Source organism: Macaca nemestrina, chromosome 12, assembly GCF_043159975.1.
Source record: "Macaca nemestrina isolate mMacNem1 chromosome 12, mMacNem.hap1, whole genome shotgun sequence".
In the NCBI taxonomy this organism is placed as follows: Eukaryota; Metazoa; Chordata; class Mammalia; order Primates; family Cercopithecidae; genus Macaca; species Macaca nemestrina.
The window spans coordinates 123699169-123843347 of NC_092136.1; the positions used below are offsets into that span (position 1 = coordinate 123699169).

The 144179-nt window shown below is 38.0% G+C and overlaps 6 protein-coding genes across 10 annotated transcripts; 4 read left to right on the forward strand and 2 right to left on the reverse strand.

Moving 5' to 3' along the window:
- Positions 1-18163: 18163 nt before the first annotated feature.
- LOC105476308 (putative olfactory receptor 10D4) lies at positions 18164-19635 on the reverse strand. Its single transcript, XM_011732097.3, has 2 exons — positions 19567-19635; positions 18164-19130 (listed from the first exon to the last, which is right to left on the reverse strand). The coding sequence occupies exon 2, from the start codon at positions 19100-19102 to the stop codon at positions 18164-18166; it is 939 nt and encodes a 312-aa protein (XP_011730399.3). The 5' UTR covers positions 19103-19130; positions 19567-19635.
- Positions 19636-25716: 6081 nt separating this feature from the next.
- LOC105476487 (olfactory receptor 10N1-like) lies at positions 25717-26622 on the reverse strand. The gene has a single exon (XM_011732461.2). The coding sequence runs from the start codon at positions 26620-26622 to the stop codon at positions 25717-25719; it is 906 nt and encodes a 301-aa protein (XP_011730763.2).
- A 6130-nt stretch (positions 26623-32752) lies between these two features.
- Positions 32753-60254, forward strand: LOC105476307 (von Willebrand factor A domain containing 5A). Of its 5 annotated transcripts, none has more exons than XM_011732095.2 (19): positions 32753-32836; positions 33923-34037; positions 34850-34907; positions 35026-35228; positions 35540-35762; positions 35883-36058; positions 36325-36439; positions 40292-40461; positions 40694-40782; positions 40993-41137; positions 41569-41648; positions 47731-47845; positions 48628-48792; positions 49071-49171; positions 49549-49802; positions 54548-54691; positions 55392-55522; positions 58546-58672; positions 59171-60254. In XM_011732095.2, the coding sequence occupies exons 3-19, from the start codon at positions 34865-34867 to the stop codon at positions 59248-59250; spliced, it is 2361 nt and encodes a 786-aa protein (XP_011730397.2). In that variant the 5' UTR covers positions 32753-32836; positions 33923-34037; positions 34850-34864; the 3' UTR covers positions 59251-60254. The 5 variants fall into 5 exon arrangements, 4 of the variants coding, with proteins under 4 accessions (XP_011730397.2, XP_011730398.2, XP_011730396.2 ...); XM_011732094.3 differs by lacking the exon at positions 32753-32836 and adding an exon at positions 33667-33811; XM_011732096.3 differs by lacking the exon at positions 33923-34037 and having other exon boundaries at positions 32793-32836.
- Positions 60255-70653: 10399 nt separating this feature from the next.
- On the forward strand, positions 70654-73028 carry LOC105476306 (olfactory receptor 10D1B-like). Its single transcript, XM_011732091.3, has one exon. It carries the CDS (start codon positions 71409-71411, stop codon positions 72342-72344), a length of 936 nt encoding a protein of 311 aa, XP_011730393.1. The 5' UTR covers positions 70654-71408; the 3' UTR covers positions 72345-73028.
- Positions 73029-102617: 29589 nt separating this feature from the next.
- On the forward strand, positions 102618-104136 carry LOC105476305 (olfactory receptor 10D3). The gene has a single exon (XM_011732090.2). The coding sequence runs from the start codon at positions 103153-103155 to the stop codon at positions 104089-104091; it is 939 nt and encodes a 312-aa protein (XP_011730392.2). The 5' UTR covers positions 102618-103152; the 3' UTR covers positions 104092-104136.
- A 15507-nt stretch (positions 104137-119643) lies between these two features.
- LOC105476304 (olfactory receptor family 8 subfamily G member 5) lies at positions 119644-129978 on the forward strand. Its single transcript, XM_011732089.2, has 2 exons — positions 119644-119903; positions 128677-129978. Exon 2 carries the CDS (start codon positions 128691-128693, stop codon positions 129624-129626), a length of 936 nt encoding a protein of 311 aa, XP_011730391.2. The 5' UTR covers positions 119644-119903; positions 128677-128690; the 3' UTR covers positions 129627-129978.
- The last annotated feature ends 14201 nt before the right edge of the window (positions 129979-144179 follow it).

A 144179-nucleotide genomic window follows, 5' to 3' on the forward strand; every position in this document is an offset into this window, starting at 1 on the left:
CTATTAATGGGTTAAGAATAATTTGACTTTTTCATAAAATGAATTTTTATAGTCATTCAAATTGAGACAGCTATCTGTTACTTACTGATGTGGGAAAAAACTTTAGGGAATAGGAAAATTAGAGTATAGTGCTCCTTCTTTGTCCCTGGCTCCCACCGGCTCCTTGGAGGATGGCACTGCCTCAGGCCCAGCTCCACCTCCTCCCTGCACCCTCCCAGCAGCTGCTGCAGGTGAGAGCGGCGATGGGACCAGGGTCCAGAGCAATGGAGGCTCCGTGCCTGGGAGCGGGTTCTGCCGGCTGCGGCAGGATAGGGGTGGCACAGTCGGTCGCCTTGAGGACACAGGACAGACGGGACCCACCACCGCCACTGCCGCTCCCGCAGCGGCTCCTGCCGCCACCACCTACGCCTCCGTGCCGCAGCCAGCGTGATGACAGCTGCTGCTCCGGACCACGCGCCGGCTGCCATCACTACAAGGGATTCACCGTTGTGTAACTACTGTCTGCCACAAGAATCTCTATGATTATCTTTAAAGTGAAACTTATTCTTAAACTAAAAATGCTTTTGTTCCTAATCCATTGGGATATCAGGACGTTTCCTGGGTTTGTTGTTTTCTGGGTCTGTTATTTCCTGGGTCTGTTTGGTAAACACTGTTAACCTGTTCCCTTCACTATAAACATCCTGTGACTTGCAATGCTTAACCTCTTGGGAACGCGTCCCAGTAGCTTCCTCATTTTACCCAGCCCCTGTTCAAGAGGGAGTCTCTCTGGTTCCAACACCTCTGACAGTTTTGAAAAGAAAAAAATAATCCTCTTGAATGAATCTTCTGATAATTCTCACCTAATGTGATTGGAATCTACTGAGCCTACTGGATGGAGCTGGATGAAAGAGAGGGGAGCTCTATGAGCTCTCAAAATCATTTCAAAAATAAAAATTACAGAACAAAAAGAAAGTTGTCCAAGGGGTGATATAAAATAGGAATTGGAGGATGGAAAAACAATAGCACACCTACCTCTAGAATTTCACAAAACCGGGATATAATACCAAGAGAAAATGCTGAAAATTATCAATTTTTAATTTCCTTTATTTAAAAAAAAATCTTTGTGTGTTACCTCTGGGTGATTTTCAGAACTAAATCTTCTGGTTTAGTAATTTATTTTTGTTAGTCTGATATTCAGTTATCATGTTAAAATTTTTACTATAATATATTAATTTTATATGATTTCTATGGGCATCTTGTCATAACTTTAGCTTGCCTTGTTTCAGTATTTTCTATTTTTGTTTCAAAATAATATTTTTCCTTTTATGGCTTCTTTAACACTTATATTTTAAATTCTTTTAGATGCTGTAGTCCATCTTCTTTCTTTTTCTCTTTCTTTCTCTCCTTTCTTTCCTTCTTTTTCTCTCTCTTTTTCTCTTTTTCTTTTCTTTTCCTTTCCTTCCTTCCTTCCTTCCTTCCTTCCTTCCTTCCTTCCTTCCTTCCTTCCTTCCTTCTTCTTTCTTTCTTTCTTTCTTTCTTTCTTTCTTTCTTTCTTTCTTTCTTTCTTTCTTTCTTTCTTTCTTTCTTCTTTTCCTTCTTTCCTTCTTTTTTTGAGACAGGATCTCACTCTGTTGCCCAGGCAGCACATTGGCACAGCTCACTGCAGCGTCAACCTCCCTGGGATCAGGTCATTCTCTAACCTCAGTATCCCCAGTAGCTGGGACTACAGGCATCTCCACCACACAACTAATTTTTGTATTTTTTGTAGAGATGGGGTTTTGCCATGTTGCACAGTCTGGTCTCAAACTTCTGGCTCAGTCAATCCACCTGCCTTGACCTCCCAGAGTATTTCTATCTCTTAAACTGTAATTGTTCTGATTTTTGAGTTTGTTGTGTGTGTTTTAAGAGTGTTGGTTTCCATACATCTTTTGATAATAACTCCTGTACAGTTCTCATTTGTGAGTCCCTCCTGGATTATTCTCCAGCACAACCCCTGGCCCTGGTAGGGTGTGGCACTGGCCTAACAGCCTGCTTGGCTAGTGGATTTCTGGCTCCAGTCTTGCTGGAGCAGCTTTGGTCTTCAGTCTCAGATGGGTGGTGTTGGTGCCCTGATTCAGGATCGTCTGGGTTTGTTTGTTTGAGAGTGGCATAAACAACACTCAGTGTGCCTATTTCCTATTGTCTCACTCAACAGCAATAATCCACATGGGGGACTTCTGCCGTGGGGAGAGGGTTCCCCACACATCAAGTGACCAATCAATTCTGCTGCAGACACTAGTTGGGTGTCCTTCAGTTCAATTCTGACACTATCAGCCTAGAGTAGCATCACAGGTTGAGGGCTCAGTCCCCAAGAAAGACTGCCCTCCCAACCCCCCCACTACTTAGGCTCCAGTCACAAGTCAGGGCCTCTGGAAATTCTGGCGTAGGGTTGGGGTTCCTGCAACCCCCTTTTTGGGCTCAATTATTTTGCTAGTGGCTCACAGAACTCAGGAAAACACTTTTTATACTTACCAGTTTATTTTAAAGGATTCTACAAAGGATACAGATGAAGAGATGTGTAGGGTGAGGTATCAGGGAAAGGGTGAGGAGCTTCCCTGCCCTTCCCAGGTACAACACCCTCCAGGAAACTCCATGTGCTCAGCTATCCAGAAGCTCTCTGAACCCTGTTTTCTGGGGCCTTTTATAGAGGCTTCATTGGATAGGCAAGATCAAAGTAGGGGCAACCATATAGAAATATGATTGGAAAACAAGGGTATGATCTAACACTAATAGACTGAGTGGGGAAACCAAGCAAGGCCTGCCTGTTAAGATTCTTTTTGGCCTCCTGTGCAGCATTCCATCCTCCTGGTACAGGACAGGACCCTCTTTGGAATGAGAGTTACATGACCCTAGATCAGAAAGGCAGGAGAAGATTAGAGTCCCGCTTGGGCTGGTGAGAAGAGGGCAGGAAAAGGCCAGAGAGATTCTGTTTTCTGAGGCCTAAGTGCCCCAACATTACAACAAAAGACCGTAACTAGAGCTATGGGAGTTATAAGCCAGGAACCATGAATGAAAACTTATATATTTTTTATATATAAGGTATCACAGGCTGGGTGCAGTGGCTTACACCTGTAATCCCAGCACTTGGGGAGGTCAAGGCGGGTGGATCATCTGAGGTCAGGAGTTCAAGAACAGCCTGGCCAACATGGTGAAATCCAGACTCTACTAAAAACAAAAAAAAATTACCCAGGTGTGGTGGCAGGCATCTGTAATTCCAGCTACTCGGGAGGCTTAGGCAGGAGAATTACTTGAACCCAGGAAGCGGAGGTTGCAACAAGCAGAGATCGTGCCACTGCACTCCAGCCTGGGTGACAGAGTCAGACTGAGTCTCAAAAAAAAAAAAAAAAAAAAAAAAAAAAAAGAAGATATCACAATAGAGAATTATTTTTTCTTGTTTTCAATTGTAGTTAGTATTTATTCCATTTTCACTGTAATTTCTCTATGGTTAGAGAAAGAGATCAAAGTTTTAGGGCACATTTACTCTTTCTACTAAAATCAAAAGCCCCATTTTTTTCATTATGATTTCCTAAGATTTTGATACTTTTATTTTTCTAACACTCTGCAATGACACGTGGCAACCTTTGGAATTAAAAGGAGGTGGCAGGTGTGACTCATCTGAACGTAACTACATGGGGAATTGTGTCTTTTTCACATTCTCTGCCCAAAGAGAACAAAGCCTAGGTGAGGAAAAGTGAAAAAGTGGTAGTTGGGGATAAAAGTAGATAACAGACTGATTCTATAGACCCTGTGAATAATTAAAACAGATGCAAGGCAAGCAACGTCGGGAACAAGTAAACACAAGAGTATGAATAAGCTGGAGGCCAGCACGGGTCTTCAGGAACAGACCGTTGGAAAACATAACAACCGCGCTCTATCATGCAGCTGTGAGATAATGTGATGTGTGTCTTAAGGAGATAAGAGGAAACTGGCCCGCATCTCAATTTAACATTCGATATTTGACAAGGTATCTCACTTTCCATCTTATTATCACTTATCACTGAGGACTTTCAGTGCCCTTAATGCCACTCAAGATTAGTACATTTTCATTTCTGACCATTTCTCTGGTTATTTCATTCCTATATAGGTTTTACTAGAATAATTCAGAGTTCTTTGGAGATTTGCTACCATTGACCCAATAACTGTCATTAACAGGATCTTCTATTTTACCCTTCCCTAGGTAGATGCAATCTAGTTTCCACTGAGAAACCCTACTGAGAGTCTTCTGACTGGGTCCTAGGAAGAGACAGAGAACTGATGGCATGGGAAATCGAATCCCGAAGTTCTTTCACCATGTAACTGCGCATTCCTAAGGCCACAGGGTCACCTAAGCTTTAGCCTTCCCTCCCTGTTGTTGGGTCATCTTCCCCAGGGACATAACGGGAAAGGCTTTATCTAATGTTCTCATTTACCTCCTGGAGGGTGCCCCCTCAGTACTGTGTGCCCTTCCTGCTGCTGCTGAGCACCGTCTGGCTCTCTGATCATTTCAATACCTGGCACCCCTGGAGAGGCTATGGAGGAGAGAATGTGGGTAGCTGCCACCAGTGGAGCTCTGAGGTCATAACAGCCTGATAAACGAACTCACAGGATACTCTCAATCCAATACGGAGCTGATATAGTTTAAGACACTGATGCAGATGAGAAGAACAACTGCACAGCATATGTACTTCTAGTGAGAATTCATAAAATATCCCAGGCACAGCTTAAGGACCCCACCACTGCATGGACCATGCTTGTTTGTAAAAGGTGAGTCAAATACGTGTGGATTCTTCAGTACAAGGAAGCTGGCATTGGATATTAATCATGTGGATCCTTCCTGGGCATGTGACCCGCCTTGTTTCACTGCAGCCCATCATATTAATTACATCATATGGTAAGGAATCTCAACAACCAGGTTCTGTTGCTCTCAGTATCCTCAGAACATTGCACAGAACTTGGCAACCTTTAAAATATGCCTCATTTATGATCAGTTCAGCAGGTTCTTCATCTAAGTAGTGTGATCCATTTGGACATCTCTGGGTCTGTAGATGAGTTTGACATTCCAGCTGATAAGGCCTCTCCTTTCAGTGAAATGGACCACACTTCCCCTTCATGTTTATTTTTCTTTGTTCTTCACAATATCACCCATGTGTTGTGAATATATACCAGATGTTTTAATAGGTGCGATACAGAGAATTCTATAAGATATACACTGCAATATTGGTTTTTTCATGAACAAGAAAAATTCACCCAAGATGTTAAACCCTTTGCAGAATCAGATAGGCCCAGTTTTTAATCTTGCTTCATTCCCTTCATGCTCACATCGCTCTGAAAATTATTCTTCTAACCCTTTTCTATATCTAGTAATCAAATTTCTAGAAAGCCTAATCCCTAACCATGAGACCGAATTTCACCCCGACCTTCATCACGCTGCATCCAGCAGTACTGACTTCCACCAGTTTGTTTCAATATTCCTCTTTGCTACCTAGGAGCTACCTGCTTAGCCTTACAAATCTCCCACGGGAAAACATTAATTTTCAGAACCAGTAAAGCTATGTTGGTGAGAAGAAACGTATAGTTTAAGCTGTGATAATTTGCAAGATTGCCTCTCTCTCAATGGAATTACCGTCTCACACTATTGGGCAGAGCACTATCAATTTCTTTTCTACATTTTGTCTTTCAATTCTGCCTCCTTATTGTACATAAAAATAAGCAACAGGCTTAAGAGTGAGTCATACATTTTTCAATTGCCTCCTACTGGATGCTTTGACATTTTGATTAAGTCCTCAGGCCAGCATTTCAGTAACAGAAGTCAACATGCATTAAAAAAAAAACAAAATAACATTTTATGTAAACAACATTCTTTGCATTTTCCCCTTATTAATAGAAAAAAAAGCTGAATCAAAGATAACCTAAGACAATTCTCACCATATGAACACAAAGAGCTGCAATATCATTATGATAATTGAGGTGAATTTTTCTTTTCTCTATATAGCTTAACTTTATTCCAAAAAAAAATCCTGCATTATCCAGAAAATCTTCTTAATTTTTTGTTCATGTACAGAAATTGAAAAATGTTTAATTTTGAGTAAGCTTTCTTCGAAAACATGTTTAGAATTCAGTGTTCTGACATAGGGGAAATTATTATCTTTAGTGGATGTTTTTGCAGTATAGGCTGCCTTCCAAGGCTTCTTCCATAGAAATCAGAAAAGAACCAAAAATTGTTTACTTTGCAGGCAAATCCAATGATAAATAGCAATTGAATATCTGCTATATAGCTGCTATGCGCATAAGCTATATTTACTTTAAAAGCATGGGTACTAGCAAATTTTCACACTAGCATATAGGGTTTAGGAATGACGTTAAAGACACAGTACTATTTAATGCAAAGTTTTTTTGAAAGCTGCTAAGAAAAGAATATTCAAAATTCCTTTAGAAGTTCATCATCTTCTCATTTATTTTCATGAATAAAATTTGTTCTTTAAATATTTTATTTGAAGCTTGTTTCACACTTTCGTTTCTCAGGCTAGCGATCAAGGAGTTCAAGGAGAGGGTCACACAAATTTGGTCTCTGAATCACAGAATCGCGAAGAGCTCTTGGTCTGAGCTTCTGTCCGTGGTCACAAAGAGTTGCAGACTGGTGAGCACTGCAGGTTGAGAAAGTGCCATGCACACTGTCTGCAGAGATAATTTTTGGTATGTCAATTTCATTGCAGATATAAGATATGGAAATAATGGAAGACAGAGGGAGAGAAAAAGAGAGAGGACAGAGAGAGAGAGACGCATAGGAACGCCTGCCCTCTGGGCTTAGTATATGCTTGCATAGGTCACAGTTTGACTTCAGGAATGTGATGGGAATAACAGCCATAACTTCTTTGGCACAGGATTAGGGTAGCTGCCTAATAAAGCATCAGGCAATTGACGTGTAGCTAGCAGCCTCTCCAGGCCCCTGTGGTGAACAGTATATACAGTTTGTGCATAATGGTGCACGTATCTTGCAGTGGATAACCAATGGCAATAAAAGGGTGGCACTGTGTCAGTGAATGCAAGAAGATCTCGGGGCAGTGTAGGCAAGGAAAGGAGAAAACTTGGATAGGACAGCCCTGAACATGGATGGCCCGTTTCTGCGTTGAAGGTAAAGCGATTGTTGAAGAAAAACTCATGCCAATCACAACAATATTTTTTGAGGAAAAAAATACATGCATGACGTGTGAAATCCCAAGGAACAAACAAGGGTCCTGAATTAACATTTCCCAAAAGGGTACAAAATTTACATGATGTAATCAGGATAATGAAATACAATTTCCAGCCCTCAGCCATTCACAGTAACAAACTCAGACATCACTGTGTGATTTTTCATTTTAAAGAAGAATCGACACAGGATATCAATGAAAGGAATATTTTGCTTATGATAAAAATCTTTCTAAACAAATAGCCTTTACGTACAACAAGTAGAAAAACCATAAAAAACTGTTGCTAATTTGTAACTTGGATTGGCAGGCATTCTTTTTTTAATAGTATCTGTCTCTAAACTGAGCTTTCTAATTTCAGATAATCCTCATTAGCACCCTCCCCAGAGGAAACTCTTTGAATAGAGTCATTATTTTTTCCATATGTTTTCACCTTACAAATCTTCATAAAACCAGCAAATCACGCTCTTTCCTATTCTCCACCCTTAGCTTCTGTCTCCCTCTACGAACCATGCTGACCTCTGTGCTGATCTGATTTTATTAAACTACAGACTCTTTCATGAGATGAAGAAAAATGCATAAGAAGAAGATGTACATTTTTCCTACCTCTAAACTCACCTCATCATATGGGAGCATCAACAGATTAGAATGGCTATCATCAAAAAAATGAAATGTAACCAGTGTTAGCAAGGATGTGGAGAAAAGGGAACCCTTGCATACTGCACTACTGCTGGGAATGTAAATTCATGCAGCCATTATGGGAAAAATAGAGTTATCATATGATCCAGCAATTCTACCTCTGGGTATGTGTCCAACAGAACTGAAATCAGTATGCTGAAGAGATATCTGCATGCTCATGTACCTTGCAGCATCATTCACAATAGCCGAGATATAGAAACAAACTAAGTATCCATTGATGGATGAGTAGATAAAGAATATGTGGTGTATGTACACAATGGAATATTGTTCAACCTCAAAAAGGGGGGAAATCCTGTCCTTTGCAACAGCATGGATGAACCTGGGGGACATTATGCAAAGTAAAATAAGTCAAGCACAAAAAGACAAATAGTCCTAGATCTCACTTATAAATGGAATCTTAAAAAGTCAAACTCGTGAAGTAGAGCTTAGAATAGTGGTTACTGGGGCTGGAGTGACGGGGCTGGGGATGGGGAGGGTGGATGGAGAAAGGAAAGGCGTTGGTTAAAGTATACAACGTTTCAGTTAGATAAGAGGAATAAATTTTCATAATGGAGTGATATGGTGACTATCACATTGTACCCCATAAGTATGTAGGATTACTATTTGATAATTAAAAATAAAATAAATAAATTTGAAAGGACTATGGAGAAGATGAGAACACTGTTTCAGTGAGAACACACAATGACTAGCAAGTGCCTTTATTAAGATCTACAGAAAAAGAAAATCACTCGCAAAACATCTCATCAGATTTTTATAGATACCCTAGTTTCTACTTACTTTTGCTTTAAAGGAAACAAATCTCTCCAAGTATTTGAGAGTTTAAATAAATTTGGTCTTCTTTTGGAGATTTATTTTCCCTCTGTAGTTATAGTTTCTATTATGGAAAGATTAATTAAGTAGTTCTTATTATAAGATTATTGATCTCTTATATATATATATTATATATATATATATAAGTCTTATTATTGGTGATAATAAGACTCTTAATTTTGGAATGAAACATGGTTATGATGTCTTTGTAAAATCAGTTTTAACTGGAGACCATGATTGCTGTTGTCAGAGCTATTTAGTTGGCCTGTGTCATAGTATAATAGTTATGATCATTTTATATAATTCTTTCTTGTTCTTCCAAGGCTAATTTCAAGTTGCTTTGTATCTCTGACAGCATATCGATTAATTTTCTTTAGCATCATAGTTAATCAATAAATGTTTGTTAATTGACATTGGCTTATGAATGTATCTATTAGTAATATTTCATTACTTTATTGACTGCTTATTATTGTACTTGGCATTGTACTAGGTGCTTAAGGCATTGTACTAGATGTTTAAGATTTACAATTTCATTAAGAATCTCATAACCTAGCTAAGAAGGAGAGGGAATTAAATAAAATAATTAAAAATTACTGCTTCAGCTCTATGAGCCAGCATTGTGATGTACTTAATAGATATTACATCATCCTGCCAATATCCACATGAGGGGAGGTAGGAGCTGTATTATTCAGAACCAAAAGGGAGGAAACCGAGGCTCAGGGAGTTCACATAATAGGCCCAATGCCACACAGAGAGTAAGAAGAGTTTCTGGGAATTCAACTCGGGTCTGCATTCCCCACAGTCTCTAAAGTATGCTGCTGAAGGAAGTCCATCAGTAACCTACAAACTAGAGAGAAATGAAGGAGAAATGAACTTCTCCAGAGTTGGGATTATGGAAGAGACACCATTTGAGAGCAGTCTAGATTGAAGAGTTTAGTAGAGGTTTATCAAACACTCTTGGTCCCACAGCAGAGTGTGTTTGAGAAGCCACAACTCAGTTTCATACATGGACATGTGAACAGAAAGGCCTGCAGGATCTGGCGATAAAGATTCTTACCCGATGTGCTATGATGTTTGTACTTCATCCTCCGGGCTGTGAAGAGTCGCCAGTGAGCAATGTAATCAGACGGTGTTTTGAAAATGTGTTAAAATATGAATCAATGTGGACAGGCAGCTGGACAGGGGCCAGTGTAGTGGCTAAGATTCATTTTAAGAGGACGTCGGGGTGTGATCAAGGTGTGAAACAAAGTGGAACCAATTGATAGGGACCGTGGATGATAATACAAAAAAGATTTTAAAATAGAGTTATGGAACTGAATGGATGATCAGCCGAGTGGGAGTGTGAAAAGGTAGAGGTGTGCTCTTAGTTTCTGACTCGGGCATCTCAGCATGATGTAAAGTCATTACTCTAAAGATGGAAGAGAGAAGAAAATGCTAATTTATCACAGGCACTATCACATCTTGAGCCTCATTAAGAGGCTCTGACAACTGATAGATCACCTTCTTTGTAGTGTGTTCAGCATGAAGCTTAGCTTGGTATGCACTTTAGAAAGTATTTGTGATGCTTCATTATACATATTAGGCTGAGGTTAGGAAGAAATTTAAACATGGTTATTGAATTCTGGTTCATAAATCCATTCGCTTGCCTATAAGCAACTTGGATTGTAGGAAGCGCCATAGCGACCTGGGAATAGAATGATGTGATAGCGTATGCCGAGGGAGCCTAATCAGTCACCTTTCTGCCTACTTCCTTGTCTCTGTGTACCAAACATTGATAAATAGAAATGAAGATCCAATTGGAGCAAATGTTAGTATCATTAATGATAAAACTCGATTAAGAATGCAAGGCAAAATCCTATCTCTCTTCTTCTAAAGCCTTGGAACCAGCAGCATCTCAGATTGCCTTCTCCATTGCTGGAGGGGAAGCACGACTCTGACTTCAGCCAGCTTGTTGCCAGGCAACCCAGGGAGAGCTGCAGGAATCAGCTAGCAGGATGCCCTGCTTGGCTCTCTTCAGAACACAGTGTACATTGATTTAATATCAAGGACACGCTTCACTCTCAGCCAAAAATGCATTCTCTGATCTATTTCTCATCACAAATTGTCTAGTCATGGCATTCAATATAGCCCCAAAGAAAAAACTGTAAAACGAACATTCACAAGCATTAAAATATGCCAAATAATATAATGCCAACAAAATTAAACTGCACACAAATATCAATTCTGAATATGAATTTTTCTTATTAAATTTTCAGAAAGAAATTAAAATACAAATATGAAATATCCTTTTGTTGTATATTAAAGTCCAAAGAATGACAAGTCCGACATTTCTCCCTCCACAATTTTATATTCATGTTACTCTAAGGCTGAGTGCCTTATTTGAGGCCAAAGGTCCTTCTTCTGTGGCTAACCTCTGGGCTTTCTCTTGATGAAATAGGGTGAGGCTCCTTTTAGTACTTCCAAATTTGAATGCTCCAACGAGGAGGCTGTTTGTTAGTTTCTGCTTTTCCAAGTGGAAATATATGAATTTTGCAGTACCAACTCAGTACCTAAAATAGTAAAAACCAATAAAAAAAATCCTAGTAACATTTCAAGCTTCAAGCAAAATAATATTCCCAGGACCCAGTATATGGTATAATTTCAACCAACTGCTGCTGCAAAAATTATATGAGAGAACTAGTGGTCTGGAAGTTAGGAGTGTAAACAGAGACAATGTGAGAGAAAGGAGAAAAATCCTGATGTCATCCTGTCAGGGTACAGTCTGTGCAGGTTGCCTGGAACCCATAAACAGTGAGTCTGGATTTAGAATTCAACTGCCAGTAATATCTTATTGAGAGATTCATAGGCTATTAGCCTGCCATATCCTGGGAAATAATTTGCCAATAGATACTTCTTTCTCTCTTTGGTAAAGAAATGTCAGGTATTCCTGTTTTCATGAGATATTTAGAAATTTACAGTGGTGACATCACAGTCTCCAAGTTTTACTTAAGGCTCCCTTCTTCCTTTAATGTAAGTTTCTTAAAGGTAGGGCCCATGTTAGTTTTATTCACCTCTGTACCTGAAGATCCTAACTATTGCACAGAGTATGTCAACAAATAAGTGCTGAATAATAACACGCAATTCAGTATATGCTTAACCTATTAATTTCCATTCCTTTTGAGCCTTGTGTTTCTGACACACCAATTATAAATGAAGTACAATTATTCTAACTCATCTTATAATCAGGGGGCCCTACATTTATAACTCTGCAAGCCATGTTTATGGTTTTGCATTCTCTCCAGACAAAATCTCCTTCATTCTACAGAGGTGATTTGCTCTACGTTCGGTTGTATCACAGGCTCCTCAGTGCCCATCCCTTACAAATGTCCAAAAACCGTGTAGGGGTCTGCCATTTAACTTATTGCCCACGTAAGTGGGTTTTAGACAAAGTTATTTCATATCATGTGCTGAAGGTGATAATTTACAGAAAACCATAAAGGTTTATTAAGATTTTAATGGACAAAGAAATCACGTTTTTAAAGTGTTCTGGGCCGGGCGCGGTGGCTCATGCCTGTAATCCCAGCACTTGGGAGACCGAAGTGGGTGGATCACAAGGTCAGGAGATCCAGACCATCCTGGCCAACATGGTGAAACCCTGTCTCTATTAAAAATACAAAATATTAGCCAGACTTGGTGGTGGGCGCCTGTAGTCACAGCTACTTGGGAAGCTGAGGCAGGAGAATAGCGTGAACCCGGGAGGCAGAGCTTGCAGTGAGCTGAGATTGCGCCACTGCACTCCAGCCTGGGCGACAGAGTGAGACTCCATCAAAAAACAAAAATAAAAAAAAAGTGTTCTATTCCCAGTGCACTTGACTTAGGCCTTTTGATTAGTATAGCGTGCAAGACAATTATATTTTGTAGAAACTGTGAAATTTTTAAACAGCTTTGGATGATGTAAAAGTATAGATAGAAATAAAGTCCTGATTGAGATGGACGATGGAATTCTTGATGTGATTTCCCAAGAACTCTGGGAAACAGGTTCATTTTCTAATTCTGCAGCACCTAACTCAGAAATGTTTTCATAGCAAATGCTGTAGACCGCATTTCAGAGACTGAAAGCAGTGGTTTAGGACTTTGTCACGATCTGAGTTTACTGTGCACACTATTCTATAATCGTATTGTGTACTTGTATAATGCTGAGGTTAATGAGGTATAACTGCTCCTGGCTGAGGTAGTTGGCAACACATACATACAGGAATAGTCAAGCCTTATATTCTAATGTACACTCTGAAGGGAGTGAATGGTGTTTCCAGAGGCTCTAATGTAAACTTATTCATTCCTTTATTCTCATGAACAGCCCTGTGTTCAATGGCGAGATTTGGGTCCAGGGAACTTGCATCTCCTGTCTTCAAAAATGTTGGTGATCTGTCTATAATATATTCTGATCATGCCTCTTCTTAAAACAAATAAATCCTGTTATTTGACTGCCGTTATTGCCTAGTATTTAATATTTAATGTTTACAACTGGTGGGTGCCAAGCAACTGAAAGAAGAATTTTTTTATTTGTTGGCTGATTTACAAAGGCTTCCTAACACCCCTCCCTCCCAGGCTTCCCATATGCCATTTCTTCCTCTGTCTATATTTCCATTTTTCCAACGACGTAAGTGATTTTACAGTTATGAGACAGCCATATGGAATCACAGAATTAGTATTTCAGAGTTGGAAGGTAACTTAAAAGTCATCTAGTTTAGTGGAAGGATCTCCCTTTAATATTTTTTTACATCTCCTCTCTTAAAAGGGGATGTTTTTCCTCCGATGAGAGATAATGTCCTAGTGTAATCATCTTTTCCCACGATTCCAGCTGACAGAACAAAAAGATTGGTATCGCATGCTTTATTCAGTTAGTTACAGTGGCATTTTCATACAAATAGAGGGAGCGATAAAGATTTCTTTATAATAGAAAACCAATTACCTAATGTGGTAAGAATAATTAATTTGGAAAGTTATTATTTGGCAATTATAACAATAATCAATTCAGACAAGAATCATCTATGGATGCTAAAACTAGCAGGTAAAATTGAGAAGTAATAGGATATGTACATAATTGCAAAGTTTCTATCCCTCCAAAAAATCACTATTAATTGGGAAGGTAAAATAATAATTTTTATGGTTGAGTAGTCTGACAGACACTACCTTAACCAAATGATCAAAATTAACCTCACTACTAATGGAACAAATTCACAGCAAGTACCTCCTGATATAATATACTAGAAAGAACACAGTATCATTTCGGAGTTGGCTCCGTCAAAAACACATTACATATGTAACAAACCTGCATGTTGTGTACATGTACCCTAGAACAGGAAGTATAATAATAATAATAATAATAATAATAATAATAAAATAAAATAAAGGAAGAACTGGCAAAAAAAAAAAAAAAGCACATTACCCGAATCTAATCAGAAGAAAACATTAGACAAACTTAAACTGATATATGTTCTACAAAGTACGCATCCTAAAATATTCAAAAACAGTAATGTCCTGGAATACAAAGGACTCAGGAACTATTCCAGATTTTAAAAAAAGATAAATAACATTATGCAATATATAATCCTGGACATTTTGTGCTATAAAGAACATTATTAGAATAATTGGGAAAAGCTAAAGAATACCTGTAGATTGGATGATAGTATTGTATCCATATTCATTTCCTGGTTTTGATAACTATATTATAGTTATATCAGGGGACACCCTTTGTTTTAGGAAATACACTTTAAGTAAGATACAGGGAAAAGGACCACATGATTGCAACTCGTTCAGAGTAAAATGTACACACACACACACAAAATATTGGGGGGACAGAGAGAGAATGAGAAAGAGAAGAAATAAATACAATATGCTGATAACATTGGGAATCTGAGTAACAAATATATGTGGACTTTATATTACTTTTTCAACTTTTCCGTAAGTCTGAAATTGTTTAAATCTTTAAAAGTCAATTTGATGAAACTTCTAGGAATGCTTTTTTCAGAACAGAAGAACTAGAAATTATTTCTTTTGTGTCAAATTTTTTTAAAAAAAACTTTCAATGTTTTATATTAGAAGAAATAAACATTCTGATTCAATAAATTTACCTTCTTACAATAAAATATTTATTTTTATTTAGTATATTTATTGCTGTTATGACTTGTGCAAAGATTAATTAAACTTATGTTGCATCAAGGTTATCCATAAATTTCTCACTTGGCATTATAAGTTTGTGAAGTAAAATGAGAACTGAACTGAAAATCAGAAGACCCAGATTCTACTTGTGGTTCTTCGATTAACTAAAGAAATTTCTGAATCCAGGTGCTTAGCCTGTAAACCAGACCCTTGGATGAAAAGTGAAGTAACTGGAGAGAAGAGCTGGAATGACATTTTGATGTTCATTAGAGGAAACTGTCAGGGAAAAATTCAAAGAGATTTTCTAAACCATTGTAACTTTACAAGTGATTATTATTTTTTAGTATTGCCATCTGTTTCTTTGTAGTGACAAGTGGTGACATGCTTAAAACAGAAGTGTGTGTGCGTGCACATGTGCGTGTTAAAAGACAGAAGAGTGGAGGTTGTGAAGCATATGGCTGTTTCAGCACTTGCCTGCCAAAAAGAGAAGGCCAGGAAAGAAAACATGGACATTGAAGATAGGAGTGACTATTATGTGTCTTGGTTAACAGAACATTTAAAATTACAACAAACTTGCTGTAATGGACGGTTATTGCCTGTTTCGATGTTTATATTCGAGATAAAGGGAAATAAAGCCATTATTTACATTTTATCTTTTAATGTGTGACATGTTTAATATTACAATCCAATTATTACTTATCTGGAAGGAATATCAGTGTTACAAAGACTTCGTGAAATTGAATTAGTGTCTATTTTATTTCTAGATAGAGTCACTGACTACCTGATTGCTTGTGAGGTACACTTATGGTTAACTCATCTTAGAGACTGTTATATAGCACATCACAAGTCACCGGCCACCAATGTGCCTTCACTGGAGCTCATTTATTATCTTTTAATAGCTCACTGCATGCTCAGTGTGATGGCTTATAGTTTCCACTTGGAGTGCTGATGTTCAATCACCTGTGTTGATAGGAATTGAAGATAAGAGAAGGAAGGTAATAATCATTCCATCATGAAGTACTATTTGAGCTCTAAATAAGCTTGCTTTCTATCTCCCTTATTTTCTTTCTTTCTTTCTTTCTTTCTTGCTTTCTTGCTTTCTTCCCTCTACCCTGTGTCCCCCTCTTTCCTTCCTTCCTTCCTTTCTTCCTTCCCTCCTTCCTTTCTTCTCTCCCTCCTTCCTTCCTTCCTTCCTTTCTTTCTCTCTCTTTCTTTTCTTTCTTTCCTCCCTCCACCCTGCGTCCCCCTCCTTCCTTCCTTCCTTCCTTTCTTCCCTCCTTCCTTCCTTCCTTTCTTCCCTCCTTCCTTCCTTTCTTCATTCTTTCTTTCTTTTCTTTCTTTCTTTTTTTCTTTCCTTCTTTCTTTCTTTCCTTCCTCTTTCTCTCTCTCTGTCTCTCTCTCTCCCCCCACCCTCTCTCTCTCCCTTCCTTCCTTCCTCCCTCCCTCCCTCCATCTTTCTTTTTGTCTGCTTGTTTACAAAAAGGACTTAATATAGCATAAAAGAAAAGGCAGACAACTTGGAAGTAAAATATAAAAAGAAACAGAAAACAAAATCAGGAAAAGAGAAACAAGAATACATTCATTATAAAATGTAACATTATTTCCATAAGCAAAATTTACCTACTTTTTCCCAGCATTATGGAACACAGAGATTAGAAGAAGAAAAATAAACTATATAGGCTGTATTATGAGAAAAAAAGAAATGTGCTTTTTCTCAGGTGTACAAATTTATTATTGTTACCTGGATTTCAATGAAAATTCTAACATGGGCTTTCTATGACAGACATAGAAATACATCTACATTCCTTTTTTAATTAAATTAAATTAAAATAATTTTTTTTAGGAAAAAATGTGCACATAGCTCTCCAGGGATTTAATAACACAAGGAAAATATATAGATTCCAAAGGAATCTGTATGCTGGAAAAATCTTGAAGTCGCACAAGACTGAATAGTAGAAGGATTACCTTAAACAGTACTTAAGTTACTTTGAGTTTTAATATTGATTGGCAGAAAATTAAAGATCATAATCTGCAGTAAAGTAGGATTTTCTGATTTCTTTTCTTTCATTCTCCCCTTCCTTTATATATATATATATGTACTTTTAACTGGGACTATGATAGGAGAAAGCAAATGTGTTCTCTTAACTCTTTAAAAGGTTTAAAGAACAAAGAAATGTTTGAGGTGAAGGTGTGTGTCCATGGTGTTAACAGAATCCTTACCACAAAAGAATTGAGCCCATGCGGGTTGCAGTGAGCTACTGTTGCACCACTGCGATCCAGACTGGGTTACAGAGCAAGACCCTGACAAAAAAGAAAAAGAAAGAAAGAAAGAACGAAAGAAAGAACGAAAGAAAGAACGAAAGAAAGAAAGAAAGAAAGAAAGAAAGAAAGAAAGAAAGAAAGAAAGAAAGAAAGAAAGAAAGAAAGAAAGAAAGAAGAGGGAGGGAGGGAGGGAGGGAGGGAGGAAGGAAGGAAGGAAGGAAGGAAGGAAGGAAGGAAGGAAGGAAGGAAGGAAGGAAGGAAGGAAAGAAAGAAAGAAAAAGAAAGAAAGAAAGAAAGAAAGAAAGAAAGAAAGAAAGAAAGAAAGAAAGAAAGAAAGAAAGAAAGAAAGAAAGAAAGGAAGGAAGGAAGGAAGGAAGGAAGGAAGGAGAAAGAAAAGAAGGAAGGAAGCCAAGGAAGGAAGGAAGGAAGGAAGGAAGGAAGGAAGGAAAAGAAAGAAAGAGAAAGAAGAAAGAAAGAAAGAGAAAGAAAGAAAGAAAGAAAAAGAAAGAAAAAAAGAAAGAAAGAAAAAGATGTGCAATGTCGGCTAAATTACTCTATTAATTATATTTAATTCTAGGCTGGGCTAAGTGGCTCATGCCTGTAATCCCAGTACTTTGGAAGGCCAAGGTGGGCAGATCACTTGAAGCCAGGAGTTTGAGACAGTGAAACCCCGGCCCTACTAAAAATATGAAAATTAGCCGGGTGTGGTCCCCGCTACTCAGGAAGATGAGGCAGGAGAACCGCTTGAGCCCCGGAGGCGGAGGTTGCAGTGAGCTGAGATCACACAACTGCACTCCAGCCTGGAGAGCGGCAGTTACACATTATTTCTTATTCCTATCTTGAAGCCCTCCAAAAGTAAAAATAATAATAATAATAATTCTAAAGTATAGGGAAATATACCAACAGGCATATATTTTAAAACAACGAGGTTGAGTAGTAGATTGATTCGGAGTACATTTCATTTCAACATGCCTTGGCGGCAGTAGATGGGAAATATCCTTAGGGAATGGAGAATCAAACTTTAAAATGTAATCAAAATCTTAAATCCGGCAAAGCTTTAAATTGTCTCATTTATTTCCCAGAGCAAAGCTTTTCTTGGGAAATGCATTCCTCAGGGCTGATTTTACATCCTTATTCCTAAGGCTATAGATTAGTGGATTCAACATTGGGGTTACCAGATTATTCAATATCTGAATTATGGCACCAAGCAAGGCACTGGGATTGGGTTGTAGATAGTTAACGATGACTGGCCCATAAGCACAAAGGATTGCAGTGAGGTGGGCGCTGCAGGTGGAGAAGGCTCGTTGCCTGCCCCCTGCTGAGCGGATTTTTGATATGGAAATCCCAATGCAAGTGTAGGAAACAAGGATGAGAAAAAAGCATATGAGAGCCAAAAGACCAACATTTGTAAAACCTACCCTCTGGGCTAAGGATGTGTCCTTACAGGCTAGCGGTAACACTGCAGGAATATCACAGAAGTAATAGCCCACCTTGTCAGAACCACAGTAAGGTAACTGGAAGGTGAGGGAGGTTAGGATTGTGGCATGGACACAGCCACTCATCCAGGTCCCTGTGGCCAACATAAAGCACACCTTGTGGTTCATAATGACCATGTATCTCAAAGGAAAACATACGGCAACAAAGCGGTCACAGGCCATCACTGTGTAGAGGAAACACTCGGTACAGCCTAGGAAATGGTAGAAGAAAAGCTGGGACACGCAGCCCGCATATGAGATAGCACGGCTGTTCCCCGAAAGGCAGAGCAGCATCTTGGGAACAGTTGTCGAAGAGAAGAAACCCAGGTCAAAGATGGAGAGGTTTCCCAAGAAAAAATACATAGGAGTGTGAAGCCGAGTGGAGGCGACGATAGCTGTAAGGATAAGCACATTTCCCAAGAGGGTGCAGAAATAAAATGAGGAGAACAGGAATAAAAGGGCTGTCTCTAGGCCCTCTGTCTCAGGGATTCCCAGAAGGATGAATTCAGTCACCATTGTGTGATTTCTCATTCCTAGGGAGGAATCAACTCTTGGGTGTCTGTGAAAAGAAATATGTGGTTAAATTTAATATGCATGTAAATTACCTGTGTTTAGATCAATGAAATGGAAAAGAAGCAAGAGATCTAGATAGTTACAGAGGAATGCTTCCTGGTAGAATCATCTTGATCTGCCTGCTTTGCTCTGTGCTGATATGGATATCATTCTGCCGTGGTTTCTTTTCTTGTTTGTAAGTTTTTATTTTTACAGATTTCAGAGGTACAAGCGCATTTTTGTTACATGGATATATTTTGTTACACGGATATATTGCCAAGTACTGAAGTCTGGGTTTATAGCACACCCTTCACCCAAATGGTGTACATCGCACCCGATAGGTAATTTTTCTTTCCTCACCAAGCCCCCTCCCACCCAAATCAACTTTTAGAGTTATTCCACTCTGTACGTCCACATGTGCCCATTGTTTAGCTCCCACTTACAAGTGAGAAGACTGCAGTGCAGTTTCTAATTGCAGATGCCTCTCATTTAATAATTTCACCAAGAAGCCTTGCACGATGTCTCGTAGCTGCCATTCTTCATATTTACCATTAAATAGCATAAATTATACATGCTCTAAAAGGACAAATGTAAATACTTAATGTCTTTATAACAAACAAGGTCTCATCCAAATTTCTTATATTCATCTAAAACAATTTGCTTACAGTTATAATTCAGTAAGACATATACAAAATGTAGAGTATCTTTCCCTCATTGTCTCCCTGGCCATGAGGGTCGACAGTGAGAAATTATTCAAAAGAAGGATCTCAGATAGCTCTTCATGAACAGAAAATTGCAATCACAAGTTCCTTATCCTCTGCAGTCACCTGAATTCAGTGCACGTGAGTAACCGATAGACTTCATTTCTGTCTCCAAAGTCTGTAATTGTCTAACCAGACCCAAGTTAAGCCACATCCTAATTTGGTGGCAGCAGAAGGTACAGGGTAGCAGTAGTAAAGACTCCTTTCCTTTCCCAGTTTCCTACTTTAAAAAAAGCGAATATATTTTTCTACTTGTTTTAATTTTTTTCAGCAGTGAGATCTACAGATTATAGATCAACTCATATATTCTATTACCTAAGATGATTCCCTTTCTCTCTCTCTCTCTCTTTTTTCCTGGAGATTGTGAAGGGAGAAAGAGAGTGAAAGCCAAGATAAAAAGTGAAGGACAAAATGTGTGCACTTAGTGGGAAACAGGGAACATAATTGTCTGCTGCTTGTGAGCGTTGTCTTCCTTTCCTTCCCCAGCAGAAGGAAGAAGTTTGTGCCGAAATCCCAATCAGCCTAGAGTCTACAAGTAGGTGATTTGAATTCTTTTACTTTTCAACCACTTTCAAATAGAATGCCACAAATCTAAATATGCATCATCTGCCTTACACTAATTTCCTGTCTAACTCTAGGAACTGCAATCATTCCTCAATACAGGACATTTTAAATAACCTTGGTCTTCCCTGGGGTACTAATCCCTCAACTCAGGGAACTTTTTGAGCAAGGGAGCAATTAACTACTTGGTATAATTACACCTTAGAAATGAATGAGAGAAGAGAAGAGAGAAAGGGAGAGAGAAAGAGAGAGAGCCTGATTAGTATCATTTCCTTTGTAAAATATACTTCTGTGGAAGAATATTTTTAAACATTCCTTTGACACATATATCACACATATTTGTTGTGTGTTTTTATATTTACTGCGTTTCATGTGTGCATACTTTTTTAATAAATAAATTATATCTTATTTTCCTACCTAGTATTGACAGAATTGACTATTGTGAGCAACAGTAACTGGGGTAGCTTAGAGAACTAAAGAAACTAATGGAAAACTAGGCCCAGGAAGGGTGGGAAGTAGGGCAGCTGGAGGGACCTTAGCTGTTAGAATTCATGGAGCAGCCTCAGGGCATCGCCATCAGCCAGTTCTACCTCAGCTACCTTTGCTTCTGTGTGCCTCACCCCAAGATTGGACTCTGACTTCCTTGGCTGAGTCACATGCCCATCTCTGTGAGCAGGGTACAGGCTAAATGGTGGGATGGAGATGGGCAGTTCTCCAGCAGGGAGTGAAAGGGGTTATTGCTAGAAGAAATGCAGCTGGAAATCATCATTCTCAGCAAACTATCGCAAGAACAGAAAACCAAACACCGCATGTTCTCACTCATAGGTGGGAATTGAACAATGAGAGCACTTGGACACAGGAAGGGGAACATCACACACCGGGGCCTATTGTGGGGAGGGGGGAGGGGGGAGGGATAGCATTAGGAGATATACCTAATGTAAATGACAAGTGAATGGGTACAGCACACCAACATGGCACATGTACACATATGTAACAAACCTGCACGTTGTACACATGTACCCTAGAACTTAAAGTATAATTAAAAAAAAAAAAGAAAACATCCTAAAAAAAAGAAAGACGGAAGAAATATGCTGGGAGTTCAAAAATAATGTTAAGCTAGCACTTGAAGTATCTGTCCTTATACTTTCTGACATCTATTAAAGCTTCCGAGTTAAATATCTTCAATACGCATCTGAGAGATTGAATGGCAAAAAAAAAAAGTTAGGATAAGTTTTTTGGGGGGGATGTGGAAGGCCAAATGTTTATTCTAAAGTTTCAACAAATTTGCTGTATTGTGCATAGCTGCATGAAGATCTGAGACAGATGCCCATTTACATCCACAAACTAATTGTGTGGCTTGAAGAAAATTACCTAACATCCCTAAATCTCATTTCATCTTCTGTAAAATGATCTTACAGAACTCATATGTAGATTACAGTAGATAATACATAAAAAGCAATTACACAGTGCCTGGTAAGGAGTAAGGACTCAATTAATGGTAACTTATGATTATTACTCTAGGCAGATCTTCTGAAAAGCTACCTTTGACTACATTTCTCAAACTCTCTCCCCACACCAAGTGGAGGTATAAAATATAAAGAAACAGTGATTTGGGAGGGTTCAACTAAAGTAGATGTAGTTATAGGAAAAAGGAGACAACTAATAAATTGTGTGAAAACTGCATAAGCAACCTTTAAAAAAAAAATGTAGGCCAGGTGTGGTGGCTCATGCCTGTAAGCCCAGTACTTTGAAAGGCCAATATGGGAGGATCCCTTTAGCCCAGGAATTTGAGACCAGCCTGGGGGCAACATAATGAGATCTCATTTCTAAAAGACATTTCAAAAATTGGCTGGGTGTTGGGTGTGCACCTGTAGTCCCAGCTACTCTGGAGGCTGAGGTGGGAGGATCTCTTGAGCGCGGAAGTCCAGGCTATAGTGAACCATGATTGCACCACTGCACTCCAGCCTGGGTAACAGAGCAAGATCCTGTCTCAGAAAAAGAAAATTGTGGTAAAATACACAAAGCATAAAATTTAACGTCTTAACCATTTTGAAATATATGGTACAGTAATGTTAAGTATATTTCCACTGATGATCAACTGTTTCCATCGTTGCCCAACTAATCTCCTGGACTTTTTCATCTTGCAGAACTGAAACTCTATAACCATTAAACGACTTCTCCATTTCCTTCCAACATCAGTGGCTCCTGGGAACCAACATTCTAGTTTCTTTTTCCATGAATGTGACTATTCTGGATACCTCATATTACTGGATTTATACAGTCTTTTTGTGACTCGCTTATTTCACTTAGCATAATGTCATAATGTCAACATTGGGGCTTATCCATGTTGTGGCATGTGTCAGAACTTCCTTTCTTTCTAAGTCTGAATAATGTTTTGTTGTGTGTATATACCACGTTTAGTGTATTCATTCATTGAGTGAATGCTGGGTTGCTTTCAGCCCTTGCCTATTGTGATTAACGCTGCTAGGAATGTGGGTGTTCAAACGTGTCTTCAAGACCCTACTTTTATTTCTTTTGTATATATACCAAGAGCTGGAATTGCTGGATCATATGGTAATTCTATTTTTACTATTTTAAGAAAATACAATACTGTTTTTCATACCAGCTGCACCATTTTACATTCTCATCATTAGAGTACAAGGGTTCCAATTTCTGACATCATAGCCAAAGCTTATTACTACGGTAATTTTAAAAATAGTAGCCATCCTTACTGAAGTGATATGTCATTGTGGCTTTATTTTGCATTTCCTTAGTGCTTAGTGGTATTGAACATCTTTCCATGTGCTTATTTGCCGTTTGTGTACCTTCTTTGGATAAATGTCTATTTAAGTCCCTTACCCATTTTTCAATCAGGTGATTTGGTTTTGCTGCTGTAGTTGTTAATGAGGTAAGATTTTAAAAAGTGATTGTGTGTGTCTGTGTGTGTTTTTGTATGTGTGCATTTGTGTTTTAAATAAAATCTCATGTTGTGTGCTTTTAGATCCAGGAAAGATTTAAATGGTTAGTGTTTGTTTTCAGTGCCAGCCATTGCAACATTAATTTAGAAAAAGCCAAAAAGTTGGTCATTTAGATTTTGTTTTTTATATATCATCAATTTTACCTAAACATGAATGTATATTTAAATTCAGACATAATATTATTCCGTACCTTAATTATTTCACACATATTCCTCTGTATCAATAAACATACAATTGCATCATAATTTAATGGATAAAGAGGTATCCATTCATTAATTCAACAAACCTACACTGGAAGCTTACTATGTCACTGGGCTATGTCTTATGGATACAGTGATGAGCAAGACACACATAATCTCTACTTTTATGAAACTTTACATTGTCTAGAAAACAAATCTATTATAGAAGTATCAGTGTGTTGAATATCTGTCCCTAAACACTAGTCAGGCTTTACCAGATATCATGACATGTAGATTCTTCTACAAATATCCTGCATTAGTAGAACAGCAAACTAACACTAGGGTTATTTGAATTCAGCATATTGTCTCTGCTAGGCATCCCCAATGTGTGGGAATAAGATGCTGTGGCATCTTGGATTTTTGCCAATCAAGTTAGGAGGAGCCCTAGAATCCTCCTAGTGCACTAAAACCATTTAACTATGCTTGAAGGAGGTTCACTTTATCATTTTATCCTTTTAGCTTCATGCTATTTGTAAAGTAAGCATTTTTATTAGAGATTTTTACTTGTTTTTGTTTACTGGTTTCAAATAGGAAGGGAACTTTGGAGACTACAAATGGAATAGAAGAACTACAAATAACTAAAATGTCATGGAAACTAGGAGCTGGCGTGTCTGTGGGATCCCCAGTTAATAGTACCCGTTCTTTCACTTTAGATTCTGAGAAAATTGAGAAACAGTTATCAACTCCAGTCTTGTTGGAAGTTAAGTTACAAAATGTAACTTGCTGGGAGAATCAAATGAGCATGCTAATTAAGCCCCATAATTAGACCATCTTCTCTTCAACAACACTGGATGGAAAGACTTTCCCCTTGCTTTTACACTAAAGAGTATTTTGATATATTGGCAGTGTGGTGCAATAGGAAAATGATGACACAGCAGGACTTAAGAGGACTTGGATCTAGGGCTGGCTTTAGCATAACTAGATGTAGTACACAAGGAAGACACTTATTGCTGTATCTCAGTGCCACCATCTACAGGTGGGAACAATTGGTAATAGAGTAGAGTAAGTGGAGATAATAATAAAGTCAAATCAGTCGTCCTTCAGTATCCTCAGGAGATTGGTTTTAGGACCCCCATAAATACCACAATCCAAATATGCTCATGTCCCTTATTTAAAATGGTGTAGTATTTGCATATAACCTATGCACATCCTCCTGTATACCTTAAATCATCTCTAGATTACTTGTAATACTTAGTACAATGCCTACCACCATTTCATGCACATGAATTCAATGTAGTACTCACATGAGGCAAATTCAAGTTTTGCTTTTTGGAACTTTGTAAAATTTATTTTCTGAATATTTTTGAATCGCAGTGGTTGAATTCACAAAGGCAGAACCCATGAATATTGAGGGCTGACTGTATATAGATGTAACCTCTGTCAGTACTTATTTTACCAGTTATTTATTGAACAACTTATTTGTATCATGAGAGAAGTAATTAGGATGAGTAAATTGCCATGCAGGTCACTTAGGGTAGCTATGTGGTACAGGAATCTATAGCAGGGAGGTGATTTGGCGTTAACTGGAGCTGAGTTTGAGGTCTGATTTGATGCTTAATGTGTAACATTGGGTTCACTATTTGAAGACTTTAATCCTCAAAACTCTTTTCTACATTACGTAAAATCTACTTTATAGGGGTGAAGATTTAATAAGATGATGTATGTGAAATGCTCATCACAATGCCCAGAAGACAGATCATGCTCTATGAATGTTAGCTAACCTTCTTCTTCGCAAGATGGAAGAACTGAAATGCTTATACACAGAAAAGAGGAACAATTACATTTTAATTGGAGCAAAAAAATAAGGTAAAATTGAATGTTGATTTATACAGAGAGGAACTATTGAAGGGTACTTCTTGGACTGCTACAGATCCTCTCTGTCCTCAACCAGGAAAAGTTGGCTACCCATTATAGAGACAAGAAATCTGTCTCCAAGTGCTTGCTATGCCCTTTGGATTCCTTATCCAGAATTAAGAGACAAAGAATAATGTTAATTATAACATTTATTCCCAATAATATCTCATAATTTATTCACAGACAGTAAGTAAAACATTTCAGAATACTCTTTTCAGGGACCTTTTCACTTCCTTGTTCCTTAAGGAATAGATTAACGAGTTCAGCATGGGTGAGACAATATTATTTAATATTTGCACCATGGCACCAAGCAAGGGGTTGGGTGTGGACTTCAGATAGATGATGATTACAGGTCCATAGGCACAGAGGATTGCAATGAGGTGAGCACTGCAGGTGGAGAAGGCTTTCTGCCTGCCCTCTGCTGAACGGATTCTCAATATGGTAATCCCAGTGCGAGTGTAGCAGACACAGATACTGACCAAAAGTGTTAAAGCCAGAAAGCCAACATTTATGGAACCCACCCTCTGGGCCAGGGCACTGTCAGTGCAAGCCAGGGGTAAAACAGCAGGAATGTCACAGAAGAAGTAGTCCACCTGATTGGGGCCACAGTAGGACAACTGAAAGGTAAAGGAGGTCAGAATGGTGGCGTGAAGACAACCCACCAACCCGGCTACCACGACCAGGCTGACACAGACTCCAGGCTTCATGATGAGCATATACCTCAGTGGGTGACATATGGCAACAAAGCGATCACAGGACATTACAGAATAGAGGCAGCCTTCAGCAGAACCCAATAAGTGATAGAAGTAGAGCTGTGAAGCACATCCCTTGTAAGAAATGACTGGGCTCTGGCCAGAGAGATACAATAGCATCTTGGGACATGTTACAGATGGGAACAATACGTCAAATATAGACAGGAGTCCCAAGAAGAAATACATAGGCATGTGAAGGGTAGAGGAAGAAACAATTGCTACAAGGATGAGTAAGTTTCCAAGTAGGTTGAAGAGGTAGATGAATGAGAAGACAGCACAGAGTACAGCCTCCAGTCCCTCTGTCTGAGGTATTCCCCGTAGAATGAACTCATTCAGCAATGTGTGATTCTTCATGTTCATGGAAGGGTAGTCTGGGTTTTCACAAAATATGTGAAAATATGAATGTGGAGGCAGATTGGGATAAGTACAATACCAATACATTCATTGGCACCAATTTTTGTTTAAACATTAAGTTGATGTTGAAATTAAGAATTAGAGATTCCTCCGCAGACATTTAGGGATTAGTAAAGCATGCATATGCCTTCACATCTTGAGATATATTTGTTCGTGATTATAGACAGCAAACAAAATGAAACATTAATATGGTGAAATGTTGGATGGGCTAAGAGAACAGAGAACATAATTAATGTCCGCAACTAATGATACAATAATGAATGCCCTAAAAAGACCAACTCGTAAGTCAGATCCTCCTGATTCCTCTTCACAATATTTCTACAGTTACTCGAAGATGTGATCAGATGCCCTAATTATTCACCAAAAGTCAATTTTGTCATTGACATTTCTAATAAGATTGATGGACTGAGATACAATGCAATGAGCATTAAGATTTGGATTGTGTTAATATCATTCTAATTATAGATAAAGTTTTTAGTTTTTTAGTTTTGGCACATTCTTATTTGGAAATATTCATTTGTCTGAAAAGACACTAGCAGTGACTAATTTTGTTGTTACTCTAGGGTTTTAAATTGCTTAGAGATTAGCAGCTGAGATGTATTATCATATCCTAGTTTTAGGTTTGAGTGAAGTCACATCATATATAAAGATGCAGATATGAAATATTTCATCTTTGCTAACAATTGGAATTTTTGAATCCTTAGAATAATGAAACTAAAATATTTCAATTCTGAAGCTTTTTGTGTGTTTTTGTCTTTTAAAATTTTTTTATGATTTTGTTGTGTAAGAGCACTTAACATGAGAGGTACTCTCTTACCAGATTTTCAGTATAGAATACAATACAATATTATTATTAACAATATAGGGACAATATTGTACAACAGATCTCTAGACTCATCTTGCATTACTAAAACTTTAGAGTCATTGATTAATAACTCTCCATTTTCCTCTCTTCCCTGCCCATGACAACCATCATTTTGCTCACTGCTTCTATGAATTTGACTGTTTTATTTTAAGGGAAAGAGTTAACTGTATATGCTGAGAACATGTAACTGCCGCTGGGGTATGACAATGCTTGAATATAAAGGCTCTTGTGAATCATTCAAGAAGGATATTTTCATTTCCAGTTTTTACTTTTTTGATGTATTTATTTTTGATACTCCCAAATATGAAAACTAATAATTGCCCTTATTTCCACTTACAATTCCTGGTCAATTTCTCTGATTCTCTTTATAAGTAATAGTTATTGATTGATAATTTTAGCCTCTAAAAATATGGAAGTGGTAAGATAGATGAATATAATCCACATATACACAGGAAATACTGAAGGAATGTAGTTCAGGTTCTGTTAGACTGTTAGATCCCTGAAAGTAGTGGCTATAATTTGTCATTGAATCTGCAGCACGTACCATAGTACTTCTGAATAGCTGGAATTTAAATATTTGTTAGAGGAATGAATGAATGAAAAGTTGGAAATGAATTTATGGATATTATCTGACTGTGAGTTCTATGAAGAGACCATGTTTATTCTTGCTCATCATTGTATCACTAGGATTTAAGAAACAGCAGCATCCAACAAGTGTGTTTATTTCGATCAACTTTTTAAATTCTCTAGAATTATTCCTTTGGTCCTTCAACTATTTTAAGTCTTTTTTCTTAACCCCAGCCAACAATGGTTGTAGTCAGCCTACTTTAGGCTTCAGATACCATGCCTAGTAAAAGGAATTTAGATATTCATTGAAATGTAGAGTACCTAATTGCTGAGCTAGGAGAGAGAGGATGAGCTTTGAATATCTTCAAAATTGCTGTAACTCATAATTACCTCTTGCTGGAGGAGAGTTAAGGAAGGCAAATGGACCTTTCTGAAGAGAAGGAAAAGAACAAAATTATGATTAGTGGAAAGTTCTGTCACAGCAACAACTAAAGAATGTGAAAAGGAATTATTGTAAAAAATATCTTAAATAGGACAAAATTATTCACACAATCTTAGGTACCAGATTTAGATCACATGTCTTAGATCATGTGATAATCAAACCTGGAAAAGTGTTATCACAAGATCTTAATGAAATTGATGTACTCTATTATTGTCTTAAGGCCTCAAGTCTATAGAGATTCTGTTTATTGTATCGAGTTCTTTGAATTTTGGGGTCCTTTGGGGTTTCTTGTTGGGGGAAAGCTACTATTCTTCATTCTCCCCAGTATCCCAACTCCCCACCCCAGGATCCTTTCGTCTGCTTTCTCTGGGGGATCATCTGGACCTGAAATGAGTTTGTATGTTTGCCTTAGTTGTTAAAAAAGAACAAGTGCATGGCCACTGGGTGGCCTCCAAGATCCGGATTAGTCATCTCTTCACATAGGTATCTTGGGAGGTTTCTGAACAATTTCAGTTAGGCTTAATGAACAGAGGGCAAATAGAGTTAACTGCTGTGTAGTTATTTTAACATATTCCTAGAAAAAGAGGTTTAATAACTCAGTACAGAAAAGTGGAGTGTACTATGTGACTTTTAAACTAAGAAAATGTAGGGGATAAATGACAAAAGTAGTTAGATGTTGGAAATCAAGATCCAGTGAATGGAAAAATATTGCCAAAATGTGGGATGTTCTTATATTGTGCTTGGTATATAGTGAGTATCCACTAATGTTTGTTTTTGACGAACTGAGATAATACTTACCTCACACAATTGTGTAAGGATTACATATGATGATATTCCTGACATAACCTTGAAAAAGATAGAGAATTCTATTGTTCTCTGCTTGGATGAGAGGAGCCAATAAGGGAAGACAAGATTTTAAGCCTGGCAGATTTTGTTTAACATCTAGGCTCTTACTTACTAATTCTGTGACTCTGCCGTGCCTTCAATTTGCTTATCTTTATAATAAGGATAGTATTACATTCTATGACAAATGATGACATGAACTCAGAGTAGTTAAATTGCTTTCTCATGATTATACAACTATTAAGTACTAGAGGTAGGAATTAAGCCCCAGACTGAATCTGAAGCTCACAGACTCAATTCTGTGACAGAGCCAAGTTGATCCTGATAAATTAGAACCTGGTTTCTTGTTTTCTCTACAATTTTCTGAACCTCTGGATGAGCAACGTATGTTCTTTACAAGCCCTCATAGATTTTTAGACCCTTGAGCTGCATCCTGCCTATCTCCTTTGGCATTTATCTATGCTTTGGGTTTGTCAGGAGCATATTTGCTTGTAATCAATGAAAATTGCTCCTGTTAAGCAATGGTCACCATTATCCAAGAAATTTCTGACAAACAGCTAAGTGATTTGTGATGACCCGGCTTTATTCCTGTCTGTAATTAATGTAATTTGACATACTATGTAAAATAATTAGCACTGGTTTCAAGTAGGAACTCAATATATAGTACTATACATATTTGTAAATCCACCCTACCTATCCATTCATGTATAAGTTTCTGCTGAGCCCAGGTTGTATGTGATATCTTCAAACATGAAATTTCCAAGTTATCAGTGATCTTATGAAAATTATACCTATTATTATAATTGTTATCACCAATATGTAATAAATGCTTATAAGATTTGTGCACATGTCTGAGCATTTGTTATTTGATCTTTTGAAATCTATTCTCCAATATCGATAGTAGATTGCAATTACAAGGCCTAAGCGTATATTCAACCACCGGAATTTATACGTATTTATAAATTAATCAAATAACTTCATGCATTTTAAGAACTTATTTTCTTAAAGGTTTACAATTTTAAGAGCACATAAAGGGCTCAGGTTTGATAAGAACAGCAGGAAGTTTTAGATGAATTGCTATGGAAACATCAGAGGAGAGACAACAAGCAGAACCGTACACTTAAAACTCTCCGTGATGATAAAGATATAGAACATCAAAGAAAGAGAATAACAGAAATGAGACAATGAGCAAAACAGTTTATTGAAAGCCTGTTCTGAACCAGAACAGAGTGTCATAGAGTGCTAAGAACTCTATGACAGCCTTTTTATTTCAGGAAGGGAAATGGCTCTCAGAAGAAGTAAAGAAAAATAAATAGCAAACTATGATAAACATAATCAACACACACCAGCATAATTCAGGACACATGTGTTACAGTGGTGGGTGCTAAAGTAAATTGGATATTGTTCTCATAATATACAGATTTCTATTTCCATTATAAGCAAATGTGCTTTTCATATTCCGAAGAAGACGGTTTCCTTAAAAGCCTACTTTTTAATTAATCATAATTAAATGTATTAGGGTAGGATAAGGACCCAAAGAGCTGTAATAAACCATGGAGAAATTCATTACTTTATCCTGTAAAATTCTGTGACGATATGGTGACTTGCTCTATGAGAGTGTCAGGGACTCAGGATCTTTCTATCTTGTTGCTTCTCCAGTTTTAGGGGAAATACTCTAGGCTTTATGGTCTAGTCTTTATGGTTCAAGCTGGCTCAGGATATACCTGCATTCACACCAGTGAGCAGGAAGAGGGTAAAGTGAATGGGAGGCCATCCTCTTTTCTTTGAAAGGGCATGACATGGTGTTGCAATTATTTCTTGTACCCTATTGGCCAGAGCTTAGTTACAAGGCCATACCAGCTTTAAGGGAGGCTGGGCAATGTTTTCATTCTGAATGGTCGTAGACATTGTGAAACTTGGGGTCCCTATTAGTATAAAAAAGAAGGTGAGAATCAATCTTGAGGAATGCCTGGCAACACTAAGGCACAAGGACAGACTTTTAAGTGAAGATACCTCATCTATGTCGGTTTAATTGTGTATATTGTGCTCGGTTACGGGAATTTTCACATAGTTGTCTTTTCAACAACCAGCATCTTCTGTGTGTTTCCTGATTCAGTACCCTCTAACCATGCTGCATGCCTGGTCTGTGGCAGACTTTTAGTGCTAAGCTCTAAGCCCAGCAGGATCAGATGATGAACTCTGCCCATGTTTCCAGCTCCTCCCTTTTGTTGCTCAGATGTTTCAGTCAATGGAAAGAAGGCACAGTCACAAGGAACAATACCAGACATGATTTCTCTCCAGAGAAAAGGATAATTTCCTCTCATAATTAGTTTAGTACATCTAAAAAACATGGTTGTAGGGCCCAGTACTGATAAAATAGAATTTTTACTTATGTTATGCTTTACTATATATGCATATATTACATGCATGTAACTGTATATACATGTGTGGTGTACATACATACACATATATACATCTATGCATGCACATGCATGTATATAAATGCGGGTGTGTGTGTGTATATATATATATATATATAACTTTTATGGCCACTAAGATTCATTAGATCTCAAAAAAACAATCAGTGGAGGTATGTCATTATCCCATGTTTCAGACGAGAGAACAAATAACTTGGGGAAAGTAACGTATCCACAAAAAATACACCACAGAGACCAAAATCAAGCTGTGTTTTCCATATGTATCATGTATTCTTTCCCTATAGATTCTCTACAGCAATATGACACTTTAAGTCCCAGATTTAATAGGTTGTTTTGAAATAGGGAAGTCATGGGGACCTTGATAACTTCTAATGTGCTTTAGCCAGGTAAATGAGCATAGACATTCTCAGTTACTTACATTGTTAACCCAAACATTTGGTTTCAGGATCCCATAAGTGACCCATGACAGGAAGACTAGGGATTCCCTGGCTAGAGCGTCTCTCATTAGAGCAGATGTGTGTGCCTTGCACTATCTCCTTATCTTTCCCCGTGCTTTAGGGAAGGTGCAACTTGGGGAAAAATGACTCACATTAGAGATAAGGTGTCAATGATATAATGTCCATAAAGTTTTGATTAACAGGGCCCAGGACACAGTAAGCCCTTGGCAATTAAGCTTTTACAGAAATATGCAGTTTTTCATGTCATTGTTGATGTTGTTCCTGTTGCAGCATTTTCCCTTTCTCTCTTTGCCGGTTCTCTGATTGTTCCTTAGCAAAGAGCAAATAAAAAAAGCAAACGTTCCAAAGCCGAAGACTTTTCCTTTGATACAAACAAGCGAAAGTTCGATTATTTGTTTAATAATTTTCCGTTGATCCCTTAGTCTTGTAGTCCCTACTTTATAAACGGTCCCTAGAAAGGGGCGGTTCTTTCCGGAAATTGTGACCGCAGCTGTTTTCACTCCGCTGTGACTCAGAGCACTCCGGATTGCAGGAGAAAAAGGTAGGGGACCAAGCTGTCGGTGCAGGGCCTGGCTCCATCCCCTGCTCTAGAAGACTGAGAGCTGCGCATTCTAGCTCCCTTTCCCCAGTGCCCAAATTTGTAGGGGCTCCTTGAACTGCACGCCCCACGGGTGGAGGATTTCATCCTGATGTATGAACCCCAGGAAGGTTTCCTGCAAGTTTGGTAGTTTAGGGAAATCTTTTGGAGGCTGAAGGAGGGATTTAGGCATCTCCTAATCTGAAGGCCCGTCTTCCTACTTTCCTTCTCTTTTACTTTACTTTTTCACCCCCTTTCTTTCTTTGATATAGACAATTGATGTTTTCTGAATTTCAAGATAGTGTAAGCTGAGGAAATGAGGCTGTAAGCCTCCATCTACTCCAATCAACTGCAGCCTCTAAGCCCTTCTATATAGAAATGTAAGAGACTGACGCAGTCCCTTCTGTAAATACGCGGACATTGGAAATCTGGGACTGAAATGGAAAGGTTAAATCAATCTCTGATTTTATCCAAGCCCCACTTCTTACCCCAAATCTCCTTCTTGTCTGGTTCCGGGTTCTCCACTTCAACCCCTGCCACAGGTCGCAGGGGTGTGTGTGGCCGGTGGTGCCACCCAGCTCTGCTCCCTCCCTTCTAGCCGCTGAGCAGCCCCTGCTGGGACTGCATTCCCGAAGCGGCTACCTGGCTAGGCCAGAAGACTTGTATTCTCCCAGCTGCCTCAGATTCATGGCTTTCAGCTTGGTGGCCGGTCTCTACCTAAGCCTTGCAAGTTGCCTTTCTGAAGTGCCATCCTGAAAGACAGAACTAATTCTGACCCAAACTAATTTTGTTTGTACTCGGAAGAGTGGGGGCAAGGGTGCAGAATAGCAAGTTTTCCTCAACGGAGGATTTTTTTCTGAGCTTAGAATCAGGAAGTGAAGGCTATTTCCTTGTAGGGGACCCCCTCTGCGTCTCTCTCTTTTACTCAAGCCACCGTTGGTGAGTATTGCCTAGCCTGAGAGCTTCTCTTTCAGCTGTTTCACTCCTGTGTGAGTCTCCTGCTTTAGGCTGTCTGCTTAATGAGTTATTGGAAATTCTTCCCTCCCCCAGCCCAGCCTGTTCTACCAGACAACTTGCCCAGGTCAGAGGTCTGCGTAGAAGCCCTTTTCTGAGCATCCTCTTCTCTCCTCACACCTGCCGCTGTCCTCTGCATTGCTGTCAAATTGTGAGTCATTTTGCCACACTCAGTTTTTATCCAATTTCTCAAAATAACAGATATGGAATGAAAAGCCTGATTTACTGGTGCTGTTTAGTTGGGGTGCCAATGTAGGCTATGTGCATATATAATATTTATATATATTAGAATATCTTGGATGGATACAAACAAGTATACTGGTATCTTTTAATTTTGAGTCCCAAAGAAAAGCCACAAGATAAATGGCCTGTGGCAGGAGTCCATCTTGGATCACACAGCTTCTCACATGCAGCATGTCCCTGAATGCCATGATCCAAAGTGAATGACGGCAGAGGTTTATTGATTAACAGTTACAACAATAATAGAGACAATAGTGATGTCTGTCATCATTGAATAAATGCCTCCTATGGGCCATGTGCTATTCTAGGGACTTCACATGTATTAATTCATATATGATGTGTGGATATGATGCTACTCATTTTAGAAAGAAAATACTGAGACTCAGAGGGGTTAGTGACACCTGTTCCATATGCCTAAGGAGTGGTGAATTAAACACACTTTTGAGAAAGTGGAATTGGTATTTGAAACAGCCTCAGGGTGTTTCAGAGATTTCCTGTTTAGTAGATACCAGTGAATCTTATACCTTCCCCACCTAGAACTGCCATTTAAAGGGAGCCTTTTGATGGAAATCTTTGTCTCCTTTTTTTAAAGGTTCCAACTTCCTAACTCCAACATTAACCCTTTGACTGTATTCTTATGCCAGAGAAAAGCACATAAAGTACTGGTGTTTGAACAGATAACTTCCAACATGTCTCCCTGTTTGTGATATGTCTTTTCTGCAGAAATCTTGCATCACCATGGTGCACTTCTATGGCCTACTCACCCTCCAACGGGAGCCAGGTAAGCTTACTTTGTGACTCTTACTCGCCATTGCATCTTCAGCACTTAGCACAAGGCTTGATCTACAAGGAAGCATCCTACTGAAGCTTGATGAACTTGAATTCTGGTCTATCTACAGTGCCACTGAAGAGTATCTCTGTGAGCGTGTCCATTTACGAGTTTGTGGCTGATGTGTCTGCAACTTTGAACTATGAGAACGCGGAGAAAGTTCCTTTGGAGGCTGTCTTTCTGTTCCCCATGGATGAAGACTCTGCTGTTTACAGCTTTGAGGCCTTGGTGGATGGGAAGAAAATTGTAGCAGAATTACAAGACAAGATGAAGGTAGTAGAAATTACCTCCTCCCTTCTTATTACATTACCTCCTCCCTTCTTATTTCCTTAATGCATACTCTTTATGATCTCTACTAAATATACTTTCACAAAACATGCTGATGTTGAAAGCTCTTTCTTCCACTCTTTTCTAACCGCCATTTTTCTAAAATCATTTGGGGGGAAAAATCAATCAGAGGCATTCAAAGTATAGCTGTGATTAGACAAGACCAATCACAGCCACTCTGCACTACTCGTCTCTTTTTCAGCCATGTCACCTTGGATGTTCCCTTTCTTTCCCATCCCTCGCCCTGTTCTTCTCAGGCCCGCACCAACTACGAGAAAGCCATCTCCCAGGGCCACCAGGCCTTCTTATTGGAGGAGGACAGCAGCTCCAGGGATATCTTCTCTTGCAATGTGGGTAACCTCCAACCTGGGTCGAAGGCCTCAGTCACCCTGAAGTATGTGCAGGAGCTGCCTCTGGAAACAGATGGGGCTCTGCGCTTTGTCCTCCCAGCTGTCCTGAATCCTAGATACCAATTCTCTGGTGAGTATCTCTCCCCTTTGAATACTAGTGGTGGGTGACATAAATGGGGAAATTTTCTTAAGGTTGAGAGTGTCTTAAAAAGTGTTGGCAAGGAAAACAGAACTAGTTCACTTTTTATAGGGTTGTCGAAGGACAGTTGCCTTAATGTGAAGACTCCTATAGTCCCTGTGGAGGACCTGCCCTACACACTCAGCATGGTCGCCACCATAGATTCCAAGCATGGCATTGAGAAGGTCCAATCCAACTGCCCCTTGAGTCCCACTGAGTACCTAGGAGAAGACAAGACTTCCGCTCAGGTAGTTAATGAGAGAATACTGCTGTTGTCAGTTCCTCTGTTGCTTGAGTCTTGACTTAGTCCCCACCCAGTTCTTCCCAAATGATAACCCAGAGGGGGTCCCACATGCTCCTTCCATATCCTCGTTTAATCTCCAGAGCCTTCTCTCCAGCCTCACCTCTGTTCCTGGTCATGTCTCTCATGGAGGAGGACTGTAGCCCTGACCTCAGCCCCAAGTAGCAAGCAGTGATGATTCTAATGTGGCTCCTTTACCTGTCCTCAACTCAGGTTTCCCTGGCTGCTGGACACAAGTTTGATCGGGACGTGGAACTCCTGATTTACTACAGTGAGGTGCATACCCCCAGCGTGGTTTTGGAGATGGGGATGCCTCAAATGAAGCCAGGTATTTTCTTTCTTCCTTTGTAGTAATCCTCTAAGGGGCACCTCCCTGTCTTGGAATTACTGTCAAATTACTCTCTTTTCTTTCCTTCCCTCCAGTGGTGGTTAATACGTGTGAAAACTGAAATAGTTTACACTATGTCATGCCAAAATGGTTAGGTTTAATGACTGTCATGTGATACGTCTTGTAGGCAAATTTAAGTAGATCAGTAGATAATTGGGCAAAAGCCAGGAACAGATAATTTACAAGAGAAAACATGGCCAGTTTATAAACATGTGGCAATGATCAGTATTGACAGAAATCCAAATAATCATGTGACATTTTCACCTTTCAAATTATCAATGATTTCCAAATCTGATGCTTCATGCTTTAAAAGGTGTGGTGAATTAACCTTTTGAGGATAAATTTGGCCATATATGTTAAATAAATGTTAACTGTCATAATTTCACGTTTAGAAATCTTGCCTAAGGAAATAAATCTAGATATAAGTAAAAATATGCACTGAGATGTCCCCCACCATTTTAATAATATCAAGTATTAGTAAGCAATCAAAATGTCTCTTAGTGGCTAAATTTCCTATGCTAGGTATACTTCATGAGTTATTATGCAGCTCCTAAAATAATGTACACTGACAGATTGAAGTAATTGGAAAAATGACCTCCAAAGAATGTTAAGTAAAAGAAAAGTAAGTTATAGACAGATTACCACTATAAAATAATCTGTGCTTTAGGAAAAACATTTTAAAACACAGGAAGAATGCAAGCAGTAATTGTGATTAGATTGACTAAGTTTAGTTCTTAATTTCTTTTTTATCTAATAAATAATTTTTATTGATTGATTCATCACAGCTACATGCAGTCTCAACTGAAGTTTTTTTTCTCTCTTTTTTGAAATAAAATATACATAACAAAATTGACCATTTTAACTATTTTTAAGTGTACAATTCTGTGGTCTTCAGGACATTCACTTTGTACAACCATCACCACCCTTCATCTCCAAAACTTTTTGTTTTGCCCCAGCTTTTTAATTCCTAAGACTAAGTTTAGCTTCTTAATAACTTTAGTTTCTTGTTTTCTTTTAATGTTTCTTGCTTTTGAAATTTTCCTTTATGTATACACACTCTTTCTTGGAATTTAAATTGGTATAACCCATGTCAGTTTGCTGTGTTCTTGGGGGCTTCCTGGGCTGCCATGCTCCTGGGTTTCAATGACGCAGGACTGGAGTGCTATTGCGACTTCTGAAGCATTTACACGTGGTGGAATGGACATGTCCTTGGTGACAATCATAGTCAAAGTGAGATGACTTGAGTTAGGCTCTTGCTTTTATAATTATAACTGTTATCAAGAAAATACCCTATAGTTGTTTTTCTGCAGAGTACCCTACTCTCTCATTGTTAATGTTTGCTTCCAAAGTAGCTTCATACTTGAGCTCACAAATTGAACTTTTTAGTTTTCCCTCACTTGTTCAACCACTCTTCCTCAGGGCCAGCTCTCCATGCTAAGGTCATTCAAGGGGCTCCCAGTTTCCACCAGATTTGCTGTAACCAGCTCCTCTTCCATGAAGCTCCATGCTCTGTCTTTGTACATTAGTGTTCCGCTTTTTCCTTTCCTTATGGTGACTGTTTCCTTGGGTGTCCATGAAATACTCCCACAACAGTGACCTACTTGTCAGTTAAGATTATTTTAAAGGACTGTCTTCACCAGAGAAAGTTCCATGACGTTGGATCTCAAAAGGTAAGCATTGAGATCTCAGTCCCTGTTTTTCTAAGAAGTTCCCTTGGTCCCTATGTAGATTTTCTCATCTAGTCCCCATGACCAGTTCTGAAGGCCAAGGGGGGACATCAGGGACAGTCTTTACAGTCTTGTGAATCCCTTCCAGCAGGACTGCTCAAGTTTTGCTTCCCAGGTCATATATTTAGTCAAAACGACTTGCTGTTCTCATCCACACAAGGAAGCAAATGACAACTTTAAGCGGCAGCTTGGCTCACTAAAACCATTTAGAGTTCTGCCAAATGAAACCTACAGCTATATGACAAAAACACAGTATGTTATTTTTTTACAAACTTAGAACAGATGTACTTACGATATTAAGAACATAATGTCTTTCTAAAATTAAATTTATAATTTAATTTTAAAAGTGTGTAAAAATACAATTTAGAAATAATTTAATAATATTGTTATTACGGGTTTAATCTGAGTTGAGCCCTAAACTGAGTTCCTTAAGTATATTATATTACTTAACTCTTAAAATCAAGCTTGTTCAACTCAGAGTCTGGGGGCCGCACGGGGCCCAGGACAGCTTTGAATGGAGCCCAACACAGATCTGTAAACTTTCTTAAAACATTATGAAATTATTTTGTGATTTTTTTTTAAGCTCATCAGCTATATTTAGTGTTAGTGTATTTTATGTGTGGCCCAAGACAATTCTTCTTCTTCTTATATGGCCCAGGGAAGCCAAAAGATTGGATACCCCTGCTTAAAATAATCTTGACGTAGGTGGTACTACCTTGGTTTTTCAGAGGAAGACATGAGGCTAGAGGAAGACATGAGGCTAGCAAGCAGAGGAGCTGAAGTTTGAAATGCCTCATTTGAAAACAAAGAAGCTGAGACTCATGGAGGTGAAAATAATTTGAGCCAGGCTAAAATTATAGTAGATAATCCACATATAACGCTTACAATTCATCTGGCATTGTTGTAAACAGGTTAAATGTGTTACCCCATATCATACTCATGCCACCCTTTCTGACTCCTCAGTATAGCACCAGCTCCATTTAAAACAGCTGTCTCTGAGAATGGAAAGGAACCTTGCTCACCAAAAAAGCTCCTCCTCTGTCATATATCCAGACATCTGGATTGTATAAATGTTATTTTTGAACCAGTGTCCTATCATATATTTGATGGGCAACATCCATCTTATTCAGAAGCCAGTTTGGTGATTGACATATCCTATGGGAAAGAAATTAAACTGAGCCACATTCTCTTGTCATACCAAATCCCGGGTCTACTGAGAATATAAACCTATGATCCTGGAACCACTTTGTAAAAACGGGATAATGGAATTTAATTATATAGCCTCTTATATTTTCTGTAAAGTTGGAGTTAACCCAGCCATTCTCATTGCATCACTATCTCAATACTAGCATTTCAGTTCCTGTATCAGCCCTCACTTGCTTCTAAAAATAGTCACAGCTATGGCTTTGACAATGTGGCCAGATAGACTGGGATCCTGTGGTCACCCCCACACCATTGTTTGGATGATGCTCATAGAATCCAACACGTATCTCAGTGTTTCCCTTTCTTCTGGGGACTATCAGCGAGTTATTCATAGCCAAAGCAGACAGACTTACCTCAGTGGGTGTAATACTTATACTCTCAACTCTTGTAAATTGTCAACTGAAAAATTGTCCATGTGAGTATCACTTTTTTCAAAGCTGTAATTAAAGACTTAAGGCCCATGTGATACATTTCCTGTTTATTTGATTTGAAGAAAAGGTTTGATTCTGTAGATAAACTTGTCTGATTCTTTTGGCAAATGCTGGAACATTTTAACCTAATGTGTTTCATTCATTTGCCTAGCTGCCAGGAAACTGGTAATCAGTGATAATGTTTTAACTATTGCTTGTGTCTACTAACTTCTATCCTCTTTCTTCTTTTTCATATCTGTTCTGCTTTTGTCTGTCTTATATAGTTATAACTCACCTCGACCCCGTTGCAAGCAGTTATGGTATACGAATCATCATAGTGTTTTAGATTTCAGTTTTCTTAGCTCTTAATTGAATTCACTACCATTGATTCTTAGGTACTAGGATTCTTGAGTTCCTTTTTGTCTTACAATGGCTGTATCCTTTCTGAACAGGTCGTTTGATGGGAGATCCATCCGCAATGGTGAGTTTCTATCCAAATATCCCGGAAGATCAACCATCAAATACCTGTGGAGAGTTTGTCTTCCTCATGGACCGCTCAGGAAGTATGCAGAGCCCCATGAGTAGCCAGGATACATCTCAGCTGCGCATCCAGGCAGCCAAGGTAAAGCTTCTTTCCTCTTCTGGGTCACATGCTCAAGTGAGGATGAATCTGAGGGGTTAAATTAGGGTCTATCTGGAGCCTGAGACAGCAGCATGACGACCCCGAGGTTAGCTTTGGAATGTAAGAAGGCACAAGGTGGGTGATGGCCTACATCCTCCAGAGTCGATTGGCAGGGCCCGTGTGTTTTGACGAGCCTCTCTCGCTCTGTCTCCTCATGCTCTCTTACCTTCAGGAAACACTGATTTTGCTGCTGAAGAGTTTACCTATGGGCTGTTATTTCAACATCTATGGATTTGGCTCTTCCTATGAGGCATACTTTCCGTAAGTTTCTGGAAAGACAATAGGGAGTACAGAATGAGACTTTAAAGAAAGCGACTAAATTGTTAAAGGGGTTACTGCGGAGTTGACTTTGGCATTGGGGGTTTCGGATAAGACTGTCTTTTCATGGGGGTTTTTCAATTCAGTTCAGGGACTCTATACTGGGCAAAGTTAAGTAGCCCTCATGTAACTGGGTGTGTTTGTTTTTCTCAGGAAGAGTGTGACGTACACTCAGCAAACAATGGAGGAGGCTCTGGGGAGAGTTAAACTTATGCAGGCCGACCTAGGGGGCACTGAAATCTTGGCACCACTCCAGAACATTTACAGAGGACCCTCCATCCCAGGCCACCCCCTACAGGTAAGAAGTGGAACAGAGCTCACAGAAGAGACTGCAAATGTGAAATCCCTAAGAATCTGTGCCCCTGAGCTTCATGCAATGTGTTGAAATATGGTTTGTAATTCACAGTCTTCTATCATATAGTAAATAGAAAAAAAAAGACGATGCATTTTTCTTCTTCCTTAACTCCATGCAATGGACACTGGAAGGCCTTTTATGGAGTGCCACAATAACTTAGATGCAGCTGGGAGGGGAGATGCTAAAAATTCCCTGGGTTCTGAACAGATCATGTGCGAATGTGGTGCTAGCGACTGAAACGTTAGGGATTTCATGCCTCTTTGAAGAGGTACCAGAGCCTCTGCAATGAAATAGGTGGATTTTTCAAGGGCAAATTCTGGTTTCTTAAAATGAACTTGACAAAGACCTGATGAACATTTTCTTTCTTTGTACAGCTTTTTGTCTTTACAGATGGAGAAGTTACAGACACATTTAGTGTAATTAAAGAAGTTAGGATCAACAGACAGAAACACAGGTATGAAGAAAATGTGATTTCTGGGTAATTGGAGCTAAGTAGTGGCATACAGACTGTAGTGCCACATGATGCCACTGTTGACATTCCTTAAAGAGGACCAAATGATTTCAGAATTTAGTTTTAGCAGCTGAAAATTTATTTTTTCCTATAAAAATTAAAAACAGTTTTCCAAATAACATCAACAACACAGCAAAACCATTGTTTCTTATTCTTTCTAAACTACAATGGACACGAGAATTGAATAGTAAGATGTTAATTTTTTTTTTTACTATAAACATTTTTAGGGAAGTAAAACATGCAGAAAACTACAAAAATTATAAGTATACAACTGGATAAATTATCACAGTGAATGCACTGTGTCATCACCACATAGGTAAAACCTGGAATGGTAGTAGGCCTCTCCATCTGTACCCTTTTCCATCATGTCCTATTCCCTGTCACTACACACTAAAACTTTCCTGACTTACAACATCATGGGTTATTTGTGCTTGTTTTTGAGTGAAAATAAATGAGTTATACAATATGTTTTTGTTTCTGTGTATATTGTTTCTTTTCTTTCAGCAATATGTTGAGAAATTCATATATACTTTAAGTATAGCCATAGTTAATTTTCACTGATGTATGGTATTCCATAAAATGACTATACCATAATTTATCTATTGATTTTAATGCTGTAGGACTTTGATTTGGCTGTTAAAAATGATGCTGCTGTGAACAGTTTTGTATTCTTGTACATTATTGTTTTGCACACGCGTGTATATGCATACATACATATTTATATACGTAGATTTTTCTCTGAGTAGACAAGAGTTGTGGAGTTTCTAGGGAACGCCAAACATTTTTCCAAATGGTTGTACTAATTTAATTATTTATTGTAGGAGTGTTCCAATCGCCTCATTTCCTATCCAAAACATGATATTGTCTTTAAATTTTAGTTTTGTGTGTGTGTCGTGGTGTCTTATTATAGTTTTAATTTACATTTTCCTGCCGATGAATGAAGTTTAGCACTACTTCATATTTGTTCACCAGTTGTATGTCCTCTTTCGTGATGTGTTTTCAAGTCTTTTTCCTGTTACTTATTTATTCCTATTAGGTTGATTTTCTTATTGATCTATAGTTCATTCTGTAGTCTGGATACAAGCTCTTTGTTGATTGTATGTTCTAGAAATACTCTGTAGTTTGCTCTTAGCTTCAAAATGTATTCAAGTAACAGTTGTTAATTTTAATGTAGTTCGATACTTTCTAATCTTTTCCCTTATGGTTAGTGTTTTCTGTGTCCTGTTAAAAAGTCTTTCCCTATCCAAGGTTTTGTATTTTTGTAATGTGGATATCAAATTGACCCTATTCCATTTATGGAAATGTTGGTCCTTTCCACAGTGTCATCTCTGTCATCAATAAGCATCTATGCACATGTACATTGTTTCTGGATCCTCTGTTCCATTGCATTGGTCTATTCATCTAGATGTGTGCTAGAACTACACCATATAAATTAGTACAGGTTCATGATAAATCTTGATTTCCAATAGTGATAAGCCCTCAGTTTTGTTCATTTCATAACCAAGACTGTCTTGGTTACACCTGACTGTTAGTAATTGTATTTTAGCATTAGCTTGTCGGTTTTTACCAGAAAAGGAAACGTATTGGTATATGGGCCAGAATTGCATTGACTAGATATATTTAAGCAGTATTGACTATTTACTATATTGAGCATTCCAATCTATTCACATGGTATATCCTTTCATTCACTTTGGTCTCTGATTTCTCGAAGTGTTTGTTTCCAACATTTTATTAAGAAACCTTAAACATATAGAGGTGTTGCAAAAATAGAACAATGGAGAACAATGGCATGGGCTGGCCGCAGTGATTCGTGCCTGTAATCCCAGCACTTTGGGAGGCCGAGGCGGGCAGACCACAAGGTCAGGAGTTTGAGACCAGCCTGGCCAACATGGTGAAACCCTATCTCTACTAAAAATACAAAAATTAGCCAGGGCATGGTAGTGTGTGCCTGTAATCCCAGCTACTCAGGAGGCTGAAGCGGGAGAATTGCTTGAACCCGGGAGATGGAGGTTGCAGTGAGCTGAGATCGCACCACTGCACTCCAGCCTGGGTGACAGAGCGAGAATCCATCTTGAAAAAAAAAAAAAAGTACAATGGACACCATATACCCTTCACCTGGGTCTACCAGTTGTCAACCTTTTACCACATTTGTTTCAGCTATGTTTTTTGTCTATACATACATACCTATGATAAAATTTGACTTATAAATTACGCACAGGAAGAGATTAGCAATAACTAATAATAAAATGAACAGTTAAGTAAAATAAAGGTCACTTGAACATAAGTACTGCAATACCACATGTATCTGTCTGTTACCTGAGACTGCTGCTAAGTGACTAACGGTCATATAGACAGCATGGAGACACTGGACATAGAGGATTCATGTCCAGGGTGGCATTGGGCAGCATGGCACAATATTTCATCATACGACTCAGAATGGGATACAATTTAAAATGTATGAATTGTCTATTTTGGGAATTTTTTATTTAATATGCTTGGACTGCAGTGGACCGCAGGTAACTGAAACTATAGAATATAAAACTGCAGATAAGGGAAGTCTGTACACACAAAATCTCTCTGTAATATTTCATAATTCTCTGTGTAGAGGGCTTCGTGCATTTTTTTATTAAATTGTTTCCCTAGGTGTTTGATGCTATTTTAAATAGTATTTTTTAATAATTTTATTTACTGGTTGTTTATTTCTATTTAGAAATGAATTTCTATAGCTTGTTTTACCTTGACTTGTATTTAATGATGTTAATTAATTTAGATATTAATTAAATTATATTTTAATTTAAGAGTCTGCAAATATATTTGCAGGCTCTTTTAGATATTCCATGAAGAATCACATTTGCAAAAAATATCAGTTTTATTTTTCGTATTTTTAAAAATATTCTTTTTCTTATTTTTTTAAAATTTTTTCTTCCCTTCTGGATTAGCCTGGAGAGAACCTCTAGTAGAAATCTGAATCAAAATGATCATATCCTTATTTCATTTTGGACTTCAACGGGAACATTTCAACTTTGCACAATTAAGTATGGTGTTTGCCATAAGGGTTTTTTGTTTTTTGTTTTTTTTTTTGTAGTTATCCTTTCTACGATTAAGGAAATTCCCTTTTATTTCTGTTTTGAGGGTTCTTTTCTCTCTTTTCTTTCGTTTTGAATAATGAATGATTGTTGAATTTCATCAAATGTATTTTATGTATCTGTTTAGATTAATGTATGATTTTATCCTTTCTTCTTTTAAAGTCTGAATTCTAATGATAATTCTTAAACGTTAGACCAACCTTGAATTTCTGGAATAAACCCAAAGTAGTTGTGATATATTAATCTCTTTCATATATTTTTTGATTCCTTTGGATAATACATTTTTTAGGAGTTTGAATCTATTTTCGTGGGAAATATTGACATATATTGTCTTATCTTGTCAGGTTTTGATATCAATTTTATGCTAGTATCATAAAATGAGCAGTGAAGGTTGCCTTTTTTCCTTGCTCCAAAAGATTTTCTTTCATAACTATTTATTATAATTTGCCAGCAAAGCTCTCTTGGCCTGGATATTTTTTTGAGAAAGTATTTGTTTTGAACTATTCATATTTTATGTGTTATTTTTTATAAAAGTTTGCATATTTTACTGAACTTATTTGCATTAGATTGTCTATTATATTGCCTAATAATATTATTAAATTTTGTAGAATATGTAGTGATATTACCTTTTCTTTTCTAATGTTGGTTATTTGTGCCTTTTCTATTAATATTTCTTTCCTTGCACTGGATATTTATCAGTTTTAATAATAATTTCAAAACACCAGGACCTTTGTGTTTGTTGGTACTTTCTATCATGTAAGTGTTTTCGATTTCATTAATATCTACTCCTATCTATCTTTATTATTTTCTTTCTTTTACATTCCTTGGGTTTATTGGCCATCCTTTTTTAACATCTTGAGAAAGATGCTTGATAGTTGAGTTTTAGACTTTCTTTTCTAATTGCATATTCAGAGCCATAGATCTAAGCACATCTGTAGCTGAATTTTAAATGTGGATATGCCATTTGCCATTGTCATCCACTTAAGAATATTTTCCAATTATCATTATGATTTTTAAGCTTGTATAATTTATAAGTACAGTGCCTAATTTCCCAATATTTGAGGATTTTCTATTTTTGTTAGTTGTCAAATAAAAAATTATAGAAATTAGATGATCCTCTAGATGACATCTTCCCTCTGAGAGGATGCATTCTTTTCATTCTTTGCTTCTGAATGGTCACTGGATAGACTGGGAACAGATAATCTTAATCCAGTGAGGGTCTGATGAACTTCAGGCACGGTGATGGCTGGTCTATTTCGGATTCACCTCTACCTCTGGGATGTAGTCCTTTAGGGTTGTATCCTCAGTTCTTAGGTGTTTACAAGAACACCTTTGCTATGAAAAGCGCGAATTGCTATTTTGTTCCTCCCGCCTGTGTGTAACCACTTGGGTTTTGAGTCATCTGTCTTTGTACTTGGCACTTGCTTCGAAGGGTCAAGGAACATCAGATGCTGGGCTCATTTCTCTTGGCTTCTCTCCTCTCCCAGGTCTTGGCCCATAGATTTTTATCTTGGTAGACCTTTGATGTTTTCAAACAAGTTGTTGTAAATATTGTATACGGCTTTCCTAGTTCTCTGCTGGCCTGAAACAATTTACAGTGGCATTGCTGTGAGCAGAACTTTCCTAGGGTGTTATATTTTAAGTCAGAAGTCATTGATTTAAGTTACAGTTCTTCTACTTGCCTGCAGAAGATAAATCAACTAATCTCTCTATGCCTTAGTTTCCTCACACGAAAATTAGGATCCTAATAGTACTCACTTTACAGATTTATTGTTATGGTTAAAAGAGTATACCTAGGGAATGTATTAGGAACTGCGCTAGATAAAAAGTAAGTGCTATATAAACTTTTGCTATTATTGTAATATTTTGATTTTTATTATCATCCACATGTAGCACTGTCGTGAGTTCTAGTCAGTCATCAATTTTTTGTTGTTTGATTGTTTAGAGATAGGGTCTGTCACTTTGTTGCCTAGGCTGCTCTTGAACTCTTGGCACTGGCCTCCCAAATTGTGAGCCACCACACCCAGCCAAAATTGTTCAGTTTTGATTTTATACAAAAGACCTTAAAAAAATAACAGCACTTTATAACATAGGCTACAATTCAAAGATCATGTTAGAAATTTAAAGGTTGTGATATGAAGATGCCGTCAGGTCGTAGTATTTAGGAAGTCTCGTTACAGGTAGGTCCAGTTAGAAGTCTGTTCCTGAGTCTAACAAGTGTAGAGCATTGATCCTAATGCTGATGCCACTAGACTTGGAGATGATGACTCACACTAATCGAAGAGAGACTGATACATAAACCAAAATTGCAGGGTATTAATTTGCAATGAAAACTCTGTCTGACATGCCTTCCAAAAGCACCTGTGCTAGTACTACCAATATATTCTTTGTTTATATATAATTCTATTTGGGAAATCACATTATGTTTAAGAAGTTACTTGGTGCACATGGACTAAGGCAGGGCAAGAACTCTCCAGTTAGAAGAGCAGGAGGCACACTTCCTTTCCCTAAGAATGATCTTGCTGGGGGAGATACGGTACCAGCACATCATTAGGTAGGAACTGGTGTTAGTTTCTATCTTTCTGTTAGTTTGCCAGAGGGATCTTGCAGTAAGGTGGATCAGTGCTCCAGTGACGTTGCTATCATTTAGTAGTTGCATGATCTTGGAAAGATTTCTTAAACTTTCTGGGCCTCAGTTTCTTATCTGCAAAGTGAAGCAGAAGCCTGCTTTTTAGGGGTTTTGTGATGATTAAATTGAATCATTGATTTAAGGCATTTTTATACCTCCTAAAATATAGAATATACTCAGTAAATGGTAGCTATTACACTTTTGGTCAAGAAAGTAGACTATTTCCTTATGTATTTTTGGCCATATGTATTAATTTTATATGTTTATTCTTTAATACTTGCGTCTAACTTCTGTCCTTTTACAATTGCAGGTGTTTCTCATTCGGTATCGGAGAAGGTGCCTCCACCAGCCTAATAAAAGGTATTGCCCGGGCATCAGGCGGCACCTCAGAATTTATCACAGGCAAAGACAGGATGCAGTCCAAGGTGAGGGACAGACTGGCTGTGTCTGTCCGGAGGTGGCAATCCAGACCAAAGTGGAATGGGGTGGGGACACTGTGCAAGGGCAGGGGTAGCAACTTTCCTCCAAGATACCTGTTCCTATATCCCCAAGGCCTTAGGCTGTATACTTCGTCAGGCTACTTTTGGCCTCATGTAATAGAAGCCCTCTGTAGTATCTGGAAATATGACATCTGGTCCCAACAGCTGCAAGCGCAGAGACAAGATTCTGAAAGGGATCGGGGCCTTTGCATTTAAGACCAGACATGGACAAACTAAGAGCTTTGACTGTCATTCATGACTAAGATTCTAGGTCTGCACTTTAGAACCTCTTTTTGTACTACACGCATCCTGCACGCAAACTATACAAAGAAAAGGAGAAGGAATAATCGTGATAGATCTAATGGATTGGAAGAGGTAGTAAATTGCTATTCCATTTCATCTTTCTGCACAAGGAGAAGACCCCTCTGGTGGTATTTCTAAGCTCCTCTTTCCCAGTTGGTGCCACCTGTTATCTAATCCCCTTCTCCAAGGGTCTCGTTACTCAAACGTTTTCTTTATTTACATTTATGGTACTAAATATTTCAGCTTTGGCTTATTCATATGTAAAGCTTCTTCATACATAAAGCCCATCTCCTGGAATAGTATTGAGGAGTAGGCATGACATGTATTATATTGTACCATATCTGATACATAAATAAATGTTCAGTTAATGGTAGCTGCCATTGTCCATATCATTTGTGTTTATTCTGTTCTCTTCCCTCCATTAGGCTCTCAGGACTCTGAAACGCTCTCTGCAGCCTGTGGTAGAGGATGTCTCTCTGAGCTGGCATTTGCCTCCTGGTCTGTCTGCTAAAATGCTTTCCCCAGAACAGACCGTCATCTTTAGGGGTCAGAGATTAATCATCTATGCCCAACTGACCGGGAGGATGCCAGTGAGTTCCCATTCTTGTTTGTTCCTCTAGTCACAGAGCTACCACACTTGACCATTTCACTAAAGCTGGTAGGTGGATTTTAATCTCAACCAGAGATGATGGCACTTGCCAAGTAGAGCTAGCCTACTTCCTTCCCATCGTTTCAGGTCTCTGGTTTCCTAGGCTACCCGATTCTTCATCAGATATTTTAATACATTGTTTTGGGTACCTGCCCCTGTTCTGATCCTTCCATGGATGATCTCCTTCTTCCATCATTTCTACTCATCTCTAATTTGCAGGCAGCAGAGACAACAGGAAAAGTATGCCTCAAATACACACTCCAGGGCAAGACTTTTGAGGATAAAGCGACATTTCTTCTACAACCCAAGCCTGATGTCAAGTGAGAATTCAGTTTTCCCTTCCTTCCTTCCTTCCCTCCTTCCTTCTTTCCTTCCTTCCTTCCTTTCTTCCTTCCTTCCTTCCTTCCTTCCTTCCTGCCTTCCTTCCTTCCTTCCTTCCTTTCCTCCCTCTCTCCCTCCCTCCTTCCTTCCTTCTTTCCTCTGCCATCTTTGGGGATTAGATTTCTTCTCTTAATTTTGGGCTTCATTGTAATTGTTTTCCTACAATCATTTTTTATTTCTAAACCACCCAAGTCTTATCTCTCCCCTTATCTGACTTTATCTTAACTCTTCTATTCCTAACTTTTAGGAGCCCTGAGAAACTGGTATATGGGTGTCTTTCCCTACATTTCAGTACTTTTTAATTTTTTCCTTTTAGCTTCACCATTCACCGCCTTGCTGCCAAGTCCTTGCTCCAGACCAAGGACATGGGCCTCAGGGAGACTCCAGCAAGTGATAAAAAAGATGCATTGAACCTCAGCCTTGAGTCTGGTGTCATAAGCTCCTTCACAGCTTTCATTGCTATCAATAAGGAGCTCAACAAGCCAGTTCAGGGGCCTCTGGCTCATAGGGACATCCCAAGGCCAATGCTGTTGGGTGCTTCTACCCCATTGAAGATAAGATGCCGATCAGGTAATGAGTTTTATTCTATTCAGACTCGTATATAATAAAAGGTTCTGACTATCTGAGCACATTATTTAAAGGAAAAGGCTGTGAAATGTTCTTAAGTTGCTTTGTTTTCCTTCTACCTCCACATCTAGGATTTCTGGTTAGTGTTAAACTTTTCTGTCCCAGGGAACTAGAATGCATCACATTGGCAAGGAGATTTAAAATAATCCAAGAGAAAACAAAAAAACAAACATTAAAATGTAGAAAGTGCAGGTAAACACTGAGTAACCAAACTGCCTAATCTGTGTGTCTTCTTTTGAGAAGTGTCTATTCAAGTCTTTTGTCCATTTTTAAATAAGATTATTTGCTTTCTTGGTTTTGAGTTTTATATGTATAGATATCTTTTTTATTTAGATATAATTCAAATATCATACAATTCACCCATTTAAAATGTATAATACAATGTGTTTTAGTATGTTCACAGAGTTGTGCAACCGTTGATTGCTACAATCAATTTTAGAGCATTTTCATCACCAAGAAATAAACTTCATAACTATTAACAGACATTTCCCATTTCTCTCCCTGACCCCACCTATCTTCTCCTCCACTCCCCTCCCCACCAGTCCCAGTAATCACTTACCTACTTTCTATCTCTATATATTTGCCTATCCTGTCTTTATATATTTGTTCTGGACTTATTTTCTTTCTTTGTTTTTGAGACAGGGTCTTGCTCTGTTGCCCAGGCTGGAGTGCAGTGGCACAATCATGGCTTACTGGCTTACTGTTGCTATGGCTCACTGTAGCCTCAACCTCCCAGGCTCAAGCAATCCTCCCACCTCAGCCTCCTGAGTGGCTGGGACTACCATGCCACCATGCCCAGCTAATTTTTTGTATTTTTCGTAGAGATGGGGTTTTGCCATTTTACCCAGGCTGTGGCTGGCTTATTTCACTTAACATAATGTTCTCCAAGTTCATCTATGTTGTCGCAAATAACAGAATTTTGTTCTTTGTTATGGCTGAATAATGTGACATTGTGTATATATAGTACATTTTCATCATTCATTCATCCACTGATGGATACCTAGGTTGATTCCATGACTTGACTGTTGTGAATAGTGCTGATATCTCTTTGATATTACTGATTTCCTTTCTTTTGGCTGTATATCCAGCAGTGGGATTGCTGGATCATATAGTAGTTCCATTTTTAACGTTTTAAGGAGCCACAGTTTTCCACAATGGCTATACTAATTTACATTCTCACCAACGGTGTACAAGCATTCCCTTTTCCCCATGTCCTCACCAGTACTTGTTATTTTTTGTCTTTTTGGTGGTAGTCATTCTGACAGGTGTGAGGTGATAGCTCATTGTGGTTTTGATTTGCAATTTCCTGATGATTGGTAATGCTGAACATTTTTTCATATACCTATTGGCCATTTGTGTGTCTTCTTTTGAGAAATGGTCTATTCAAATCTTTTGTCCGTTTTTAAATAGGGTTATTTGCTTTCTTGGTTTTGAGTTAAATTCCTTGTGTATTTTGCATATATTAAACTCTTATCAGATGTTTGGTTTGCAAATATTTTCTCCCATTCCGTAGGTTGTCTCTTCACCCCGTTGATTGTTTTCTTTGCTATACACAAGAGGTAACCTCATTTATCTATTTTTGCTTTTGTCACCCATGCTTTTGAGCTCATATCCAAAAATAATTGCCCAGACCAATGTCAAAGATATTTTCCTTTATGTTTTCTTCTAGTTGTTTCATAGTTTCACCTCTTACATTTAAGCCTTTAGTTCATTTGAGTTGGTTTTTCTATGTGATGAGAGATAAGGGTCTAATATTATTCTTTCATATGTGCATATCCAGTTTTCTCGATGTCATTTATTGAAGAGACTGTCTTTCACCTATTGTGTTCTTAGCACTTTTGTCAAAAATTAGTTGGCTGTACATGTGTGGATTTATTTCTGGCTCTCCATTTCTGTTCCATTGGTCTGTGTCTGTTTTTATGCAAGTACTATGCTGTTTTGATTACTATAGCTTTGTAGTATATTTTAAAGTCAGATGGTGCGATGCGTCCAGCATTTTATTTGTGTGTGTGTGTGTGTGTGTGTGTGTTTTCTCAAGGTTACTTTGACTTTTTTTTTTATAATTCCATACAAATTTATGATTTTTTAATTCTGTGAAGAATGTCTTTGATATTTTCATAGGGATTGCATTGAATCTGTAAATAGATTTGGGTATTATGGCCATTTTAGCAATATTTATTCTGCCAGTCCATGAATGTGAGATATCTTTACATTTATTTGTGTCTTCTTCAATTTCCTTCATCAATATCTTACGATTTTCAGTATAGAGGTGTTTTACCTCCTCAGTTAAATTTATTCCTAAATGTTTTAATTATTTTGTAGCCATTGCAAATGAGATTGTTTTCTTGATTTCTGTTTCAGAGAGCTTGCTATTTGTGTATAGAAACACTAATGACTTTTGTATGTTGATTTTATATCCTTCAACTTTACTGAGTTTGTTTATTATATTTAACAGTTTTTTTTTTTTTATAGAGTCTTCAGGGTTTTCTATGTATAAGATCGTGTCATCTGCAAACAGGGGTAGTTTAACTTCCTCTTTTTTTTTTTTTTTTTTTTTTTGAGACAGAGTCTTGCTCTGTCACCCAGGCTGGAGTGCAGTGGCCGGATCTCAGCTCACTGCAAGCTCCGCCTTTCAGATTCACGCCATTCTCCTGTCTCAGCCTCCCGAGTAGCTGGGACTGTAGGCGCCCGCCACCACGCCCGGCTAGTTTTTTGTATTTTTTAGTAGAGACGGGGTTTCACTGGGTTAGCCAGGATGGTCTCGATCTCCTGACCTTGTGATCCGCCAGTCTCGGCCTCCCAAAGTGCTGGGATTACAGGCTTGAGCCACCGCGCCCGGCAACTTCCTCTTTTCCAATCTAGATTCTTTTTATTTATTTCTCTTGCCTCATTGTGCTGGCTAGCACTTCAAGTACTATGTTGAATAGAAGTGGTGAAAGTGGGCATCCTTGTCTTGTTTCTGATTTTAGAGGAAACGCTTTCAACTTTTCCCTCTTCAATATATTAGTCGTGAGTTTGCCATAATTGTCTTTATTATGTTGAGGTACATTTCATCTGTACCTAATTTGCTGAGAGTTTTTATCATGAAGGGATGTTGAATTTGTTTAATACTTTTTCTGCATCTATTGAAATGATCATATGTTTTTGTCCTTTTTTCTGTTAGTGCAATCCATGTTTATCAATTTATGTTTATTGAACCAACTTTTCATCTCTTGGATGAATCCCATTTGATAATGATGCATGATCATTTTAATGTACTGCTGAATGTGGTTTGCTAGTATTTTTTTTGAGGATTGTGCATCTGTGTTAATCAAGGATATTGGCCTATAATTTTACTTTTGTTGTTTTATCTGGTTTTGGTATCAGGGTAATGCTAGGAAGCTTGTTTTTAGGGTAACACTAGACAGCTTGATGGAAGCAAGCTGACATATAGGAAAAAAAGTAGAGAAGTCAAGAACTTAGTAGTCCAGATGAGGTCAAAGATCAGGTAAAACAGAAATCTCTAAGTTAGAAAACTAGAAAAATCAGATATTGTATTTTAAAACTAGGAATTAAAAAAAAATTTTTTTTTTTTTGAGTCAGGATCTCACTCTGCTGCTCAGATTGGAGTGCAGTGGTGTGATTGTAGTTCACTGCAGCTGCGATCTCTTGGGCTAAAGTGATTCTCCCACATCAGCCTCCCATGTAGGTAGGACTCTAGACATGCACCACCATGCCTGGCTAATTTTTAATTTTTATATTGTTTAGAGATGAGGTCTCACTACATTGCCTAGACTGGTCTCAAACTTTTGACCTTGCATGATCCTTCTGCCTGGGACTGTAGGCATATGTCACCATGCCCAGATAATTCTTAAAACTTTTTACAAATATGGGACCTTGCTACTTTGTCCAGGCTGGTATCAAGCTTGTAGGCACAAGTGATCCTGCCACCTCAGCCTCCCAAAGGGTCAGAATTACAAGCGTGAACCACTGTACCCAGCTTCAATTTTTCAGTTTATTTTTTATGAGTGGGACAATTCTAATAACAAGGTCTTCATGGCTCGGGAGTAAGTGGCAGCAGTAGAATGAAGTGGAAGTCATTGGATTTGATGAAGTCAAAGAAGCTTTGCATTAGGGTGTCGGGTAGGGTATCAACATGGGTGATGAAATCTCTCAAGATGATGGTAGGCCTTTCAATGGAGTGGAAGTCTATGGTCTAGTTTTCAGATACTTTAGTGAATGATTGGAAGTAACAAAGGGATTAGAAGTAGACAATAGTGACGACATGTGGAAGGTAAGCCACATTTAATGATCTGGATGCAGCATGAGGGACTGAAGAGGTTGCCAACCCTACCTCCCTACTTGAAGTGTGGTACATTGAGCAACAACCATTTGAGAGTGATGGAAGGAGAATAGTCTTTTGGGAGGATAAATTCAGTTTTAAGTTGAGACTTAGCTGGCAGAAGCCTCCTGTAGTCAAACTAAAGATGCAGGAAAAATTGTTTAGCGTGTGTCAGGAGTTCCAGAGGACACACTAGAAGGAGGGCGAGGGTTTGTACAGGAGGTGGGCATATGAGAGAAAAATAGCACAGTAAGGGTGGTGACTGAAGCCCATGTGGACGGGAGGGTATCTCGAATTGTCAGGGTCCTTCGTCCACTGCAGAGAGCAGGGAGTGCCACCGTCTTAATGTTTGTATGGATTTTTTCAGGTTTTCGAAAGGCCTTACCCTCCGACCGTCCTCCTTCTGCATCTCAGCCCATAAGGAGAGTTATGTGTTGTGAGGCCGTCTCATTCCAGGTGGACAATTACAGTCTCTGTGGGTTGATAAATCACAAGGACCGGCACAGTCCAGGTGAGTACCTTAATAGGAACATTTTCTCAACAGTGTTTTTCTGTCACACATATAGGACTAGGCAAGCTAAAAGCTTGTAGTTACAGCTATGACAAGACATGGATGTCTCTCGAAAAGTTGCCCTGTCTGTTGGAAAGGACTCATTCCTCCACCCACAGAACCAACTTGGAAACTTACCATGCAGGTGAGGCAGGCCTTGGTTCACCCCTCCAATCTATCAGGACTGAGAAACTAACCTTCAATATTCTGCTGCCTCTGGCTTTCTTTACCCAGGAGGTCATCTGTTTGAAAAGCAGCGGGCAGATGGTCAGATCTGTTCCACCCCTATGTTTCCCAGGGTCAGCCCAAGTAGCTTCATTAGTGTATCATATAGGACCCTGAAACCTGCTATCTCAGTGGAGTCTAGGGTGACCCCTAGTTGAACAAACTCCCTTGACGATCTCAGCTCACACGGCTTGCCTGCGGGCTCCCCCTGCCCCCCGGCAGAGCCCTGCTGCCACCCCCTGTGAGCCCCTGTTCCACTGGTCATCCTTTCACAAGTAGGGTTTGAAGACTGATCTTCTGGATGTTGTCTGATGACTTTCTTTCTATGGCATTCTTGCTATGGCCTGTCTCTGAATTTAGCAGCCCTAAATTCAAGTATGCTGAGGGGCCAATAGCTCCATAATTTCTCGTCCTCCCCTTTTCTTTCTCCTCAAAGGCTTTGGAGAGAATCATCTTGTGCAGCTGATTTACCACCAAAATGCAAATGGTTCCTGGGATCTGAATGAAGATCTAGCCAAGGTCCTAGGTGTGAGTTTGGAAGAAATAACGGCTGCACACCCTGCTGAGGTAAGATTCAGTGGAAAAAGGAGTATGTATGTTTTTGAGAGAGAAAGGTCATCATTGAGAATGGAGGTGATTCAGGACCTATCTGAGGAAGGAAAATATAGGGAGCCATAGAGTAAATTAATTTGTAATAAATAGAGGCTGAAGGTTTTTCTGGTCATGTTAGAGCAGAAAGAGCAAGGGATTAATGGGGAAGCTAGTAGGAATTGATGGTTTTTTTGTTGGTGGATGAAAAAGGAAAAGCAACACTCTCCTCCACTTTAATCGTATTCCCTGCCAATGGTCTTGGTTATATAACTAATATTTAGTGAGCAATTACTCTGTGCCAAGCACTGTACTAAGCAATTAATATTCATGAGCTTATTTATTTCACACGTTAATTTAATAAAGTAGATCCCATTTGTGTTGCTGTTTATAGATGAAGAAACTAAAGTCTAGGGAGGTCTAAAAAGGTGTCTTGAGTTTACCTAGCCCATCAGTAGCAGAGCCAGATTCAGTTCTAAGACTATCTTGAGAACTCCCAATAATAACCTCGTTGTTGCTCCTCTTCATACTGATGAAAGTGGTCCTGACATTGGCAAAGTTAACTGAAGTCAGAATACATGAAGTGTTGTTAATAGGAACCACCTAGTTGTTTCAGATGTATTTAAATATACTGATGAGGATAAATTGCATTCCAGAATTTCAAGGTAACTTGCAAAATCTTCTAACACTCATTGAGAAATTGTCAGGCATGAGACAGGTGCAAAAAGCCTGAAGGACAAATATCATTCTAAACTTTCAAAATGTGGAAAGAGATCAAATAAATTTAAGATATTCTGCAATTCCACTGTCCAATGCAGTGTCCACTAGTCACATGTGGCTATTGTGCCTTTGAAACGTGGCTAATACCAATGAGGAACTAAATTTTTAATTGAATAGAGGGGTGCTATGGTGGGAAATCCATACTAATTGCAAAGACTTTATATAAAAAGGAATAAAACATTTCATCAATAATTATTTGTATATTGATTGCATGTTAAAATGGTGACTTTTTAATAGATTGGGTTAAATAAAATATATCAGTAAAGTAATTATACCTCTTTATTTTTACTTTTTAAAATTTGGCTACTAGAAAATTTAAAATTACATATGTGTCTAGCATTATATTTTTATTGGAAAATGCTGTTATAGAAAAAGTAATTAAGATGATAATTCATACACACTTGGAAGAGGATACAGGGATTATTTAGATGCACTGGGAACAAAAAACATCAGATTGACATTTCCTTCTTTGGAATGGTATCCAGGCCAATGGAATCAAGTGAACCAACAGACCTGGTATGTCTGAATTTCAGTAAGGAATTTGATATACATTTTTTTTAATGATGAGAACATGGACCAAGTACAAACTAGTTGAAAACCCATGGCACTGAATGATGAATTGATTTCAAACTTGAAACAGATTTTTAGACCCACCAGGCTCTGAATTCTCTGGAGAGTCACAGTTTCAATAAAGATTTAGATGAAGATAAAGACCAAGGCTTTCCTATTTGTAGATGACAAAACTGGGAGATAAACTATCAGTCAAAAGAATCAGGATCCCAAAAAACCTCTGAATAATGAGTTACAATTTTTCATTAAAAAAAAAAAAGAAAAACAATATAGTAGGAATAAAAGCTAAGTACTGTTTTGAGTTGCAAATTCCCAACTCTACAGGTAGAGAAGAGAGCATTTGCACATGAAAATCAGAGGTTTTAGATGACTACAACTGTATGAGTCAGAATATTTAACTAAGTAATGGAGGACAACAGGGTTACCTGAAATGCTACCGTATTCTTGGGCTGTGATTGTAGAATTCTGTAAGTGCATTTACCTCCAGATAGACTATTTAAGGAGCTGTATTTTTGGAATCATTATGCTGTTTGTTTTTAGACTAGGAGAACAAGCATGTGGATGTTTGCTGCTTTGACTTAAGCAGTCCTCTTAAGGAAGAAATGGAGGAATTGAGAATTCTAATGTGAAATAAGACCACTCAGAGAGGACATGATAACCATTTCCAAGTTTATTTATTTATTTATTTATTTATTTATTTATTTTCGAGATAGAGTCTCGCTCTGTCGCCCAGGCTGGAGTGCAGTGTCACGATCTCCGCTCACTGCAAGCTCCACCTCCCGGGTTCTCACCATTCTCCTGCCTCAGCCTCCCAAGTAGCTGGGACTACAGGCACCTGCCACCAAGCCCGGCTAATTTTTTGTATTTGTGTTTTAGTAGAGGCAGGGTTTCACCGTGTTAGCCAGGATGATCTCCATCTCCTGACCTAGTGATCCGCCCGCTTCGGCCTCCCAGAGTGCTGGGATTACCGGTGTGAGCCACCGCGCCCGGCCCCATTTCCAAGTTTTAAAGGTCATGATATAAAATAGGAATTTCCCTTGATCTCCTGACTCTAAAAACTGAAGCTGGGAGCAGTGGGTGTAAACTCATGGGAGACAATTTTCTGCTGTATGGCTGAGATTTTCTATTGAGAAATAAGAGCAATACAACTAGAATCAGAATATTTGGCCTTTAGTCTCACTTCTGTCATTTGCTAGATGGCTAAGTTTGGGCAAATCATTTTGTTAATACTTCTCTATGAAATCAGTTTTCTTTCTTAAAAATGTTTATTGATATTTTTTCATGTTTTTTTGGGGGGGTATAAGGGTTACAATTAAAAAGACTCATGAAGGTACTTTATAAACTATAAAGTAATTTTGCCTATGTTTCTCTTACTAGAGCTGGGTAAGCCTTGTCTTAGGGGTTTCCAGAACTGTCCTGGTGGTTACACTGGATTTAAAACTTAGGATTTTCTATTTCGAGACTCAGTGGATTGCTGCCCTGAGGTTTAAGGCCTGGCATTATGCCTTGCAAGTAGTATCTGGAGGTACAGAGAGACCAGGTAACTCCATCTAGTAGCATTTAGAAGGATGCTAAGTGAGGAGGGAGCGAATCTTTTTGCATCCTTTTGAGGGACTTCCTGCGCCAACTGGAGCTCTCTATCTATTGTGCAGCTTGTGGATTCCTCAGGCTGGGCCACCATCCTGGCTGTGATCTGGCTGCATGGCAATGGTAAGGACTTGAAGTGTGAATGGGAGCTTCTGGAAAGGAAGGCCATGGCCTGGATGCGTGTCCATGCAGGTAGGAGCACAATCCTAAGGCCTGTCTCCTTCCCCTTCCCTGGCCTGGCAGAAGGTTACCACAAGAGAGTCCCATTGTCACCTGTCTCCACCATCCTGCTTCAGATCTTTACTAATCTGCCTGCTAGTTCTTTTCTTGGGGGGACAAGGGTGAAATCTTAAATTGGGGACAAGGTAGGCGGGTGAGTAGGGAGGGAGAGGGACACGAATGGGGAGTGTGAACTGTGAGAAGGACAAGTGGCATTGATTCTCCTTACTGTCTCAGTACCAAGCTGAGTAGAAGACTAGAGTTGGAGTGTATTCTCCTGGCTGTTTGTTATCTCACTGCAGCTGAGTGTATCTGGGGCCAGAGAAGATTCAAGGAGAATCTGGGCAGTAAGAGGAGAAAAAGCAGGGAGATTGAGGACAGAGAAAAGCACAACTCCTAGATGATCTGGGAGGTTGGAGGAGCCTCTCATTGCGATCCTTCATCCCTGATTCTTGTTTTTCCTCACCACAGGCTCCACCATGCCTTTGGTTGTGAAAGCTGCTATTACTTTCCTGAAGTCATCTGTGGATCCTGCTATCTTTGCCTTTTGAAGATACCATCCAGAAAAAGAAGTGCCTTTAATTTGCTACTGTCATTTCCTCTATTATCACTTCTTCTGTGATAATGTGTTCTTGTGTTTTATAACTCTTTATTTTTTGCCATGAAAGTAAAGGATGCTTACTCCACTTTGCTTCTCTGCTCCAGGTTCACTTTGGATATGATCTTTCTTTTCCCAAGATATCCCCTCAGAAAAGTGACAGTGGTCCCAGAACCTATTCCCTTTCTTGAAGGAGTTCAAACCATGCGTAGGCTTGTAATGTTCCTCCCGGGGTTTCCAGGGAAACAACATGAAAAACAGGTGACATGAACTACAGACTAAAGATTGCAGCCTTGATGTTAGGGAATGCCTGAACTAGAGAATTTTCTGCATTATCTTTGTCTGTTCACTTTCTATCTTATATACTTGTCAGGACTATACTGGTAAGCTTTGAAGTTTTCCGTGTGTAGGAGGAGTTAGAGGGAAGTTGAAAGCCAACATCTGGATCAATGTAATGTCAAGATCACAAAAAGAGAGACTCCAAGGGTCCTCTGTGAGAGGTGGCACTGTTGGGGACCTTCCTGATTCATTCTGCCTGGGCTTTGCTAGACTGCACAACCTACATGCCTTTTCTTCCACTGCCTGAAAGACTTGCGTTGAACTCTAATTGTTGGAGAGAGATGTTCCTCCTTAATCATGAAACACCTTAGGAAGAAGTCTATAATGCAATCCTTAGTCCTACCCTGAACCTATGAGTCCTCTAAGTCAGGCCCTGATCTAGTGCAGTAAAGGGAAGGGTGGGCTTAATGGGAGCTTTGCCTGGGACCTGAATCTGGAGGACTTACCACATTAGGAAGAAAGGAACTCCCCATGATCGCTCCTGACCCTTGTGTCTCATGTACCCTATCCTAGTGGAAATGATCCTGTTTGATAAGCTATCCCTTAAAATAACTCATATCAATGCTGTCCCTTAAAATAACTTGTATCAATATTAAAACGACTATTTCTACCCTTTGATGAGTAAATGCAGTGGTTCTTAAAGTGGTCTCGTCTCCCTACCCCACAAATCTTTTGCTACTGCCATTTTGGGAAGCTAAGCTAGGATAGTAAATTGACCAGAACACAGTCGTGGAAATTTCACCTGAAGTTAGTGAAATACAACTTTAAAGAGTCGGGAAAAAAAGCTTAGTAAGAGGTCTACTCTTCCATAGATTCATTTATTGAACTTATATTGGTTTTATTATCCCTTGTTTTCTGTCCCAGCTTTTCTGATGCCTCCACTGTTCCCATGGTATCCTGTCCCTCTATTCTTCTGTTGTAGGCTGACTTCTCTTACATGAAGCAAGTAAAGGATACTAATGAGAAAACCACTGTAGAATCCTGACCATACCCTTAAATAGTTATGTGATGATGGGCAAATGATTTCACCCTCAGGCACTTAATATCCTCATCTGTAAAACCAAGGGATTAAACTTGAACTTTATTAACACTTTTGAATTCCACTCAGAATTCCTAGAGGAACATCAGTGCCGTTTCACTCAGAAAATGGGTAGACTAGGCCTGAGTTTCTTTAAGTTGTTGAGTTACCTGGTATTAGGAAGACTTGTGTGACTTGCACAGTGGAATCTAATCTCTCAGTCTTTCTTCAAGTTTGTTTATGCTGAATGTGATCTGTGGAACAGGGTTGTAGCACTACCTAGAAGCTTGTTAGAAATGCAGAATTTTAGTCAATACCAGGAACTACTTTATTTAACAAGGCTCCCAGGTAGCATGCATGCACATTGAAGTTTGAGAAGTAAAGGCTTAGTGTTTTCATGAAATAGGCTTGTATCCAAGTCTGCCATCTAGATAGACCCTACCTATGTAATCTCAGAAAATAGTTTTCTAAGGACCATGAAACTTGTATAGTTAACCTCTGTGCACACAGTGCTGCAACTTTACATTTATTATGCAGAGCATTTATTGTTTATCTCCTTTTTTCTCACCCTTCAGCTTCCAGACTGGGGCTTGAGGACTTAGTGCAGGGCCTTCTAAAACAAAAAACAAAATGAACCAAAAGAAACAAAAAAAAATTATCAACCTGTCTTTTGTCCTCTTTAAAATAAGACAACTACAGTTTTAAAGTGGCATGGTTTTATTTTTCCACTTGGGCTCCTGCACAATGAAATGTTGTGCCAACTGTAAATTCCTCGAATCTAAACAAGTGTCAGTCTTCATAATCAGCAAATGGCATTTTGGCACATTTGTTGAAACCCCATTTCAAGCCTGATGCTTTATGTTTTGGGAAAGTATGAAGAGCCATCTGTAATTTCAGAAACTGGTGGTCCAGGCAAGGAGCCCAGGAGAGAAGCTGTTCTCATCTCCCATTGGTTGCCTTTATCTAGTACTTGTTTCCCCATAGCAGCAGACTTGGCCACAGGAAAAGTGGCGGATACCATTCCCTCAAGATTCTTCCACTCAAACAGCCCAGGAGCTCCCCTGGAGAGTTCTCTGTTCTACATAGACTTATTAATGAAATTCATCCCCTGTCTTCCCCAACTCTAACACAGTCCTACTCAGGGTCACTAAGCATCTGCTCTTCCTCTCCCAACTCACATCAGTTACTTCCTTAAAAACAGTCCATCTGCTTTCTGGAGTATCGATTGACCAGGAGAAAACCAAGGGAAAAAAAAAAAACCGTGCAGTGAACTATGTATTTTATCAGTTTTTGCCTCATATATTTTGATATTCTCCTAAGTGCATACACATTTAAAATTATTATACATCCTTGGAAAGTTGACTCTTTTATCATTATTTAATGCTCAGCTTTATCCCTGATTGTTGTTGTTGTTGTTCTGAAGTTGACTTTGTCTGAAATTTATGTAACTACAGCAGATTTCTGCTGATTGATTTTGGCAGGGTATATCTTTCTCCATCCCTTCACTTTTAGCCTATATGAGTCTTTTTATTTAAAGTGGATTTTTGGAAACATGATATGGTTGGGTCTTATTTATTTGTTTTTGTTTGTTTTTAATCCACTTTGGCAATCACTACTTTTAAATTATCTACCCATATCATTTATATTTAGAGTAATTATTGATAAAATTAGGTTAATATCTACCATGTTTGTCAACTGTTTACTATTTATTGCATTTTTCTCTTTGACTTTTATTTTTGTCTTTTCTCACTTTAACCAGGCATTTTATGTGATTTCATTTTATCTCCATTCAATATATCCATCATGTTTCTTACGAATACTTTTAGTTGTGCCTCTGGAGTTTGCAATATGCATTTATCACTAACTTAAGCCCACCTTCAAATTACACTATGTCACTTTACATGTAGTGCAGTTACCTTATAACAGAGCATTCCTAAGTCCTTCTTCCCATCCACTATGACATCACTGCCATTAATTTCACTTATATCTATATTTTAACTACCCAATTGTTACTATTATAACTTTAAACAGTTATCTTTCACATCGATTAATAAGAATATGCATTTCACTTTTATTTATTTCTTCCCTGACATTTCCTTTCTTTACATAGATCTGAGTTTCTTACCTGTATCCTTTTTCTTTTTCCTGAAGAATTTGTCTTAATACTTCTTGTAGAACAGATCTGTGGGCAATGGATTCCCTTAGTTTTTCTTTTTGTCTGGGAAAGTCCTTATTTCTTCTTCACTTTTGAAGCTTAATTGTGCTGAACATATAGCTGTGTGTGTGTGTGTGTGTGTGTGTGTGTGTGTCAATTTTTTTTTTTTTTTTTTTTTTTGAGACAGAGTCTTGATCTGTCACCCAGGCTGGGGTGCAATGGCACGATCTTGGCTCACTGCAACTTCCACCTCCTGGGTTCAAGTGATTCTCCTGCCTCAGCCTCCCAAATAACTGGGACTACAGGCACATACCACCACACCTGGCTAATTTTTTGTATTTTTAGTAGAGACAGGGTTTCACCACGTTAGCCAGAATGATCTCGATCTCCTGACTTTGTGATCCACCTACCTTGACCTCCCAAAGTGCTATGATTACAGGCGTGAGCCACCGCATCCAGCCGTCTTGTCTTTTAACACTTTAAATATTTTACTTCAATCTCTTTTAGCATGAATAGTTTTTGGCAAGAAACATGCTGCTCTTCTTTTTCCTCTATAGGTAAAGTGTTCTCCCCCTTCCACCCCGCAGACTTCTTTCAGGATTTTCTCTTTGTCTTTTGTTTTCTGCAGTTTGAATATTATAGTTGTAAATGTAAGCGTTTTTACCCTAAAAATCTACTGAATATTACAATACCTCAAAAAACGATTAAAGTGAATGAATGGATTTTACAGTACATAAACTACACTTCATTAAGCTTTTTTTTAAAAAAGGTAAAATAAAGGCTTAAAAAAGCATGGATTCCAAACTCCATACAGAGTTTGATATCTGACAAAGGTTTTAAATATATATATATATAATCTCATGTAAGCCTGACTGTATTCCTATACAATTCCACTTTCAGCTTTATGACTATGCTTACTATTATTTAAGAAGAATTGCCTAACATTATACCCTCATCCCTCCCTGAGACTCTGTCTATTTACGGACCCTCACTGCATTACTGAGTTCTTCCCCACACCTCACCTCATTTTCACATCTCACCATTAAGGATGTCTGTTTGTTACATCACTTAGTAATAAAAACTGGTTTATGTGCAAAACAAACAAACACAAACTTTTAGCTTTAGATAGACAATAGAAAAAAAAATGTTTTCTACCTCGTAAGTTCCAAAAAGTACAATTCTGTAAATGAAGGGTCAGTGAAGTGTGGAGATTTGGTAGATCTGACTACATGGAGGCCAGTTTCAACTCTAACATGCAAAGAGTTTGGAAATCACCATTCTCATCATTACCACAAGAAAAAACTGAATGAACATGATATGGTTTGGATTTGTGTCCCCGCCCAAATCTCAGGTGGAACTGTAATCCCCAGGGTAGGAGGTAGGCCTGGTGGGAGGTGACTGGATGATGGGGGTGGATTTTCCCATTTGGTGCTAACGCATGTTTTCTGCTTTACTGAGGTACAATAGACAAATAAAAATGATCAGTCTGTGTCTTTTGATTGGAGAATTTATTTCATTTACATTTAAAATAACTATTGATAAGTGAAGACTTATCACTGCCATTTTAATTATTTATGTTTGTTTTGCAGTGAGCTTGTTCTTCTCTTGCTTTCTTCCTTTATTTGATTTTTTATTTTTTGGTTTAATTATTTTCTCTTTATCTTTTGAGACTTTTCTTTGTGGTTATCTTAAGACTTTCATAAAAATATCTTGTAGTTAAAAACCATCTGTTTTAAGTTAATAGCAATTACAACTGCATACAAAGACTCTATGATTGAAAATGTTACTATTTTTTACTTTTAAAAATAAAAATATGAATAACTACTTGTTTTGAATATTAAGAACAAAGATTATAATACTTTATTAATAAATTAGCTGAATTATCTGGTTTTGGGAGAATCTGTAATCACTATTACATAAAACCATTAAAATGACTGTTACAGATATAATTAATACACAGCTATATATTTTCCGTTTTGTACCAAATCTTTACTCTAAACAATAATCATCTCATCATAATGTTCAGGTGTAAATAAATATATGAATGACACTACCACCCTGGTACAAGATACATAGAGTTGCACACATTCAAAACAACCCTATCAGTTATGATAGACTAAAAATTAGCACATCTGCTGTTGTGATTTCTTAATGTCCATGGCTAAATAGACACACATTAAACAAAGAAGATATTGTAAAATGAAGCTGTAGTTCAGGCGGATCAGATTTATCTTAGGAATAAATCGAAATATTCTCTTATAACTATATCTATTAGAATGCATGATCAAAGGACATGGTGTGACATTTAAAGGCATAGATTCTGAATTTTGGTTCAATAATTTCTGAAGCTCCAATAACTGATAGTTGGTTAATATTGATTGAGGCACCAAATACTTTCAGGCTTACATTTCCGTTGAGAGATGTAAACTAGTGATTCATTTTAGACATTGAACTACTCCATCTGATTCCAAGGACTGGTCCAGTATTCTAACCTGTTATGGTTACCTGACTTATAACCCAACAGGTTATAGGCTTTGAAAGTGGGAGTGGGATCACATAGAAGCATGAAATTTGTTTAGGAATTAGTGATGATTGAGGATTCCAAATCATTCAAGAGAGTTTCCAAGGATTCAAGTCCCTGATATTGCTTTCATTTCCATCTCTTCCCAGTAAAAATGCAGAAAATTTTCAGTTCTATATTCCTCTACTAGATAGATCACACCTCTTCCATAGAAAGCATCAAATTTTCAGGATGCCAAGAACTTTTCCACCAGGAAAAAAAGAATGATAGGAAGGGAGGAAGAACAAAAGGAAGAAAATGAAATAGCAGCTTCAGATATGTGTCACCCAATAAATAGCCATCATTATACTCCTTTCCATTTGGGGCTTGCAGCCTACTTCTTCTCCACTGGGTTGTCGCAGATAAAGGAAGAAACATGATTGACAATTCACCGCAGACCCTTATCCTGCCAAGAAGCAACAAAACACCTGTCATTGGATCAAGAACGCCTAGACTTAAGCTTGCTATTTATAAACAGAAAATTTTGCTGAAGGATTAGTTGAGGAATCAGTTGTTGCTAGACTATGTCTTGACTTACTTGAATACCTGGAGTAGGAAAAAAAAAGGAATTAAATTAAGCAGACTTAAACAAAGATGATGGAAATAGAATGCAAATTTCCCCACAAGTCATACCATGGCAAGAGAACTCTTCTTAGAAATATGTAGTAAACTTTCTAGTGGGACTTTTTCCCTAGGAAACAGAACATGAGCTAAATAAGTTTCTTTCACTCTCTCTGTTTGTTCCTCTGACGCTTTCTCTTATTCTTATTGTTATTATTGAGACGGACTCTCGCTCTGTCACCAGACTGGAGTGCAGTAGTATGATCTCGGCTCACTGCAACCTCTACCCACCTAGTTTAAGCAATTTTGCCACCTCAGCCTCCGAGTAGCTGGCATTACAGGCACATGCCACCATGCCCGGCTAATTTTTGCATTTTTAGTAGAGGTGGGGTTTCACCATGTTGGCCAGGCTAGTCTTGAACTCCTGACCTCAAGTGACCCACCTACCTCATCCTCCCAAAGTGCTGGGATTACAGGCATGAGCCACCATGCCCAGCCTATCTCATTATATTTTGATGCCATAATCTTGTCAGGGAATCCACGATAAAAACAGTAATGACCATAAGGTTATACTGAAGGCTTAACCAAATATCCAAATGAATCTATTAATAATTTGTCTCTCATCCAGAGACAGCTGCTTTCTGTATGGAGTCACTTTGGGAAGCAGTGATGATGTAGTGGAAAGACAGCTAAACCTGGGAATGCCTGGGCTCTTCTACTGTCTAACTTTAGAAAAGCCAGAATTGCTCTGAGGTTTAATGTCCTTATTTGTAAAGTGGAGTTAAGAAAATCCACCTTACACAGCTCTTAAGAATTAATTAGAACTACATAAAAGTGTATTGGAAAACTAGAACAACTGCAAATGTTAGGTGCTATTAATTATTAATGAGTATTTGAAAATCAAAATTAGTAATAAACTTATTTGTCTTTATAACACAAAGGGAGAAGCCATATTATTCTGGATTTGAGATACAACTCTATCATTAACCCACTCTGTTACCTTGGTTATGTTAATTAAAGTCTTTGAGATTAAGCTTTCTACTATAAAAAATAGATAGAAATAAATTTTTGGTAAATATTGAGATATATTAAATACAGAGCCCTCATCACAATTCCAGTATATAACAAATCCACAGAAAATGTTAGCTATTATTTAAAATGTGATGTACTTACTAAGACATCCCAACAAACCACGTTCATCCTCTGAGCCTCTATCTGAGCAGTGTCTGTACACCCTCCACAACCTGCTTTTCTCCTCTCTTAAAAATACTAAAGTCTAGTGTTAAAGGGATAGAAAACACCTGTTATGTGATCTCTAAAACTAAATGAGGTATTTATCAATTGGGCTCTAAAGTCAAGATTGGAAATGACCAGGAGGAAATAGGACATGAAGACTTTTCCTACCTTAATATAAAGCAATGATGTGAATGCATCTGGAAAGAGTGTCATTGCCAAGCAATGGGTACATTGCCAAGCAAGGCTGTCTTAGAAAGCAGAGGCAAACAGAGGGCACAATTTCCTAATGATTGAGGACACAGGAAATGGAATTAAACAAATCTGTCACATACTAGCTTTTTAAGCATGAGAAATGTGCTTGATTTTTCTAAGCTTCACTTTCCCATCTGTAGATAAGAACGGTAATAATAACAGTAATTTCTTTTTATAGGTATACTTTAAAAATAAATAATAAATTTTAAAATGCTGAACCTGTCCTTGGTATTACAATGGTAACAGTTTTGTAACCTTTGTAACTACTTTTGTAACTGCTATGGGCATATTCATAATTGCTTTTGCTTTAGGGGTTAGTTGAATTATCATCATTAATTTAAAGCTCCACTTGTATGGTGTTAGGTCAGAATCATTGAAAAGTTTTATGGTGGAAATAAAATCAAATAATTTCATACTAAGAAAAAACTTTAAGGTTTTTGAATTCATGTTATTCATTCAAATTGAGAATATCCTTAATGGTATACCTGAAAGATGGTTCTCTTTACCTCTTCTTGAATTACTTCCAGTGATGAGATCATTACATCAAAAGGTTGCTTATTTCATTGATGTAAAATTTCTAATAATTAAACATTTATTTTTTACATTGAAAATAAATCTATCTTTCTATCAGCCCATGGTTCTTGAGTCTGTGTAAAACAACTCCTACCAAGTCTACCTACCAGCTTTGCAAGCATTTGAAGACCACATTAAATTTTTTTTCTCTTCTTTTGGTGCAAGACTCAAATCTCTGTAATTCAGCATAGCCTAGTGCTTAAAATAATTGGCTTTGAAATTACAATCTCAGCTCATTTACTTTCTAGTTGTGTAATCTCTAGATTATTTAATCTGTTGTCCAGTTTCTTTGTCAAGTAATACTATCTACTTCCTAAAGTTTCATTTGGAGATTAAATGTGACAATGAATTAAATACATTAGCATGACAGTTTATGGTAAGTACTTACAGTGGATTGTTAATTAAATAATAACAGTTTAGTTGATTGTTTTTTGGTTTATAGCTCCTCTATTTATACTGGTCATCTTCCCAGCAATGTGTCCAGTATGTGAGACTGTTTTTCTGTAGGAGTAATGACCTGAAGATACATCATGATAGTAGATGCATAATAAATAACTACTGATTAGGCTTCTGTCTTGAATAGTGATGTTTATTAGAGCTAGCCATATAGTCACATGCATGTATACATAGTTTGAAAAGTGATGAGGCAAGTGGTAACACAAACTATCACGAGATCGTGAACTTATGATATTGATCTGAATTGGAGCAAAGACTTGAAGGTGTAACAGACAACCAAAGGGATAGCAATGCAAGCGATCTAATGTTAAAACTAGTGTTTTTCTACTATGCAAACAGTCTTGGGGGAACATATTTCCCACTTTAGAGCATCACTTTCCAATGATATTATTACTGTTATCTCATGATTGGGTGATGAATGCTACTGACAAACTAATTGCTCCCTCAGAGCTATCACTGAGTCCCAAGTAGGGCTTAAGGGGTTCTGAAAAGAAATTTCAAGAAAGCAATCCAGAGAGAGTGAGTGTGTACGGGTCTTGATTGTACAAATCCTATGAGATTTGATTCTTTATAAATAGGAGAATTAAAGCTCCTTTGGCTGGAGCACGCTGTACTCTGCTGAGAAAAAGTAAATGTGAGATCTTGTTATAACAGTTGGGAAACTTGACTGTGTTCTCAGGTGGACAGTGTGAGTGTTCAAACTTCTACCTATGTCTCACTGTTAGCCTCTTCCCCTCACACACTAATGGGTTCACACATGGAGATCTTCCTTGTCTTTGGTGACTTCTTTCTGAAATGGACTTAAAAATCAAATTATGGAATCACAGGATATCATGGTGTTTGATCATAGGCAAGAACCAGATGCTCTCCCTCTTGCCTTTGCTGACCAAAGAGATGAAAGCTCATGGGAATCTGTGTTGCTCAGAGAGATGATTCAGGTGAGGCTAGAATTAATAACAAGGGGCAGACTGCAGAAGCATTTCTTCCCCAGAATGTCACTGTTTCTATACTGTCTTTACTTTGCCCAGTTCTTGGGTAATATGTGGGTGACTCATTCTGGCTTGGTCGTTCTCTTTAGAGATGCTTTTCCATGACACTTGCCACAGCTTATGAGTGGGATCCCTATGTTGAATGTGGCTCCGCAACTTGAAAGCTCCTTAATTGGAGCTGATACTAAGGTCTAGTGTTAAAGGAATAGAAAATACCTGTTATGTAATCTCTAAAACTAAATGAGGTATCAATTGGGCTCTAAAGTCAAGATTGGAAATGACCAGGAGGAAATAGGACATGAAGACTTTTCCTACCTTAATATAAAGCACTGATGTGAATGCATCTGGAAAGAGTGTCATTGCCAAGCAATGGGTACATTGCCAAGCAAGGCTGTCTTAGAAAGCAGAGGCAAACAGAGGGCACAATTTCCTAATGATTGAGAGCACAGGAAATGGAATTAAACAAATCTGTCACATACTAGCTTTTTAAGCATGAGAAATGTGCTTGATTTTTCTAAGCTTCACTTTCCTATCTATAGATAAGAACAGCAATAATAATAGTAATTTCTTTTTATAGGTATGCTTTAAAAATAAATAATACATTTTTAAATGCTGAGCCTGTCCTTGGAACACAGTAAGTATTCATTAAATGGTGTGCGCGTGTGTGTGTGTGTGTGTGTGTGTGTGTGTGTGTATTACCATTATTATTACTGAGTAATGAGAGATCCCTGAATCTTTCAGGTGCTATACTCTGCTCTTAACTTATGTAAACTACCTCATTAGTGCTGTTCTTTGCCTTTCTTTACATGGATCACTGTATTTTTTACTTCATTACAGGAACATGAATTGGATGCTTTCCTTGCTGATACTGCTTCTCAATATTTCAGTCATCTTAAGTCGGCTTAGAAACAGAAGAACCAGAACAGCATCTCTTATTAGAGTTGGAGATCATTGACCTTTCAAGTCTAGAAAGATGTAATCTGAAGAGTATGTAATCTTAAATCTATTCAATGATGTTATTTAATAAAATATTTTTTGCAAATAATTACAGGATACAGACATTAAAGGAAGGTACTTAAGAATTAAGTTTAAGATACATAAAATAAAGGGAACTAAGCTATGAAGATGCAAAGGCATAAGAATGATACAATGGACTTTGTGGACTTGGGGGGAAGAGTGGGAGTGGGGCAAGGGGTAAAATACTACAAATATGGTGCAGTGTATACTCCTCAGGTCATGGGTGCACCAAAATCTCACAAATCACCACTAAATCATGTACTTATGTAACTAAAAACTACCTGTACCCCAATAACTTATGGAAGAAAAGAAAAAAACTTTTCATTGGGGTTCATAGTTTTGCCAGACATTTTAGCAGATACTTCATAAACTTTAATACTAGGATATTTGTGTTACCGATGTTATAATAAGTATGATTTCCATTTGGCAGATGATGAAACTAAGTCTATGAAAGATGTCATGTAAATTGTTTTAACAAGTATAGCTAATAAATGGAAAAGCCAGGATTCATATTAAGTTTTCCAGTTTCTAACATAATTATTTTTCTGTTACGTTGCAGAGGACAATGGATAGTAGAAGTTTCTTATGTAAAGACATCACAAGAGTTCAAATAGTAAATATGCTCAAAAAGAATAAATCCATGGTACATAGGCTTCTAACTTAAGCTGAAGTGTTTTAAATATGCCTCTAAACTTCTCATCCTGTAGAAGACAAGCATCTGCCTTTGCAAAGCATTCCTTCCATGAGTTGAATAGACTGACTCTAAAATAGGCATTTCCTTATTATCTGATTTTTTTTTTACATGGATCTCTCTCTTGCCTTTCATAAGAAGGCAGGTTGTTCCTTGTTAAAAACATAGCCAAAGCACTCATCAGCAAAAAGCTTGAGAACTTGACATTGGTATTTAGACTTCGGTGTCTTGGGTACCTTTTCAAGGTTAGATGTTTTCACAGTCATGAAGAATCTCTCGGTGGTGTCTGAATTCATCCTGCTGGGCATCCCGCACACAGAGGGTCTGGAGACTATGCTCTTGGTCCTGTTTTTGTCCTTCTACATCTTCACCCTTATGGGGAACCTGCTCATCTTGCTGGCTATTGTCTCCTCCACTAGGCTTCACACGCCCATGTACTTCTTCCTGTGCAAACTTTCTATTTTTGACATATTTTTCCCTTCTGTGAGTTCCCCTAAGATGCTGTGCTATCTTTCAGGGAATAGCCGAGCCATCTCCTATGCAGGCTGTGCATCCCAGCTCTTCTTCTACCATTTCCTGGGCTGCACTGAGTGTTTCCTGTACACGGTGATGGCCTACGACCGCTTTGTTGCCATTTGTCACCCTCTACGCTACACCGTAATCATGAGCCACAGAGCGTGCGTCATCCTAGCCATGGGGACCTCATTCTTTGGCTGCATTCAGGCCACCTTTCTGACCACTCTCACCTTCCAATTGCCTTACTGTGGCCCCAATGAGGTGGACTATTATTTCTGTGATATCCCAGTCATGCTGAAGCTGGCTTGCGCAGATACCTCAGCCCTGGAGATGGTGGGGTTCATCAGCGTGGGCCTCATGCCCCTCAGCTGTTTCCTTCTCGTCCTCACCTCTTACAGTCGCATCGTCTTCTCCATCCTGCAGATCCACTCTGCCGAGGGCCGACGCCATGCCTTCTCCACCTGCAGCGCCCACCTCACTGCCATCCTGCTTTTTTACCTGCCAGTGGTCCTCATTTACCTGAGGCCAACCCCCAGCCCCTGGTTGGATGCAACTGTTCAGATTCTGAATAATCTGGTCACCCCCATGCTGAACCCCTTAATCTACAGTCTCAGGAATAAGGAGGTGAAATCATCACTAAGGAGGGTCCTACATCAGCTGGGCTTCCTCCCTGAGCAGTTGTAGAGAGAAATAAGTAACTACCACTTCAACCACACCTCATAGCTTATAACAATTTTTATTTGGTGCTCACAAGTATTTTTGAAATTGAGGGCACAGGTATTATTATTTCCATTTTACAATGTGGAGACTAACACTCAAAGTAACTTGTCCAGGGACATGTAAGGAGTGAATGGCAGAATGAGGACTCTAGGGCTGGTTTTGTGACTCTGGGGCCTGTGTTCTCTTGAGGAAATCATACTGAGAGAGAGAGAGAGAGAGAAAAAAAAAAAAAAAAACTCTTCTCAGCAGGCAGAACAGCTTGGAGCTTCTGCTTCTCAATCTGTATTTTCTTCATCTTCCCACATCCCCTCCTCCTCTTCATTTCCCTCCCACTGTGACATTTATTCATCTTGACTGCAGTGACTATATCCTCAAATGCCTGCATTGGATAAGTCCTTATTTTTATCCATCTACAAGTTGTTAAAAATGTTATTCAGTCCAAAGGGAATGAGGAATGCCTCCTACAATATGGATGAACTTGAAAAGCTAATGCTCAGTGGGAAAAAAAAGCCAGACACAATAGGTCACATATTGTATGATTCCATTCCTATTAAATATCCAGAGCAGGTAAATCCATTAAAACAGAGGAAATTGATTTTTTTTTTTTTTAGTTTGATTGTGGGGTGATGAAAATGTTTTGGAACTAGGTAGAGGTGATGATTGCACAACTCTGTGAATGTGCTATGTACAATATGAATGTGAATGTACACAACTCCACTGATTTGTTCACTTTAAAATAGTTCATTTTTTGTTATGTAAATTGTACCTCAATTTAAAAAAATCACTCTCTCAAAAAAAAGAAAAAAAGAAAGAAAAGAAAAAGTGGGTTTTTTGTTGTTGTTGTTGTTGGTGGTGGTGGTGGTGGTGGTGGTGGTGCATCCCAATAGATTTAAATAGAATCCTGTTACTTCTGAACCATAAGGAAGTTGTATAAAGAGAAAGGCTTCTGGCTGGGACCTAAGGCAGTCTCCTATGGGTAAAGCAGAGATACTAGTGTGCTGTGTCACTTCCAAACCCTGCCTGCCGGGCTTAGACCTGGAAACAGGCCCTGGCTGTGAAGATGCAGCATGTGAGTGAGATGCGAAGGTAGGTAGGGGAATCCAAACAAGGGCAACTGTGCTGTGATCCTGAAGGGGTGACCTGCCCCTCCACACCTGTGGGCATTTCTCGTTAGGTGGAAGGAGAGACTTGAGAAAAGAAATGAGACACAGAGACAAAGTATAGAGAAAGAAAAAGTGGGCCCAGGGAACCGGCGCTCAGCATACAGAGGACCCGCACCGGCACCGGTCTCTGAGTTCCCTCAGAATTTATTGATCATTATCTGTACCATCTTAGAAAATGGGAAGTGGCAGAATAATAGGATCATTGTAGGGAAAAGGTCAGCAGTAAGACATATGAATAAAGATCTCTGTGACATGAATAAGTTTAAGGAAAAGTGCTGTGCCTTGATATGCATATGAAAACATCTCCATAAACCTTTTTAGTGCATAAAGAGCAGCATTGCCACTAGCACGTCCCACCTTCAGCCCTAAGGCTGTTTTCTCTTTTCTCAGTAAATAGAACATACTATCAGGTTTTACACCCAGATGTTCCATTGTCCAGGGATGGGCAGGAGACAGAGGCTTTTCTCTATCTCAACTGCCAAGAGGCCTTCTTTCCTCTTATACTAGTCCTCCTCAGCACAGACCCTTCACGGGTGTCAGGCTGGGGGAGGATTAGGTCTTTTCCTTCCCACGAGGCCATATTTCAGACTATCACATGAGAAACCTTGGACAATACCTAGCTTTCCTAGGCAGAGGTACCTGCGACCTTCTGCAGTGTATGTGTCCCTGGGTACCTGAGATTAAGAGAATGGTGATGACTTTTCACAAGCAAGCTGCCTTCAGGCACTTGTTTAACAAAGCACACCCTGCATAGCCCCAAATCCCTTAAACCTTGAGTCACCACAGCACATGTCTCTTGCAAGGACAGGGTTGGGGGTAGGGTTACAGATTAACAGCATCTCAAATACAGAACAAAATGGAGTCTCTTATGTCTACTTCTTTCTATATAGACACAGTAACAGTCTGATCTCTCTTTTCCCAACATTTCCCCCTTTTCTTTTCAACAAAACCGCCATCGTCATCATGGCTCCTTCTCGATGGTCGCTGTCTCTTTGGAACTGTTGGGTATACCTGTGGACTAACAGCCTGGCTGGGACCCAAGGCAGTCTCCTATGGGTAAAGCAGAGATACTAGTGTGCTGTATCACTTCCAAACCCTGCCTGCCGGGCTTAAACCTGGAAACAGGCCCTGGCTGTGAAGATGCGGCATGTGAGTGAGATGCGAAGGTAGGTAGGGGAATCCAAACAAGGACAACTGTGCTGTGATCCCACGTTAGAAAGTCTGGCTTTGAGTAGGGCGCGGTGTCTCACATCTGTAATCCTAGCACTTTGGGAGGCCAAGGTGGGTGGATCACCTTAGGTCATGAGTTCAAGATCAGCCTGGCCCACATGGTGAAACCCCATCTCCACTTAAATACAAAAATTAGCCGGTCATGATGGTGGGTGCCTGTAGTCCCAGCTGCTCAAGAGGCTGAGACGGGAGAATCCCTTGAACCCAGGAGACAGTGGTTGCCGTAAGCCAAGATTGCGCCACTGCACTCCAGCCTGGGTGACTGAGTGAGACCCCATCTCAAAAAAAAAAAAAAAAAAAAAAAAAAAAAGACATGCTCAGTACAACGAAGAGGCAATGCTGGGTACAAGATGTTATCGTTTGGTGTCTTTGGCTTCTCTGTTGACTAAAAGGGTTCGATTTTGGTCCCCCTTCTTACATTTCTTTATTTTTTGGCTGAAATATGCTAAGAATGAGAAGTGAGCTATTGTTTTAATAACTGAATTCATTGAGAATCCTATCATACTGGGGAAATATGTTGCTGCGAACTTTGCTCTAACAGGGCTGTAAAGAGGATGATGGAAGAGTAGAGGGCAGAAGCAGAGACCAGTGCTTTTACCCCACCTACACTTCTTAGAATTAGAGAGTAGTCAAGAAAGGACCAGAACAAATGAGCAACACTGTGTCAGTGCCTCCAGCCAGTGGTTAAGCCTGCACAGCTCCTGGAAGGGAGACAAACGTTTGCCTGGTCACCACTCAAACTCCTAAAAACCTCCTTCAGTGCTGTTTCCCCCTTGTTTCCAGTAAACAAAAGCCTAAAAGGGAAGCTAGAAATACATCTCAAATTATTTCAAATTTATTCCAAATCGCAAGCCCTTCTCAAGCCTCTTTGAGTTCACTCTGAAGACCCCTTCCCATGCCTCAGTTTTCTGGTTGTAGCAGCATAGTCAGTAAAAACAGATGAATTTGTAAAGATAAAAGATGGGATCTGATTCCTTTTCAGATTTTCACTCATTCAGATGTTGTTTGATGAATAACTCTGTGCAAGGGTGAGGAATACAAAGTGAAAAAGATATGACCCCAGCTGCACCGAAATGAGAGTCTGCTGGAGAAACAAACAGACATACAACTAACTAGAACATCCCATCATTAAACTATGATCAAGATGTACAATACAGCAGAAAATCTGGAGTACGTTTTCCTCATTTGAAGAAAGGACCTTACAGCAAAGGTGTTGAAGATTAAAACTGTTATGTTGTTTGTTTTTTCAATATTAAGAATGGCTGAGGAGTCTTTTCCAGGAAGAGGCAACATACTTCTCAGTCTTTATATATGAGGGGAGAGTGGTGAGAGATGATTATTTGGGCAGGTATCACTTAACTGTTTGCCATTTGTGACCAAATGCCTTTGCAGGAAAAATAAAATTTAGTGTGCCTTCTGTTTTCAGGGTTCTTCTCCAGCTCAGTTCTTTGTTCATTGGATTTGATGTCTTGAACAAAGAAAACTATATACCTTTCTCCTTAAATAAGATGACTTTTCTGCTCATCCCAGTGGTTCTGAGAGATGCTGTTCTTAAGTCTCCAGATAGTGTCTGAGTTCTCTTTCCACCTAAGCAGTAGCCCAGAATGCCAGCCCCAACCTGCAGGTGTGCAGGCCCAAGTTGGGTGTGAGGGTGAGCTGATATTTTTCTGTGTTCTATAATCTAAGGGGTAGTGTAAGAAGAACTTGAGAAAAACTGTCAAAGGGAAAACCTCAAACCAGGTAGACAATCTAGAAGAATATTTAACCCACAGGGGCAAAGCAAGACAAAAAAATCAAGTGTCAAGACCAGGGAGGCCAGAGAAGAACAAGAATATTGAAGCGGAGGATCAGAGGATGTTTTGAGCAGAACAGGCTCCAGCATAGCCTTTCCTGAGACAATGGGTTGAAGCATGGCCTAAGAGGTACATCCAAGACCTGATGCCAAGTGGATTCTAGTTTCTTTAAAGGCTTCTTTGTTCTCCCCCCATTTTGTTTTCTTTTTGCAAGACACTCCTGTATTTTCCAGTCACTGTTCCTTTTTGCTCTATTCTATTTTTTTTACAAAACTGATGCCTGTTCTGAGTTTCACTTAGGTTGTTTTGTTTTACCTGTAGTCCCAAGAGCACAAAACTATGATGGGGGCATCCAAAATGAAAACCTATGACGTGGACACTAAAAGTGAACCTAAGGTGATGGCCACTGACATGGCAGGGGAGGATTGTGAAGAGGGGTTTTCAAAGGAGCATTCACAGGGTCTGGGATCTGTTCTGTTTATTTCCTGCCCTCTCCCGGCCCTTGCTGGTTTGTTCTAAATCAAATTGATTGAAATGAATGAATAACCAGTCAGAAATAATGTTTTCAGTCACTCAATTGGCAATTACTTTTGGTCAAGGATATTGACTCCACCTTTGCAAAAATAATTAGTCAAGCTAAGAGAATAGCATTATTACATTATATGTTGTATTAGTTCACTTAGGGTAAGAGGGGCAATAATACTTGTTATTGTTGGAGTGCTACACTGGTGAGAAACAATCGAGCCTACTCTATATCATTCCTTTATTTTACATTCTGTTTAAAAATATTATTTTAACTATTGTTTTGCTGATAAGCTATAAAAATGATACCATTAAAAAGCCATTCTTTATTGTCCTGTTGGATGTCTGTTTTTAAAAAAGTTTTTATTAAATATTAAACATTTAGAAAATAATACTCATGAAAAATATGTAAAATATAAGGAACTGTGATACAATGATACAATGAACACGTGCATCCCATTACCTAGTATTAAAAAAAAAAGTAATGCTAGTGCCTTGGAAATTCTCCGTAGACCTTGGCCTGATCACACATTCTTCTTTCTCTCTAGAAGTTATCATTCTCTCAAGTTTTGTGTTTATTATTCCCTTGACGTTATTTGCATTTCACTTGCTATGTTTGTGTCCCTACACACCTGTGTTGGTGACCCTTCTTTGCAAAGCTTTGAACTTTTATTAATATAATTCTACTGAAATTGGCTTTTTTCACTTAACTATTACATATATATTTCAATTTCCTCCCCTTTTATTTTTAGTTGACACATAATAATTTTACATTTATGAGATACAGAGTGATTTTCAATATGTGTACACAACGTGTAATGATCCAATCGGGGTGATTAGCATATCCATCACCTCAAACATTTATCATTTCTTTGTGTTGTGAATTTTCAAAATCCTCTCTTCTAGCTTTTTGAAACTATATAGTAAATTATTTTTAACCGTATTTATCCTATAGTGCTATAGAACACTAGAACTTCTTCCTCCATCTAGCTGTAACTTTGTATCGATCAACCAACCTTTTCTTATCCTCCATTTTCCCTTCCCCTTCCAAGCTTCTGATAACCACAATTTTACTCTCTGCTTCTATGAACTTAATTACTTTAGCTCCCATATATGAGTGAGACTATGTGGTATTTATCTTTCTGTGCCTGACTTATTTCACTTAACATAATTATGTATTGCATATGTCTGAAATTAACTCATTATTTCCAAAGCGTAGTGTCTCATTGTATGAATATATAAACATATATTTGCTACTGTTTTTATCCGTAAGTAAATAAGTATACATTTCCAAAATAGAAGAACTATTTTTTGTTTCTGTTTCTATCTTGAGACTGGGTCTCCCTCTGTGTCCCAGGCTGGAGTGCAGTGGTGCAGTCACAGCTCACTGCAGCCTCTACCTCCTGGGCTCAAGTGATCCTCAGCCTGCTATGTAGCTGGGACCTCCAGCATAGGCCACCACGCCCAGCCAATTTTTGTAGTTTTTGTAGAGACAGAGTTTAGCCATGTTGGCAAGGCTGGTCTCAAACCCTTGGGCTCAAATGATCCTCTCACCTTACCCTCCCAAAGTACTGGGATTATAGGTGTCAGACACCACACTCAGCCCAGATCTCCTTTATTTTAAATTAACATGTTTTGATGAGTTTTTTGTACTTATTAATGTGTATACATATGGCACAAAGATACCATCACCAAACTCTCCTCAAAATTTCCTTCTACTAGGGCATACAAGAAACAGAACATTTTATTTAGTTTAGATATGTCCAACAGCAGACATTGAGGCAAAAGTTTGGGCCTAAGCAATTCGTTTGGAAGATGATCTCAGAGAGCATGATAAGGGAGTGAGAAAGAGAAAGGAAAGAATAGCCAACTAAGTGCATGCCTATGGCTTACCACTGTGGTGAACTGGGGCTTAATCCCACGGGGACCTCTGAAATACAGTGTATAACAACTTCCAAGCTGTCCCACTGGGGTGCAAAGGAAACTGGGGTATTTTTAGTTGGTGGATGCTTTTGAGAGCATTAATTAAGTGCTCCGGCCTGCTTCTTATATGTAAGCTGAAAAGAATTCTGTGGCGAGAGACTTTCCTCAGGTAGAGGAAATAAATGGGGATCCCTTAGCACACAAAGAAACTCTCTGAAGGTGACTTCTGGAGTGGGCTGAGGAGATGTGGACAGAGGCCCTAAGAAATGTTATGGTCATAATTTATTCACATTCTAAAGTAGTTTCTTTCCAGAATGGAAACCACATAATACTACTCTGTTTCTTTTGGATTTTCAATAATTGTTTGTTGCTTATAGGTTGAATTAAAATAATTCAGTACTGTAGCTGCAGAATTAACGATCAAAACCAACACATCTCTTTAGTCTCCTCGAAGTCATAGGCTCACCCAGCAACACCCCATTGCTCTCTTTCTTGTCATTGTTTAAATATACCACTTCATATTTTTATTCATACATTGATTTGTTATTTCAATAAACCATTATCTATTTAATACGTATCATGTTAAACACTGGAATTACAAAGATCTGTATGTCTTATTCTTATGAAGCTCATAGCTAAGGATGGGAGATAGCTACAGAAATAATTAAAATAATATGTGAAAAATATTTAATCAAAGTATATACAATTTAGAAAAGCAAAATGAAGGCAGAAATGATTAATTCTGTGCAGATTTTAAGAAGACCTAAAACATTTAAAATAGATTCATTCACGATTCTGTGACTTAATACATTTTAATGTCCCCTCTTGGTGTGCCCTTTCCTGATTCCTCTGCTGGACAAACTTCTACTCATCCCTCAACACCCAAGCTAGCAAGTCATTTTCTTTAAAATTTTCCCATCTTAGACATTATTTCTTTTTTCTGCGTTTCAGTTTTATATCATGGCATAAAACATTATCTCGCTATGTCAAAATAAGATTGGCAAAATGACTTTTAACAGTTAACTAGGGGCAGAGAGGTAAAGAAAATAAGACAGATGAGTAGTCACAGTTCAGAACTGTCCAAACCTTCATTTGTTGAATAAATAAATGAAAGAATAGTTTGTGGAAACATTTCGTTCATGATCAGCACCTCAGTCTATACATTTGTTAGATGTCATTGAACATCTGCTAGGGACAGACTCATGCTGTACTTTGAGAAGAATACTAATATTTGTGCTGACAGAGGTAACATAATCTGACACACATGATTTGAATTTCATCTTAACATGTATAAACTTATGATTTTAACATGTTACTCAGCTAATTTAAGTTTTTGTATTGTAATTTGGTAAAATAGTAATATTTAAATCTACTTTGTTTAATTGTAAAGATTAAGTTAGTTTTTTAAAACATCAAAAAATGTATCTTGAATATAATAAAGATCTGATAAGTATGTTACCTTCCCCTCTTCTCTTTTTTTTTTTTTAAAGAAAACTTGTTATGTAAAAAAATAAAAATAAAAAGTAACAGAAAATCAGTGTTCATGGTAAATGATTTATATTCTTTTGGGCATATACCTAGTAATGATGGTATTTCTGTTTTTAGCTCTTTGAGGAATCACCACACTGCTGTCCACAATGGTCAGACTAATTTATACTCCCACCAACAGTGTATAACGGTTCCCTTTTCTCAGCAAACTTGCCAGCATCTATTATTTTTTCACATTTTAATGACAGCGTTTCTGGTGTGAAATGGCATTTCATGGTGGTTTTGATTTGCATTTCTCTAATGATCATTCATGTTGAGTTTTTCTTCATATGCTTGTTGGTCACATGTATATCTTCTTTTGAAAACTGTTCATGTCCTTTGCCCAATTTTTTTTTTTTTTTTTTTTTTTTTGAGACGGAGTCTCGCTCTGCCGCCCAGGCTGGAGTGCAGTGGCCGGATCTCAGCTCACTGCAAGCTCCGCCTCCCGGGTTCACGCCATTCTCCTGCCTCAGCCTCCCGAGTAGTTGGGACTACAGGCGCCCACCACCGCGCCCGGCTAGTTTTTTGTATTTTTTAGTAGAGACGGGGTTTCACCGTGTTAGCCAGGATGGTCTCGATCTCCTGACCTCGTGATCCGCCCGTCTCGGCCTCCCAAAGTGCTGGGATTACAGGCTTGAGCCACCGCGCCCGGCCCTTTGCCCAATTTTTAATGGGGTTGTTTGTTTTTTCTTGTACATCTGTTTAAGTTCCTTATAGATGTTGGATATTAGACCTTTGTCAGATGCATAGTTTGCAAAAAATTCCTCCCATTCTGTAGGTTGTTTCCTCTGTATATATAAATATATATATATATATATATATTTTTTTTTTTTGCTGTGCAGAAGCTCTTTAGCTTAATTAGATCCCATTTGTTAGTTTTTGCTTTTGTTGTGATTGCTTTTGACAGCTTCATCATGAAATCTTTGCTCATGTAGATGAGCAAAGAATGGTATTGTCTATGTCCAGAATGGTATTGTCTAGGTTGTCTTTCAGGGTTTTTAAAATTTTGGGTTTTACATGTAAGTTTTTAATTCATCTTGAGTTGATTTTTGTATATGGTGCAAGGAAGAGATTCAATTTCAATCTTCTGCATATGGGTAGCCAGTTATCCCAGCATCATTTATTGAAAAAGGAGTCCTTTCCCCATCGCTTGTTTTTGTCAGCTTTGTCAAAGATCAGATGGTTATAGGTGTGTGGCTTTATTTCTGGGCTCTCTATTCTGTTCTATTGGTTTATGTGTCTTTTTTTGTAGCAGTACCATGCTGTTTTGGTTACTGTACCCTTGTAGTATAGTTTGACATCTGGTAACATGATGCTTCCAGCTGTGTTCTTTTGGTAAGGATTGCCTTAGCTATTCAGGCTCTTTTTTGGTTCCATATGCATTTTAAAATAATTTTCCTCTAATTCTGTGAAGATGTCATTGGTAGTTTGATAAGAATAACATTGAATCTGTAAATTGCTTTTGGCAGTATGGTCATTTTAATGATATTAATTCTTCCTATATATGAGCATGGAATGTTTTTCCTTTCATTTGTGTCATCTCTGACTTCTTTGAACAGTGTTTTGTAATTCATGCTTTAGATCTCTTTCCCCTCCCTGGTTACCTATATTCCTAGGTATTTTATTCCTTTTGCGGCAGTTGTAAATGGAGTTGTGTTCCTGATTTGGCTCTCAGCTTGGGCATTGTTGATGTATAGGAATGCTAATGATTTTTGTACATTGATTTTTTTTATCCTAAAACTTTGCTGAAGTTGTTTATCAGCTGAAGGAGATTTTGGGCTGAGATTATGAGGTTTTCTAGATATAGAATCAAGTTTTTTGCAAACAGGGATAGTTGGACTTCCCTTTCTAGTTGGATGCCCTTTCTTTCTTTCTCTTGCCTGATTGCTCAAGCCAGAACTTCCAATACTATGTTAAATAGGAATGGTGTGAGAGGACATCCTTGCCTTGAGGTGATTTTCAAGGGGAAATCTCCTAGATTTTGCCCACTCAGTATGATGTTGGCAGTGGGTTTGTCATAGATGACTCTTATTATTTTGAGGTATGCTCCTTCTACCATAAAGACATATGCTTGTGAATGTTCATTGCAGCACTATTCATGATAACAAAGACATGGAATCAACCTAAATGCCTATCAATGACAGATTGGATAAAGAAAATGTGGTAAATATATACCATGTAATGTGATGCAGCCATAAAAAAAGAATGAGATCATGTCTTTCGCAGAAACATGAATGGAACTGGAGGCCATTATTCTTAGCAAATTTACACAAGAACAAAAAAACAAGTATCGTCACTTATAAGTGGGAGCTAAATGATGAGAACTCATGGACACAAAGAGGAGAACAACAGACACTGGGGCCCATTTGAGGATGGAGGCTGACCAGAGGAGGGAGAGGATCAGAAAAAGTAACCATCTGGTGTAGCAGCAATGCTCATTCGGGGGTACCAGCTGTTGGGTGGGGCCTGTCCTTTGCAGACCCCTGACCCAGCAACGGATAAAGTACACTGACTCACAGATACTCTACTTTGTCAGTACAACTGAGTGTGTCCAAGCTGCTTACAGACTCCCTGCTGAGTCCTGTAAACTGTTGCACCTCAGCCTGATCAGCTAGTGAGACTCACATTTATTCAGTAAGATTAATTATCAAAGGCTTGAGTCAACACATTTAGAGGGTATTGACATTGTGGACTTCCCTAGTCGAAAGCACGTAAGCACCCAGGATACATCAAAGGTTAGTCTTAGATCACATGAGTAAAGAAGCTAGCTAGGTAAACTACTCTGCTCTCCTTTGTTACTACTTTAATTTGTTTAGCTAAAGGTAAAGGGACCCGGTCGCCTTAGGTCAGATCTATTACGGAAGTTATGCAAAATTCTCGGCCTTCCAAGAAGATTTGTGTCTATCGCTATAACTATCTCTAATATTTTTCCCACCAGCTTGATTGAACCCCAACTATCAGGTACTAGGCTTAGTACCTGGGTGGCAAAATAATCTGTACAACAAGTCCCCATGGCAAAAGTACCTATATAACAAACCTACACATGTACCCCTGAACCTAAAATAGATAAAATAAAATTTAAAAATAAAGAAAATTAACATTCAACTTATAAGCTTTTTCTTTGGAAACAACTCTTCAAGAATACTAGTGACAGTGTTTAAGAATGTGCTTGGCTTTGTGGTCAGACAGATCTGATTTTAAGTTTCCACAAAGTCACTGATCATTTGTGTGGCCTTAGACGGGTCCTTGGAGTAGAGTCTTGTCAAATGTATTACAAGGAGGATCAAAGTACTTAACTCATATGGTTATTGTGAAGATAAAATTATGTTATCCATGCAAAATGCTCAGTGCAGAGCTTAGCACATAGTACAAAATGAATGTGTAAGCCTGTCAGGCTTCGTAAAAGAAACAGAACCAATAGAAAAAATATATATAAAACAAGGTGATAAGGAATTGGTTCACATGACTATGAAGGCTAAAAAGTCCCAAGACCTGCAGGTGGCAAGTGGAGGCCCAGTAAAGCTGATTGTGTAAGTTCAGTCTGAATCCAAACGCCTGAGCACCAGGAGAGACAATGGTGTAAGTTTTAGCCTGAGGGCAGAAGTTCCATGTTTCAGGTCAATCAGTCAAAGTACCAAAGTTGTGTCTTTCTTAGTGTTTTTGTTCTATTCAGGCCTTCAACTGATTGGATGAGGGTCACCCATTTTAGGGAGGGCAATCTGCTTTACTCATTCAAATGTCAATCTCATAAAAAAAGTCTTCACAAACACACCCAGAATAATGTTTGACCAAATATTTGGGCACTCAATGTCCAGGCAAGTTGACCACCATAACCGATATTGAATATTGTATATAATAAAGCTTTCATTTTAATTTCAAATATTCACTTTAAAGGTTATTTTGTACTTATGCAATGTGTTGGGTTGAAACAAAATTGGATGAGGCTGTTTCCCATTATAGTTCTCAGAATTACTTTTCCTTCAAATGACATTACTGAAATACTGAACTCTTGAACATGTGACTCCATAAAAGTAATAGTTATTGGAATTACACAGTCTGTGTCAATCCATTGTATATTTGGCCTTTAGCTATGCTAACAAACTATAGGTAGACAAAAAAATTATAGGTAAACAAAGACTTAGTAAGAAAAAAAAAAGCAGCGAAAAAGACCCTGTTCTCAATTTGTCTCAAATCTTCAGGAAACATGAGAAATGGCAACTGTTACTGGTAAATACTGCCAGAAATTAAGAATTTATCAAAATAATTTAACACAATCAACAATACAAGATTAAAGGTTACATTCGATTAAATAGGACTGAGATTAGATGAGCAAACTGATAGGTTTATTAAAATTGTAAGTGTAAATGGAACAAGATAAAGAGATAAAGCTACCATCAGGAATGTTTGAAATACCAAAAAAACTGTAAAATTTTGTTGTGGTAACTAAGATTTATAGAGCATTTACCCTGCTGTGAACACTATGCTTAGTCCCTTACAACCTTATCTCATGTGGGTCTTATAATAACCCTGTGAGGTAAGTCCTTATTGTTACTATCTGCTTTTTACAGTTTAGAAAAATGAGACTGAGAGCTTGAGCAACTTGCTCAAAATCACACACATGTCCTGTAGTCTTCAGCCCTCATTTTGTCTGACTTTGAGGCCCAGCTGTGCTCCAATGCCTCTCATGTACAATGTATGATGTGTATTATTGGCCAAAGCAAGTGCTTTCCATAGTTACTCCTATTAACATCGTTTGTTAAAACTCAGAAAATGGTCACTGTTTTTTCAGTTGTGTAATGGAAAGCTCCTGGCAGGAAACACATTTACAGAAACTTCTGTTATCGCTGACATCAAGCTATAGAATCTCTCGAAGGGAATCATTGAGAATAATTTTTTTAAGTTAATTAACGTCAAAGGTATTCATTTCTATGAGATGCTTTTTATGTTAATTATGATTTTGGCTATTTTGCCCTTAATTGTTGGTTTCCATTTGTGAGCTGTGTCATGGGGTAAAGAGGACTAGTTAGTCAATGCAAGAAGGCTTGTTACAGTGTTTATATCTTGGATTCACTCTGCAATTGTTATTCCAAGGAAAAACTAATTATGAGTATAACGCATACATGTTATTATACAACCTCCTTTCCAGACACATGTTCATGGATAATTTCATTCACATCAGTTTTTTCAGCATTTCCAAGGTGAGGCTGATTTTTTCTAAATCGCTGCATTAAAAAGCAAACAAGCAACTTCCCCCCTCCTCACAAAAAAAAAAAAAAAAAAAAAAAACACTCAGAAAACTAGCTTCCCTACATTACCTCTCCTGTGGGAGTTAGTGTTAAAAATGTCACTTGTCAATTGCAATACAATGAAATAGCCTTGGTTGAAATTGACAAGAAAGAACAGTGAAAATATGGAGTTTTAAATGTCAAAGCTCTAAGTGGCTGCATATTCTGAGTGTGGACTTTTCTCACTTCAAAGATGCATCAGTGGAACCTGTCAATCATATTTCATTCCTCAGAGCTGGCTTTGATCAGCACATGGTGAAAAGCTCAATTAAAACCCCACAGTTAAATTGAGCAGCAGGGCCAGGGTAAGTAATTTGAGACTTAGTGTGAATTTCAAGAGGGACTGTTAACCACGACAGTCCTCATAGATTAAATTAGGTACTTGCTAATTTTTTCCGTCAGTACTTGCTATGAAGATGTATTACACCGCATGACAAACCGCCTCCCCACCATTCTGAAGCCCCAAAGTTAGAGGCACTTTAGGTTCTTAGTCAGTTTCATGACATTAGGGAGTATTTAATTACCTTAAATACCTACAAAGAAACACACATTACATACACACACACATACATGCACACACAATATAATTAATCAAGGTAACAATTTTGATAATACACCAATAGAATGAAATTTGTTGCTTTTAATTAAATATTAGAAAAATCCTTTGGGGTCCACAATAACAAACCATCTCTATCAAAATAGAAGATAAATGCTTATGTCTTTATAAGTGGATAGAAGTGGATGGGATCTTGAATGTCATGTAAAGCTTTAAAAAAAAGTATCATAAAACAACTGGACACAGAAAGACCTAAGAGCATACACAAAATAACACAGAAAAAGTGAGAACAAAGTGAGGTTCTCTGCTATCCAAGGTTACTTTAAGAAACAGATTGAAATCTAATTCAGGATTTAAGTCTTCTATTGATCTTGTCTGATTTTGAATAAGGTTTTATAATTATCTTTGTATTTGTCTTATCTATTGCACACATTGCAAATTCCCCAAGAATAGGCACTGTGTGCCCCGTATATCTTCTACCACTAATCCTGTCTTTATTTCTACTGCAGTGGTTCAGCACAAGAGCCTGAGCAGAGCTGAAAGTCTATTAACTATTTTTAATATTGAGTTGGCTATCTCCTTGTAAATGATATCCTTATGTAGCCAGCCCTCAGGCCTCTGCCAGTCTCATTACTTACAGAGCTGACCCTAGCCACTCAGAATCCAACGGTGAATAGAATTAAAGAGAAACATTTAGACTTGACTTCACAACAAAAGCTTACCTACATGCACCATAATCATATCTTATTTTTATATATGATTATTAAACAGAACTTTTGAACTAAAAGGGACTTCAGAGATCACCAATAAAAACACAGCTCTTTTAAATGAGGAAAAAAATCGACATAGCTAGATGAGTGTGCACATAAACAAGTACACTAAATTGGGAGTTCTGCTTCTCATCAAGATATCTGAGGGATAAGTAGGTTTTCTCTTATTTTAACTAGCTGATATATTAATGTAGCAAACATTCATTGGGGATCTACAAAGATACTTAGCTAGGCACTATAAAAAATATGAATCAGACAGAGGCCTTTATAAAATTAACTATGCAGCAAATTATATATTACCAGTCATAAGAAAAATACCTTTACAATTTGAAGTGGGTTCAAATGAAAAAGGTTAGTTTGATCTGGGTATATCGAGGTTGGCCTGAGGGAAAATGTGACATTCAAATTTAGCTTTATTGGCCTCTAGAATTTGAAAATTTGGGAATAACAGTTGGTTTTAGAGAAAAAATCCAGGAGAGACTAAGGCATAGAAATAAGAAGAAAATGAAAAAAAAAATTAGTTCTTATTTATTTTTTCTTTAATTAAAGAAATCAATAACGTAGAATACTTAATATTATCTATTTATACTATTGTACTATTATACAGTATACATTATTTTTATTTTATATTATTATTATAGAATAGTACTTTATAGTGTTTATACTTATAGTATTATATATTTATATTTATTTGGTATAAATAATATTCATTTAGCCATGCTAAGACATTAGCTCTATAGTCAGGACCCAAGGAAAACAAAACAGCAAGCTCAAAATTAATTGTTAGGCTACCTTCCTGTGCTTTCCTTTCCTCTCTGCTTTTGGTTTCCATGGAGACCTTTCGAGAGAGGACCCAGTGAGTCAGCAACAGACAAAGCTAGTTCACTGAGCCCTGTGAAATTAGCAGTAAGCTTTAAGGTCAGTGAAAATGTTGCAAGTGAAATACACTGCTCAAATAATTGTCAATGTTCATTAAATTTAACTAGGCCTATTATCTTCTGCTCGAAATTCTGCTCCAGCGATTATATTTTCAGGCCCTTGATTCACACCCAGATATATGTGATAATAGAATTGATGTCACTGTCATACCTCTTGGAGAGCCACAGCAGATTTCAAACATACTGAGAGGATACAAAATGGATAAACTATTGTTCATATGCTACAAACTCAGATATAGAAAAATGTAATTTCCTTTGATTTTTTTTTAAACTGAGCTCATTTTTATTCCAAGATTTCATTTCTGTCAAGTGATAAGAAAAAATAATCTAGTTCTCTTTAAGTAAACCCCGTCAATTTTGAGTTTTCTGTCCTCATCTTCATCTTCACAGAGTTTATTCTAAGCTCTGGGACTTACACAACACCACAACATTGGTGGGGAGGAGGGTCTACTTTTCTCCTTTGATACGCCTTCCTTTGCCCTCCGATGATATGTACAACGTCTTGTGATGGCATTTGATCATCTAGAGCCATCGCCACATGTTCTGGGATTAACCTATTCCTGTTATGGTTGTTATGCTGAGGTTCAACACCACTCTTCCTTGGAGAATTCTTTTACAATAATTTAAAGACCATTTTGGATTGATAGTTTTCCTTCAAAATTTAATTTTATTTTCTTTAAAATTTCATTATTTAGCTAGTAAAAATATTATCCTGATAAATCAAAAAAGTCATTTTTGAAAGAACTAAGATTACAACAAGGGTAAGAAAGATGCCTCCAACGATGGCCAAATATACTTTGAATTTTAGAATCAAGTTGACATGTAAAACACAAGACTCACAAATATAAATATTTTATTATAAAACTCAGTATAAATCATTTGGTTTTAGAAATACAACATAACATGTTAGATCAAATTAATGTTCTTTATTAGAATTTTATTGGTTCTATAGTTGTTTTTTAGCATTAGTTTGTTTTTGTTTCATTACCGTAGAAATGTTGTAAACAAGAGTTTATATCTAACTTTGTGTTTGAAACAGCATACATGTAAGGAAATGAATAAGTCAGTATGATTTTTTTTTCCTTCTGTGTGTAACTGAAATCTAAATGCCAATAGTCTACATCCAGCATTTCACCTCTGGATGTATACCCAAGAGAACCGAAGACATACGGTCACAAAAAAGCTTGTACACAAATTTTCTCAACAATATTATTAATAGCCAAAAGTGGAATAAACCCATATGTCCATAAACGAATGATAAATATGTGGTATACTCATACAGTGAAATATTAGTGAATCACAAAAGGGAATGCAGAACTGATAAATGTCACAATGTGAACAAATCTTGAAAACATTATGCTAATTTAAAGAAATTAGATACAAAAGGCCTTATATTGTATGATTCTTTTTATAGGAACTGTCCAGAAAAGACAAATCAATAGAGACAGAGTGTAGATTAGTGGGTGCCTAGGGCTAAGGGTAGGAACAGGGAGCAACTTCAGATGGGCATGGAGAATCCTTTCAAAGTAACAGAAATATTCTAAAACTGGCTTAAGGTATTGCTGCAAAACTGTAAATTTACAAAATATAATTGAATTCTACACTTTAAAAGGATGTGTTTCTGGTATGTGGAGTATATTTCAATAATCTTGTTAAAAATTCTGATAGTTCTCTTAAAGACATGATGTCAACCATTTTTAATAGTGCTTATTAAATAAAAATAATTAAACTAGTGTCAATTCTTCACATTTGCAGAGAATTTATATTTCAAGAAAATGTTTGCACACACAATATTTCAGTTGAAATTCATAAAATATATGTGAGAGTTAGCATCATAATCTCAATTTTGTAGGTAAAGAAATTCAGTGACCTTGAGACAGTTTAAGTAACTTGTACATTCTTATACATCAATAATTGCATGATCAAGATCTGAACCCAGAACTTATGATTCAAAATCATATGCTTTGGTTGTCATGTAGCAATCATTGGTTTGGGGAGCTATAAATCACTGAGAGTTTTAAAAATATCAGGAAGGAAAAATTTTGAAGGAAGACTATCTCTACTTTTCAGGTAAAATTTACCAGTTGAGTTAAAGTGAATGCTCTCTGAGGTGCCTCATAGATCTTCCAGAGTGGTCCTGAGTAAAAGTTTTACCATCTGGTGTACATGAACCAATTGGTTATGTCCTGGTTAAAAGAAAATCATTAGTTTCTCCAAACTAATTAGTAAGACAATGATGCAATCTCTAAGCCTTAGGGACTCGAGACAGATCTCATTGGATCAGGCCCTGTAGTGATGCCAGTTCTGTTTAAACCTCTGATACCCACTCTTGGGAGACGCAGGAAAGCCTGCAGAAAGGACCAGAGGATCAATGGGTTTAGGGGTTTATTTGCACACACCTTGACTAGCTCAAGGATAAAGGCATAGAAAAACCACAATTCTAGGTGCCAAGACCAAGTCAGTCTGTAGAACGCTTTCTTTGTAAGGTGACCCATAAAATCATCTATAAGTGGTACCAGAAGAATAAAAAAGAATAAGCTTCTATTTGACTTGGACCAGAGCATGATATACATGAAAAATGTAAGCCTATACTTTTATTATATACTTAGCTTCTCTCTCTATCTCTCTCTTACTCTTTTCTTTTATGTTTTCCCGCCCCTCTATTTCTTCTTCTCTGCCCTTTCTGCATCTCTTTTTTATTCTCCTTTTTTCACCATATGTTCTAAGTGGGCTAGTTTCAAGTGTTTCACTGTTTTTTGTTTGTTTGTTTGTTGTTTGTTTGTTTGTTTTTTAGGGAGGAGAATCGCTTGAACCTGGGAGGCAGAGGTTGCAGGGAGTCAAGATAACACCACTGCACTCCATCCTGGGCAACAGAGCGAGATTCCCTCTCAAAAAAAAAAAAGGCGTGCTCTAAATGATCTCTTATGGTCTATTCTATCATAAAAAGTTAAAAAGTATTATTACTCACCGATGGAAAGAAGAGGAAATCGCATCGCATGAGGGTGTATGTGTGATAGATTAACCGAAAGCTAATAATCTGATTTCCTGATTTGTTACATATATTACCCCTGTTTTCACTTGAGGATTGTTTACCCTTTCTATGTTAGTAAAACTGTTTGGAGCATTAAGTCCAACTGAGTTCATGTGGTAGATTAATAAGCAGTGAATGTTTTACTCTAGGTAGGTCATGAAATTTGTCCTTTCTTAATCCCATTTGTAACCCAAAAACTCTCTAGAACCTTATGAAATATTCTATGTTTTAAGTGACTTATTTTGTACATAGATCTGAAAAAAAATTGTGTGTACATCTGTACATTGATAAATAAAATCCTACTCCAAAATTAGGTTGAATTGACATGATCATTAAAGATTGTCTAGTTCTCTTCCCGACACAGATCAGGCAAAGTACATACAATATCCCTAACTCTTTTAGTAAAGGAGAATTTGTCCCTGTTTTAAACAGAGTTTTACCAGTTTCTTTGAAATAAAAACATTAATGCTTCTGTGTAGCCAAAGATTTACAAGTAGTTATTAAAAGACCTCATAAAGAATATCATGCTAAAAATGATGGTCTACATTAGATGATAGAGTGAAAATCTATAAAGATGCTTTGGTAGGCTTGAGTGATGGATGAATACCAAAACAATGACACTATTTAATGGCCAGTCATAAATGGTATATGTAATCACCTGTTTTTTTGTAGACTTTTTTTTTTTTTAAAAAAAGAGACAGAGTTTCCCACAATGCATAGTAGAAACCAATATGAAGGCCTTCTTATAGTTTTACAAAAAAAAAAAGTTCAATCTCATAGTGTTACCAATGTTTCTTTGAAATGTAATAGTAACATTCCTGGCTGAATAGCTGTCCAGAGTGCTGAACAACAACAGTGAAAAAGACAGGGTTAACACAAGAATTATCAGGGAGTAATTCAAAGCCAATTGGGCAAAAATATGTATAAGGAAACCCAAATTTAAAAAATAAATGATTGAACTAAGTTATCTTTGAGGCATTTTGAGTTCAGAAAATACATTAATTTTCCCCATATCTACATTTCCATAGCTCTTTCTTCTGCTTTCCCAATTATAGTATAATGAATTTGAAGTCCTTGGTTTCCAATCTGGGATCTGCCATGAACTGTATATGGGAAGTTGGATAAGTTATTTAGTTTCCATGAATCATGGCTTTTTCATCAATTATGAAATAAAAACATCAACACTGAACTTACAGGATTCCGTCAAGGCTTAACTAGAAAATGGTTATGAAAATTATATGTAAACTGTAAATGTGTCCCATCTTTTTCCTCATGTTTTCTCTATTTCCTTTTTCTTTATTTTTTTGTCTTTCTATGCCTTTCCCAGTCCTCAACACTTCTACTCTCTGTCATTTCCTCTTCTCTACCTGATGATAGTAAACGGAAATCTACTCCTACCAGTCAAATTGCCGGGATCCAGTTCTCACTCCGAGACCACACCTGTTTCTGGGGATATCTGTTGATCCTACAGTCACAATAAACATCATCTTTTCTTTAATAGGAGGTATGATTGCTGTTTCCTCATGAATCTACTGATAGCAAGAAGTAAAATTTGGCCCCTTGAAGCATCATCTTGTTGTCGTTTTCCCTCTTCCCAGGATAACATCGAACTTCTGTGGAGATAAAGAATTACACTTTGGTTACAGAGTTCATCCTGTTGGGCATCCCCCACACAGAGGGGCAGGAAACTGTGCTCTTTGTCGTGTTTGTGATCTTCTACCTCTGTACACTGCTGGGAAATCTGCTCATCCTCTTAGCTGTGATGTCTGATTCCCACCTCAACACACCTACATATTTCTTTCTTTGTAATCTCTCTGTGTTGGACATTGGTTTCTCTTCTGTGAGCACTCCAAAGATGCTGGCCAACTTGCTGTTGAGGAGCCGAGTCATCTCCCTGGTAGGTTGCATGTGCCAGGTCTTTTTTTTTTTTTAACCACTTCCTAGGCAGCACTGAGTGCCTGCTCTACACGGTGATGGCCTATGATCATTTTGCCACCATCTGCTACCCACTGTGCTACACCATCATCATGAACCACCGGGTGTGTGCTCTGCTGGCAGCTGGCAGCTGGCGTCTGATTTACTAGCTCCTTTCATGTGATAATTCTCACTACATTGACCTTTCAACTGCCATATTGGCGGTTCTAATGAAATGGACTATTTCTTTTGTGACGTCTTCCCTCTCATCAAACTAGCCTGTGGTGACACCATTATCATCGAGACAGTGAGCTTCACCAACATTGGCCTTGTGCCCATGACCTGCATCCTTCTCCTCTTTGCTTCCTACATCCTCAATGCCATTGCAATTCTAAAGATGCACTCTGCTGAAGGGAGACACAAGGTGGCATCCACCTGTGTTTCCCACCTCACACAGTTCTTTGGACCCTGTGCCCTCATCTATACCCAGCCATCTTTGAGTGAAGTGCTGGTAACCCCAGTACAGATCTTTGGCAATGTAGTCACCCCCATGCTGAACCCCACAATCTATACCCTGAGAAACAAAGATGTCAAAGGAGCTCTGAAAAAGCTGGCTGGGGGCCAGATTGTTTCAGAAGGAGGTCACTAGTCCATTTGTGGGTAAAGTTATTTTTTTCTCCTCATTTGTGTATTAAACTAATTTTTAAAAATATCTGTCCATGCCAGTTGTAAGGGTTTTTCTGCCACAAAAACAGCTGGAAAACAATTATCCCAGATACAAACCTGTGACATCTTCTCCATCTCACACACAAAGATCAGGAAATATGTTAGACATTGTGGGCCATATAATCTGTTGCAAATACTCAACTCTGCTGTTGAAGCATGAAAATAGCGATAGAAAATACATAAGCAAATGGGTGAGGCCATGTTCAGATGAAATTTTATTTACAAAAACAGGTGGGGGGCAGGATTTGCCCCACAGGTCGTACGTGGCTGACCCCTGTCATAGAGGCAGGTTGAATTTAAAAACCTCTTTTCAAGGGCTTGTGGATAATGTCTTAAGAGTGAACTTTAATGTGGGCTGGTTTCCACCAGGGCACATATTGAATTATCAGTCATGAATAGGAGGTGAAGGGGTGGATATTGAAGGGCACGGAGAGCATTCCCTAAGGAGAACTCTGCAGTACTCCCAGGAGACAGTGAGAACTGCTTCTCGCAGCAGCTCCAGCTGCCTGGGACCCACACTCATGCCTGCAAATGTAATCATTCCTTGGGTCCTTACACAGAAGTGGCTTGTTTTTCTTAGGTATGAAAGTAAATGGTCACCACTCTTGGTCATAAACAGAAACCTTTTTCACCTCAGAAGTTACAGTTCTCAACATCACCCACCTCAGAAGTCCCTCAGCTTCCCTCTCCTAGTATCAAGCACGCCATGAGCATCCTGTTCATAAAACAACACAGGGCTGGCACACGGTCCTTGGAATATTCTTTTGCCAGGATTACCAAACTCTGTCACAAGATATAATTATTTAATCTCAGCTGGAAGGGTTCCTATTAAGAGTTAATCTCCTCCTGCTGTTTTTGTCTGGCTGCTCTGTGATAACAGACATAATGTGTGACGTGTAATATGTGCACATGCGTTCTCGTGGCTCATTTGGTCGTGGGGCCAGGCCCTATGAGAGGGCTGAGAGGGCAAAAGAATGATGCCAGAATACTCCATGCCCTCTTATCTTCACAGAGAAACAAGCTCTGTTGGCAGTGATAGTTCTCTAATAGGAACTGTACACTCAGCATCACCTGTGCTGGAAGCCTGCCTAGTACTTATATAATTAAAAGGACTAACTGCGTTACTAGGGTGGAACTGTCAACTAGAGTTGGCCTTGGTCTGACATGATAGATAGATAGATAGATAGATAGATAGATAGATAGATAGATAGATAGATATAAATAGTTAGATATAGATATAGATATATAGTCTTTTTTTTTCTAGCCATATTGGGCTAACTTCTCCTCTTTTACTTCCCCATGTCCCAACAAAGCCCCATGATACCAAGCCCTGCTGAGAACTAACTTACTGAGTCCTCCTGACTCAGTAGATTAGAAGAGCTCACTAGATTTGAGTTTCCTGTTTTGCCATTCCTAAATCTCTGAAATAATGTATAATATATGTTATTCCAAAGGAAAGAAGCCAAATGTTACAGAACATACAGCATAATCTCACTAACTACTGATTTTGACCTTTTCTGACAATACTGTTATTCATCATGGGTGTTCTGGCTTCGGTAGAGGTTTGCACACCTGTTACTCTTAAATCAACATTATTTTTTCTTATTGGCCTGTTTGTATATTCGTTGCTTTCTACCCTTGCAGTTATCAGATAGAGGTTTAGAAAAAAATTACATGTCTGAATGTTAAGATCCAGTCTGGGGAAGTGACAGAAAAGAAAGAATAAAAGAGTAACTCAAGAAAAATATTCTGTATTGGCTGAAAAGTACAGAGAGGAACATGGGGCAATACCAGTGGTCACGCTGTCTTCCTACATTTGCTAATCAGCCCATTACAGGTTTTTATTGTTAGAGTCCTTTCTTTCTGTTACTTTCATCTCCAGCGGTGATGATACCATTGCCTTACATCTCTCCTCGAACACACTGTCTTGGATGAGCTTAATAGTGGAAAAATCTAAACCACCAGTGTCCAATTCTTCCCAGCTCCATACTTTTATGTGAATACCATCTTATTTCTCTTGTATATGTAATTATGAAAACTCAGTACCGTTTCATTTTTCCCCACTAACACTCTGCCCTGTCATCTTCCCTGCAGGAGGGAATGTTGTTTAACTCTAGGCCACATGCCATATGTATTATTTGGGCTGGCATCCAACAAGTCCTAGAATTATGGAACTGGAAGAGATCAATGTGTCTTATTAAAATGAGACTCAGAGCATCCATGGGTAAACACTGAAAGGAAAATCTCTACTTAGGAAGTGCTTATTATTTTTTTTTCCAAAATAACCTCAAATCTGTTCCCATGTGTCTCATTTTCCCCATGCATCTCCATCACACTTTGATTAATGTTTCTCCCATTCCACAGGTACATGCATAGGTTACTACCTTCAGGTAACAATCTGACCTGGTTTAGGCAAAACGTTTTTTTCTTCAATTTCTTTTAGCATATTTGTGAAAGGCTGGCATTTTAAAAAATGATGTTAATAAATCAATACTAAGAGAAATAAAAAGAAAACAGAGAGACTATATAAACACAAAATCAGGTTGTCTTGTGAAGTCAGACATCATCCTCTCAGCAGTGACTGCCTTCCCATGAAAGTGCCTTCTCCAGGGAGAAAAAAAATAACACCAGTTGAAGACGTAGAAGTGTGTTAAGAAACTTTGGCCTAATAAGATAAGTATTCATGAATGTACTGGGAGTAAGACCAGCTGTCATTTTCTTTTTTTCACCTAGAAGCGGCAACATGGGATAGGAGGAATTAGTTTCCAAGCATGAAGAGCAAATTCACTTCAATACAAAGAAATGCAGAAGATAGGAAAAGGAGAAGTCATTCATTCGTTCAACAGGAATTTGTTGAGTCCACCTATGTCCCAGGCACAATCTAAATGTCATCATACCTGATGCATTGCCTTCAAGTTTGAGATGGCACCTCAAGGAAGACATTAACAAACTAGAATAGTGACATACAAAAATAAAAAAAGAACGTGATGTATGAGAGAGAGATGGTTGTGGGAAATTAGAATATTTAGATAAAGAGACGGCAGATATGACTGATTATCTCAAATCTGTAAAGGGATGCTGGATGAAAAGGGGCCCACATTCATTTGGCAGATTACAAGAGCAGAACAGGGAACGTTTTCTAGAAAACTCAAGGAGGAATGATTGAATGGAAGAAAACTATTAACCAGGCAATAGTCTGCCTTGAAAAAGTGTCATTCCTGTTCATGAAAGTGCAGGAATGGATCCTGAGTGCTGCAGAGGATATTCTGAATTCTGCAGGGCAGCATTTCCAAATCAGGGGTTTGAAAACCTTCAGAAATTCAAAAAAATAATCCCAACCTTTCATATAAGTAGGGATAGCAATAGTGCACTTTTTTCCAATAGGATTCTTAAAAACAAACACACATTAAGAAAATATTTTAGTACCTTTTCGTCAATATAAAAATTTTTGAGAGCCTCTGTACATGTGGTCTGAGTGAACATGTGCAGTTAAGGATATGGGGACTTTGCTCATGGTTCAGTCACTGATTTGTGGTGATTCGCAAAAATAGCAACTGCTTGTGTTAACCATTACAATTTTAAACTACTTGCCTTTTTAACCATTTATATATAATTTATACCCATTTTGGACTAATGATTAACTAGAGGAAATATTAGGAAAAATAATGTTGAGCTTAAAATGAATAAACAGGACAAATAGACTGGCATTAATTAATCATAATGCTTGGATCATGTTGCACTTAAGAAATTATATTCATTTCATCATACTCTGGTATTTCAAAAATGTTAAAATATATAGTGATAATTTCACCTGAAATTTTATTTCATTTCTGAGGATAATACCATATATCTGGTTATAAAAAATTGACAAGTGCTTACAAATAGAAGCCTGAGTCTTTCACTTTCTAACATTATTTACATTCTTTTAACTATGAAGTGCTAACATTCTAAAGACTGTGTTTTGAAAACCGGTTTTTTTCATTTGCATACCCTAACATGTCCTAAGATTTTACTCTGTATTTTAATATATATTTAGTGAACAAACCAAACATGGCATAATTCAGCATTTAAAAAATTATGTGTTCAATAAATTATGGTTTTCATAATTAATTTAAATAAATTAAATGGTATGTGTTCTTTATTGGTTGGGAATAAATATGTATCTGTTTTATATGTAATTTATATTAGTTTGTATTTTTATAATATTTAAAATAAATTTAATAATATATGTTTTAATTTATTTCAGCCAGTTTTAAAAATTATTTTCATGTAAATTTTTTTAACATATTCTGCAAATTTTAAATATGTTACAAAATTTAAAGACTATTAATGAACACATGTATTCCTTATAGCCAGTACAGGAAATAGAATATAATCTAGACATTCTTTCTGTGTATTTCTGTTAGTCCTATCCTCCCAGAAGTTAACAGCAATCTGAATTTTTGTTAAGGAAATTTCTTTCTTTTATTTATTTACCACCTATGTATGCATTCCCAAACAAGATAGTATTTAGTTTTTTTCTGGTTTTGAAATTTGTTTAAATATGCTCAAACATAATCCTTTTTTTCTTTTCAAACTTGCTTTTGAGATTCATTCACTTTGATGTATATAGCTATAATTTTACATCTTTATATATTTATTTGGTCTGTGGTTGACAGACATGTGGGTGATTTGTAATTACTGTTTTAAACATTTTTCTGCACAACACTGGGGCACCACTTCAAAAGGTTCTCTAAAAAGATGTATTTAGGAGTGGACTGCCAAAGAGATTTCCAGAATGAAATGATTATGACAAATACACTCACTCCCACAGTGGATAATATTTCATAGCACATTCTATTCTTCAACACTTTATATTGACATCCTTCTTAACATCTGTCAATCTGATGGTATGTAAATGTATATATTGCATTGTAAAATTTAGTCCCTGATTACTGGTAAAGTTAAGCATTTTCTAATATGTTTAATGACAATTTAGGTTTCCTCCTTTGGAAAATTTATGCTATTTTTAGTTCATTTTCTTTTGAGTATTTGGACTTTTATAAAATTGATTCATAGTGATTCTACATGTATTCTGGATACTAATCTTTTCTTGGTAAGGTGTCCTGCAAATATCTTCTCCTAGTTTGCAGTTTCTCTTTTCATTAGCTTTAAGCCATTTTTTAATAAAATCAATGACTTCCTTTAATGTGACTTACCAAAACTTTCTTTTATGACTAAAGATTATTGTATCTTACTTAGAAATAACATATTACCTTTAATTTTTCTTTAATTTTTTACTTTTTTTTCTCTTTTAAATCTTTAATCCTCCTGGAATTGGTTCTTGCTCATGACTGAGGTAAGAATTCAATTCCCTTCTACTTTTAAAAAACACAAGTAGCCAATTGTCCCAGGATCACTTATTTAACAGTTTATCATTCCCCCACTGTCCTACAATGCCTCTCACATGGCCCCTGGTGACTCCCACCTTCTAGGATTCATGCTTTGTGTAATCACCTGCCCTGATTTAGTGACTTGGTTCTAGTGAATAGAATGTGGTTCTAGTGAGTAGAGGTGATGAAGTATCATTTCAGAGATTAGATCACAAAAGGTGGTGCCTTCCATCTTGGGTTCACTGGCTCTATCTTACTGTCTCTTGACTTGGTTGCCTCGGGAGAAGCCAGCTCCCATGTTGTGACACAGCTCTGTGGACAGGGCCAAGTCCGCCAGTAGCCATGTGAGTAAGCTTAGAAACAGATCCTTCTCCTGTCAAACCTTCAGTGGAGACTGCAGCCCCAGCTCATGAGACTAACCTCATGAGAGACCCTGATCCAGAGGAACTGAGTTCAGGTGTGCCTGGATTTCTGAGTCACAGAAAGTGTGAGATAATAAATGTTTCTAAGCCACAAAAGTTTGGAGTAATTGGTTATGCAGTAAGCAATAGAAACTTATGCATACGACTCTTCATATTTTCTATTTTTAGTCAGTTTTCACAGATTAATAAGCATTTGATAAATTATTTTGACAAATCATTTGAATATCTTGGCAAATGTCGTGATATCTGTTTTTACCTGCTTAATCCATGTGCTCTGTCATCCTTTCATTCCTCATGTTGTTTATACACGGCTTCTCACTTTTTTCAAAAATCATTTGTAAAGAAGTACCTCTATTTTCTTAGTCTTTTCAAAGAGCCTAATTTAGCATTGCTGATCTCTTTTCTTTTCGTTTTCTCTTTTTTTTTAGGTTTTTACACATTTTTCGGGTTTTTTTGACAACTCTGTAACTGTTGTGTTACATGAAAGAGGAATAATTTCCAGATTACAAATGTCTGGACTCTCAAAGGGCAAGGTTCTTCACTCCTTTCACAGAACAGAAGGTCAAGATTAAGGAAATTTGTCTTGTTCATGGTTGTATAGGTTATTAATTAATGTTTGTTAAGTAATACTTTGATATAATTCTGGAAAATCATCAGGAGAACTATTCCTGGTTCAGGAAAGTCAACTGTGCCAATTGACAAATGTTTGTTGGAGTCCAGGAACAGAAATTTTATTTTCATATCAAAATATTAGGAACCATAGTCTGAAAAGTAGAAGAACTGTTAGTTCACTAGGGCTGCCATAACAAAACAGAATATACTAGATGACATAAACAACAGGAATTTTTTTCTTACAGTTCTGCAGATTGTAAAATTCAAGATCAAGGTTGCAGAGGTTTTGCAGCAGGGTTTGGTTTCTGGAGCTTAGAGATGGGGCTGTCTTCTTGCTGTGTTCTCACATGGAGGGATAAAGGGAGAGAAAAAGACAGACAGAGAGAGACAGAGAGAGAGAGAGATCTGATGTCTCTCCTTTTACAAAGATACCAGTTCTATTGCATTAGGGCTTCACCCTTGTCTCATTTAATTTTAATCACCTTCTTAAAGGCCCTAGTTCCAATACAGTTACATGGAATGGGTGTGTTAAGAGTTTCAACATGAATTTTTGAAGGAACACAATTCAGTTCATGGCAAGAACTATGAAGAAACTGAGATTAAAATATTTAAAATTGGATATTTTAAAAAGTCTTAGATATGTGGTTGTTAGGTTGTTATTTCTCATTCCGATGATAGATCCTGAAACTGGGTAACTGGTTTCTCCATATGTCCTAAGATTGGGCTATACCATTCACCTTTTTTCTTCCTTCCCTACGTCAATCTTAAAGACAGAAAATAGAGATTTGACTCCCTCTTGTTCCTATCCAGCACTGTCACGGGGGAAACATCACCATATTCTATTTCAACTAGACAATTTACTCACTTTTAATTACTCCCTTTGCTCAACAACCTCCTTGAATAGACTCATTCAGGAATGGGGTCCCAAAGGCTCCAAGGATATTTAAATTTCCATGTCGGAGAAAACAGTGTAGCTGTCAGTGGCTTGGAAGATGTCTTTGCAGAAGACAGAGACATACACTGCTGCATGTCGTTTAGTCAGAGTTTATTTGGCTGAGAAGAAAGCTTTCCAGATCATGGGTGGAGATCTCCAACCTCTAATATGCCAAAGGAAAATTTGGGCTAAAAATCCTATACAAACAGATGATTAAATGACCATATTTTCTCTTTGTAAGTTACATAACGGCCATCTTTGCCTCTTTCTCTCCTTCCTTCCTTCCTTCCTTCCTTCCTTCCTTCCTTCCTTCCTTCCTTCCTTCGTTTCTCTCTCTCTCTTTCTTTCTTTCTTTTGACTGAGTCTTACTCTGTTGGCCAGGCTGAAGTGCAGTGGCACGATCTCGGCTCACTGCAACCTCCACCTCCCAGGTTCAAGCAATTCTCCTGCCTCAGCCTCTGGAGTAGCTGAAATTACAGGGGCCCTCACCTCTTTTTTCACTCCTCTTTTATGCTTTGTGTATCCAATGGAGAGGAAAATTTGGAGTCCTCAGTTTACAAAGTGTTCTCAGAGTTCAGAATGAACAGAGCGTGGAGCTACTAGCCAGATGAATAGATGTTATTTGCTTGGTTTATCTTTGAGCCCATTGTCCTGGCCCATCAGCTCACAAACCCCATTCTTATTATTTCACTTTATAATCAGGAATTTGGACTTGATTTTATATTACTAAAGTAACAGAAACTCTAAATAAGCCTACATTTGGATACCTTCATTTGATTCTTTCTTTGATATATGACAGCCAGGACATTTTTGGAAGCAGTATAGATTATATGTAGCACTTGCCTTGGGTCTGATTGCCTTTTGGAACGTAGTGCAGAGCATCTTCTGGAGTGCAGGTGACATGACTGTAAACAGAGAAATTCTAAATATGGAGGAAATGGGCAAAAAAGAAACAGGTAGATGATCAAGTTGCTTTAGAAGACTGTGAGGAGAAATTACTATCTGATAGTACCACACAAATCCTTGCACAGGAAGAATGATATCCAATTCCTGCTCGGCATTGAGTGAGTTATCTTATTTCCTTCATCAAACATTTATTGAAAAATTACTCTGCCAGGCACTGTTCTTTGCACTGAGAATATAATTGTAAACACACAAAAAATTTACTCTCCTAGATGTTATATTTGTGTGTTTGTGGGGAGGTAGCTGGAAACATATTGGTTTTCCATTGCTTACTAAGAAGGAGGAGGAAGAACATTTTGAAAGCCTGGTGACGTACAGAGGAAAAACATGGCTAATACTGGGAAAAGATTTGACAAAGCCAGTAATGCCATGATCTATCACAGATGGATCCATCCAGATCCGGGGGAAAGACTGATGTTTAAAAAGAAAAAAAAAGAATGTAGATGCCTAGTTCCAGCATGAACTAGCTGCCTTAATTTGGGAAAGTCACCTAGCCATCCTACTGCTCAAAAGTAATCTTTTCTGTAGACCTCCTCAAAGAGTGACTGCCGGAATTAAATGAACGGAGATTATGTTGTATAAGTGTTTTGAATGCAAAGCAGTGATCAACCTTTATGATTCCCTTAAAAAACATAGACATAAAATCTAATGTTATCATTAATAATGTCTCACAACTATGATGATTCTTGAATTGTGGTTCATATCTCCAGTGATACAAAAAAAGTCCTCAAATAATCCTGACATTTCATATCCTTCTACCCTGGGAGGAGGAGTGTGTGTTTGAATGTATCCTGCCCTCCCTTTAATAATATTTGCTCTTACATTGTAAGAATATTGTTTTAATAATGGGCGTTTGTATTTCAAGTAAGTATAACAAAAATATTTGCTACAGAAACTTAGTTGGCTATGGCAGTTACATTCCAAGGATAATGCCTCGTAACTTGAATCACAAGCCTTTCCATAACTTAGAAGCAAATCACAGTCACTTAATTGACTAGTTTTATTTCTCCAGTATGTTCACTTGATTGACAGCAAGCCAAGATATTCTTCCATGTCCTCAGCCTCCTCTTTCTTCCCTAGGACTGGCTTCCATGGAGGTGAAGAACTGCTCCATAGTGACAGAGTTCATCCTTTTGGGAATCCCACACACAGAGGGGCTGGAGATGGTACTTTTTGTCTTATTCCTGCCCTTCTATGCCTGCACTCTACTGGGAAATGTGTCTATCCTTGTTGCTGTTATGTTTTCTGCTCACCTTCACACACCTATGTATTTCTTCCTGGGAAACTTGTCTGTGTTTGACATGGGTTTCTCCTCAGTGACTTGTCCCAAAATGCTGCTCTACCTTATGGGGCTGAGTCGACTCATCTCCTACAAAGACTGTGTCTGCCAGCTCTTCTTCTTCCACTTCCTGGGGAGCATTGAGTGCTTCTTGTATACAGTGATGGCCTATGACCGCTTCACTGCCATCTGTTATCCTCTGCGATACACAGTCATCATGAACCCAAGAATCTGTGTGGCCCTGGCTGTGGGCACGTGGCTGTTAGGGTGCATTCATTCTAGTATCTTGACCTCCCTCACCTTTGCCTTACCATACTGTGGTTCCAATGAAGTGGATCACTTCTTCTGTGACATTCCAGCGCTCTTGCCCTTGGCCTGTGCTGACACATCCTTTGCCCAGAGGGTGAGCTTCACCAACGTTGGCCTCATATCTCTTGTCTGCTTTCTCCTAATTCTTTTATCCTACACTAGAATCACGATTTCTATCTTAAGTATTCGTACAACTGAGGGCCGTCGCCGTGCCTTCTCCACCTGCAGCGCTCACCTCATTGCCATCCTCTGTGTCTATGGGCCCATCATCACTGTCTACCTGCAGCCCACACCCAACCCCATGCTGGGAACCATGGTGCAAATTCTGATGAATCTGGTAGGACCAATGCTGAACCCTTTGATCTACACCTTGAGGAATGAGGAAGTAAAAACAGCCCTGAAAACAATATTGCACAAGACAGGCCATGTTCCTGAGAGTTAGTAAGAGCTCAGGGTGCTGAGCTCTGGAATTCCTTATAATAAATGGGTGCATGGCTCTGGAATTCCTTCTGCTTTGACATAGATATTTCATTCTGGAATCTTCATATGTGACAATGACTTGGAATTTTCAGCACTGTGCTGAATGGTATGGACCACTGTGCTATAATACATTATCTTTTACATATTTTATTTTATCATCTAGGTTCTGCCTCTTCACCTACCTTCAAAGTCATATAGTCTTGGTTATTGTTACCTTGCCTTTCTTCTATAGAGAATTGCCTGTCCCTGAAAGGAAGGTATTTTCCATTGTGCCATTTTTTTTTTTTTTGCGCCACTTTTCTCAATTTACTCCCCTCATACTATTTGTGAGACAAACCTATAGGGAAAGGCAATAAAAAGAAGAAAAGAGATTTTAAACAACTGATTGAGAGAATAATATAATTTCAAAAACATATTAACTAAGGACTAGAGTCAAGATGCAGTGTTTTTTGTTTTTTGTTTTTTGTTTTTTGTTTCCTCTCCAAATGTCTGGAAAGGGAATAACTTAGAATTTGTCAGCAAGGATGTTCATCCCATGTCTGACCCCATGCCTGATTAGTCTGCCTAAAGATTTCTAGGCAGATTGGCTTAGCCCCACTGCCTAAGGAAAGTAAAAAGCGTTGTGTCTAGTATACTAGACTTGGGTCTGTTTCCGTCTTGCTACCAGCTATTAGTGTGGTAACAATTTAGTAGCTTTATCAGGTCAGGCTGATGGATTGGGCCAAATGACTTTCCAAGCCTGATTCAAGGAGACCCGAGACTCCAGTGAATTTATCCTGAGGTTTCCTTGTTAAATACGGTTAGTGAGAACTTCCTGTTTACTTATCATATGTATTAGATTTCTAGTTAAGATTCCACTGGAAAAAGTTTGCAAGTTTCTGGACTTGTTGATCTCTGTGGTATGTTGTAAGATTAAAAAGCATGATGTATATCTTTTTTTCTACCCATAACTTTAAAGGTGTTTCTACCTTTTCTTTAACACCTGAACCTCACCCTTACCTCTTGGGTATTCATTTGGGCTTGCTAGACTTGGTAAAGCTCTAAGCATCATTTCGTTTCCTGCCAAATAATTCTGCTCTTCCAAAAAAAATTGTAAAGAAAATATGTATACTTGCATTTGGCCTCATGCAACCTCCTCCTTTTTTGATGTGCATCAAAGTTATCTACCTTGGCTCAAAAACAGCTACACAGACGCTTTGTGGAGCCACTGATTAGATGTGAAATCCCATAGAAGACAGAGACACTCAGCACTTTCCTGGATTCATAGTACTAACCACTTAGGGTACACATAATTTTACCTCTTTACCCCTCTAACCAAAATACAAGCACCATGTCATTAACATTCCAACTAGAAAGCTTCCCAATCCACTGTGATGTAATTAAAATAAATTCAGCTTCATATTCTCCTTTTACCCATTTTCAAAAACTCCTAAACATAACACTCGAATTGTAAAGTCTCTTTCCAGAATTCTCTGTATCCTTGGAACTGTCAAGTTTATAATTGTCTTAGTAGCCTCTTCACTCATTTGTGCCTCAAATTTCTGTCTTCGGTTCAGTAGTATGAAGATTGTCATTTATAGAGCCCTAATTATTTGTCATATATTATTATAAATGCTCTATAAAACTATCTCATTTAATCTTCAAAACAATCTTTGATATTTGTGCTATTCTTCCCATTTTACTGTGAGAGGCCCAGGATATGAATGCAAGGCTTTTACACTTAAACACTAAGAAACTCCTTCTAAAATGCTTAGAAATCTTTCCAACCAAGAAGAGAGAAGAAACCAAGAAGGAGCACTTGACTTCATCCATGCCAGCCCAAGAAGCACATCACATCCAAGATAAAGATATTTTCTCACACTCTTATGAAGAAAACGGTAACCAAGGGAGTCAATGGTGGGCTTAACACCAGAATGTAGATGGTGGAGGCCTCAAGTGGGCAAGGCATCTCACTGTGGCAAAGGCCAGGGTGAGAAACGATTGGGCATACCAAGAGGCACACAGCAACGGAGACTCAAAAAAGAAGGGCCATGCAGAAATCAGAAGCGCCATATCTTCATGTCTTCTTCCAGTAAAAAACGGACACGAGTCATAGATGAAGGCACTGGAATCTTTGTATCACTGCGGATTGCCGGAAGGAGGAGAGACGACTGAGGATACAAAAATTGGCAAGACCTTGAAAGAAAACTCTATCCCCAAACACCCACCGTATGCCTTCTTCTGTCACCTGTGCTCCACCCCTCTCGTTAGGAAGTTTCCTGACCAATGTAAGGAGATGGCTGTTGATTTTCAGTTATTGATTTCCCACCCGATCTGGGCAATGATCCTTGATCCAGCAGCTCACAATTCTCCCTCTGAGCCCCAATATTGATTTGCATTTAGCTTGTTGAATCCGCTTTCTTTGGATTCATAGAACATCTCAAAAGCCCTGTTATTGGCCAAGGGAAAATCTGACAGAAGATCTCAGAGCCCCTCCCTGGCCCCAAAATGGTTTCAGATGTAACTCAACATTCCAGAGGAATGGTAGTAATGGAACTACGTTTTCCCTTTTCTCTGGTATATACGTTTCTTATTAACATTATGAGACAAAGTGAACAGATAAAGACAAAACATCACATCCATTTTTAAAGGAATGCTGATCCACCATTAGAAAATCTATTTCCTATTACTGATTTAACTAAATCTGATTTTAATCACAATTTACGTAACTGTTTTGATTCCATTCTCAAATGTATAATCCTTTGAGATTTTAGTTATTTTTAAAGCTTCTTAGTAATGAATCATTAATTAGTAGCTTGCTATTACCAGAGTTAAAACACCTATTTACCATAGTTCTTCCAATATACTCTAAAGCTGTACTTCCTGTACAAACCTGTTTGGGGTCATTCACAGTCGCAGCAGAAAAGCTCTTGTATGTTCTCTGCTGTTCTAACTTGCTTAACAGAGACTATGGGGTAGCATTCTATGCTTTAATTTCTCTGTCCTCCTCCTTTCTTAATTAGAAGCAACATTTTCCATGGCAGTGGATATTTTTTTCTTTTCAGTTGAGCTGTTCACTTTAGAAAATAAATAATTAGTTTGACAAAGAAAAGCCAAGTCTAGCATCTCCAAGGATTTCTCCCATCCCTTCTGCTCCCAAACAGTCTGAAAGTAAAAACAACTTTTATTTCAGGTATATTTACATCTTGAACAAAACAAACCATTTACAAGATGTGTTTATTCACTTTATTCAAGAATTCCTTCTCTGAACCCTCAGTTTGGGAGGCCCCGGGAGACCTGAGGCACAACAGTCTATGATAGGAGCAACACAGCGCCCAACATTCCCTAAAGAGGATCCAGACCCGGGAGCTTGCTAACATTCTTACTATGGAGAGGAGCTCAACATGCACACAGCAAGTCGACCTGAACATTTCCATGAAGGAGGCCACTCTGTCATGGTGGTTAGAGCACTGGTTTCAAAATATATTTTTATCCCTGAAATTCTGCCATTAGAGAACAAATTTCCTCTCAAATCCCACCTTCTCCTTTCAAAAGCAAATTTCCTGGGAAGTAATAGAAATGAGATAATATCTAGCTCAAGAAAGATATTTATGATTGGTAGGAGAAGTAAGAAGGCAGACAAGCAAGTACATATAAATGTTTTTCTCTACATCGATTTGGCCAAAGATCAGCACTGATATCCTCAAATCTCTTTCCCATAGGCGTCCCAGAGAAGTAATTCAGTCGGTATTTATTAAATTCCTGTTTTGCAGCAAATACTATTGTTATGCTAACTTGATAAAGATGGACAAGATCCCTGCCCTGAAGGAGTCCACCATCTGTTTTTAGAATCATACAGAATAGATGGTCCATAATAAAATGTGATAATAACAGCAGGATATGCTTTCCTAGGGCTTACCATGTGTTAGGTATTCTCAAGCACTTTACCTACATTAACTCATGCGGTCCTCACCATAATCCTATTATCTCATTTTATACAAGAGAAAACTGAGAGACAGAGAAATTAAGAAATGTTTCCAGCTAGTAAGTAACTAAGCTAGGATGTCTTGCAGGCTGTCTCTGACAAAGCAGGAACACCATCATCTTGGACAAACACCACCATTTTAAGTTCCAGCTCCCTTTCTAACCTCATGCATTTCAAAGAAATCACTTCTCTTCTAACAACAAGTAGCCAGAAAGAGTCGACAGTAAAACACAGATAAGACAGCTTGAGCACAGAGAGAGGGGGGAAAGTCTCTTGGGTAACCACCAAACTTACACTCATACAATGGGCCCCAGTAAAACAGTGGGCCCTAATAAGCACATTCCTTTCTCTTTAGGTGCACTAAGATAGGTAAGCTAAAAACAGACTCTGGGGGTACGTCTGCAGCTGCAGGAAGATGTACAGGAACAGACACAAAAACTCTCCCTCCCAGATAAGCAAGACAAAGAGACATAGAAACATTCTGAGCCTGTGATAAGCTCTCCCACCCCAAACCCTTAAATACTCTTAGTCCATAAGAGAGAGTGCTCCTGACTTAACTTGGCCAGAAGCCCCTCTCAAGTTTATTCTCCAAAATAAACCTGTCTTTGACTGTTGAGCTGCTTTTAGTGTTTCCTTCCCCCTTCTTCAACTCTTACAGTCTCCAGTGATCTTCCTTTTAATAATTTCATTACAACATCAGCATCATAAATTCAGAGAAGCAATGAGAGCATGGAAAAGTGACCAATTATTTCTACCAAGGCTGTTTGGGAAGGCTTTGCAGGAAAGGTGGGATGTGAGCCGGGCTATGAGGGATGCATGGAGGGGAGAGTGAATAAACATCAGACAGAGGGTGAGAAAGTGCAGAATCAGAAGGAAGGGAACATCTTGTGGAAGCATGGGCATGTACTAAGCACACTATTTCCAGGGAGAACTATATTAGTATAATAAAAGAAGATTGGAGGTGGAAGTGAAAGACAGAAGAAAGAAAATAGGGAGAGAGAAGGAGATGGTAGAAAGTAGCCTAATCATGAATGGGTTTCTTATCATGAAGTGCCCTTTGTAGAAAAGGCCATATATTCAGATTTGCCAGGAGAGTTTATACATGATTTTTAATAGTGTTCACACTCCTAAAAGTGTTCTGATGTGTAAAATAAATTATGTGGACATGCTACTTCTCTATGAAGCTAAGGAGAACTTGGCAATGAAGATTCAATAAAAGTGTGGAGGCTGATTATGACTGAGCTCAGCTGGGAGCATTTGCAAATCCAGCCAGTGCCAAGAATAGAGTGGGCAGAGCACTCCACCAACAGAATGGAGAGGAATCTGCTATCTTCTACTCCTGTGGGAAGTACCTAACACTTAACACCCACTGACCTCTGCACCATCAGATGTAGGTTGTACTAGCTCAGTCACTTACCACCAAGGACTCTTTCTCCTGCATTATTGGAGCTCATGCAGCAACCTCATGGCAGGACTAAGACAGGATCAGAACTCTAGTTTCTCTGCCCTGCATTCTGTGAATTATACCATTTAAACTTTTTGCAAATGTGAGTGAATCATGTTATATTTTGTTACATACTATTTGTTATATGTGTAAGATCATACATAACATGGCCTCTTAATTTTCCAAACTTAAATGAATCATGCTAAGCCCCTGTGCATGCTAACCTATGTATGTATTAGTGATAGTAGACACTGAAGGATAAGCCACAGGAAAATCAAGCATCTCTTTTAAAACACATTCCCAACTCATGATAATCCCCACGGAGGACCACATAAAGAGATGGTCAGTTTTATCAAGTGGAAAGTCTCATAGTCAACAAGATGTGGTTGACACTTAAACACTCATAAGACACATGACACTGAAAATCTCAAAGTCATCTGCTCACAGATCCAATGATCATTATCACAGAGCTTCTTTAAACTAACAAACCTCTCCCATCAGTGGTCTGAATCCTCAGATCTACTGGTTTATTTCCCAGTCCACTCTGTCAAAATTGTTCTTTCTAGCATCCTCCAAATAAATAAACACGAAGGCCCTTTCTTCCTAGACTCCATGACACCGCCCAGTGATGGCTGCTCTCCACCTCTTTCTTTAGATCTGTTCTGTAGCTTTGCTTACTTCTATGGGAAGTTTGCTCAGTACTTCAGGACTTGATCCTTCCCCCCAAAACTTCATCTAATGAAATTATTCACGTCATGATTCTTAGTTGTGACCCATACACTGTTCATTTCTCCTTGAGCTCATGGGCAGAGTCTCTGGAAAAATCTTAGATATTATAAAGAAAAATACCTGGATCTAAGTTTGCTTCGTTATGGGGAAAATTATGAGAGTAATTCTACTTACCTCATGGAACTGTTGTGAAAATTACATAAGAAAATATAGTATCATCAACAAGTGAATAAAGAAAAGGTTATACATATGTGTATATATATACACACACACCATGGAATGATGTATATATAATGTACACCATTGTTTATACACAATGGAATATTTTATATATATAATGAAATATGACTCAGTCCCATAAAAAGAAATGAAATAATGGCATTTGCAGTAACCTGGATGGAACTGGAGACTATTATTCTAAGTGAAGTGACTCAGGAATGGAAAACCAAACATCACATGTTCTCACTCATATGTGGGAGCTAAGCTATCAGGATGCAAAGGCATAAGAACAATAAATTGGACTTTGGGGACTCAGGGTAGGGGGTGGTGACGGATAAAAGACTACACACTGGATATAGTGTACACTGCTCGGGTAACGGGCGCACCAAAATCTCAGAAATCACCACTAAAGAACTTACTCATGTAACCAACCACCACCTGTTCTCCAAAAACCTATTGAAATAAAAAAGTTAACAATTTTAAAAAGAAAGCAAACAAACGTAAGATTGTGAAATGTCTTATCATTTTAAAAAATAATAAAGTAAAAGGCAATACAACTATTCAAACAATTATGTAAATAAATTATGTTTTGCATTTAAAGAGAGATGGAGAGCAACACGGAAATAGAGTTTCTCAAAGGAGGAAGTCTTTATACATAACAGATTCACTGAGATTAAGCTCTCTTTTGAGTATAGCTCAAGAGTGGAAGGGCCTGACTAGTTAGGTTTTGTTCTGGTCCCGCCACCTTAAATAATTAATCCAGGTTGAGAGTAGTCAACCATGTTCCTCAATAGGGCATTTAAATGCATTTTTCTTTTAAATTTTAAACCACAGTTATCTAGTTACAAATATTTCTGAAAAGAACTAACCTAATTGTTTATATTTTTCAATCATGATTTCATTTCTATAGTTTCACTTTGTTTTTTTTAACCTGCTGCCAGTTTTGCTATATAAGACATTGACAAAACCATTTTGCTGTCTTGCAAAAAATTTTTTGGTACGTTTCCATTTCCTATTGATGTCAAGGTTGATTATATTGAGTTTAACATTCGAAGCTTTTTAACGTCTGGTTCCGATCTCTGTCACCAATTTTCTTCCTATTTCTCTTTTGTTCTTGACTTCTTCACAGGTCAACTCAAACTCCTTTGTAATTTTTCAAACCAATGCTAACAACATGGTCTGGATTCTCCAGTACAGTCCTAAACTATTCTATTGCCATGTTAGGCCATGTTTCTCACATTGCACTCGATTGTGGATCCTGAATTTTGGTGCATTTCTCACATATTCCATGCTTTCAGTGACCCCGAGTCCTAGTCTTCATGTGTCCTCTGCTTGGGATGTCAGTTTCATTGTTCTCCACAGGACCAAATTATTCTCATTTTTCAGGACACCATCCAACATTGTTTTCCTGCCAAAACTTTCCTTAATGCTCCAAGCTAAAAGAAATGTTTCACCTTTGAAATCTCATCTTCTTTGGAAGTACATGTATTCTTGACAAACACCACTCATCTGAGAAAAACAGCGTGAGTGAAGTGAAATAGGATGACCAAGTTTTTAACTAAACAGAATACAAAGATCTAGAAATTTATATGAAATAATAAGACCAGAATCAACCTTACAGCAGTAGATCTGATGTTCAGTTTCAGCAAGTTTGTCATGAGGGTTTGAAGAACACTCACAAACATGTATGATGCCATGAAAACTCAAGATATTTATTGCTAACTGATCCATAGTGGTTGTGACAACTGGGGAACAAAAGGTCACCACTAAGACAATATATACTCAATATGCCTCAACTGTATGCTTCCTTTCAGAGAACAGTAATCTTTGATAATTTTTCTTATAGTTCTAGTTATAGCTGTGTATTTAGATAAAAGGGAATTAATGAACATATAGGACATGCTAGATTTTAGAATTGTACATTGTAAATTTGTAATGAATCTGAGGATATGAATTTACCACTCCTGGTCATAAGAATGTTTCCTTGTTTTGATTCTTAGTAACCTAGGAGCTGGAAACCTTGGAATTTCCCTTTGACGGATATGCCAGTAATAGGATTTAATCCCTTCCCTCTTTGGAGTCTCAGGTTCCTGTAATATGAGAAAAGGGTGGCCTCACTGGGCTCCGTGCCTCTGGGCAAACTCTCTATCACAATTTGGGAATGTTAAGCGCATAACCTACCAAATTGAAAGCAAGTCACTGGGCACAGTCTCCATTGCAAGTCCTGGAGGGTGGAAGGGAGGTCTCATCAAGAATGAGGAACTTGCTTTTGTCCTCTCCTTGCCTTTTTGACTATGATCCAAAAGAAAGACATGCCGGCTCTCCTAGGATCTTCAAATCATCCCTGGTTCTTCTGATCTTTTCCCCGGTATCTGTCCCTGCACCAATATGACAGCCATGGTCCATATCTCCTATTTAGTCTATATTAGTTTTACAGATAGGATTCTGGTGGCATATTAGATATGTGATGCAGTCTAAGAAGTCAGTAACTGGACAATAAATTGTGCCAGCCTGGACACCACATGATAATCAGTATTCTGCAAACTGTGCTCTATCGCCCCCTGATGGACATAGGATCATCTCCAACCTTAGCACAGAATGACCAATTCTCCTTGGCTTTAGGGGTAATCATGATGTGTGCTTTTGGAAGGGCAGGGACAGAGGAGGAAATTTGTTTTACAAGTTCATTGGTAATTTGGAAGAAATGACAAGCTCTGCATAGATATTTATACACAGAGTAGATCTGATCATGTTAATTCCCATGCTTTAAAATCTTTCATGTCTCCCCACTAACTTTAGAGTAAAATCTACTCTAATACATACAATGATTTTTATAATCTGTTTGTATCTCAATACCCAGCCTCATAGCCTTGTCTATTTTCCCCATCAGGCCTTATACTCTACACTCACTAAATTATTTGTCATTTTTCCAAAACTAACTATATCAAACTTTGATACATTTGGATAGGCTGTTTCCACTCTCTGCGATGCAACTGATTGTTTTTTAAAAATTATTGAAATTCTCCTGCAAAAAGTCTGACCTGATACAGGTGGGAAGACATAGGCTATGCTTCCTCTGTATTCTAATTTTAGATGATAAATACTATAATATTTCACCTTACATTACATTGCACTTTCTAGGCTGTGTTTCTGATTTCTACATGCTATACTTCATATATGCTGCAGGGACTCAATTAAAAGAAGATAAACTATACATACATTATCAAATAATGGAGAAGAGCTCATTTATACTTCAAAATATAAAACATATTCCAAAATATAAAAATTTTCAAACAATAGTGTACAAAATTACATGTAGGTTTAAAATTGAATCAAACATGTAGAAACATATCAACATGATCATTTCAAACATATAATAAAATAAATTACAATTAATGCAAAAGAAAACTGAACTAATAAATACAGATCTTTAATGTGACTATTCATTTTGAAAAATATAGTATACAATGTGATGTGATGATACCATTTTATATCTACTGAATAAGCAAACTAATATTAAATAGTAAATAATCAAACTATGTATTAACAAAGCTACAGAAACCCCACAACATTTTGACACTACTGGTAGCATTTATTGATTTATGTGTTAATTCCAGGAGTATTTATTTTCTATTCTATGTTTTGTATAGTGACAGGAGTTGAATTTACAAGTCCAACAAGGCATTTATCCTACCCTGAAGGTGATGATTGCAACAATATATGAACACGCAGGATTTTGACAGCACTTAAGAGGAATATCTGTCTCAAAATGGGGAAAGATGTGAGAAAAAAAAACATGCAGTGAGTGAAGAAACATTAAATTAAATTTTATAACAGATAATAAAAGTCAGGTCTGTAAAAAAAAATCGTGGAAGAAGAAAAAGAGCAGGATTTGTGAAAGTACAAAGGAATAAAGCAGCATGATTCATTCAGAAGTTTAAAACAAGTTGGTGACACCTTTTAGAAAAGAAACTTTTAAATACAAGTAAGATAAGTTTATATGTTTATATACTTTGGCCCTATATGTCTAAAATTGAGAAATTATTCTAAAGGAAAAATATAAGTAGCACCAATTCATTTCAAATGGCAAGAACAATGATATTTAAATATTCAGATATGGATAACATTACGTAAAATATAATATGTTGACTTATTAAATTTTATATGGTCCCCATTATTATTGACTATCAAAATTATGTAGCAACATGGAAAAAGGGTTATAGAATAATGTAACTTAAAATAACAAAACAGTACATTTCTTGTACTAGGTCTTAAAGATAGTCTCTTGTATTCTTTTCTAGAAGTTTTATAGCTTAATTTTGTCTGTTTGTATCTATGACCCATATCAAATTAATTTTTGTTCATGGTCTGGAGTAAAGACTAATGTTCATTTTTGTCCCCAAGTGAATATTCAGTTGTTTCAACGTAATTTGTTTAAGAGACATTTTTCCTACTGAGTTGCTATGAGGTTTCAGTCGAAGAACTGGGTGGGTCTACTTTGGACTTTCTCTTCTATTTCTTTGATCTGTCTATTCTTATGTCAATCTCACATTGCATTGATTATGGCAATTTTACAGATTATCTTTTTTTCTTTTGTTGGTTTAAAAACAATTTATGTTATAGGCATAAAATTTTAATTGCCTATATTTAAGGTGTATAACATAATGCTTTATTATCCTTGTACATAAGCACAGTGAAATGATTACTACAGTGAAGCAAATCAACATTTCTTCACATTTACTTTTGTTTGTGTAAAAGGACCTGAAATCTACCATCTTGGCAAATTTCTAGTATAAAATATGTGATATGCACATTAGTCTTATTTATCCTACGTAACTGCAACTTTGTACCCTTTGACCTACATCTCCTCATCTTCCCCCAACCTGATCCTGCCCCTAGTAACAACCTTTCTACTCTGTTTCTGTGTATTCAATTTTTTAGATTCTACGTATGTGAGATCATGAAATGTTTTTATTTCTGTGTCTGGCTTATTTCCATTTTTTTCATCAGCTTTATTGCAGTATGATTGATAAATAAAAATTGCATATATTTAGGTTATACAATGTGATGTTTTTATATATATGTACATTGTGAAATGATTACCAAACTCAAGATAATTAACATATTCATCGCCTCACGTAGTTTGTTTGTTTTTTTTTTTTGTATATAGTGAGAACACTCGAAATCTGCTCTCTTGAGAAATTTAAGATATAAAATGTATTATTACTAGCTATAGTCACGATGCTATACCTTAGGTCTTTATTTGTCTTATAACTGAAGGTTTGTACCCTTTGGCCAATATCTTCCCCTTTCCCTGACCCATGTCCCCGGCAACCACCATTCTACTCTGTTACCAAGAGTTCAACTTCTATTTTAGATTCCACATGTTAGGGAGATTATGCAGTATTTGTCTTTCTGTTTGGCTGATTTCACTTAGCATAATGTACTCCATGTTAACCCACGTTGTTGTAAATGGTGGGAACTCCATCTGTCAATGAACACTTAGGTTGTTTCTATATCTTGGCTACTGTGAATAATTCTGCAACGAACCTGGGAGTGCAGATACTTCTATGAGCTCTAGTAGTCTGCCCTGATCCTCAGGGAATACATTCCAAGACCCCCAGTTGGTGCCTGAAACTGATACAGACAGGAGGCAGGGAAATACTGGGTTGAAAATGGTGGAGTCTCTGGCAAGGGTTCCACCCTAAGTCTGGACTCACGGCCCTAAATGAGAATTTCACATCCCCATTTTCCTGCCGGAATGTTGCTTTTTCCAAATCCACCCTGTCCTGCTCTGTCCCACACCCTGTACCCATAAAAATCTCAAACTCCACTAGCAGAGAAGCAGAGTGTAGTGGCAGAGAAGGAGAGAAGAGAAGAAGCAGCTGGACATCGGAGAAAAGCAGCTTGACTTTGGAGGGATGGCTTGATGGTGGGACTTCACAGAAGAGTTTGAGCGTCCTCAGGTGGGACTCCAGGGGAAGATTATCTTCCCACTCCATCCCCCTTCCAGCTTCCCTTCCCTTTGAGAGCCACCTTCACCACTCTATGAAATTTTCCACGTACACCACCCTTCAATTCATTCATGTGACCGGATTCTTCGTGGATGCTGGACAAGAACTCAGGTACCAAGAGGGCAGGGTGTAAAAGGCTGTCACTCTGACCCTTCACTGAGCTGGTTCACACTTAGCCACCTGTGAATGACAAATGTTAAAGGATCACTGATCGTAACATATGCCCTCTGGGGATCTGGGGTTTGCAGACACCCCCTCTCAGATAGCAGAGCTAAAAGAGCATTGTAACACGCTTGGACGCTGCTGCAGGGCCCACACACAGCCTGCTCCCGCCAGAGAAGAGTGACCAGCCTATTCCAGCATTCATTCACTTCAGTTCCTGCACCCATTGGCTCATGTGCTCCCTCCGGTAAGGGACTGATGGTGGCAGCTGAGTAAACAAGTCACCCCTTCATGAGTCGCATGAAGGGGTCAAGGGAAATACCCAATCTCGAAACCATGAATAGTACCAAACCGTATATATTTTATGTTTTTTTCCTCTACACACATACCTATGATAAAAGTTAATTTTGAAATTAGGTATAGCCAGAAATTCACCACTAATAATAAATAGAACAATTATAAAATACACTGTAATAAAAGTTATGTGAAGGTGGTCTCTCTCTTTCTCAAAACAAAAATGCCTGTCCTTACCCAGGTCCATGGGCACAGGCCCAGGAGTAGAGCTCTAGCCAGGGACTGCCCCCTTCCCTGCCCATTTCCCTTCCCCCTTCCATATCATTTAAAGGGACCATGCCCTTTCCTTCCCAGCACTTTCCTTCCATATCAGTACGAATAAGGACTCTGAAAAGTATTAGATTTGCTCATTGAAATATACACAATATGAATAGGGAGAATCCTTGGTATAAAATTAAATTATTCTTTATTTCACTTTTCACCTCTCTACTTACAGGTATCATATAATCTTTCAGTCACATAATTTATATGAAGCAACTAAAATGAGATTTGTGTTGAAAAGGTACAGGAATTTGTAAGTCACGGTCCATGCCCTTATGGAGGTCAATTAGAAGACTACACTAAAACATTTTAGAAAAGAGTAAAAGGGCTGGGCGCGGAATCCCAGCACTTTGGGAGGCCGAGGAGGGTGGATCATGAGGACAGGAGATCAACACCATCCTGGCTAACACGGTGAAACCTCGTCTGTACTAAAAATACAAAAAAATTAGCCGGGCGAGGTGGTTGGCGCCTGTAGTCCCAGGTACTCCAGAGGCTGAGTCCGGAGAATGACGTGAACCCAGGAGGTGGAGCTTGCATTGAGCCGAGATAGCGATACTGCACTCCAGCCTGGGGGACAGAGGGAGACTGTCTGAAAAAAAAAAGAGTGAACAATGCAACACAGTGTGCAAGTGAGCCAGAATTTGAATGACTTCATGCAAGCATCCATTACGTGCTTTAGAAATCAGGGATGGCTATGTGGAAGAGGTTACCACCAACGGCAAATAGAAATGGTACTTTTAGATAGGTGGAGTAGAATGATTATAAGCAGGATATGGAATGGAGCAGTGTGTTTGTGGGACATTGAGACTGTCCTGAGGAGAATATTTTTCCTGAATAAGAGTAAGAGACGATGTTGGTGACATTAGGTAGGTAAGGCTTTGATCTGGATGAAATTACACTATAGTTTGAAAGCCATGAGGAATAATTTAGGTATGAAACTTACTCTTTTTTGTTCTGTTTTTAGCTTTATTGAGGTATAATTGACATACAAAAACTGCACATGTTATGTACACAATTTGAATAAGTTTGGACATGTGTACACATATGATTCCATCACCATAATCAAGATAATAAACATAACAATCACCTCCAAAAGTTTCCTTTGTCTTTGTTTTTGGGGGGCATGTTGGCACACACGCACGTGTGTGCTTGTAAAAAACGTGTAACCACAGATCTACCAGAGATCTTGTTTTCCTGCCCAAATGTTGCATTTCCCATATCACCCTGGCCTGCTGCGACCCCATACTGCGCCTGTACAAATCCCCAAGACCAGGCCAGGCGCGGTGGCTCACACCGTAATCCCAGCTCTTCGGGAGGCTGAGGTGGGTGGATTACGAGGTCAGGAGCTCGATACCATCCTGGCCAACATGGTGAAACCCCGTCTGTACTAAAATACAAAAAATTAGCAGGGCATGGTGGCGGGCGCCTGTAGTCCCACCTACTGGCGAGGCTGAGGCAGGGGAATCGCTTGAACTCGGGAGGCGGAGACTGCAGTGAATAGAGATTCCGCCACTGTACTCCAGCCTGGCCACAGAGTGAGACTCCGTCTAAAAAAAAAAAAAAAAAAAAAATCACCGAGTCCCTAGCAGGCACACACACACAGGCGGCTGGACGTTGAGAGGCGCACACCCACAGGCACCAGCATGCCAGCAGGCCACCTACCGGCAGAAGCAGAACGACACAGATTTTTTTAAGAGTCCCATTACACTGTTAACTGGTATTGAATTTGATTTTTACCACTTCAACCAAGAAGTACAATAGTGTAGATCAATCACAGTCCACTGCTCCCCTGGCCACAATGGAGGATTACGTGAGTTATATTTAGGCTGTTTTATTGCTTTCCTGCAAATATTCAATTTAGAAACAAAGGAAGATGGTTCATTGGTTTTGGAGAAGCTGTTGAAATATAAGCATGAGGTCTGTCAAGCACTGATTTGATTTATTATTTTTAAATTTCTAACACTAATATGAGTAAGATATAACTTTTCAGGAAGTATCTTGGTCCTCTAAAATCAGCTAATAATAGTCTGGGCTGTGAACAAATAGTACTGGCTTGGAGTTTCTAAGAAATGCAGAATCTCAAACCCCACTCAGACTTGCTGGATCAGAATATGCCTTTTCACAAAATCCTTTATTGCCAATAGGCACAAATCTTGATTGCTAATCGACAAGTTTAGAATTGACAAAAATTCCCCTGGAGAAAAATTAGACAACTGGGCAAATGCCAACAGTAATTGCTTCTTTTCTCAGGTGCTTGTGTTCCTAGAGAAATGGAAATCCTTGGAGAATGTCTGTCTCCATGATATTTGGTACCTGGCATATCTAAACCCAGGACAAGTGTTCACAGTACAGCAATCAAAACTTCTCAGGCCACTGTGAAAGATGAAGATGTTTGCTAGAGCTAGAGAAACACAAACTGAAAAGTGACAACCGGAGATGCTGATCAGTGGTGCAGATTCATTTCAAACGTGAGTGAGATGTCTTAAGCTTTGCCTTCTCAGGACTAAAGACTGCAGAATGCTGACATGGTACCTACGACTTCCAACACCAACATTGGTGCCATTCTCCAAGTCAAAGAGAGCAAGTTGCAAATAAAATTTGGAATTGAGGTTTCAGGAAAAAGAAAGGTGAGTATGTTCATCTCACACTATGATTTGATGCTATTAGGTCTAGAAGTAATCACTGTAAAAACTGTAGGAAATATTTCTGAGTACTTTCGTTCATTCATTTAATCAATCATTTACTCTTAAAAACACTTTTTAAACTTTCAGTGATATGCCAGATATGGGCTAATACTGTGAATACAGAAGAGAAGAGGTCTGATCCACTGCCTGGCTTACAGTACAGTTCAGTCTTAAAATATGCTGTTTAGAAATTAGAGTTTTCTGAGCATGCAGTAGAAAGGTCCAATCAATTACAAGGAATTAGAGAATGGTTCTATGATTATTACAGTTTTGAATGATATGAAAGAAAACAAATGTTTGCCAGACAACAGAGAAAGTAATTTGTAAGACTATTTTAAGTAGAAGGAACAGTAAATAAAAAGGCAGACAGCTAAGTGAATGTGACAAATTCCAGGAACTGACTGAAGCCAAATGTTTCTCTCACAAAGGAGGAAGATACAGGACCTAAGAGTAGAAAGAGATGAGAGATCTTGGATATTTGCTTTTAATCATAAGATAAATTAAGAACATCTTTTCCCTAATTTTTCTGAAGGTGGATCATCATCATGACATTGTTAAATATATTTAATGGCCAGAAATAAATAGCCTCTTCCTTTTTTAAGATCTCAAATTATTAGAATACCTTTACATTGATTAAAGGGTGTATTCTTTTTTAATAGGAGAAAAAGGCATACGAAATATATTAATGTGTATATATGTGGAAGCCATACACAAAGTATGAAACTCAAGAAGGACTAGGTGGTTGAGGCTTAAATACTCTCTTCAAGGAAGAGAGATGTGTGGACCCAAGAGGTAGACATTATTCTGTAAATGATTATCTTTGGAAGCTGGATGAGATGGACAAGTTATGGAAGGTGAGGGGTGGAAATGCATGGGGACACAGGCGGTCTTATTATGCAGATAAAGTCCCCCAGGTAATCTCTTGGAGCTGCCTTCAGAATAAGAGATGAAAAGTCTGTCTGTGCATGGTGATGACTCCCAGTCTCTTCTCTGGTGGTTAATCTTTCCTGGTTATCTTTCCTGGATTCCAAAGGAGGGGGTCTTAAGACAACTGCATTTCTTTGGGAAAGAAGCTTAGTTAGATAAGGAAATTCCAAAGAGTCCCACTCATTACTTTGGGGAAGAGGATCTGAGAGACAAGGAGGTGGGAGAAGGTCAGAGACAGCCCTTGGTTCTGAAGCTTATTTCCAAGGCCTTTTAAAGCACTCAGCATGCCAGAGCGCCATATTTTGCGGAATCATTTTCTGCACCCCAACATCACTTCTCTTCTCTCTTAGGAAAAAGAGTCCTTCCTTTCTAAATCTAGCTCTTGTATATGTAATCCATACCCCATTATTTTCTTCTTCTCTGAGACCTTTCCCCGCTGAATTATCTCCTCTGTGGCTAGCATCTTCAACATCTACAGGGTGTATTCTTAAGTCTGTCAAACACCATACACAAAATAAACACCTCTTCTCTTTTGTTTCCCTTTCAATGTATAAAAGTGTCTGCTAATTATTTCATTACCTTTAAACATTTTCCAAGCTCTTCACAGCTTCTATACACCTTTCATCTTGTCAATGTTCCTCCTTAAAAAAGACATTCATGGCCAGGCTCCATGGCTCATACCTGTAATCCCAGCACTTTGGGAGGTCGAGGTGGGCAGAATGCCTGAGGTCAGGAGTTCCAGACTAGCCTGACCAACATAGCGAAACCCTGTCTCTACTAAAAAATACAAAAGTTAGCTGGATGGGTGGCAGGTGCCTGTAAGCCCAGCTACTCGGGAGGCTGAGACAGGAGAACTGCTTGAACCCAGGAGGTGGAGGTTGTGGTGAGCCAAGACCACGCCACAGCACTCCAGCCTGGGCAACAAGAGCTAGCGAGACTCTGTCTCAAAAAAATTAATTAATTAATTAATTAATTTAAAAAAAATTCATCATTAAACATAAAGTTCAAAATTTAATATGATAGGCATAGAATAGTACTTGCTAACCTCATAGTGCCCATAGAAGATGGTAATATTTGCATAGCATCTGGGGTAAGAAATTTACCCCAGCTTGTGGCAAATGCTGACCACTAAGAGGCTGTGGATGCCACAGGCTTCTCTTCATGACCCCAAGGACTAAACACCAGCACTTTAGCGCCATTATAACACATTCTAAGTCCATGGCACATGAGTTGGGAAGCTATGTCAGAGATCTTATTGGGATTAAGACTCATCATACTCTAGAAATTGTCTTTTAATAAATAAGCTATGAATTTTCAATTGCTTTCCTTATCATCTATTATTCTATGGACTCCATTGGATTATTTTTAAAAAATGTCTTTATGCTTTTATATAAACTACACTCAACCCAGATATCTTATACAGGAAGAATTAATTTTTAAACTAAGCTTAGAAGTTAATAAATATTTTCTCTGCTACATTTTAATTTGTTTCGATTCTTTTCTCAAACCTGGATGATCATCATCATTGATTTAGAAGTGTTATCTGTGTGATTTATTTTTATTTATTTTATTTTATTTTTCAGAGAGGTCAGATCTCCAAATCTCAACCTCAAAGATTCTGATTCATTAATCTGGTAGAGTGGTAGAAAATCTATATTAAACAACACAAACAGGAAAAAAATTTGAAAGTTGACAAAGAGATTTGAAAATATTTTCAAAGTTTCAGAAACTACTAAAAGATATCTGAACTAGAATACAACTATCAATTATCAGAATTACAGAGGGGGTAGCAGTACTAGTTTAACTAAAGTAAAACCACATGCAGTTTGGAAATTTATAATGCTCAAAGTTATTAATTCTACAAATAGCAATATGAACAAATTACTTAGAACTATAGCAGTAAATTTCGGATGAACTAGAAACAGAAACTGTTTGTTGGAGCTATTCCACAGAGATTAAATAGTCTCTGGGAAACAGGACAGAGTATATAGGGAGGTGATTCTGGAATGTTTGTTTTTCATTATAATCATGTTTACATTTTTACATTAATCCTTTTTTTGTAAACACTTCAATCCCTCTAGATGACTGTGATGATCAATCATATTGGGAAATACCCGAATTAACAAACACTCTTTGTGTTCAAATATTTTCTTCTACATCTGACTATAAAGCAACGAGCCTCCCATAACTCTTTCTTGTCCAGTGCATATTCTGAAAGCCTGTGCCACCTGCCTGTAAAAATTAAAGATAAACTGTGTCTACAGCACATTCACACCAAGCAATTGAAATATTAGTGTTGATGTAAAATTCTCTGATTGAGACAAGCTGTATTCTAGAAAGCAAGGCATTTACTGATCTTACATACAGATGTTGAGAAAGGGATATAGAGAATGAAGGCTATAACGTCCATCTTGAGTTTGAGTACAATAATTGTAAACTTTTGAGAATCAATATCTTGACTCCCCTTTGATATTGCACTAAGATGATATTTTCCATAAATCCTCAGACATAAAAAGCAGTAGCTAAATGTTCTCTTCAGGAATTTGTTGATATATTTCTCATAGTAATGCATTTTTTCTTTTTAAATAATTTTTTAAAATTTCCATACACACCATGGAATACCACTCAGCCACAAAAAGGAGCAAAATAATGACTTTTGCAGCCACTTGGATGAAGCTGGAGATCATTATTCTAAGTGAAGTAATTCAGGAATGGAAACCCAAATGTCATGTGTTCTCATTTATAAGTGGGAGCTAAGCTATGAGGATACAAAGGCATAAGAATGATATATTTATCCAGTCTATTATTGATAGGCATTTTTACTCCACGGAATACAATGCAACCATAAAAAGAACAAAATCATATCCTTTGCAGGGACATGGATGAAGCTGGAGACAATTATCCTTAGCAAACTAACACAGGAACAGAAAACCAAATACTGCATGTTCTCATTTACAAGTAGAATCTAAACAATGAGAACGCATGGACACATAGAGGTTAACAACACGTACTGGGGCCTTTTGGAGGGCAGAGGGTGGGAGGGGGGAGAGGATTAGAAAAAACTAACTAATGGGTACAATGCTTAATACCTGAGTGAGTAAATAATTTGTACAACAAACCCACATGACACAAGTTTACCGATATAACAAACCTAAACATGTACCTCTGAATTTAAAATAAAAGTTAAAAAAAATTATATATTGATGTATTTTTTAAACATATCGATCATCTGTTTAGATGTTATATCCAGGAATTGAATTATTTTAAATCTATACATAAGTTTAAGAGACTTAATATCTTTATAATAATGAATCTTATTATCCACAGATATGGTAAATCTCTTCTCTTATTAAGGTTTTTAAAAAATTAATTGATACATAATTGTACATATTTATGAGGTACCTGTGGTATTTTGATAGATGCATACAACGTGTAATGATCAAATCAGGGTATTTAGGATACCCATTGCCTCAAACGTTTATCATTTCTTTGTGTTGGGAACATTTTAAACCTTCTACTTATTTAAAAATACACGATATATTGTTGTTAACTATAATCACCCTACTATGTTATTGAACATTAGGAACTATCTTTCTATCTAACTGTATGTCATGTACCCATTAATCCACTTCTCTTCATAATTCCACACTCAGCCAGTCTTTCCAGCCACTAGTGACTATCATTCTACTCTTTATCTCCATGAGATCAGCTTTTCCAGCTTCCACATATGAGTGAGAACATAAAATATTTGTCTTTCTGTGCCTCGTTTATTTCACTTAACCATCAAATTACAGGATTTCATTTGCTTTATGGCTTGATAGTATTCCATTGTATACGTATACCATATTTTCTTTATCCATCCATCCATTGGTTGAGACTTAAGTTTGTCTAACTTATCTTGATTACTTAAAAGTTTTAATCTATAGCCATTGTATAAGTTTTGTTTTATATTTTGAGGTATTTGGTGCTAAGTTATTGCTATTTCATATGATATTATTTTGTGCTTCTTTTAAAAACAAATTTTAATATAAAGAAACAGAAAATCTAATGTAAGGGAGTAAAAAATAGCATGCTGTGCAAACATTAACTTAAAAAGTATTGTGATAGCCTGACAATGCTAAAAATGCTGACATGAGACAAAGGAAGATTTAAGCAAGACAAATGATTAAATATAACTTTCTGTATTCCATAACAATAAAGATTTTGGTAAAGATTCAACAACTAAAGGAAGAAATTTAAAAATCAGAAATTTGAGTGGGAGACATGGACATACTTAGCTACTAACTGTTAGAACATCAGACAAAAATATCACTATGCATATGAAATATTTCAACAACATAATTAGTGAATTGAACATCATTGAAATGTATGTATTAAGGGACCACAAAATCGGGCAATGTATTCTTTTAAGATGTGTTTGGAATATTTATAAAAACTGACAATATGTTGTATTATAAAGAAAATCTCAACAATTTGAAATAACTTCAATGATTCAGAGTATGTTCATTAGCTCCTATGAAGTTAAGACAGACATTTTTAAAAGCCCAACTTCTGTAAAGTTAACAGTTCACTTCTCTATAATCCATGGAACAACACAAATATAAAAAAGAAATTATAAAGTGTCTTAAACTGTATAATATTGTAAGTTTGATATATCAAAACTTGTGACCAGTAGCTAAAGTAGGGCTGACAGGGAAATTTATACCTTATATGCACATATTAGAAAAGACCATAAATAGAAGATGTTGATTAAGGTTCAGTTCAAAAATCTAGGAAAAGGACAGGAAATCATGCTAATGAAATGAATAAAAATAAAATAAATTATTAGAAATAATTTAAATAAAAATAAATATTAACATAAAATCAACATAGTAAATAGTTAACTTATTAAAATTGATTAATACAATTGACAAACTTCTAGCATAAATGATCAAGACAAAAAGATAACCTTAATTTATTGGATTCAGGAATGAAGAAGCAAAAAATTTTGCATAACCTTCAAATATTTTTTAAATGTTAAAGAAATTATGAAAAACATAATGTAAAATATTTCATAATTTGTAAAGTAAGCAACTGAATTGAAAATTCAATTAAAAAAACTAAAAAGAAAGATACAATCTGAATATATGATATCTATTAAATAATTCATTCCATTACTGAACTTTCTTACACACAAAATACCTGTAGATCTAGAGAGCTACGCGGATGAATACTTCTATACATTCGGGATTTCTGGTCGAATATTTGTTGCAAAGAAATATAATGTTTTTGAGATTCACGTTAATAAACGTATTTGTAATTTATATTTACTTTTTAAATTCTCAATAGTATTCAATTTAATGAATATGTACATACACATACACACACCACAACTCATGCATCTACTCATCTGTTGAGTAGATCTGCTGAGGAAATAGTACATAGGGGGGCAGGTAAGAACTGAGCCCAATCAGTGTGATCATGCCCAGGTTCCCCAGCTTTGTGACTACATAGATTCCCAGGAAGACGACAAAGAGGGGCAACGGGAGCTCTGACTTCTCTGTTAGCCCAACCAGAATAAACTTAGTCACTAAAGAATGGTTTTCTGCTGCCATTCTTTGATCAGTTTCTGCAAGGGAGAGAAAAAATCTTTCTAATTTTTGGTTGTTTTGAATAAGGCTGCCATGTACATTTTGTACGTGTCTTTGTGTAGACAAACGTTTACATTTTTCTTTTTTTTTTTTTTTTTTTTGAGACGGAGTCTCGCTTTGTCGCCCAGGCTGGAGTGCAGTGGCCGGATCTCAGCTCACTGCAAGCTCCGCCTCCCGGGTTTACGCCATTCTCCTGCCTCAGCCTCCCGAGTAGCTGGGACTACAGGCGCCCACCACCTCGCCCGGCTAGTTTTTTGTATTTTTAGTAGAGACGGGGTTTCACCATATTAGCCACGATGGTCTCGATCTCCTGACCTCGTGATCCGCCCGTCTCGGCCTCCCAAAGTGCTGGGATTACAGGCTTGAGCCACCGCGCCCGGCCTACATTTTTCTTGGGTAAATACTAAGAGGCAGAATTGCTGGATTTATTTAGTTAAAGTCTGTTTAAGTTTATAAGAAATTGGCAAACTCTTTTCCAAAACAGTTGAACAATTTCACACTCCCCGCCAGCTTTGTATGACAAGTAGAGATGCTCCTCACCAACACCTGAAATCTTCAGGTGTTTTTTTGTTCTGTTTTTTCTAATCTATCATGGTCTATAGTGTTGTCTCATTATGGTGTTAATTTTCATTTCCTTGATTACTAAAAACATTGGATATATTTTCACAAATTTACTGACCAGTCATATATCTTTTCTGTGAGATAGCTCTTCTGGTATTTCACCAGTTGTTAATATTTGGTTGTCTTTGTACTATTATTTGCATATGTTATTTAGATATTTTAGATAAAAGTCCTTTGTCAGCATATGTGTTACCTTGAGCTTGCCATTTCGTTTTCTTAATGTCATTAATTTTGATGAAATATAATCAAACCATTGTTAGTTTTTAGTTCTTTCGCTTTTAAGATTTCTTTCTAAGAAATCATAAACTTTTCCAAGATATCAAGGATTTTACCAGTTGTTTTTCCAGGTGTTTTATAGTTAGTTTTTACGTTCAGATCTGATTGATTTCAGAATTATTTTGGTGTAGAAATGTGTTAAGAAATGTATAGATTTTCTAAACTTTGTATTTTTTTAAATAATTTCACTCATTCATTTGAAATGTAACTTTAATGAATCCAATAGCCATATCATTTATTCACTGTTTAACAGAAAGGGGATCACACTTGTAATTCTGTTTTTTAATTGTGTGTCTCTACTTTTTACTCTCTTCTAATTCACAAAAGTTGAAGAAAATGAAAGGAAATACTGAGGTAATAAGATTGTTGTTTCTGTACGTTGAAATCAGTAATTTCTTACTATCTTCCCATTGTTACCCTCTTGATAGACATTAACAACATAAGATTGACCTTCTTCACTTACTGATTTATGAGTCTGCAAATGTTATTTAGATAGGTAATAATGTTCTCTTTTACAGGTTTGAAAGTCATGACACAAAGAGGCTATTTGACAGGCTCGGGGTATTGATTAGTAAATGATGGGGTCAGAATTTGAACACAAGCACTTTGACTTTAGAGCCTGTCCATTCAACAACTGCTCATTCTATTTCCCTCAAGGGATGTCAGAGATACTTCACTGTAGCTCAGAGATGACAAATCATAGAATTGTCACCACTACAGCTGATAGATATTCACAATGATAATTATAAATGTTATTTCATTTTAATAGTATCTGAAAATATGAATGTTTGATGTACAAATCTAGATTTCTTGATAATTACATAAAACATTGAAGTCTGATAATAATAAGACTTCTGTTCATCCCTGACAGGAATTAGTTTCAGGTTATTAGAGGTTACTGTCTGTAGACAGGGATTGTTCTCCCCAAGTTGTCACTCAGTCATTTTTACTTGTTTACGTTGGCTTCTCTAAGAATTTAAGTTTGCAAGTATTAGCTTAAAAATATTGGAGACCATTGAAATATTCAAAACAGAAAATAGACACTCAAAGTTTTTAATTATTATAAACATAGGTAAAATATTATAATATCAAATACCAGTTACTAGAAAATAAAGATTAATACATGCTAAATTGGGATAAATTATGCTTCAGTTAATTGAACCAGAGTTAAATGATCATATATAAACAAGGGGTCCCTTTCCTACAAAAGGAGAATAACAATACAATTCACCCAAATACCATGTTTTTTCTCTCCCTTGCAGAAACTGATCAAAGAATGGCAGCAGAAAACCATTCTTTAGTGACTAAGTTTATTCTGGTTGGGCTAACAGAGAAGTCAGAGCTCCAGCTGCCCCTCTTCCTCATCTTCCTGGGAATCTATGTAGTCACAATGCTGGGGAACCTGGGCATGATCACACTGATTGGGCTCAGTCCTTACCTGCACACCCCTATGTACTATTTCCTCAGCAGTCTGTCCTTCATTGACTTCTGCCATTCCACGGTCATTACCCCTAAGATGCTGCTGAACTTTGTGACAGAGAAGAACATCATCTCCTACCCTGAATGCATGACTCAGCTCTACTTCTTCCTCATTTTTGCTATTGCAGAGTGCCACATGTTGGCTGCAATGGCATATGACCGCTATGTGGCCATCTGTAGCCCCTTGCTGTACAGTGTCATCATATCCAATAAGGCTAGCTTTTCTCTGATTTTAGGAGTGTATATAATAGGCCTGATTTGTGCGTCAGCTCATATAGGCTGTATTTTTAGGGTTCAATTCTGCAAATTTGATGTGATCAACCATTATTTCTGTGATCTTATTTCCATCTTGAAGATCTCCTGTTCTAGTACTTATGTTAATGAGTTACTGATTTTAATCTTCAGTGGAATTAACATCCTTGTCCCCAGCCTGACCATCCTCAGCTCTTACTTCTTTATCATTGCCAGCATCCTCCGCATTCGCTCCACGGAGGGCAGGTCCAAAGCCTTCAGCACTTGCAGCTCCCACATCTCGGCTGTTGCTATCTTCTTTGGATCTGCAGCATTCATGTACCTGCAACCATCATCTGTCAGCTCCATGGACCAGAGGAAAGTGTCCTCTGTGTTTTACACTATTGTTGTGCCCATGCTGAACCCCCTGATCTACAGCCTGAGGAATAAAGATGTCCACGTCGCCCTGAGGAAAATGCTAGGGAAAAGAACATTCTTATGAACAGAAGTACTATGAAAATGATTGCATTAGATCTAAGTTTTTGACTATTATATTGTATGAAATGATGTCTTTCACTTTAGCGCATCTGTCAACATTCTTTCTAATTTGGGGGGATTTTACGGACATTATTTCTTATGCACATGGTCTATTTTACGCCAATTCCGTCTCATTTTTTCTCTTATAAGGATTATGAAGACATATTTTCTTAGAAGAAATAATAAGGTGACATAGTGAATTAGTGGCATAACCCACTAATGCCAATTCCATTCCCTTTCCCCTTTTCTTTCATGTAATTGATTAAAACATAGTCCTCAACATAATAAAAATACTCTCTTCTGGTGATAAAATACTAAGCTTCGGTTCTAAAGGGCTGTTCCCTGGAAAATCTAAAAACACATTACACTAATCATATCAAATAGAGCTGGTCAGGGTCTCCATCAGTCATGGATTCTATTGTTTTGAGCCAACACAAACGCTAGCGTGAATGTATTTCTTCTACTTACAGCTGCTATCTCTAAGCTAAACCAAACTATTGGAATGGTATTGCCCATGTACCTCAGGGTAATCAACACAACATAAAGTATGCCAGAATCAGACCTACAAAAATATACTTGTAAAGGCTAGAAAAACTTAAATGTTATTTCTTCAGAGAACTCCTCTTCGAAACTCCAACTAAATTACTTTGTACACTATCCCTCTCTTCTTGCTCTCAGATACTGTCTCCTTTTCTTCTCAGCACATATGACTTATGATAATAATATGATACTTAAATGCTTATTCTTTTAATCTTTCTCTGTTGAGTTGGCTTAAGCTCTAATAAGACATAGAGTAGACACTCAAATAATATTGATTGAAAATAGTACCAGACACCTCAGACATCCCATGTCAGATCACCTGCCTACCTCTCACTTCAGTCTCTTACACATCTGTTAGTTCTGTGCAAGCTCAAATTCAACTTGCATTAACAGAATTCCACTTTAAATATCCACCATGAAACTTTTTTCATATTTTAAAATTAACATTATTTTTAGGACAGTTTTAAATTTATCACAAACTTTTGATGATAGTAGAGTTCCCTTGTCCTATATAATTTTTCCTATTACTAACATCATATATTAATATGCTACATTAGTTACAATTAATGAATCATTGAAACATTATTAAATAGCATCTATATTCTTTTGTTTATTTACTTGTTGTTTTTTTTTTTTTTTTTTTTTTTTTTTTTTTTTTTTTGAGACGGAGTCTCGCTCTGTCGCCCAGGCTGGAGTGCAGTGGCCGGATCTCAGCTCACTGCAAGCTCCGCCTCCCGGGTTTACGCCATTCTCCTGCCTCAGCCTCCCGAGTAGCTGGGACCACAGGCGCCGCCACCTCGCCCGGCTAATTTTTTTGTGTGTTTTTAGTAGAGACGGGGTTTCGCCGTGTTAGCCAGGATGGTCTCGATCTCCTGACCTTGTGATCCGCCCGTCTCGGCCTCCCAAAGTGCTGGGATTACAGGCTTGAGCCACCGCGCCCGGCAATTTACTTGTTTAATTGAAACAAAAAATTATATTATTTGTGGTATACAGCACTGATGCTTTGATATATGCATACATCGTGGAATGACTAAATCAAGCTAATTAACATATGCATTGCCTCATAAATTTATTATTTTTTTGTGGTGAGAACATGTAAAATCTACTTTCTTAGCAATTTTCAAATATACAATATATTGTTATTAGATATACTTGCCTTGTTGTATAATAAGTCTACTGAACTTATTCTTCCTGTCTAACTGAAATTTTGTATCTTTTGACCAACATCTCCCCAGTTGCCATCCCTTCCCCCAAACCCTGGTAACCACCATTTTACTCGCTGCTTTGTTCAGTTCTACTTTTTAGATTCCACACATAAGTGAGATCATGCACTGTTGGTTTTTCTGTGCCTGACTTATTTCATTTAACAAAATATCCTCCAGATTCATCCATGTTGTAGCAGATGACAAGATTTGTTTTTTTAAGTCTGAATAGAATTCCATTATGAATATACACCTCATTTTCTTTATCCATTCATGTGTTGATGGACACTTACGTTGATTACATAACTTGGCTATTTTGAGTAATGCTACAATAAACATGGGAGTGCAGATATCTCATCAACATACTGATTTCGTTACCTTTGGATATATAACCAGCAGTGAGATTGCTGGATCACGTGGTAGTTCTATTTTTTAACTTTTGAAGAAACCATACTGTTTTAAATAATAGCTGTGTGAATTTGTATTCCCACCATCAGTGTGCAAGGGCTCTCTGTTCACATTCTAGCCAATGAATTGGGTGGAGGCCCAGAGCTCAGGGCCCTGAGCAAGCCTCGGATGCTCCGGTCCCTGGATCCGCCTTTTAAATTCTTATTCTGTCTCTTTCTAATTCCTCTGTCTCCACTGGACTCAGGGTACCCACCGGGTGGTGTGGGGATGGTTTCCCCAATACTAATCCGTGTCATAGTATTTCTCAAAACATTTTAGCTTATATCATATACTTTTGTTCTTTGTCAAGATAGCTTCAGATATTCTAAGGCAATCAAAATTCCATATGACTTCTAAATTTGACAGACTTGCAAGCAAAAGTAGTCAAATCCACAAGTATTTTTGGAGATACCTATGCCACTCTCTCAGTCACTGATAGAACAAATAGACAGAAACATTTTAAGAAAGGATTTCAAAAAGCATGATTTATTAAAAAATCCAATTGACACTGTAGGTTCTATCAAAATTAAAAATTTTTGCTCCTCCTAAGACATTGTTAAGAGATTAAAAAGATAAATCTCAGAACATACTTGCAGATCAGGTATCAACTAAAGTTTTGTATTCAGAATATGTAAAAATTCTCAAAACTCAGTAATAAGAAAACAACCCATAAAATGAACAAATATTTGAATTCATCACCATTGTTACAATGATGGCAAATAAACATATGGAAACATACCACAGTACACCTATTAATTAGAATGACTGACATTAAAAGTATAAGCTGAGGCTGTGCACTGACTGGAACTATCACAATCTGGTAGTATGAATCTAAAATGATACAGCCACTTAAACAAACAATCTTCCAGTTTCTGAAAAATTAAACATATATCCACTATATTATTCATCCTTTCCACACTGAGTAGTTACTCAGGAGAAATTAAACATATGCTTATACAAAGACTTGTGTACATTAACATTCACAGTAGCTTTATTTGTCATAGTCCAATACTGGAAATGATACAAGTGTTCCTTAATTGAAAATGCTTTGTGGTTTATTCATCCAAATCCATACCACTCAGTAGTAAAAACATTGAACAATTGATACACAAGGCAACATGGATGAACCACAAAATAATTATGCTTAGCAGAAGGAGCCAAACCTGCACCCCATCCCCCAGAAAAAAGTATGTCTATATAATTTCATCTCTGTAAAATTCTAGCAAATGCAAATTAATCTATATTGACAGAAAGCAGATGATTCTTTGTGTGAGGACAGAAGTGGGGCATTACAAAGGGGCAGGAAGAAAACATCTGTGGATAACAGATATGTTCCTCAGCTTGGTGGTGATCGTTTTACATATATTACATACATACATACATATAATATACACACATATGTAAGTGGTGAAGTTTTCATGTTGTATATATGTACATAAATTTATATATATACATATGTGTGTAGCAAGATAGATAACACCAAGTTGTGTATTTTAAATATGTAAATATTTAAGTATTTAAATTCACAAGTGTTGACCACAAACATTCCAATCTAATTCTAGTCTGAAAATTTTCAAAAAGGTCAAACTTTTTAATCTGATAAATATTTAAAATTTTCTTCCACAACAGAAAGGATAATAAGGCCTAATTATTTAGTTCATTCATGCAGTACATCCGCATTAACTGATGCTTGGTGAGTGGAAGAGACGGCCTCATGACACTCCTGAGAGGAAGACCTGAGAACAGACAGTGCAAATCAGGAAGTGCAGCCTAGAAGCTTACTCATGGTCACTCCATCGTTGATACTAATCTCAGTTCTTCCTAATACATTAGGTTACAGGAGAGGAGAAAACTGGGTGGTTCAAAGCCCTCCTTACAGGTGCACGTCTGAATTCTGCCTTTACAAATTAATGTGTCTGCAGACTCTAAAAATATCCTTACAAATGCAAATTATTCTAGAAATTAAAGAAATGAGACAATTGCCTAAGAAAAAGTAGTCTCTGCTCACATTACAGGGAAGGGGGTGCCAGGAAGGCAGGGGAGAAGATAAATTTTCCTCGATTTCAATTTCAAAGACCCACCCAGTGTGTTCAAACCATTTATGAAAGAAGCCATCTTGTTGAAGTCCGTTTACTAGCTACCTGTGTTGTGTCAAGCATAATTGTTATTGCTAATTTTACAAAGGCATTTTAGCCGTGATCTTTGAGATGTAGGAGTTCACCAGTCAATGGAAGAACCAGGCATAATAACCCACAATAAAATGTGATACTAATAATAGCAAAAACTTGTATAGGGCTTTCTATGTACCACACATTAATGGAATCACACATATTTATTAACTCATTTACACTTCATAACTATACTATATAGTAGATATATCTATTATCTGCATTTTACATATGAGGAAACTGAGGCATGGAGAAGTTAAATAGCTTCTCAAATGTTACAAAGATAGGAAAAGACAAAACCAGGGTTAGAGCCCAGGCAATCTGACTTCAGCAAACATTCCTTTAATTATTTCAGCATACAGTCTACTGCAATTAGCTTAGCACAAGTGTGATAAGAGCACAAAGCCGTGAGTTATGAATTCTGTTTATGGGACTCTAGGAAGGCTTCGCAGGTAAGTTACATGAGAGTCAGATTTTTAATGATGAACAAAATTTATCATGGAAAAAAAGAAATGAAAGAATGAAGGAATATAAAGCAAAGGGGTGATATGAAGCACCTCAAAGGGAAGCCAACAATTTGACATAGTCATGAGTAACAGGGAGAAAGAAGGGACTGGCATTTTGCTAACATAATCATTAATCATGGCATGGGTTCATGTAATGTCAAAGAGCTTGATTTGAGTTGGAAAACCAACAAGTGACAGCAAGAATCAATTCAATAATGAATGCAACAGGGTTGCTTAAATGCTTTTGTTTAATATTTACTTGGTTTTCTTACCAGGCTATTTGTCATCAGATAGGTCCCATTGGTTCAAGTATCTCAAAACCGATGACTGATTATTAAGCACAATCAATTGCTAGTTATCTTGGGCCTCCAATTGCCACTGTTTTTCTGCTTGCCATCTTTTGTGAAAGAGTGAACAGGGAGCATTCTGGTTGGACTTGTAATGGGCCTTACGGATATGATTGTGGAGTTCACCTACAGAACAGGGAGTTGCTTGGCTGCCAGTGACTGTCCCAAGATTATCTGTGGAGAGCACTGTCTGTACCTTTCCATCATTCTTTTCTTTTTCTTTTCTTTTCTTTTCTCTTTTTATTTTTGGTGGGGAGTGGAGGGGGCAGTCTATACTGGCAGTCTTAGGAATCTCCCTCTTAACAAAACCTATTCCTAATGTACATATTATCCTGAGCAATCTCATGGACATCTCAAGAAAGCTTATGACTTATTCTGTGGTTTGAGGAAGACAGGGCTCAAGCTGCCCAAGGAGGAGGAGGAAGCCCCGAGGAAGAAGCTGTCATCTGAGAGGCCCTTGTGGAGGACTGCAGCAAACTTCAACGCCGGGGTCCTCCTGGTTGTGGTGCTCTTTGTTTATGGCTAGTTTGCCTGAACTCTGAGCCACTAAAATACTTAATAATTATTAATAAGTAAGCCAAGGATAATTTTATGAATTTTCTTATAGCTTGTTGTGTTGCAAAAGGGAGATGAGTAGTTGGTAATTTTGTCTAATGAAATGACTAAAGATTTGATATTTTGCTTTAATTGTTTCTTTGTATCATTAAGAAAAAGTTGGGCTGGGCACGGTGGCTCAGGCCTATAATCCCGGCACTTCGGGAGGCTGAGGCAGGCAGATCACCTGAGGTCAGTCAGGAGTTTGAGACCAGCCTGACCAACATGGTGAAACCCCGTCTCTACTAAAAATACAAAAAATTAGCCAGACATGGTGGCAGGTACCTGTAATCCCAGCTACTTGGGAGGCTGAGACAGGAGAATCGCTTGAACCCAAGAGGCAGAGGTTGCAGTGAGCCGAGATCATGCCACTGAACTCCAGCCTGGATGTGACAGGGCGAGACTCCATTTCACAAAAAAAGAAAGAACAAGTTGACAATTTATGAAACTATTAAGTGACCCTATACATGTGTAAACCAGACACTTAGGGTCTAAATTATTGTTTCCAGCTTTATTTTGGTATAATTAAAAAATAAAAATTATATGTCTTTAAGATGTAAAAACAAAAAAAGAAAGGAAGGAGCAGTGAAAGGAACACTAGACAGGTGAGTTAAATTTCATCACCAAGAACACTACGGAAAGTTAAGGAGTCTTAACTGTAGCATATAGGCTGTGGATCATGGGGATGAATTCAAGGTGTTAAAGCAGAGAAATGTCAGGTAAGATTAGTTTGCACTGAAAATACCTGTCAGGCCGAAGATTACATTGTACATTGCTTTAGCAAAATACAGACAGCTCTGCTCTTGTACACGACTTCATTATTTCATATCCACTGGGATTTGTATTTGGGCCCAGATCAGTCATCCTCAGAGGTCTCCTCTGCTCTGCAATTTACCTCCTGGATCCTTTCCCTTCTCCTTTCTGATCTCATGCAGCAATCATGTAATGAAGCTACGGAAAAATCATAAGATTTCTGGTTTCTTTGTTATTCTTTTTTTTTGTAGAGGTGGCAGGGGGATGAAGTCTCACTCTGTCTCCCAGGCCGGAGTGCAGTGGCACAATCTTGAGTTCACTGCAAACTCTGCCTCCCAGGTTCAAGTGATTCTCCTGCCTCAGCCTCCCAGGTAGCTGGGATTACAGGCATGTGCCACCATGCCAGGCTAATTTTGCATTTTTAGCAGAGACAGGGTTTCGCCATGTTGGCCAGGCTGGTCTTGAACTCCTGACCTCAGGTGATTCTCCTGCCTTGGCCTCCCAAAGTGCTAGGATTTATAGGTGTGAGCCACTGTGCCTGGCCTGTTCCTTTGTTATCTTTCCGATATATCACTATGTTTTTCCTCAGTTAGAATTATCTTCTATTTTGTTATATATTATGATGTTGACTGATGCAACTCTAGAGTTCTTGAATTTTCTAAGGTTAAACTGTTGCACAAGTCCTTGTGCATGTTAATCTATGTGAAAGTTGGAAAGAGAAAAAGGTAAACAGGTAAGCTTCAGGAGAAGCAGAGAACCTCCTTTAGAAAAGGAGTTCCACTCTGAGTGAATGGTAGGCCCCAAACCACTCTAACCTGTAAGAACAGATAAAGTGATATTTTATCTTAATGAATGGGAAACTTCATGGTTAGCCGGATGTGAGTAACGCTCATGCACATAAACCACAGGACCACTGGACTCATGATAAGTAGAACACTGAGGACCTCAATGTCATCTGTTCATAGACCCAAGTGATCATTATCACTGACCTCCTCTCAACCATCAACTTTTTCTAGCTAGTGGTTTACCATCTGTACAGACATTTATTTCCTGGTTTATGATAATGTTAGTAACATATTCTCCTAGGGACCTCCAAAATCCAAAATAAATATGTAAGCAGTCTCTTTTCCTGCCTAGACTTCATAACACCATCTTATGCAATTTGCCATTTACTTCTCTGCTCAAACATTCTCCATCTGCTACGCTGTCTCCTCCTCCTCTTCCTCCAAACCACCTCTCAGTTGAATCTTTAATCATTCTTTCAAGTATATCATTTTTTTCTGGAACTTTTTAAAAAACGATTAAAATATGAAATCAAAATGAGATATGTGGAGTGTCAATTAAGAGGGTAAAATTGTGTCATCAGAGAATATTACAACCCACACTTTGTGCTCATCTCCCCTATTTTGTTTTCCTAAGTGTCACTTTTTTAAATGAATGAAAATGACATATACAGTGGCAGGATGGCAGACTAGATGGAGCCAAGAAGTTTGGCTCGCATAGAGAGAACATGATTTCAACTACCCCAACAGAACTTGACCACATATTGGGAGAGAAAATGCTGAATGTGAATGGAGAAAAGACGCAGTCACCAAGGCTGAAGAGAGGGGAAACTGGGAACCCTGACTGGGGTGCCTGAATGCTAGGGCTGTTTCCTGGCCGTGAATGGTGCCTGGGAAAGGAGCGAGTGAAAGGACTGGGGGACTTCTTGCTCTCGCTGTGGACCTCTGGGGTCTTATCTGCAAGGGATCCCACACCCCTAGGGACATATGATCTGGCAGAGGGTCTCCCTGAAGATTACATAGAGACAGAGACAGAGCTGCAACAGGCACACAGCTGGGAACCTTTGAGTGTGGGTCAGCTCCGACAGAGCCCAGCCATAAGCACCTACCTTCTAGGGCTGCCCATCTCCCTCTGAGAGGCTCTGGCCCCAGAGAGAAGGCAAGGCCTGCTTCCCTATGGGACTGGAGTACATCTGTTCTGCAGGCCCACCTGCCCATCAGCTCCTTCCAGTGCTCCTGCCTGGCTGCCCCCTAGGAGTGTGTATCCAGTGCAGTCTCTGCTGCCCAGCTTGGGTGCTTTGCTCTACCTAAGTGCATTCTGGCAACCTAGCAATCCTTTGAGTCCCCCAGCACACCGGGAATCCAACCCCAAGGGTCCAGAAGAGGGAGCCACAAGAAGGTCCTGGCCCTCCAACCCAGGGCGTGTCCCATGGCTCAGGAGTACAAAGCTGGGATCTGGGCTAATGAGGGAGTAGCCCAGAATCTCAGAACACAGAGGAAGTAAGTCACACAGTTTGATGGGCTGGTATGGGACCTAGGTGGGCCTCCCCCAACCGGGCTGATTCGTTAAAAGTATGTTCTGTCTCTGTACCAGACCTCCCCTCAAAGGTGCCCCACAGCCTGAAAGAACTAACAACAACAACAAAATCACAGGCATATCATGGAATATGCAACTCCTGTCCCCCAGTCCAGTGTGTTCTGGCAGCAGGGACATCTGGGCCAAGAGGCCATCTGGACTAAAGGTGGGGTGTGGGGCCCTGGTTGGCAGCTCTGGCCCAGACATGAATACCTCGATGTTCCTTCTCCCCCTATTACTGTTTCACCAGAGCTGTCTTAGCTTCAAATCTTTGTGTTTCTGAGTCTAGGGTCTGTACCCTTGTTTATAATAAATGCAATCATTTGGGAAAAAAAAAAAATCACAGGCATAGTGCCAGTGATCAGAGGTGGCTCCCCAAAGGACCAGGAGCGGACCTGGGCCCAGAATCAGACCAAAAGAAGGATGGGGTCACCTCTCTCTCCTTGACACTATAGAATACAGCTGCAAATGCAAGGATACACAAAGGAGCCCAGCCTCCAATAAGAGCTCATCTACCCCCTGTTGCTCTCTGGCGCCGTCTACTGGATCACAGCCCAAAGTACAACACTAAAAAACAACTAATTCTCGGGGCTGTGAAACCAAGGACAAAAATTCAACTACAAAGACCCTGTCCAGAGCCTTGCCCTCTGAAAACTTCCAGAAATGAAGCCAACTGACTACACTCAACTTAAACCACAGTTAAAGGAACATCCGCCTTTCCAGATGAGAAAGAATTAGCACAAGAAGTCTGGCAATTCAAAAAGCCAGAGCGTCCCCTCACCTCCAAATGAGCCCATTGGCTACCCAGCAATGGTTCTTAACCAGTCTGGATTGTCTGAAATGACAGTCATGGAATTCAGAATCTGGATGGTAAGGAAGCTTATTAGTTCCAGGAGAAAGTTGAAACTCAATCCAAGAAAGCCAAACACCCAGTAAAACAATCCATTGTAAGATTGTAAGTAAAATATCCATTGTAAGAATGACCCAAACTGAACCTCCTGAGTTGAAACATTCACTACAAGAATTTCATAATACAATCAGAAGTAATAACAACAGAAAAGACCAAACCAAGGAAAAATTCTCAGTGCCTGAAGACCAGTCCTTTGAATCAAGTCAGTCAGATACAAATAAAGAAAAAAAAAGAATTAAGAAAAATAAACAAAACCTATGAGAAATATGGGTAAAGAGACCAAATCTATGGCTTGCCAGCATTCCTGAGAGAGAAGGAGAGAGAATAAGGAACTTGGAAAATGTATTTGAGTATATAGTCCATGAAATTTTCCCTAATATCACTAGAGGTTTACATGTAAATCCAAGAAATACAGAGAACTCCAGCCAGATACTGTACAAGACAACCATCCCCAAAGCTCATAGTCATCAGATTCACCAAGGTCAATACAAAGGTAAAAAAAGAAAAAAAAAGTTGTTTTTTTTGAGACAGAGTTTCACTCTTGTTGCCCAGGCTGGAGTGCAATGGCATGATGTCAGCTCACTCCTGGGTTCAAGTGATTCTCCTGCCTCAGCCTCTTAAGTACATGGAATTACAGGTGACCACCACCATGTCTGACTAATTTTGAATTTTTGGTATAAACGGGGTTTCACTATGTTAGTCAGGCTGGTCTCGAACTCCTGACCTCCAGTAATCCACCCACCTTGGCCTCCCAAAGTGCTGGGATTACAGGCATGAGCCATTGTGCCCAGCCAAAGGAAAAAAATATAAAGACAACTAGAGAAAAAGGGCAAGCCACCTACAGAGGGACTCTCATCAGTCAGTCTAGTAGCAGACCTTCTTACCCAGAAGAGACTGGAGGCCTATTTTCTGCAACCTTAAAGAAAATAAATTCTCACCAAGAATGGCACATCCTGCCAAACTAAGCTTCATAGGTAAAGGAGTAATAAAATCCTTCACTAACAAGCAGATGCTGAGGGAATAGGTTTCAACTAGACTAGCCTTACAAGAGGTCCTTAAGGGAAAGATACACATGGATTCAAAAGAACGATACCTTCTACTGAAAAAGTATATTTAAGCAATAGCCCACGGGCACTATAAAGTAACAATCCAGTCAAGTCTACTTAACAGCCAGCTAACAACACAGTGACAGGATCAAAATCACACATATCAGTACTAACTACATCAATGTAAACAGGCTAAATGTTCCACTTAAAAGACACAAAATGGCAAGCTGCATAAAAAGACAAAACCCTACCATCTGTTGCCTTCAAGAAGCCCATCCCATATATAACAACACCCACAGGTTCAAAGTAAAAGGGTGGAGTGAGATCTACCATGCAAATGGAAAACAAAAAGAATGGGAGTGGCTATTTTTTTTTTTTTTTTTTTTAGATGGAGTCTCGCTCTGTCACCCAGGCTGGAGTGTAGTGGGGTGATCTTGGCTCACTGCAAGCTCCGCCTCCTGGGTTCACGCCATTCTCCTGCCTCAGCCTCCCGAGTAACTGGGACTACAGGTGCCCACCACCACGCCCAGCCAATGTTTTGTATTTTTGGTAGAGACGGGGTTTCACCGTGTTAACCAGGATGGTCTCAATCTCCTGGCCTCGTGATCTGTCCACCTTGGCCTCCCAAGAGTGGCTATTTTTATATCAGGATAAAACAGACTTGAAACCATTCTTTACAAAATTAGAAAAAAACAATTCTAAAATTCATATTGAACCAAAAAAGAGCCCACATAGTCAAAGTAAGACTAAGCAAAAGGAACAAATCTGGAGACATCACACTACCTGATTTCAAACTATACTATAAGGCCATAGTCACCAAAACAGCATGGCACTGGTATAAAAATAGGAATCTACAAGGAACTTAAAAAATTTACAAGAAAAAAATGAATAAGGCTGGGCACGGAGGTGCACTCCTGTAATCGCAGTAATTTGGGAGACCGAGGAGGGTGGATCACCTGAGGTCAGGAGTTCAAGACCATCCTGGACAACATGGTGAAACCCCGTCTCTACTAAAAATACAAAAATTAACTGGGCATGGTGGTGTGTGTGTAATCCCAGCTACTTGGGAGGCTAAGGCAGGAGAATCTCTTGAGCCTGGGAGGCAGAGGTTGCAGTGAGCCGAGATTGCACCATTGCACTCCAGTCTGGGTGATAGAGCGATACTCCATCTCAAAAAAAAAAAACACACATCAAAAAGTGGGCGAAGCTTATGAACAGACACTTCTCAAAAGAAGACACTTATGTGGCCAACAAACATATGAAAAACTGTTCATCATCACTGGTCATTAGAGAAATGCAAATCAAAACTCAAAACCACAATGAGATACCATCTCACACCAGGTAGAATGGCTATCATTAAAAAGTCAGGAAAAAACAGATGCTGGAGAGGATGTGGAGAAATAGGAACACTTCTACACTGTTGGTGGGAGTCTAAATTAGTTCAACCATTGTGGAAGACAGTGTGGCAATTCCTCAAGGATCTAGCACCAGAAATATCATTTGACCCAGCAATCCCATTAATGGGTACATACCCAAAGGATTATAAATCATTCTACTATAAAAGCACATGCACATGTATGTTTATTGTAGCACTGTTCACAACAGCAAAGACTTGAAACCAACCCAAACATCCATCAATGATAGACTGGATAAAGAAAATGTGGCACATAGACATCATGGAATACTATGCAGCTATAAAAAAGGATGAGTTCATGTCTTTTGCAGGGACATGGATGAAGGTGGAAACCATCATTTTCAGCAAACTATCACAGGAACAGAAAACCAAACACTGCATGTTCTCACTCATAAGTGAGAGTTTAACAATGAGAACACATGGACACAGGGAGAGGAACATCACACACTGAGGCCTGTCCGGAGTGAGGGGTTAGGAGGGATAGCATTAGGAGAAATACCTACTGTAGATGATGGGTGTAGCAAACAACCATGGCATGCATATACCTATGTAACAAACCTGCACTTTCTGCACATGTATCCCAGAACTAAAAGTATAATAATAATAATAAATCAATTAAACCAAGAGTTGGTTTTTCAAAAAAAATTAAGATTAATAGATTGCCAGCTAGATTAAGAAAGATAAATAGAAGATCCAAATAAGCACAATCAGAAATGATAAAGGCACTATTACAACTGATCTCACAAAAATAAAAAGATCCTCAGAGACAACTATGAACAGTTATATGGAAAAAAAGAAAAGAAAAGAAAATCTAGAGGAAATGGATAAATTCCTGGAAGTACATAATTTTCCAAGATTGAATCAAAAAAAGATTGACATCATGAATAGACAAAATCAAATTCTGAAATTAAATGAATAATCAAGAACCTACCAACTAATAAAAAAACAAAACAAAAAAAAAAAAAAAAAAACTGGGACCAGATAGATTCACAGCCAAATTCTACCAAATGTACAAAGAGGAACTGAAACGAATCCTACTGAAAATATTCCAAAATATCAAGGAAATGAGACTACTGCCTAACTCATTCTATGAAGCCAGCATCAGCCTGATACCAAAATCTGGCACAGATACAATGAACAAAGTAAACTTCAGGCCAATATTCCTCAGGAACACAGATGCAAAAATCCTTTACAAAATATTAGCAACAGAATCTTGCAGCACATCAGAAAGTTAATATACCATGATCAAGTAGGCTTTATTCCTAGGATGCAAGCCTGGTTCCTATGCAAATCAAAATGCAAATCAATAAATGTTTTTCATCACATAACAGAATTAAAAACAAAAACCACATGATCCTCTCAATAGACACAGAAAAAGCTTTCAATAAAATGCAACATCTCTTCATAAAAAAAACCCTCAACATATTCAGCATTGAAAGAACATACCTAAATAATAAGAGCCTTCTGTGACAAACCCACAGCCAACATCAAACTGAATGGACACAAGCTGAACCCATTCCCCATGAACACTAGAATAAGACAAAGATGGCTACTGTCACCACTCCTATTCAACATAGTGCTGAAAGTCTGAGCCAAAGCAATCAGGCAAGAGAAAGAAATAAAAGGTATCGAAATAGCAAATGAAGAAGTCAAAATATCTCTCTTTGCTGATGATATGATTCTATACCCAGAAAATACTAAAGAATCTCCCAAAAGGCTCCTAGAACTGATAAACAACTTCAGTAAAGTTATGGAATACAAAAATCAATCTATTTTTTTCAATTTTTGGTGTTTTGTTTTTTGATTTTTTTGTTTTGTTTTGTTTTGTTTTTATTTTGAGATGGAGTCTCGCTCTGTCACCAAGGCTGGAGTGAAGTGGTGTGATCTTGGCTCACTGCAACCTCCACCTCCCGGGTTCAAGTGATTCTCCTGCCTCAGCCTCCTGAGTAGCTGGGATTACAGGTGCGTGCCACCACTCCCAGCTAATTTTTGTAATTTTTTAGTAGAGATGGGATTTCACCATATTGGTCAGGCTGATCTCAATCTCCTGACCTCAGGTGATCCACCCATCGATGGCTCCCAAAGTGCTGGGATTACAGGCATGAGCCACCGCACCTGGCCATCAATAGCGTTTTTATACACTAACAATATCCAGGCTGACAGTGAAATCAGGAACAGAATCTCATTTACAATAGACACAAAGACAATGAAATACCTAGAAATACAGATAACC

What these genes read in the sequence shown, in the direction of transcription:
- LOC105476308 (XM_011732097.3), bottom strand. Translation starts at nt 19,102, where the DNA reads ATGAGAAATCACACAATGGTGACTGAATTCATCCTTCTGGGAATCCCT.
- LOC105476307 (XM_011732095.2), top strand. Translation starts at nt 34,865, where the DNA reads ATGGTGCACTTCTATGGCCTACTCACCCTCCAACGGGAGCCAG. An exon ending in TCCCAGGCCACCCCCTACAG is followed by an intron (nt 41,138 to 41,568) that starts GTAAGAAGTGGA and finishes TTCTTTGTACAG; the next exon opens with CTTTTTGTCTTTACAGATGG. An exon ending in AAGACAGGATGCAGTCCAAG is followed by an intron (nt 47,846 to 48,627) that starts GTGAGGGACAGA and finishes TCCCTCCATTAG; the next exon opens with GCTCTCAGGACTCTGAAACG.
- LOC105476306 (XM_011732091.3), top strand. Translation starts at nt 71,409, where the DNA reads ATGAAGAATCTCTCGGTGGTGTCTGAATTCATCCTGCTGGGCATCCCG.
- LOC105476487 (XM_011732461.2), bottom strand. Translation starts at nt 26,622, where the DNA reads ATGAAGAATCACACATTGCTGAATGAGTTCATTCTACGGGGAATACCT.
- LOC105476305 (XM_011732090.2), top strand. Translation starts at nt 103,153, where the DNA reads ATGGAGGTGAAGAACTGCTCCATAGTGACAGAGTTCATCCTTTTGGGA.
- LOC105476304 (XM_011732089.2), top strand. Translation starts at nt 128,691, where the DNA reads ATGGCAGCAGAAAACCATTCTTTAGTGACTAAGTTTATTCTGGTTGGG.